Source organism: Ranitomeya variabilis, chromosome 6 (assembly GCF_051348905.1).
Source record: "Ranitomeya variabilis isolate aRanVar5 chromosome 6, aRanVar5.hap1, whole genome shotgun sequence".
Classification (NCBI taxonomy): domain Eukaryota; kingdom Metazoa; phylum Chordata; class Amphibia; order Anura; family Dendrobatidae; genus Ranitomeya; species Ranitomeya variabilis.
The window spans coordinates 100408180-100552358 of NC_135237.1; the positions used below are offsets into that span (position 1 = coordinate 100408180).

The following is a 144179-nucleotide window of genomic DNA, read 5'->3' on the forward strand; positions in this document are numbered from 1 at the left end:
GGTTTGCGCTCCCGCAGACGCCTATCGATCTGAATAGCCATCGTCATGGACTCATTCAGACTCGCAGGCACAGGGAACCCCACCATAACATCCTTAATGGCATCAGAGAGACCTTCTCTGAAATTCGCCGCCAGGGCGCACTCATTCCACTGAGTAAGCACAGACCATTTGCGGAATTTTTGGCAGTATATTTCAGCTTCATCTTGCCCCTGAGACAAGGACATCAAGGCCTTTTCCGCCTGAAGCTCTAAATGAGGTTCCTCATAAAGCAACCCCAAGGCCAGAAAAAACGCATCCACATTGAGCAACGCAGGATCCCCTGGTGCCAATGCAAAAGCCCAGTCTTGAGGGTCGCCCCGGAGCAAGGAAATTACAATCCTGACCTGCTGTGCAGGGTCTCCGGCAGAGCGAGACTTCAGGGACAAAAACAATTTGCAATTATTTTTAAAATTTTGAAAGTGAGATCTATTCCCCGAGAAGAATTCAGGCAAAGGAATTCTAGGCTCAGACATAGGTGCATGAACAACAAAATCTTGCAAATTTTGTACCTTTGTGGCGAGATTATTCAAACCTGTAGCTACACTCTGAAGATCCATTTGAAACAGGTGAACACAGAGCCATTCAAGGATTAGAAGGAGAGAAAGAGAGGAAGGCTGCAGTATAGGCAGACTAGCAAGTGATTCAATTAAGAGCACACTCAGAACTAGAGGAAAAAAAAAAAAAAAAAATATTGTAGCAGACTTCTTTTTTCTCTCCTTTCTCAGCCAGTAATTTAACCCTTTTTTGGGCCGGTCAAACTGTCATGATTCTCAATGGCGAGAGAACATAGCCCAGCATATATGAGAACTAGCTCTTGGAAGATGGAAACTATACTGACCATGAACTAAACCTGCCGCACAACTAGAAGTGGCCGGGTAGCATGCCTACGTTTTTTAACCCTAGATGCCCAGCGCCAGCCGGAGAACTACCTAATCCTAGCAGAGGAAAAGACAGTCCTGGCTCACCTCTAGAGAAATTTTCCCAAAAGGCAGACAGAGGCCCCCACATATATTGGCGGTGATTTTAGATGAAATGACAAATGTAGTATGAAAATAGGTTTAGCAAAATCGAGGTCCGCTTTCTAGATAGCAGGAAGACAGAAAGGACACTTTCATGGTCAGCAGAAAACCCTAACAAAACACCATCCAGAAATTCCTTTAAGACTCTAGCATTAACTCATAACACCAGAGTGGCAATTTCCGATCACAAGAGCTTTCCAGACACAGTAACGAAACAGCAGCTGTGAACAGGAACAAAATGCAAAAACACACAAGGACAAAAGTCCAACTTAGCTGGGAGTTGTCTAGTAGCAGGAACAAGCACAGAAGGCTTCTGATTACATTGTTGACCGGCAAGAAACTGACAGAGGAGCAAGGTTATATAGCGACTCCCACATCCTGATAGGAGCAGGTGAACAGAGGGGATGATGCACACAAGTTCAATTCCACAAGTGGCCACCGGGGGAGCCCAGAATCCAATTTCACAACATTAGGGCTAAGGTTAGGGTTAGGGCTAGGGTTAGGGCTAGGGTTAGGGCTACGGTTGGGGTTGGGGCTAGGGTTGGAGCTAAAGTTAGGGTTAGGGTTGGGGCTAAAGTTAGGGTTAGGGTTGGGGCTAAAGTTAGGGTTAGGGTTTGGATTACATTTACGGTTGGGATTAGGGTTGGGATTAGAATTAGGGGTGTGTCAGGGTTAGGGGTGTGGTTAGGGTTACAGTTGGGATTAGGGTTAGGGGTGTGTTTGGATTAGGGTTTCAGGTAGAATTGGGGAGTTTCCACTGTTCAGGCACATCAGGGACTCTCCAAACGCGACATGGCGTCCGATCTCAATTCCAGCCAATTCTGCATTGAAAAAGTAAAACAGTGCTCCTTCACTTCCGAGCTCTCCCGTGCGCCCCAACAGGGGTTTACCCCAACATATGGGGTATCAGCGTACTCGGGACAAATTGGACAACAACTTTTGGGGTCCAAGTTCTCATGTTATCCTTGGGAAAATAAAAATTTGGGGGGCTAAATATCATTTTTGTGGGAGAAAAAATGATTTTTTATTTTCACGGCACTGCGTTGTAAACTGCAGTGAAACACTTGGGGGTTCAAAGTTCTCACAACACATCTACGTAAGTTCCTTGGGAGGTCTAGTTTCCAATATGGGGTCACTTGTGGGGGGGTTGTACTGTTTGGGTACATCAGGGGCTCTGCAAATGCAACGTGACACCTGCAGACCAATCCATCTAAGTCTGCATTCCAAATGGCACTCCTTCCTTTCCGAGCTCTGCCATGCGCCCAAACAGTGGTTCCCCCCCACATATGGTGTATCGGCGTACTCAGGACAAATTGGACAACAATTTTTGATGTCCAATTTCTTCTCTTACCCTTGGGAAAATAAAAAATTGGGGCGAAAAGATCATTTTTGTGAAAAAATATGATTTTTTATTTTTACGGCTCTGCATTATAAACTTCTGTGAAGCACTTGGTGGGTCAAAGTGCTCACCACACATCTAGATAAGTTCCTTAAGGGGTCTACTTTCCAAAATGGTGTCACTTGTGTGGGGTTTCAATGTTTAGGCACATCAGGGGCTCTCCAAACGCAACATGGCGTCCCATCTCAATTCCAGTCAATTTTGCATTGAAAAGTCAAATGGCGCTCCTTCCCTTCCGAGCTCTGCCATGCGCTTAAACAGTCGTTTACCCCCACATATGGGGTATCAGCGTACTCAGGACAAATTGTACAACAACTTTTGGGGTCCATTTTCTCCTGTTACCCTTGGTAAAATAAAACAAATTGGAGCTGAAATAAATTTTGTGTGAAAAAAAGTTAAATGTTCATTTTTATTTAAACATTCCAAAAATTCCTGTGAAACACCTGAAGGGTTAATAAACTTCTTGTATGTGGTTTTGAGCACCTTGAGGAGTGCAGTTTTTAGAATGGTGTCACACTTGGGTATTTTCTATCATATAGACCCCTCAAAATGACTTCAAATGAGATGTGGTCCCTTAAAAAAAATGGTGTTGTAAAAATGAGAAATTTCTGGTCAACTTTTAACCCTTATAACTCCCTAACAGAAAAAAATTTTGGTTCCAAAATTGTGCTGATGTAAAGTAGACATGTGGAAAATGTTACTTATTAAGTATTTTGAGTGACATATCTCTGTGATTTAAGGGCATAAAAATTCAAAGTTGGAAAATTGCGAAATTTTCACAATTTTCGCCAAATTTCCGTTTTTTACACAAATAAACGCAAGTTATATCAAATAAATTTTACCACTGACATGAAGTACAATATCTCGCGAGAAAACTAAGTCAGAATCGCCAAGATCCGTTAAAGCGTTCCAGAGTTATAACCTCATAAAGGGACAGTGGCCAGAATTGTAAAAATTGGCCCGGTCATTAACGTGCAAACCACCCTCGGGGCTTAAGGGGTTAAAGCAATGTGGAAGGAAAAAAATGAAAATTTTACGTTTTCCAACTAAAATGTTGCTTTAGCCCCAAAGACAGAGTATGGCCAGATTTTATAGGAAGAGCTAATGACCAGATCAGAAGCAGCTGAAATAGAATAGGGTCATTAACCTCTTCAGCATCAAAGGAAACCAAATTAATTTAATATGGGATCCAAATATACAGGCTAAATGTAAGACCTGTGATTCACAATACGCCGTTATCTACTCCAGATTTCCCAGGTTGGCACAACACACTTGGGACACTTAGCAACAAATTTTTCATTTTCTTTAGGGTAACAGAAAAAAATGGACCATACAATTTGTTGTGCAATTTCTCATGCAATTTCTCATGAGTACACATATACCCCATATGTGGGGAGAAACTACTGTTTGGGTGCACAGCAGGGCTCATAAGGAAAGGAGAACCATTTGACTTTTGGAGCGCAGTGCAAAACGTGCTGGAATAAATAGCAGACACCATGTCATGTTTGCAGAGCTCCTTATGTACCTAAACAGTGGAAACCACCACATCTGAACCCATTTTAGAAAATACTCCCCTCAAGGAACTTATATACAGTAGAGGTGTGGTGAGCACCTTCAACCTACAGGCGCTTCACAAAATTTTATAACATTGAGCCTTGAAAATGAAAAAATATATTTTTCCTGCAAAAATGTTGCTTTAACCTCAAATTTTCCATTTTCACAAGGTTAGCAAGAGAAAATGGATTGTACAATTTTTCCTGAGGACACTGATATCCCATATATGGTGGAAAACTATTAATTGGGCACTCGGCCGGGCTCAGAAGAGAAGGAGCGCCAAATGAATTCTGGAGCGCAGTTTTGGCTGAAATAGGAATTCAACTAGGAGTGCAGTGAGCATTCAGGCAATTCACAGTAGTATAGCATTGTGCTGAGTTAATGGAAAATTACCATTATACAAATTTTTAATTTTCAAAAGGGATAATAGGAGAAAATGAATGGTGCAATTTGTTACGCAGTTTCTCCTAAGAACGCCAATACCTATAATGTGGTCAAAAACTACTTTTGAGGCACAGTGACTACACGACCATATTCTTTATACACCAAATTCATAGGGATCGGTGCAAAAGAAAAATGTAGAAGTGACAACAAATTAATTTTAAAACGATATTAGTTTTTATACAATTAAACACAAAACCCATAAAAAGTAGTGTTGAGCATTCCGATACCGCAAGTATCGGGTATCGGACGATACTTGCGGTATCGGAATTCCGATACCGAGATCCGATACTTTTGTGGTATCGGGAATTGGTATCGGCACCATATTAATGTGTAAAATAAAGAATTAAAATAAAAAATATTGATATACTCACCTCTCCGACGCAGCCTGGACCTTACCGCTGTGAACCGGCAGCCTTCTTTGCTTAAAATGAGCGCGTTTAGGGCCTTCCATGACGTCACGGCTTCTGATTGGTCGCGTGCCGCTCATGTGACCGCCACGCGACCAATCACAAGCCGCGACGTCATCCCTCAGGTCCTAAATTCCCTTCTAGGAATTTAGGACCTGAGGGATGACGTCACGGCTTCTGATTGGTCGCGTGGCGGTCACATGAGCGGCACGCGACCAATCAGAAGCCGTGACGTCATGGAAGGTACTGACCGCGCTCATTTTAAGCAAAGAAGGCTGCCGGTTCACAGCGGTAAGGTCCAGGCTGCGTCGGAGAGGTGAGTATATCAATATTTTTTATTTTAATTCTTTATTTTACACATTCATATAGATCCCAGGGCCTGAAGGAGAGTTTCCTCTCCTTCAGACCCTGGGAACCATCAGGGATACCTTCCAATACTTGAGTCCCATTGACTTGTATTGGTATCGGGTATCGGTATCGGCGAGATCCGATACTTTGCCGGTATCGGCCGATACTTTCCGATACCGATACTTTCAAGTATCGGACGGTATCGCTCAACACTAATAAAAAGATATTCAGGAACACAAGATAACTGTAAGAAATGGAGATTACGAAGAGGAAATTACAGCAGACATAAAATTGGCAGTTTTCCTAAATATGGCAATGTTACACAGCAAAAAAACTGGAAACAATATTTATATATGATAAAGTGCATTGTGCAAGAAAAATCATAGTTGTAAAATACATATATTACATATATGTACGTATAATACATACTACCTCAACAATGTCTTGAAAGATGGCAGTCATCCAAGAGAAGATTACAAAGAGCTATTAGAACTATCATTTCTATATCTTGGAGGCTGGGATGAAAACGATTTCGAATTTAGGGTTCCAAGGGCTCTGACTGAAGCAAGGTGGATGGCAAAGGCCATATATGTACTCAAAATTGTGCTATTCACTAAACAATTGCATATTTGTAATACCGCATTGAAAGGAATAAGAAAAGTAGCACGTTTTGTCTGTCTAATATATGTCCGCTTTTGGCACTAGGCAGTTATAAGTCGATGGGCTCCAAAGAATGATTTGGAGATACTACAGCTTTTGCAATATTATCCAGATAAAGATGTCAGAGAAAGTGCCCTCACAGTGGCTAAGAGTCACATTTGGTATCTGTCAGAAACTAACATAGGATTGGCATTTTTGAATGAACGTATCAGTCAGGCTGAGAAGGATAAGATGTTTGAAAATTTAAGAATGAAACCTGCAAAGAAAAAGGAGCTGAAACAGTTGGAAGGCGAAAACCTAGTTTTTGAAGGAAAAGACCTCAGCGATTTTGTTACAAGTAAAACAAAGACATTCTTTGAATTGTTTGGGATCCACGACGTAGAAGAATATGGCAGTGATACACTAAGAAGCTCCATCAATGCTCTTAAGGTGGTGAATGACACCACAGAAAGGGGCATTGCTCTGATAAAGAAGTTTAATAATTCAATCAGAGATGAACAACCAAAACAGTTCTTGTTAAGAGTCGTCGAGTATCATAGAAAAGCCGTCACCAAGCGAACAAGAGTTGCATCTTTCACAGCACATTAGTGTAAATCATTTAATATGTATGATACTGCCTATCAATGTTACTGTTTATTGTCACTATTATTCTAAGTTTTTAATTGTTTGAATTTCTAATAAAAAATACTTAACATTGAAAATCTGTTTTTGGCGTACTTTTATTAAACTGATAAAAGTGTGCAACCTCTAAATATTGTTCGATCGTCTTGAAATTTAGCATATATACTTTTTGCATTAGTGAGACTCGGGGCGTAAGCAAAGTCTGCAAAAATTTGACATTTTAATTTTTACCATACAAAATGAAACACCCTATTGTACATATGATATGATAAAGTGCTTTCACTAGTTAACCGAATCAATATCTAAGATTGCCACTAGAGGGTAGTGTTGCTCACTAGGAGTCAAGCATCGCTATATTTATATATAATTAATAAATTGTATTCTCTGCCATTAAAGCCAGTTAGAATGGTGTAAATTCCTATCTTTATTCATGTGACAAAAAATAATCCAGCTAGATATACTAAAAAAGGGGATCGATCACCCGAAGGTATATATATTCCAGTATTCAGTAGCCAAGTAATATTATAATGGCTGATACAAATGAAATAATATTAGGGAAACATCACATGAAAGTAAGAACACTACAGTACATTGTTACCTAGATGTCACAATGCTCGCTAGCTCAGCCGCTGTAAAAGCCTTAACCTCCCGCCCCGACGCACGCGTTTCGGCGCCCTGCTTCTTCGAAGATGTAGGCTTAAAAAGACAGACACAGCCTGATTGTAGGCCAGACGGAGTCCGGATAAACGGACTTTCTATTTATTGGCAGAGGAAGATGCAGAATTTCAAGTCCTATATCATCTTAATGAACTTTACCCACGGTTATTTTTGTGTCCGGACATTTATATAGTACTAGATGGTGGCCCGATGCTGACGCATCGGGTATTCTAGAATATGTATGTATGCATGTAGTTTATTTATGAAGATTTAAGAATAATGCAATGAATACACAGGATTTTCCGGGTAAAATATATACATTATCAGTGAAGCGTTGTTTAAATCCCGCGCCAATATCGCTGATTGGTCTCGGCCGGCCGGACCAATCATGGGCCAATTCGCTGCCGGACTGCACCTGTCGCTGATTGGTCGCGCCCGGCTGGCCGCGACCAATCAGCGAAACGTGGTTCAAATCCCGTGCCAATTCGCAGCTGGACTGCGTCTGTCTCTGATTGGTCGCGGGCAGCTGGGGAAACCAATCAACTACGCGGGATTTCTGTTACAGACAAACAGAGAGAATTAGACAATTATATAGTAGATACCCGATGCGTTAGAATTGGGCCCCCATCTAGTATTCATATAAACATTGGTGCTTACATTTATGTTTTAACCCATTGGACACACTGCCATTGTTTTTCTCCTGTCTTTATTTTAAGAGTCAAAACTTTATTAGTCATCTATCGCTGTATGACAGCTTGTTTTCTACAGGATGACTTATAGTTTTCAAAGACACCATTTATTTTACCATATGATAAACTTAAAAAGGGGGAAAATTTTAATTCTCTCCCTTACACACTGTCTTCCATGTTGTTCTCTCCCTCACAGACTGTCCTCCATGTTATTCTCTCCCTCACAGACTGTCATCCATGTTATTCTCTCCCTCACAGACTGTCCTCCATGCTATTCTCTCCCTCACACACTGTCCTCCATGTTATTCTCTCCCTCACAGACTGTCCTCCATGTTATTCTCTCCCTCACAGACTGTCCTCCATGTTATTCTCTCCCTCACAGACTGTCCTCCACGTTATTTTTTCCCTCACACACTGTCCTCCATGTTATTCTCTCCCTCACAGACTGTCCTCATGTTATTCTCGCCCTCACAGACTGTCCTCCATGCTATTTTCTCCCTCACAGACTGTCCTTCACGTTATTCTCGCCCTCACAGACTGTCCTCCATACTATTATCTCCCTCAGACTGTCCTCCATGTTATTCTTGCCCTCACAGACTGTCCTCCATGTTATTCTCTTCCTCACAGACTGTCCTCCATGTTATTCTCTCCCTCACAGACTGTCCTCCATGTTATTCTCTCCCTCACACACTGTCCTCCATGTTATTCTCTCCCTCACAGACTGTCGTTCCATGTTATTCTCTCCCTCAGACTGTCCTCCATGTTATTCTCGCCCTCACAGACTGTCCTCCATGTTATTCTCTCCCTCACAGACTGACCTCCATGTCATTCTCGCCCTCACAGACTGACCTCCATGTTATTCTCTCCCTCACAGACTGTCCTCCATGTTATTCTCTCCCTCACAGACTGTTCTCTGTTATTCTCTCACTCACAGACTGTCCTCCATGTTATTCTCTCCCTCAGACTGTCCTCCATATTATTCTCTCCCTCACAGACTGTCCTCCATGTTATTCTCTCCCTCAGACTGTCCTCCATGTTATTCTCTCCCTCACAGACTGTCCTCCATGTTATTCTATCCCTCACACACTGTCCTCCATGTTATTCTCTCCCTCACAGACTGATCTCCATGTTATTCTCGCCCTCACAGACTGTCCTCCATGTTATTCTCTCCCTCAGACTGTCCTCCATGTTATTCTCTCCCTCACAGACTGTCCTCCATGTTATTCTATCCCTCACACACTGTCCTCCATGGTATTCTCTCCCTCACAGACTGATCTCCATGTTATTCTCTCCCTCACAGACTGACCTCCATGTCATTCTCGCCCTCACAGACTGACTTCCATGTTATTCTCTCCCTCACAGACTGTCCTCCATGTTATTCTCTCCCTCACAGACTGTTCTCTGTTATTCTCTCACTCACAGACTGTCCTCCATGTTATTCTCTCCCTCACAGACTGTCCTCCATGTTATTCTCTCCCTCACAGACTGTCCTCCATGTTATTCTCTCCTTCAGACTGTCCTCCATGTTATTCTCTCCCTCACAGACTGTCCTCCATGTTATTCTATCCCTCACACACTGTCCTCCATGTTATTCTCTCCCTCAGACTGTCCTCCATGTTATTCTCTCCCTCACAGACTGTCCTCCATGTTATTCTCTCCCTCAGACTGTCCTCCATGTTATTCTCTCCCTCACAGACTGTCCTCCATGTTATTCTATCCCTCACACACTGTCCTCCATGTTATTCTCTCCCTCACAGACTGATCTCCATGTTATTCTCGCCCTCACAGACTGTCCTCCATGTTATTCTCTCCCTCAGACTGTCCTCCATGTTATTCTCTCCCTCACAGACTGTCCTCCATGTTATTCTATCCCTCACACACTGTCCTCCATGTTATTCTCTCCCTCACAGACTGATCTCCATGTTATTCTCTCCCTCACAGACTGACCTCCATGTCATTCTCGCCCTCACAGACTGACTTCCATGTTATTCTCTCCCTCACAGACTGTCCTCCATGTTATTCTCTCCCTCACAGACTGTTCTCTGTTATTCTCTCACTCACAGACTGTCCTCCATGTTATTCTCTCCCTCACAGACTGTCCTCCATGTTATTCTCTCCCTCACAGACTGTCCTCCATGTTATTCTCTCCCTCAGACTGTCCTCCATGTTATTCTATCCCTCACACACTGTCCTCCATGTTATTCTCTCCCTCACAGACTGATCTCCATGTTATTCTCGCCCTCACAGACTGTCCTCCATGTTATTCTCTCCCTCAGACTGTCCTCCATGTTATTCTCTCCCTCACAGACTGTCCTCCATGTTATTCTATCCCTCACACACTGTCCTCCATGTTATTCTCTCCCTCACAGACTGATCTCCATGTTATTCTCTCCCTCACAGACTGACCTCCATGTCATTCTCGCCCTCACAGACTGACTTCCATGTTATTCTCTCCCTCACAGACTGTCCTCCATGTTATTCTCTCCCTCACAGACTGTTCTCTGTTATTCTCTCACTCACAGACTGTCCTCCATGTTATTCTCTCCCTCACAGACTGTCCTCCATGTTATTCTCTCCCTCACAGACTGTCCTCCATGTTATTCTCTCCTTCAGACTGTCCTCCATGTTATTCTCTCCCTCACAGACTGTCCTCCATGTTATTCTATCCCTCACACACTGTCCTCCATGTTATTCTCTCCCTCAGACTGTCCTCCATGTTATTCTCTCCCTCACAGACTGTCCTCCATGTTATTCTCTCCCTCAGACTGTCCTCCATGTTATTCTCTCCCTCACAGACTGTCCTCCATGTTATTCTATCCCTCACACACTGTCCTCCATGTTATTCTCTCCCTCACAGACTGATCTCCATGTTATTCTCGCCCTCACAGACTGCCCTCCATGTTATTCTCTCCCTCAGACTGTCCTCCATGTTATTCTCTCCCTCACAGACTGTCCTCCATGTTATTCTATCCCTCACACACTGTCCTCCATGTTATTCTCTCCCTCACAGACTGATCTCCATGTTATTCTCTCCCTCACAGACTGACCTCCATGTCATTCTCGCCCTCACAGACTGACTTCCATGTTATTCTCTCCCTCACAGACTGTCCTCCATGTTATTCTCTCCCTCACAGACTGTTCTCTGTTATTCTCTCACTCACAGACTGTCCTCCATGTTATTCTCTCCCTCACAGACTGTCCTCCATGTTATTCTCTCCCTCACAGACTGTCCTCCATGTTATTCTCTCCCTCAGACTGTCCTCCATGTTATTCTATCCCTCACACACTGTCCTCCATGTTATTCTCTCCCTCACAGACTGATCTCCATGTTATTCTCGCCCTCACAGACTGTCCTCCATGTTATTCTCTCCCTCACAGACTGGCCTTCACGTTATTCTCGCCCTCACAGACTGACCTCCATGTTATTCTCTCCCTCACAGACTGTCTTTCCATGTTATTCTCTCCCTCAGACTGTCATCCATGTTATTCTCACCCTCACAGACTATCCTCCATGTTATTTTCTACCTCACACACAGTCCTCCATGTTATTCTCTCCCTCACACACTGTCCTCCATGTTCTCTCCCTCACACACCGCCCTTCATATTATTCTCGCCCTCACAGACTGACCTCCATGTTATTATCTCCCTCACAGACTGTCCTCCATGTTATTCTCTCCCTCACAGACTGTCCTCCATGTTATTCTCGCCCTCACAGACTGACCTCCATGTTATTATCTCCCTCACAGACTGTCCTCCATGTTATTCTCTCCCTCACAGGCTGTCCTCCATGTTATTCTCTCCCTCACAGACTGTCCTCCATGTTATTCTCTCCCTCACAGACTGTCCTTCATGTTATTCTCTCCCTCACACACTGTCCTCCATGTTCTCTCCCTCACACACTGTCCTTCGTGTTATTCTCTCCCTCACAGACTGTCCTCCATGTTATTCTCTCCCTCACAGACTGTCCTTCATGTTATTCTCTCCCTCACAGACTGTCATTCATGTTATTCTCTCCCTCTCACACTGTCCTCCATGTTCTCTCCCTCACACACTGTACTTCATGTTATTCTCTCCCTCACAGACTGTCCTCCATGTTATTCTCTCCCTCACAGACTGTCCTCCATGTTATTCTCTCCCTCACAGACTGTCCTCCATGTTATTCTCTCCCTCACAGACTGTCCTCCATGTTATTCTCTCCCTCACACAGTCCTCCATGTTATTCTCTCCCTCACAGACTGACCTCCATGTTATTCTCTCCCTCACAGACTGTTCTCTATGTTATTCTCTCAGTCACAGTGTTACACCACGCGATACTTACCTGTCCGGCTGGCGCGCTCCCGACGCTCCTCCTCGCTCCTCTCCGTCTGGATTCCCTGGCGTTCGTCCCTTCGACGGTCCGCGCATGCGCAGACGTGCACCTCTCACCGCCGGGACTTCTGGGAGGTCGTGACCCGCTGGCTCCGCCCCCAATATGGCGGCGCCCATCGGGTATTTCTCCCCTGCATCGCACCGGGTAAGACGCCTTTGCGTCTATTGCGTTTGCTGGTTTCCGCCAGCATTCCCTTAGGTTCCCTGGCTCTGATCCCTGTTATTGTCGCTGTGTCTCTCTCCTTCTCTGTTCCTGCCATGTCCTGCCAGTCTAGTGTTCCTGCAGTGTCCTGCCAGTCCAGTGTTCCTGCCGTGTCCTGCCAGTCCTGTGTTCCTGCCGTGTCCTGCCAGTCCTGTGTTCCTGCCGTGTCCTGCCAGTCCTGTGTTCCTGCCGTGTCCTGCCAGTCCTGTGTTCCTGCCGTGTCCTGCCAGTCCAGTGTTCTTGCCGTGTCCTGCCAGTCCAGTGTTCCTGCCGTGTCCTGCCAGTCCTGTGTTCCTGCCGTGTCCTGCCAGTCCTGTGTTCCTGACGTGTCCTGCCAGTCCTGTGTTCCAGCCGTGTCCTGTCAGTCCTGCGTTCCTGCCTCCACCGTTCCTGCCGTATCCAGTCGGCTCTGCGTTCCTGCCATACCTAGTCGGCCCTGTGGTCCTGCCGTATCCAGCCAGTCCTGAGTCTCCGTTGTCGCCTTCTGTCAAGTGCAAGCATCCTACCGGTTAGTGCTCAGTCCTTGCTTCCTCCATCTGTCCGGTACCTCCGCCATTCCAGCTTCTTCTGTTCCCTCTCTGCGCTATTCTCAGTCGTCCCTTTGGCTCCGGCTGTCGCGGCTTCATCCTCCTTGGGCCTGTCCCTAACACTCCCTGTACAGGGGGTGGTACCATCTGGTTCACTCGTCCTCGGGGGCTCTGAAGTCGTGACCCAGAGGGTCCACTTCCTAGTCCTAATACACAGACTGTCCTCCATGTTATTCTCTCCCTCACAGACTGTCCTCCATATTATTCTCTCTCACAGACTGTCCTCCATGTTATTCTCTCCCTCTCAGACTGGACTTCATGTTATTCTCACCCTCACAGACTGACCTCCATGTTATTCTCTCCCTCACAGACTGTCTTTCCATGTTATTCTCTCCCTCAGACTGTCCTCCATGTTATTCTCACCCTCACAGACTATCCTCCATGTTATTTTCTACCTCACACACTGTCCTCCATGTTATTCTCTCCCTCACACTGTCCTCCATGTTCTCTCCCTCACACACCGTCCTTCATGTTATTCTCGCTCTCACAGACTGACCTCCATGTTATTCTCTCCCTCACAGACTGTCCTCCATGTTATTCTCTCCCTCACAGACTGTCCTCCATGTTATTCTCTCCCTCACAGACTGTCCTCCATGTTATTCTCTCCCTCACAGACTGTCCTCCATGTTATTCTCTCCCTCACACACTGTCCTTCATGTTATTATCTCCCTCACAGACTGACCTCCATGTTATTCTCTCCCTCACACGCTGTCCTCCATGTTATTCTCTCCCTCACACGCTGTCCTTCATGTTTTTCTCTCCCTCACAGACTGTCCTCCATGTTATTCTCTCCCTCACAGACTGTCCTCCATGTTATTCTCTCCCTCACAGACTGACCTCCATGTTATTCTCGCCCTCACAGACGGACCTCCATGTTATTCTCGCCCTCACAGACGGACCTCCATGTTATTCTCTCCCTCACAGACTGTCCTCCATGTTATTCTCTCCCTCACAGACTGTTCTCTATGTTATTCTCTCCCTCACAGACTGTCCTCCATGTTATTCTCTCCCTCACAGACTGTCCTCCATGTTATTCTCTCCCTCACAGACTGTCCTTCATGTTATTCTCTCCCTCACAGACTGTCCTTCATGTTATTCTCTCCCTCACACACTGTCCTCCATGTTCTCTCCCTCACACACTGTCCTTCATGTTATTCTCTCCCTCACAGACTGACCTCCATGTTATTCTCTCCCTCACAGACTGTCCTCCATGTTATTCTCTCCCTCACAGACTGTCCTCCATGTCATTCTCTCCCTCACAGACTGTCCTTCATGTTATTCTCGTTCTAGTATATGTATGTAGTTTATTTATGAACGCTGATTGGTCGAGGCCGGTCGGGCGCGACCAATCAGCGACGCGGGATTTCGGTTACAGACAAACAGACCCTTAGACAATTATATATATAGATGATATAATTGATATATCTGAGTGATCTATCTTATTGATATGGGATATACATAGTCTGTTATACTTGTAGATATTATAGATTTTTTGTGATATTATCTATAAGAGTATAGCATGTATATTTTACATTGGGTTCTCTTTTACATATGAATGTTTTTTCCTGGACAATCCGTGGGTACCATTTATAAGTATAGTTATCTTTCATCTCTCCTTCCCTTCAATAATACGTGCCTCTTCCTTTAGTTTTGTATTCTTTCTACCTCTCCGGCGGTAATATCGACATTTCCTATGATGCAACTCGCTTTGTTGATATATCTAGTATCATTCCAGTTTTATTAAGGGTTGCAGCTGCAATCTCTCTTATAATTATGACCACTTTGGTGGTATCTAAATCATCTTTTGCGTAATATCGCTTTGATAAGTTTTGCCCATAGTTATTATGCCGTCCATAGTCATTGTTTGGATCTGCGCATGTACCTTGCCCTTGCTTGGATCTGCGCACGCGCCATGCCTCCATTCTCCATTGGCGTTGAGGATCAGTGGGCGGAGAGTGTCGGATCACGTGGGGTCCCACGTGGTTCCGTCCTTGAAGCCCGGATCCCGCCGCCTGCACTGGAGTGTTAGTGAGTTACCTTGGCAGCGCGCGATCATTTCCTGAGCAATCGCAAGATTTTCTTCCGGTCCCTGGCCTTTTTAAACTTGTGCTGTCTGTTATTCCTCGCGTCCCCTGATGAAGGAGTTCCGAAACGCTCGTTGGAGCTGACACACTGACCCCTGGTATGCCTGCACTTGCCTTAACTTAGGTGATGTATTTAAGCTATTTACTTTCTATGTTTTAGCATATTTATTCTTGGTACCTGGTATCAGCTATAGCATTGTCTACTATGTAATTTTACTTTACTTCTGTACTTACATTCTTTGATACATCTATTTGAATGCATCCATCTTTTCTAGAACTGGAGATTAGTATTTTAAGCACAATATATTGATTTTGGCACCCGGGGTTCACTGTGTCTCTTTTTACTTTTTTTGATGACTTGTTTGCAGTTGTTATTGCCTTTTGCCTTCCACAATAAAGCATTTTTATTCATTATAGACCTCAGATTGTTGTGTTGGATCTTTCCTTCCCCCCGTCTACCAATATTGTGGAAGCCCCCTATATTTCCATTGACATATGACGGACCAGAGTGGGGACTGTACATAAAATTTTAGATCACGTTTTACCTGCGCTCTACACTGAGCACTAACAAGAGTTAATATCTAAATCTCTGAGTGATGTGATTCAGATAAAACCCCCGAGGGATCCATTCACTATAATGGGGCAGCAAAGTTACTCTGGACTCCATCTGGCCTCTGTTCAGCGGTGTCTTTCTTTTCAGATGTGCACAAAACTGTGGCTTTTATGTACGCTTAAAAAGACAGACACAGCCGGATTGTAGGCCACACCAAGTCCACAGTGGCTCCATCTGCCTCATTATAGGGAATCTTCCATCAGAGGTTCTGTCTGAATCACGTATTTCAGAGATTTATACAGAAACCCCGATGTAAGTGCTCAATGCAGCGCACAGGATAAATGTGAGCCGAGCCTTACTTCGATCTTTGTAAGGTAGAATGAACAAATCAATAGCAGGTTAAGAATTGTTTTTATTTACTTTTTGTGCCATTCACAGTGCAGTTTAAGTGATTAGGCGACTTTATTCTTCCGATCGGTGCGATTGCATCAATACCAAATTCACAGGTTTTTTTTTATGTTTGGCTGCTATTACACACTAAAATGATTTTTTTTTTTCAAAACAAAGTTTTTGCATCGGCATATTTTCAGAGCTATAACTAGTGTGACAGTTTTATAGGAGAGATTGTTCAGTGCGCAGTGATACCAAATATGTGTACTTTTTTTGTTTATTTTTATATAAATATACATATTTATTGGTATAATATTTGTTTGGTTCTTTATTTTACGATTTTTAACAAATATTTTTAGAATTTTTTTTTCACTTTTCTACTTAGTCCTTCTATGGGATTTTAAGTTTGTTTTACTCTGATAGCTGGTATAACACATTGTGAGCCGTGACTACATCTACTTACAGAGCCCACGGGAGTGTTGGGTAGACTCAGACACACCTCCTGCCTCATCATTGGTTCCGGCTACTGTTTTATCTCTCCCCCTACAGCTCTGTCTTATAGAACTGTCAACTGTGTATAAACCCTAGTGTATAACAGGCTGATTGAGACATCTGTGCAATAAGGAGAATCTGTAAACAGTTTTTTGCTACCTAATCTGAGAGCAACATGATGTAGGGGCAGAGACCCTGATTCCAGCGATGTGACCCTTACTGGGCTGCTTGCTGCAGTTTTGAGAAAATCACTAATTTATCAACATGATATTATCAGTACTGGACTAGTAAACCAGCTGCCATGTAGTATTCATGTGCTCTATACAACCCCACTCCACCACTGATTAGCAGCGTTCTGCCAAGAACAGTGCGCACAGAAAGCTTCCAATCAGTGGTGGGGGCGGGGTTATAGAGAGCTCAGCATTGCGAGAACTGCCAGATCTGCAGCAGCCTATTTAATGACATATTGCTGGAATCAGGGTATCTGCCCCTACATCATGCTGCTTTCAGTTGAAGTAACAAAAACCTGGTTCCAGATTCACTTTAAGAGCGCTATCAAATAATGGTTATATAGTTCATATTACTAAACCAATAAGAAATAATCATCTAATCTGTCGAATGGAAAAAAATCTTTAAAAAATCCTGGCCTCACAGTGAAAATACATTGGTTTTGGTTGTGAATCCTTTAGATCCCATTTTTCCATATTTCTGCATAAAATTGACATAAAACTACGTAAGAAGTCCTAAAAGTAGATAAACAAAACTAAACTTAAAAAATGAGTTAACATATTCCGCTTTCTAATTTTTTTCTCAAGGAAAATTATTAAATATCACATATGTGAGTGGCAAAAGTATGTGAACCTTTACTTTCTGCTTTGTACACCTTGTGCAGTAATAACTGCATCGAAATGATTCTCGACAGTTGATTAGTCCTGCACATCGGCTTGGAGGAATTTCAGCCCATTCCTCCCTACAAAACAGTGTCAAATGTGATATTGGCAGGGGTGAACCTAGCCTCTCTGCTGCCTGAGGCGAAAGGAAAAATGGCGCCCCCCCACACACAGTCCCTGCCTCACTGCCTGTGCACACACATCCCTCCACCGAACCCGGTAATCGCCGCTCACAGTAGCATACCAGCAGAGGTGTATCTAGGGTTTCTGGCACCAGGGGCAAGAATTCAGTTTGGCGCCCCCCCAGGACATATGCGATTTGCACACACAGTCATGTACCCACGAGCTCCTCTCCCTAATGCTCTCAATGTTCAGTGAAAAACTGAGAGAAGCAGAAGAGAAGCTCATTGTCACAGGACCATTAGTATGAAAATCGCATATGAGTGACGTGTCCATGTGACGACTGGAACCTGCAGAGCTGAATCCTGACATCGCAGCTTCTGAATTCTCACAACTAATGCACTGCACACATTTAGGATTCTCCCTGGCCGGTGGACGGTCATGTCAGCACAAGCATGTGATTTGTATACTTCTGACCACATTCCGACTAGACGTGCCCGGCCTCACTCAGTTCATTTTCATAGAGTGGGGCCATGCATGTCTAGTCAGCATGTGACTGCATGTATTTAAATCGCCAGCACGAGAGAATCCTGACAGCGTGCAGTGCGCACTGTGGGAATTCAGAAGTCTGCAGTCACAAAGAATGACTGCAGACTCATTACAAACCTGGACATCCCCTTTAATGCTCCTAACATAAATAAAAACATGAGAGTTAGTCAGTATCACAAATAACATTTACATCCAGGTACCTTATAGATGACGTCGTCTCTGGAGTCGTTCTCCTTTTCTTCATCTTATCCAGACCCCATGATGAGTTTTCTCATCCACAGCCGTCTCTGCAGACTTCCATCTTCTCCGCTCTTTTGCAGAAAGTCTCCACATGATGCCCTTGAAGATATAAGTGTCATTATAATGCTCCTGTATAATAAATTGCCCCTCACTATATTGTCTGCACAAAATATGACCCCCACACTGTCCCTCTTATGGTACATACTCTTCACACTGACCTCTCCTTTCTATACACACTGTGTCCCCCCCTATAGGGCCTAGTATTTATACTCCATATTTATACTCCATCCTCCCACCCTGTGTGCGTGGCTCCCCCATCCTCCTCCCCTGCGTGCGTGGCTCCCCCATCCTCCTCCCCTGCGTGCGTGGCTCCCCCATCCTTCTCCCCTGCGTGCGTGGCTCCCCCATCCTTCTCCCCTGCGTGTGTGGCTCCCCCATCCTTCTCCCCTGCGTGCGTGGCTCCCCCATCCTTCTCCCCTGCGTGCGTGGCTCCCCCATCCTCCTCCCCTGCGTGCGTGGCTCCCCCATCCTTCTCCCCTGCGTGCGTGGCTCCCCCATCCTTCTCCCCTGCGTGCGTGGCTCCCCCATCCTTCTCCCCTGCGTGCGTGGCTCCCCCATCCTTCTCCCCTGCGTGCGTGGCTCCCCCATCCTCCTCCCCTGCGTGCGTGGCTCCCCCATCCTTCTCCCTTGCGTGCGTGGCTCCCCCATCCTTCTCCCCTGCGTGCATGGCTCCCCCATCCTTCTCCCCTGCGTGCGTGGCTCCCCCATCCTTCTCCCCTGCGTGCGTGGCTCCCCCATACTTTTTCCGTCATACTCACCTCTCACAGGGCGGCGCAGAACTTCCCGGCATCTCTGCAGCGTCTTCCTTCCTGTCTTCAGCAGTCACATGGTAGCGCTCATTAAGGTGATGAATATGCGCATATTTATGACCTTAATGACGGTACCATGTGACCGCTGAAGACAGGACGCACTGCCGGCGCTGAGACACAGTTGCAGCCACCGCTGGAGGAAGGTGAGTATTTCGTCTTCAGGGAGGGGGGCAGGAGGGAGGGGGCAGGGCGGGCACTTGACCCCGGAGTTTAAAAAAAAACAAAAAATCCTAGCAGCGCAAATCCAGTTACAGAATCTGCCGCCCCCTCTCTTCTGCCGCCTGAGCCAAAGAGCTCAAGTCGCCTCATGGTAGCGGCGTCAGTGCACGCAATTTATAAAAGAGAATATTTCAGCGTTACTAGGGATCAAAAACATAAGAGCCACCTTCACAGAATGCAGCCTTAGTGCTGCTGAGGGTGGCTCTATTACCTTAATAGGCCCTGGGAGGGGGGGGGTGACAGGTTCCCTTCAATAATTTAATTATAAGCAATGTATTCTTCTAACATAGAATGCAGCCCGTGGTTACTGTATTGTTATACTTGTTAGGGGGCAGACGGACTGACGTATTTCTCATGTGAGGATCGCATCGCAATCCTCGGACTGACCGTCGGCTCTCCTGACCTGAGGCTGACAGTTGCATAGTAATCTATCACGCTGTCAAGCTTATGTCAGGAGAGTTGTCAGGGCCAGTCCGAGGATTGTAATGCGATCCTCGCATGAGTTATACAGTGTCTGTCTGCGCCCTTATGCTAATACTTATCCTTGTTATAGTAATATTAACCTTCTTTGCTATGCTTGTTTAACTAATACTTATAAAAGACCCAGCTCGCAATAATAAAAAGCCCCCGACCTCCCCATCTCCAGCCCCCAAGACAGCAACTATTAGGGTATGTTTCCAAGTGGCGTATTGCTTGGGGTTTTGCTGCGGATTGGACGCTGTGTACTTCTGCAGCATCGAAACCGCAGCGTCCAGATGTTACAGCATAGTGGAGGGGATTTTATGAAATCCCATCTCCACTATGTGTACATAGACGCAGGTGGAAGACCTGCGTAACCGGACATGTGGCGCGTCTTTCTAGACAGCAGCGTGTCTATTTATCTTGTGGAGATGCTCCGTCTCCACAAGATAAATAAAACAGTCTATGAATAGGATGCGGTGATTCCACCTGTGTTCAATGAATATATGCGGAATCACCGCGCGTACAACAGGGGGCAGTGCTTTGGGCGGAGCGGGGTATCTGCTGCATCCAAAGCGCTGCCAATACACCTCGAGGACACATACCCTCACATATGATGGAGTGAATATCTCATAACATTAAACAGTATAACAATAATCAGCCCCCCAGTGTCCCCTCACCCACGTCAGCCCTCACAATACCCTCAAACTCTCCCATTCACCCCCAGTACCCTGTCCTCTTCCCACAATACCACCATCCTCTCATTCACCCCCAGTGCCCTGTCCCCCTGCACACCCACAACAACCCCCATCGTTTCACATTTACCCCACAGTGCCCTGTCCTCCTCTCCACTTCAGCCCCCACAATCCTCTCACATTCACTCCCACAGTGACCATGATATGCCTAAATCGAATTACTCTTAGGCTACGTTCACACTTTGCGGGTTTTGCCGCGAATCCGCAGCGGATTTGACACTGCGGATCCGCAGCAGTTTTCCATGCAGGGTACAGTACAATGTTACCCTATGGAAAACAAAACCCGCTGTGCCCACGCTGCGGATTTCCGCGGAAAAAGCCGCGCGGCTTTTCTGCGGAAAAAAAGGAGCATGTCACTTCTTGGTGCAGAATCGCAGCGATTCTGCACCCATAGAAATGCATTGATCCGCTCACTTTCCGCATGGGGCTGTGCCCACGTTGCGGGAAGTTAAGCGGATAATGTGCAGATGGTACCCGGGGTGGAGGAGAGGAGACTCTCCTCCAGGCCCTGGGAACCATATTTTGGTGTAAAAAAAAGAATTGAAATAAAAAATGATGCTATACTCACCTCTCAGCGCGGCCCGCGGCGTCCGGTCTCAGTTGCTGTGCGAGCAGGACCTGCGGTGACGTCGCGGTCACATGACAGTGATGACGCCGCGGTCACATGACCGTGACGTCACGAAGGTCCTTGTCGGCACAGCTGCCTGCAGCACCGAGGAGATCCGGACATCGGAGGGTGAGTATAACCAATTTTTATTATTTTTTACATTACTATTGATGCTGCATATTGCTGCATATGCAGCATCAATAGTATAGGCGGAAACCCGCAGCGGAAACCGCGGAACAAACCGCGATAAATCTGCAGGGATAACCACAGCGGTTTTTCCCTGCAGATTTATCAATTCCGCTGCGGGATTAACCCGCAGAGCAGGCCGCAAAGTGTGAACGTGGCCTAATAAATTCCATCCCCACTTACTGATGACGTTTTCAGGCAGACAGTGAGATGAACCAGGAAGTGTCCAGATAGATGAAGGGAGGACGGCACTAGGACCCAGCGTGCCTCAGCCAAACCAAGCGTGCACACACTGCACAGCCAGAAAGGAATTGCAGCTGCTGCTGCCAGCCAGGAAGAGAGTGACTCCTCGGGTGAGACCACATTGCACTCTGTATGGAGGGAGGCTCTGCAGCCGGAATTGTGCTGCTCTCTCCCTGACACCTCAGACTCGGCAGTGGATCTCCCGGAGGGCCCCTTCAGGTGACTGGGCCCGAGGAAATGGCCCCCTCTGCCCCCCCAGTAGCTACGCTACTGGTCTGCAGGGATTACAGGGAGAGTCGGCAACAGCACCACGTGTTCTGACCACCGCTCTGCCGCCCCCTGGCTTAAGGAATGAGCTGCCGCCTGAAGCAAAGTCCTCAACTTGCTTCATGATAGCAGCGCCCCTGGATATTGGTGGGAGGATCCCATGAACTGTTCGCATCAGCTCCTTCCACTACATGTTTGTAGGATTAATGTCAGGACTTTTGGCTTTGGCCTTTCCAAAATAGAAGCTCTTCCAAGCCTTGTCCATGTACAAAGTGCACTACTAACAATTCTCAGCTCTCCTAGGTTATGTACACTGCTCAAAAAATAAAGGGAACACTAAAATCCCACATCCTAGATATCATTGAATGAAATATTACAGTTGTAAATCTTTATTCATTACATAGTGGAATGTGTTGAGAACAATAAAACCTAAAAATGATCAGCGTAAATCACAACTAATATCCCACGGAGGTCTGGATTTGGAATGATGCTCAAATTCGAAGTGGAAAATCAAATTACAGGCTGATCCAACTTCAGTGGAAATGCCACAAGACAAGGAAATGATGCTCAGTAGTGTGTGTGGCCTCCATGTGCCTGTATGACCTCCCTACAATGCCGGGGCATGCTCCTGATGAGACGGCGGATGGTCTCCTAAGGGATCTCCTCTTAGACCTGGACTAAAGCATCCGACATCTTCTGGACAGTCTGTGGTGCAGCGTGACGTTGGTGAATGGTGCGAGACATGATGTCCCAAATGTGTTCAACCGGATTCAGGTCTGGGGAACGGGCGGCCAGTCCACATAGCTTCAATGCCTTCATCTTGCAGGAGCTGCTGACACACTCCAGCCACATGAGCTCTGGCATTGTCCTGCATTAGGAGGAACCCAGGGCCAACCGCACCAGCATATGGTCTCACAAGGGGTCTGAGGATCTCATGTAGGTACCTAAAGACAGTCAGGCTACCTCTGGCGAGCACATGGAGGGCAGTGCTGCCCTCCAAAGAAATGCGACCCCACACCATTACTGACCCACTGCCAAACCGGTCATGCTGAAGGATGTTGCAGGCAGCAGATGACTGTCCACGGCATCTCCCGACTGTCACGTCTGTCATATGTGCTCAGTGTGAACCTGCTTTCATCTGTGACGAGCACAGGGCGCCAGTGGCAAATTTGCCAATCCTGGTGTTTTGTGGCAAATGCAAGCGTCCTGCACGGTCTTGGGCTGTGAACACAACCCCCATCTGTGGACGTGGGGCACTCAGACCATCCTCATGGAGTCAGTTTCTAACCGTTTATGCAGACACATGCACATTTGTGGCCTGCTGGAGATCATTTTGCAGGGCTCTGGCAGTGCTCCTCCTGTTCCTCTTTGCACAAAGGCTGAGGTAGTGGTCCTGCTGCTGGGTTGTTGCCCTCCTATGGCCCCCTCCACATCTCCTGGTGTACTGGCCTGCCTCCTGGTAGCGCCTCCAGCCTCTGTACACTACGCTGACAGACACATCAAACCTTCTTGCCACAGCTTGCATTGATGTGCATCCTGGATGAGCTGCACTACCTGAGCCACTTGTGTGGGTTGTAGAGTCCGTCTCATGCTACCACGAGTGTGAAAGCACAACCAACATTCAAAAGTGACCAAAACATCAGCCAGAAAGCATTGGTACTGAGATGTGGTCTGTGGTCCCTACCTGCAGAACCACTCCTTTTTTGAGCGTGTCTTGATAATTGCCAATAATTTCCATCTGTTGTCTATTCCATTTGCACAACAGTATGTGAAATTGATTGTCAAACAGTGTTGCTTCCTAAGTGGTCAGTTTGATTTCACAGAAGTTTGCTTTACTTGGAGTTACATTCTGTTGTTTAAGTGTTCCCTTTATTTTTTTGAGCAGTGTATAAAATATGTTAGGCCTCTTTCACACATTCTGATATTTCCGGTAAGGGAAAAACCAGTACCGGAGATATCCGTGTCTGTGTGTGTAATACTTGCGGCAAGTGTGCCGCATCAGTACCACACAGACGGCTGCTGGGGAAGAAGCGCTACAGAAAGCGCTGTTCCACCGGCGGCTGGTGCTGAAGACGGCTCTCATCATTCTCCCCGCTCTGTCGGCGATCGGCGCAAGCAGAAGAGAATGATGAGAGTTATAGTAAAGTCAGAACGATGACAAGAGGTGAGGGCTTTAGGAACTCTTACTCCCATCATCCAATACTTGTTGCCGCTAATAACAGTGACAGTAGGAGCGGATGATTGGGGTATTCCTCACCCGCCGCCTGCAATATAACTAAATAAATGAATGAAAAACCCAGCGTGGGTTGCCCCCTATTTTCTTGAATCAACCAGGCAAAACTCACAGCTGGGGGCTGCAACCCTCAGCTTCAGCAAGGCTGGTTATCAAGAATAGAGGGGTCCCCACGTTGCTTTTTTAATTCTTTAAATAATTAAAAAAACGGCGTGGGGTCCCCCCATTTTTGACAATCAGACTTGCTAAAGCTCATAGCCAGTGGTATTCTCAGGCTGGTAAGCGGCCATTGATATAGCTCCCCCCAGCCTAAAAATAGCAGCCCACAGCTGTCCAGAAAAGGCACGTCTACTAGATGCATCAATTCTGGCGATTTGCCCGGCTCTTCCCACTTGCTCTGTAGCGGTGGAAAGTGGGGTAATATTTGTGGGGTTGATGTCACCTTTGTATTGTCAGGTGACATCAAGCCCACGGCTTAGTAATGGAGAAGCGTCTATAAGACACCTAACCATTAGTAACCCCATAGTTACATGGTAAATAAACACACAGCCAGAATAAAGTCCTTTAATTGAAAAAATGACAGATTCCTTTAAAGGGAACCTGTCACCCCCAAAATCGATGGTGATGTAAGCCCACGTCATCAGGGGCTTATCTACAGCATTCTGTAATGCTGTAGATAAGCCCCCGATGTTACCTATAAGAGAAAAAGAGGTTAGATTATACTCACCCAGGGGCGGTCCCGCTGCGGTCCGGGTCCGATGGGTGTCTCAGGTCTGGTCCGGCGCCTCCCATCTTCATTCCATGAAGTTGTCTTCTGGTCTTCATGCTGCGGCTGCGGCGTACTTTGTCTGCCCTGTTGAGTGCAGAGCAAAGTACTGCAGTGCGCAGGCGCCGGGAAAGGTCAGAGAGGCCCGGCACCTGCGCACTGCAGTACTTTACTCTGCCCTCAACAGGGCAGACAAAGTACGCATGCGCCGCAGCGTGAATACAAGAAGACAGCATGGAATGAAGATAGGAGGCGCCGGAGCGGACCTGAGACACCCATCGGACCCGGACCGCAGCGGGACCGCCCCTGGGTGAGTATAATCTAACCTCTTTTTCTCATCTTTCAGGTAACATCGGGGGCTTATCTACAGATTTACAGAATGCTGTAGATAATATATAAATAAGTAGTAAGGGGGGAATGCTGTAGATAAGCCCCTGATGCTGGTGAGCTTACCTCACCATCGATTTTGGGGGTGACAGGTTCCCTTTAATAATCTCTATTAAACCATACTTACAACCTTGTCTAATTCCCCGAAGCCCTCAATCTCCTGTAATAAAAAAATATATATACCATACCTGTCCGTCATTCTGTCCCACGCCATAATCCATGTCTAATTAGTTTCCAACGTGGAATGTGCCAAGATGCGACTGTCCACGCTGAGAACCACTGGTGAATGAGATGCTGCAAGCACAGCCTGACTGGAGGGGACGTCACCGAGGCCGCGCTCCCAGCCGGCCTGAACTGCGGCGACCTCAGGACCTTGGGAAAATGCCAGTGATGAGGTCACCACAGTTCTAGGTCAGTGTCTTCATAGCAGATCACCGAGAAAAATTCTCCCTCTGTCACACTGATGAATTGGGGCCAATGATTGTACAGTATTATCTGAGCTTCACATAGTCCTTTGCGCTGCAGTCCTATGTAAAATAACAGTGCGCAGATGTAGCAGAGGAGTTTTTGCTCCAGTCCAAATTGAGACCAGAAATAGCGTACAATCAGAGTATACCCACATGCAGTGTGACTGCAGCACACCCGCTCTGCTACATCAGTGTGCAGTGACTTTACATTATTAGTGATGTTGCATTACTGTGTAGCGCAGCTCAGATGGCAGCAGCAGGCAGGGCAGTTTCTAGCCCAAAAATGACACAGGGCGAGAGTAGGAAATTTCTCCCCCCCCCCCCCCCCCCCCCCGGCACCGAAAATAATAAACATTATTTTTGTGGGCTTGAGTAATAAATAGAGAGCAGGCTTGTATCTTCCCTTTTTTTAATAAATTATAATTTGCCTTTAACTTATATAGAACTTGGGGAAAAGGGACAAGTATGCTAATTATTAACGGTGAGAACAAAGTTGTAGGTAAATAATATCTATTAATTATTTTGGAAACAGATCCTAAAAATTGTAGGTTGCAGATTTATGAGAAACTGACTCTTCTAGATTTAGCCGCTGCAAAAGCATTAATAGCTTCCGAATAATTCAGCTTTTCTGCCAGTTCATTTTCTAATTCCAGGTCACATTTACTAATCTCTTCTAAAAGGAGATTGGCGAGACTTTCCCCAGATGTATCAGTAGCAGGACGATAGCCAATAAAATGTTCCTTTATTGCTACGTGATCATCATCTATATCAACAAATCTTAAGGTGTATGACAACTGTTCAGTGTGACCTGCATCTTGTGTGCAGTCCAACATTATTGAAAAATACTTAGATCTTTTGGCTTTTTCTAGAATACATTTCTTCACCTGAGAGGCCATCAAGCAGATAATTTCATTTTGAATTAAATTTCCACAGTAATGTGTATGGATTTCCTGGGAAGTAATTCGTTTTAAATGATCTCTCATTACTGGTTCAAATTTTCCAAGAAGCTCTATAAGCCCAAGGAAATGTCCATTATTTGGTGTAAACAATGTATTTGACGATCCTCGAAAAGCTAAATTATTGGTTGCCAGGTATACAGTTACTGCCATAACTCTTTCCAACACTTCTCGCCTGGGTGAGGATGCCACCAGACTGCCAAAGATGAGGTAAGTCAGCTGGGCCCCCTCCCGGGTTTCATGCTGTGGGGCATGCCAAATCAGCATGCCCCAAGGGTGGTTGGGGGGGGGGCAGGTGTGGGGGTCCCCATCCAAAAAAAAAGGCTAGCCCAACCCAACCCATCCCATCCCTCAGACCCCCTCACCTGTTCAGTGTGTCAGTGCCCTCTGCCCTCTGAGTCTGAGCGCGCTCAGACTGCTAAATGGGGCTGCTGGGAAGGGAAGGACTAATCCATAGGCAGGGGGTGGGCATTTTTGCTATACTGCTACCACTGTCAGACTAGACTGCAGCCTGTCCTGTCCAGCATTGAAATTGGCAACAGCCAGGCAGCCTAGTCTGACAGTGATAGTGTGTGTGCTTAGCTCTTTGATCACTGTCTCAGGGAGCGCCCGTGCTCAGCCGAGAGCGCGGCGCCCCTGCTATCAGTGTGGGAGTGGCCGAGCTGCCTCATCCTGGCTGTTCATTCTCGCTGTTCATCCAGCGCGGAGCGGAGGTGAGTCATACCTCCCAACTTTTGAAGATGGGAAAGAGGGACAAAGTTTGCGGCGCGCTTTGCGCGCCGCGGCAAATTTTAGGCCACGCCTCTGACCACACCCATTCATAATTAGTCACACCCATATCCACATCCCAACCACACCCATTTAGCACTGCCGATCACACTGTTTCATATACAATAATTATAAACAAAAAAATATGGCCACACAGTGCCCCATACTGTATAATGGCCACACATGATGCTCCATACTGTATAATGAACACACATGACGCTCCATACTGTATAATGGCCACACATGATGCTCCATACTGTATAATGAACACACATGATGCTCCATACTGTATGACCGCACATGATGCTCCATACTGTATAATGACCGCACATGATGCTCCATACTGTATAATGACCCCACATGATGCTCCATACTGTATAATGGCCGCACATGATGCTCCATACTGTATAATGAACACACATGATGCTCCATACTGTATGACCGCAAATGATGCTCCATACTGTATAATGACCGCACATGATGCTCCAGACTGTATAATGACCGCACATGATGCTCCATACTGTATAATGACCCCACATGATGCTCCATACTGTATAATGACCGCACATGATGCTCCATACTGTATAATGGCCGCACATGATGCTCCATACTGTATAATGGCCACACATGATGCTCCATACTGTATAATGGCCGCACATGATGCTCCATACTGTATAATGGCCACACATGATGCTCCATACTGTATAATGACCGCACATGATGCTCCATACTGTATAATGACCGCACATGATGCTCCATACTGTACAATGACCGCACATGATGCTCCATATTGTATAATGACCGCACATGATGCTCCATACTGTATAATGACCGCACATGATGCTCCATACTGTATAATGGCCACACATAATGCTCCATACTGTATAATGACCGCACATGATGCTCCATACTGTATAATGACCGCACATGATGCTCCATATTGTATAATGACCACACATGATGCTCCATACTGTATAATGACATACAGGCACGCAGCTCACACACAGGCACGCAGCTCACACGCACGCAGCTCACAAACACATGCAGCTTTGACACAAATGCATCACACACGCAGCCATCACACACACACGCAGCCATCACACACACACACACGCAGCCATCACACACACACACACGCAGCCATCACACACACACACGCAGCCATCACACACACACACACACGCAGCCATCACACACACATGCAGCCATCACACACACACGCAGACATCACACACGCAGCCATCACACACACACACACACGCAGCCATCACACACACACGCAGCCATCACACACACGCAGCCATCACACACACACAGCCATCACACACACACAGCCATCACACACACACAGCCATCACACACACACAGCCATCACACACACACAGCCATCACACACACGCAGCCATCACACACACACAGCCATCACACACACACGCAGCCATCACACACACGCAGCCATCACACACACGCAGCCATCACACACACGCAGCCATCACACACACGCAGCCATCACACACACACACGCAGCCATCACACACACACGCAGCCATCACACACACAGCCATCACACACACACACGCAGCCATCACACACACACACACACGCGCAGCCATCACACATGCAGCCATCACACACACACGCAGCCATCACACACACACACGCAGCCATCACACACACACACGCAGCCATCACACACACACGCAGCCATCACACACACACACGCAGCCATCACACACACACACACGCAGCCATCACACACACACACACGCAGCCATCACACACACACAGCCATCACACACACACACGCAGCCATCACACACACACACACACGCAGCCATCACACACACATGCAGCCATCACACACACACGCAGACATCACACACGCAGCCATCACACACACACACACACGCAGCCATCACACACACACGCAGCCATCACACACACGCAGCCATCACACACACACAGCCATCACACACACACAGCCATCACACACACACAGCCATCACACACACACAGCCATCACACACACACAGCCATCACACACACACAGCCATCACACACACGCAGCCATCACACACACACAGCCATCACACACACACGCAGCCATCACACACACGCAGCCATCACACACACGCAGCCATCACACACACGCAGCCATCACACACACGCAGCCATCACACACACACACGCAGCCATCACACACACACGCAGCCATCACACACACACGCAGCCATCACACACACACACGCAGCCATCACACACACACACACACGCGCAGCCATCACACATGCAGCCATCACACACACACGCAGCCATCACACACACACACGCAGCCATCACACACACACACGCAGCCATCACACACACACGCAGCCATCACACACACACACGCAGCCATCACACACACACACACGCAGCCATCACACACACACACACGCAGCCATCACACACACACAGCCATCACACACACACACGCAGCCATCACACACACGCAGCCATCACACACACACACACGCAGCCATCACACACACACAGCCATCACACACACACACCCAGCCATCACACACACACACACGCAGCCATCACACACATCACACACACACAATCTCCTCTGTGATGCAGGGGCGGCTGATGTCCATGTGCAGCTCTCTGCTGAAGTCTTCAGTCTCCTGCTCACAGCTCTGCACTATCCCGGCACCTCCCCCGTCTCTCCTTCTCTGCCGGGATAGCAGCTAAGAGCAGAAGCCGGAGCTCCGTGCACACACAGCCAGAGGTAGTGAATCGCTGACCTTTCTTCTTGATTGCTGCAGGCTCTCTCCTTCAGCGTGGCAGCGCCGCACAGGGGGCGGGAGGGGGGGGGGGTGTTGCGCGGGCGGTCAGGAGGCAGCTTTTATATAAAAAAAAAAAAAAACAGGCTCTCTCTACGTCCCGGAAGTGGGCGGGGCTTCACCGGCGGCCGCAAATTCGGGATTTTAAATGCCCGAAGCGGGACAGCGGGACCCCGGTGCCAAAGCGGGACTGTCCCGCTGAAATCGGGACGGTTGGGAGGTATGGGTGAGTGGCGGCGCCGAGGTGGCCGCAACCATTATGTGCGGTGCGGGGGGGGGGGCGCGGCGACGCGAGGCGATGATCTGACCGCTCAGCTGTCAGATTTGCAGCTGAGTTCGGGCAGGGCGCGCCCGCGCTCAGCACTGAGCGCGGCATCCGCGCCCCTGACAGCCCTTAAACAGCAGCAGCAGCGGGCAGGGGACCACCGGGGCCCGAGGCCTCTCCTGCGCCCCCCGGCCCCACGGCGCCCCGTGTGGCCGCCCTGCCCGCCCTGTTGAAGAAACGGCCCTGGCAGCAGGTTTACCTGCAGTCCTATGTAAAGCTACAGATGAGGCTATCTCGTGGTGTCCTGGAGTTTTCCCATCTGTGCTTTTACATAGGACTGCAGGACACCAGACTCCGGCCGCCGCACACAGCGCTCAGGTGACGGCTCCTCCGCCTGCTGCCTTTTTTCTCCTTTCTCATAACGTCTCGGTGAGATCGGAGCAGGGGCCGGGGCTAGTGACGCGCACACTGGGGTAGCGCCTGCTGCACAGCAGTGAGAAGCGTCTCCATTGTCCTCTCTACAGCCGGCCTGGATTACATTCCCGGGAGGGAGGCGCTGCGGCCGCACAGACAGTGAGCATTACTACCGGCGGCCGCACAGACAGTGAGCATTACTACCGGCGGCCGCACAGACAGTGAGCATTACTACCGGCGGCCGGCACTCCGCCCACACATGTGACCGAGCACGTGGTCAGGGCATCAGCGCAGCTCCTTTCTCTGTACACGCCGGTAATGAACCCGGAAGTCACCAATGTCACCCTCCATCCTGTGCTCGGGAGCCGGCAAGTTGTAAGTGCGCTTCCTGCAGGTGAGGGCTCCTCACACAGGTCTGTGTGCACTGATGTGCCCGATTGCGGCCATGATGCCACGTCCTCTTGCTGCATCTCTTCTGTATGACTGGCACTATGAGCCCCATTATCGGGAGAGAGTGCGTCCCAGCACCGGGGAAAGAGGGCGCCCCAGCATCGGGGAGAGAGCGCGCCCCAGTACCGGGGAGAGAGCGCGCCCCAGTACCGGGGAGAGAGCGCGCCCCAGTACCGGGGAGAGAGCGCGCCCCAGTACCGGGGAGAGAGGGCGTCCCAGTACCGGGGAGAGAGTGCGTCCCAGCACCGTGGAAAGAGGGCGCCCCAGTAGCGGGGAGAGAGGGCGTCCCAGTACCGGGGAGAGAGCGTGCCCCAGTACCGGGGAGAGAGGGCGCCCCAGCTCCGGGGAAAGAGGGCGCCCCAGCATCGGGGAGAGAGTGCGTCCCAGCTCCGGGGAAAGAGGGCGCCCCAGCATCGGGGAGAGAGCGCGCCCCAGTACCGGGGAGAGAGCGCGCCCCAGTACCGGGGAGAGAGCGCGCCCCAGTACCGGGGAGAGAGTGCGTCCCAGCTCCGGGGAAAGAGGGCGCCCCAGCATCGGGGAGAGAGCGCGCCCCAGTACCGGGGAGAGAGCGTGCCCCAGTACCGGGGAGAGAGCGCGCCCCAGTACCGGGGAGAGAGGGCGTCCCAGTACCGGGGAGAGAGCGTGCCCCAGTACCGGGGAGAGAGTGCGTCCCAGCACCGTGGAAAGAGGGCGCCCCAGCAGCGGGGAGAGAGCGCGCCCCAGTATCGGGGAGAGAGGGCGCCCCAGTACCGGGGAGAGAGGGCGTCCCAGTACCGGGGAGAGAGGGCGTCCCAGCACCGGGGAGAGGGCGCCCCAGTACTGGGGAGAGAGGGCGTCCCAGCACCGGGGAGAGAGGGCGTCCCAGCACCGGGGAGAGAGGGCGCCCCAGCACCGGAGAGAGGGCGCCCCAGTACCGGGGAGAGAGGGCGCCACAGCACCGGGGAGAGAGGGCGTCCCAGCACCGGGGAGAGAGCGCGCCCCAGCATCGGGGAAAGAGCGCGCCCCAGAACCCGGGAGAGAGCGCGCCCCAGAACCGGGGAGAGAGCGCGCCCCAGCATCGGGGAGAGAGTGCGCCCCAGTACCGGGGAGAGAGTGCGCCCCAGTACCGGGGAGAGAGGGCGCCCCAGTACCGGAGAGAGAGGGCGCCCCAGTACCGGGGAGAGAGTGCGCCCCAGTACCGGGGAGAGAGTGCGCCCCAGTACCGGGGAGAGAGTGCGCCCCAGTACCGGGGAGAGAGTGCGCCCCAGTACCGGGGAGAGAGTGCGCCCCAGTACCGGGGAGAGAGTGCGCCCCAGCACCGGGGAGAGAGTGCGCCCCAGCACCGGGGAGAGAGGGCGCCCCAGCACCGTGGAGAGAGTGCGCTCCAGTACCGGGGAGAGAGTGCGCCCCAGCACCAGGGAGAGAGTGCGCCCCAGTACCGGGAAGAGAAGGCGCCCCAGCACCGTGGAGAGAGTGCGCCCCAGTACCGGGAAGAGAGTGCGCCCCAGTACCGGGGAGAGAGTGCGCCCCAGTACCGGGGAGAGAGTGCGCCCCAGTACCGGGGAGAGAGTGCGCCCCAGCATCGGGGAGAGAGGGCGCCCCAGTACCGGGGAGAGAGACATAGAACCACATGTCTCCTGTCAGCCCTAAGGCTTCTTTCACACGTATGTGTCTCCGGTACGTGTGGTGACAGTTTTCACACGCAGACATGTCCGTTTTTTACCGGTATCGGAAATATCAGGACATGTGAAACCAGTCTAACAGTGATGTGGTCTTATACGGCCCTGCCCTGTTCACACTGAAGTTACAGTGTGTGTCTCATGTAGGCACCAGAAGACTCCGGGCACATACCTCCATACCCAGACACCTCTATGGCCCCGTCAGCTCAGATCCATGTCCGTCCGCCGTTATTTTCTTCAGACGGATGCCACTAAACATGTATACTGTTATACACAGCACTGGCAATAATTAGTGTAATTGTCAGTGATGAGGCCACGATGTAATGGATGCGCCCTGCCATATTGTCTGCGCTGTATGACCCCCACAATCCCTGCCTGACAGCTGGTCCAATCACCTCAACTAACAAAATCATATGTGTGTGCATCTGTAGTCAAGTCCGAAAGTGTTGGCACCCTTAAATTTGTTACAGAAAATGAAGTTTTTCTCCCAGAAAATTATTTGCAATTACCCTTTGTGTGAATTGGAACAACAACAAAAAAACAAGAAAGAAGGTCAAATTGGACACAGTTTCACAGAAAACTCCAAAATTGTTGACACCCTTTGGAATATATAACTTCAATCAATCACTTCTTACAACCATCAACAAGCTTCTTACACCTCTCAACTGGAATTTTGGACCTCTCTTCTTTTGCAAACTGCTCCAGGTCTCTCGTATTTGCAGGGTGCCTTCTCCCAAAAGTAGTTATAAGATCTCTCTACGGGTGTTCAATGGGCTTTAGATCCGGACTCATTGCTGACCACATCAGAACTCTCCATCACTTTGTTTCCATCCATTCCTAGGTGCTTCTTGAAGTATGTTTGGGGTCATTGTCCTGCTGGACGCAAATCCAGCTTTCTGATACTGGGCACTACATTGCAAACCAAAATCTGTTAGTAATCTTCAAATTTCATGTTGCCTTGCACACGCAGTCAACACACCCAGTGCCAGAAGCAGCAAAACAACCCCAAAACATCTGTGAACCTCCACCATATTTGACTGTAGGTACTGTGTTCTTTTCTTTGTAGGCCTCATTCTGTTTTTGGTAAACAGAATGATGTGCTTTACCAAAAAGCTTTGTCATGGTCTCATCTGTCCTGAAGGCGCTTTCCCAGAAGGATGATGTTTTACGTACAATTTAGCAAACTGCAGTCTAGCTTTTTATGTGCCAGCAGAGGGGTCCTCCTGGGTCTTCTGCCTTAGCATTTCATTTTATTCAAATGTCAAGGAATAGTTCAGACTGACATTGATGAACCCTGAGCCTGCAGGACAGCTTGAATTTCTTTGGAACTTGATTGGGGCTGCTTATCCACCATCCGGACTATCCTGTGTTACAACTTTTCATTAATTTTTCTCTGCTGTCCAGGGAGATTAGCTTCAGAGCCTTTGTTTCTAAAATTCTGGGTTATATTGCACACCGTGGATAAAGGAACATAAAGATCTCTGGAGATGAACTTGTAACCTTGAGATTGTTGCTATTCAGCAATTTTGGTTCTCAAATCCTCAGACAGTTCTCTTCTCTTTCTGTTCTCCATGCTTAGTGGCACAAATTGCACAAATGTAGTCAACTTCTCCCCTTATTATCTGGTTTCAGGTGTGATTTTCATATTACCCACACCTCTTACTTGCCACAGGTGAGTTTGAACGAGCATCACATGATGGAAGGAAAGTTATTTACCCACAATTTTGGAATTGTGTCAACAAGTTTGTCCAGCCTATTTTGTTTGGGTTTTTTTATGTGAGATGATGTCCAATTTAACTTTTTGTCTGTTTTTGTCTTATTCCAAGACACAAAGGAAATAAATGTGCAATAATTTGCTGGAACAATTTCAATGGTGCAAACACTTTCGGCCATGACTGTATACCGTGTTTGTATATATAACCCACATGCACCGTATATACACTCCTCAACATTGAAAGTGCCCTACAAAGAATAATAAGTTATAAATTATAAAGTTATGGAAATCATAGAATCTATAGATATGTTAATGATAAATCATTTTTGTAATATTTTGACTAATTCATTATCGAGTATGAGCGCCATGCACAGAAATCCTCACACTTACACGCATTGACTGCCATCAATGAGGTTCTTAATGGTTGTCTGAGGGATATTTATCCACACTGAATGCACTTGGTCAAATCATCAAGATCTGCTGCTGGCTGCTCCCTTTGCAGTTGATGACCAATGATGTCCCTAATGTGCCCAACTGGAGATTAATTCAGAAACGCTGCAGGCCATGATAGCACGTTTATGCACGCAGGCTGCTGACAGCATAAGCAACATGCGGCCTGGTCTGTGGAAAAACGTCTCCTGGGACACTTTGGAGAAATGTTTGTAGCACTGGTTCTACAACCAAATGTGTGTGATCCCAAGCTGCTAGTGTACCTAGAATGATGACCATATGAATCGGGCCACCTTACATTATACCACCCCACAGCCAGGAGTAAGATTAGGGTGATGTTCCCTAGTGAAGGCCTCTTCATTCACCTTACCTAAGTACCGCTCTTAAAGACTATCATGGTGCAGAGCAAGACCGTATTAGAGGCTGGAATGGAGGTCTCTCCTCTTCAGTGATGAGTCCCATTTTTATTCTGGATGCAATGATAACTGGAGATTGATCTAGTAGTCATGTTGGCAATTCCATGAAGAGCCTGGTCATTGCACCAAAGTAACAGTGAAGAGGTTACAAGTATGTCAATTAATTTTAAAGGTGTTTTCCAAAAAGTGCAAGGTATTCGCTATCTATAGTATAGGAGATAATTTGCTGATCACTAATGTCCACTTATACTATGGCATTTCATCTAATGCAATATATAGGGTGACATCTGCTGCAGACCTGCAGGTAAGACATGGAGATTTGTTTAGCTTTTTGATGCGTATTTGCCACTAATTTCACCAGTGTAGACCTAGACCATGTGAATACAGCCTTACAGTTCATGTACATGGCACTGCAATCTCTCTCCTCTCAAAAATAAGGCAAGAAAATACTTTGCAGTGTATGGCATGCTAACAATGGAATTGGTCTACCCAAAACTGCAAGTTTTCAGCCATAGAATGGAGGAGAGCTTGCTGATCGCTAGGGCTCCTAGGGATGAAAGAACTAGACGCAATGTAAATGGCACAGCATTGTACTCTGCTTTCTCTGGCAGTCCCATGGAAATTGTAGGGAGCAGAGTTCGATCATGTGCACCTCCTGGGCACTGAAGCTTTGTTTCTGCACAGCCCCACACCCATAGTTTCAGGCCGTTGTTCTGTGGATTGCTGATTCCCCCACGTGAATGTGCCTACTGCTCTGTTACATATGTGCAATATAGGGACTAATTATTATAATTTTTTGCTTTTTCCAAATAACTCAATTTCTTGAATTCTAAATCCTCTTCTAATTTCAATTTCAGGTATCATAAAGTGAGTGAAACCCTGAACCGTTTGGTGAACATGATTAATCTGTGATCCCTCATCCTGGAGTAAAGGTTGGTTTTGTAGTTATGCTTGGATGGGACATGCTGGATCAGTAACACTGCCATTATTTGGTTACTCAGCATTCACTTCTGTTTATTGCTTACTTTGCACTGTACCGTATAATTATTATATATGAGTAGTGAACATTTCTACACCAGTATAGTCATCTATACTTTTAGTATCAGTTCCCCATGTTTTTTTTTTTAAGATCTTTGCTTGCTGTCCTTTGATAGGAATTTTTTTTTTAAGCTTCCAGGGGATTAACTGTGTCTTGGTCATGTGATCTACACAGCCGCATTGCCTAGTACAAGGCTTATTGCAGAATACTGTATTGTAACTGTACTTGGTTCTGCACTTGTGTGTCCATCATGTAGCCTGCAAGTAAACAATCTTGTTTCCTATTGATTATTCACAAGTAGAATTATTGTAAGTTTTTTTGGATACTTAGCCTTGACACGAAATATCCGACAGGCATGAATTTCAGAAATTACCTTATATACTCGAGTATAAGCCGACCCTAGTATAAGCCGACCCCCCCTAATTTTGCCACAAAAAACTGGGAAAACTTAATGACTCGAGTATAAGCCTTGGGTGGAAAATGCAGCAGCTACCGGTAAATTTCAAAAATAAAAATAGATACCAATAAAAGTAAAATTAATTGAGACATCAGTAGGTTAAGTGTTTTTGAATATCCATATTGAAAATCAGGAGCCCCATATAATGCTCCATACAGTTTATGATGGCCCCATAAGATGCTCCATATTAAAATATGCCACATATAATGCTGCACAAATGTTGATTATGACCCCATAAGATGATCCATACAGACATTTGCCCAGTATAATGCTCCACAAATGTGGATTATGGCCCCATAAGATGCTCCATACAGATATTTGCCCCCATATCATGCTGCACATGGCCCCATATAATGCTGCACATGGCCCCATACAGATGCCCCATACAGATATTTGCCCCTATATCATGCTGCACATGGCCACATAAGATGCTCCATACAGATATTTTCCCCATATGCTGTTGCTGCGATTAAAAAAAATAAAAAAAATTACATACTCACCTCTCCGGCCCCCAGCACTCGCTATAGTCACCTGCTCCCCATTCCACTGCTGACTGCCGCTGTGTCTTCCATCCTCTGCACCGACGTTCAGGAAGAGGGCGGCGTGCACTAATCGCGTCACTGCGCCCTCTGTCCTGAGCGTCAGTGTGGAAGACACAGCGGCGCCGACGGTGGAACGAGGAGCAGGCGACTATAGCGCACTGCCCCCCGTCATACTCACCTGCTCCTGGCATGGTCCCTGCTTCCTGGCGCTGCATTTTCTTGCTGTAGTGAGCGGTCACCGTTACCGCTCATTACAGTAATGAATATGCGGCACCACCCCTATGGGAGGTGGAGCCGCATATTCATTACTGTAATGAGCGGTACCGTGTGACCGCTCACTACAGGAAGAAACTGCAGCGCCGGGAAGCAGGGACGTGCATGGACCGCACCAGGAGCAGGTGAGTATTATTAGACAGCCCCCACTCCCCCTCCCCTGCCGACCCCTGGGTATGACTCGAGTATAAGCCGAGACTTTCAGCCCAAAAAAGTGGGCTGAAAATCTCGGCTTATACTCGAGTATATACGGTAATTGTTCTTTAATTTTTAGATTTTTTTTTTTCTTTTTTTAGTATCATCTAAATATTTGACACACATTTATTAACTTTTTTTTCTTGTATTATATTTTTATGGTTTAGGGTTTTTGTTTTTTTTTCATATTATGCTTGATTGTCCGTTAATTTTTCCTGTTTTTTTTTATTTTTTAGTGTATTCCAGGATATAACGTTTCGCTTGTTTATTATATGCACACATAACGTGATGCTTTTATTATGGGCCAAGTGTATTCACAGTCAACACGTGTTTCTTCGCTATGATTGTGTTTTAGATGAGATCATTGTAATGCATTTGTTATACCATGATTAAGGGCGAGGGACTCGCCAGAAACGCATCGGTTTTAACATCCCTTTTTGTCATTTTATGGATACAGCATTAAAAAATTATTGAACTTTATTCACCTTTGGATGTGCTGTCTCTTCCGTCTTGCCCTTGTCTAGATAGCATATAACTGAGTACAAAAATGTATATAGTTCTATTACAGTAAATGAATATTATATGCCTGCCAACAAATTCATGTGACCACTCGGAAAACCATGAAAGCAATAGAGAGGAAAACCCCCCAAAAGCTCAAAGTAGGCGGTATAGTTGAGCCTGAATAGAACCACTTTATTAACAATTCCAGTGGCTACGTGGTGGCAGAAAAGGCGCTCACGTAAAATGAATTAAAATATATTTTTGGCATAGCATATTGAATAAAATCGAAATACGAGAAGGCAGCATACATGTAAAGATAGAACCAGCAAAGTGTGGAAATATGTAGCACAATCCCAGATGAAGTGCTGAGGTGCAGCCTAGTATTAGTGCATTATCAGTACATCTATGGGTGTAATGAGGAGTATAACGCACATAGCCATTGTGTATTGCCATACTTTGCTTGTTCCATCTTTACATGTATGAAGCCTTTTTATATTTCAATGTTATTGTATATGTTATGCCAAAAATATATTTTTGGCACTCTATATATCCACTGGAGCTGTTAATAAGGGGGTTTTATTCAGTCACAAATATACTGTCTGCTTTGACCTTTGCTCAGGTTTTCTCTATTGGGGCTGCTCACTTTCCCCAGTCCCACACGCCCGGTGCCTCGGGGTGATCCTCGACTCTGCCCTCTCTTTCAAGCCACATATCCAAGCCTTTGCCTCCTCCTGCCGCCTCAAACTCAAAAACATTTCCCGGATCCGCGCATTCCTTGACCGTGACACCACAAAAACACTAGTGCATGCCCTTATCATCTCCCGCCTCGACTACTGCAACCTCCTACTCTCTGGACTCCCCTCTAGCACTCTGGCACCACTCCAATCCATCCTACACTCTGCTGCTCGACTAATCTACCTGTCTCCCCGCTATTCCCCAGCCTCTCCCCTATGCCAAGCCCTTCACTGGCTTCCTATCGCCCAGAGACTCCAGTTCAAAACCCTCACAATGACCTACAAAGCCATCCACAACCTATCTCCTCCATACATCTGTGACATGATCTCCCGGTACCTACCAACACGCAACCTCCGATCCTCTCAAGACCTCCTTCTCTACTCCCCTCTCATCTCTTCTTCTCACAACCGCATCCAAGACTTCTCCCGTGCTTCCCCCCTACTCTGGAACTCTCTACCCCAGCACATCAGACTCTTGCCTACCATAGAAACTTTCAAAAAGAACCTGAAGACTCACCTCTTCCGACAAGCCTACAGCCTGCAGTGATCCTGAACCTACTGAACCGCTGCACAACCTGCCCTACCCTCTCCTAGTGTATCATCAGCCATCCCCTGCAGACTGTGAGCCCTCGTGGGCAGGGTCCTCCCTCCTTATGTACCCGTGTGCCTTGTTTGTGCTCATGTTTAATGTATTTGTCTGACGTGTATTTGTCTATATTTGCCCCGTATTTCACATGTAAAGCGCCATGGAATAAATGGCGTTATAAAAATGAATAATAATAATAATAAATAATAATATTGGTTTCATCTTTGTGCAGTACGTTTGCAATCAGTTTTTTACAGCAGCTAATAAACATTTACAGTTTCCTATGTTACAGAACTGCAATATATTTGTAAACTGATGCTATACTGTGGCTCCGCATGGCATCCAATTTTTTTGGGCACAGTCATAGACCCGAATGGGCAAGCCACATCTGATTTACGAAGGAAACTAGTGCATACTGATTTTTTTTTCTCACATGCGGATTCGATCAGTGACAAAATTGGTCATCTGCACTGCCCCATTGAATAACTTTGGTCCGAGTGTGATCCATTGAACAGCACTTGGAACGAAAATATAGTTGTGCAAACGAGCCCTAACAGGGGTTTTGTGTTTGTGGAAGAAAGAGCCAGGAATTGATAAGGAGGAGCCATCCATCCTACGCGACCCTCGGCATCAGCAGCAGTAGGAAGTTCACCCGGGAGATTTTCTGTCTGATTTAAAGCCTACTTACAATATTGTAAATTGGTCCGCGTGGCTTCTAAAGACCATGTTACACTGAATGATGCAAACTGTATGGGAATGAATGATCATTATTAGTCTGACGGTTCGGTCCCCATACGGTTGGAATATCTTCATGTTAGCAGGATGTGCTGCTTGTTCACTGGATCCAAGAAAGATGCAGTCAGTGGACAGACAAGCCTTTGCTAATTTGTGCCTTCTGGACGTGCCATTTATTTGGTTTATATTATTTAGCAGACATTATTATTTTGCCCTGGCCAAAAGACAGTTTTGGCTAATACGCTTTATACTTAGATTTTTTGAAGTTGAAAATGGCTGTGGGTAAGGGAAGTCTGAGGCTCGTTACACCCCTCTGTGTTTCATGGTCCCAGTATGGACCACAATGCACAGACTGGATGCAGGTCCCATATTTACCTATGAAGGTGTCAACTTTGGAACCTGCGGCCGGTCTCTGCATCGCATCCCAGACTCTGACTGTGAAACACGGATGTGTGAATCTGCCTTAAACAAAGATAGGTACATGATATTAGTAACTTTGATTCTGGGGCCAAAAAATAATGCAAAGTCATTTCCGATCTAAGCGGAGACCATCCTAGTTGATGGCCATATAGCACCAAGTAGCCCATGGCCAAATTACCAGGCGTCTGTGTGCCACGTGAATAAATCACTGTATTGGAAACCAGATCAGCAGATAATTGGAAAGTGCAAGAAACAACACGTCAACCCCCGATTCATCAAGACTGGCGTTTTGCACACCAGTATTAATGAACAGTGCGCTGGTGTAACAGGCCTACTGATAATGAATATGGTACATCTTTTAGCTGCTACCCGATACCACAAGAAATTTCTCAAAAAGAGGCTTGTCCTAGATCTGTCAAAAAATGAAGTGTGCCCATGGTTTTTGATTCAGTTGTCCAGATAAAATTGGGGAAGAGGTTGTCAACCCTGATGGAAATGATACCTGCCCATACATTACTCCCGACCATAATATGGCTGCTAATGGAGGAGCTTGTGACTGTACACATCATGCAGCCTATTCCAGCCAAGCACATGCGCCTGCGCTATGTGGGTTTAAATGGAGGAGACAATGTGTTGTGTTTAGTCATATGATCCTCCATCATCGGCCATCTAAAGAGTCATGTATTCATTGTAAACAGACTATGGCTGACAATATCAGTAAAGCGATGGACCTCTTTAAAGGATTGTTCTAATCTTCTTTCTTCAGGAGTACACCCTCTCCCCTGCCTCATCGCTGGCTGGGGGGCGCTGCACTCCTGATGGTTGACAGTACAGACCAGTCACATGGTTGTGCCACTGGTCCGAACTGTGCGCTCTCTCCTGCTGCTAGTAGAGGTAGTTTTACCTCTGCAGCACAAGATAAGCTCAGATTGAGGGAAGCTGGCCAGATCCAGTGGTATGGCAGCTTCAGAGCAGCGCAAGCAGTTTCTTGTTTTTACAATCATTTTGCAATTCTAACTACTAAAGGGAATCTGTCAGCAGGATTTCATCCCCACATAACTATATGTGCATGTACCGCTTTCAAACACAAGTCCAGCAATACCTTTACATGAACCTCCATTACTGAGGAATCTATGCAAATGAGGCAGAGTAATTGTAGATCTGAATCCTCTGTCACTCCAGCTCTACTCCCCACACAGTGCCACCTCCTCGTGCTTTACTGACAGCCTCTATGCTGCGTGACGTCAGGAAAAAGAGCTGTCAGGAGGCAGTGACGGGCATGGCTTCAGATCTACCATAGCTCATCAGCTTTATTTCCATATCATTTAAAAAGCTGACTACTCAGGAACGGACTGGCCATGTAATTGTATTCCTGGACTTCTCTTTGAAAGAGCTACATGAACATAAAAATACGGTAGTTTGGGGGGAGTAAAATTCTTCCGACAGATTCCCTTTAAGAACTTGTGTCCAATCCCTTTAAATAAACCCCCTAATGTGAATGAGGTAAATCTCCCCATCCTGTGTCTCAAAAAGGAGATACATAGAACAAGGCACATTCGCATATTGGGGTAAATTTCTGACACTATTCGCATATTGGGGTAAATTTCTGACACTATTCGCATATTGGGGTAAATTTCGGAAGCTGTCTAAAAGGAAAAACTGACCTTTAATGCGTTTAGCAATCAATCAGGACAAAACATTTTTTTTTATTTTTTTTGCTTTCGAAATAGCAAAGCTTTGCCGTGATTGGTTGCTACGAGCAGCGGACACTTTTGTTATGAATGTACCTTTTGTCTCATATAGTAGCCAATATTTGAATCATTTATTTTTTTGTAGATAATTGTATATTTATTTAATCAGCTGACTCAAATACCATGCCCCTTTCTCTTTAGGAAAGTAGAGGAGTCCTCCTGTATCTGCATGGTGTTCTTGTGCAGAATAGAGCAGCTTTGTGTATGGGTTCTATGTTGATGGGATTTCTGATGACTGAGTGTAACTCTGTTGTCCGGCAGGTAGAAGTGTCCGAGCGTTTGACCTCCGCCATGGCTCTTGCTGCTGTTTCTGCTTCCCGTCAAGTGCTCAGAGGGACGACTGGAATTTTCAGCAGTCATTCAGCCTCATTACTGTGGAGGGCCCCAGCTTTGTGCGCTCGTCCCCTGAATAGGTGGGTGATGTGTCTGCAGGCACTATTAAATATTGTTTAAAAAGTGATGTGAGGGCAGTTCTGTTGTTTTCGGAAATAGTTGCTCATCAAACCCTCCAACACTGGATCTTTATTGTTGTAGAGCAGGGGGCGGCTGTAAGTAGCTTTCCCTCGGGTTATTCAGCAGTCGATCCTGACGCTCATGTGTCAGATGCACTGATTGGAAACTCAATAGTGAAAATAGTTCTTTTATTGAGACTGTCGACCATGCCAATAGCATCCATTAGTGGTCTAAGCACCACCATGAATATTCTAACCCGAGATTTTGGATTTATTTGACATAGAAGGAGAATGACGTCACAAAGAAAAACGGATCATTTAGAGAGAACGGCGAACACCTTCAGACAGGAGGTAAGTCGGTGTGTGAAAGGCACGGTGTCTGATCGCTCCCTACCGGCCATGCCGTGTATTACGTAACGACTAGGGGCTGTTCACATCATGTGTGTAGTCTCCATCTGAACATTACACACTGGGAAACGCTTCCAGTGGAAAAATCTGTGTGGCACCCCCTTTTTTTTCTTTTTTTTTTTATTGTGTAGCTTATATAAATTGGCACAGTTTACCACACTTTTCTATACCGCAAGAAAAAAATGTAAAATGACCAGAAGCAAACTCTTCAGGATAATTATTCCTTTTTGCACATATTCCATGAGCTTTTTCCAGCATGCTCCCAAGGTATGGCCATAACATGACGTTGACCTTTCCTCGAATAAGCGTTATGCTGATCATGGTAAATAAATAAATAATGTATATTCACCTCACACTCACCATGTGTAGTGGCATACTGTCTGTTATAATAATGTAATTTTTGACCAAGAAAAATAATATGGCTCTTAAAGGGTTTGGTCATTTTTTCTTTTTGATGGCCTATCCTGAGGCCAGCAATATCTGATCAGTGGGGGCACTACACCCAGCACTTGCACTGATCGGTTGTTACTAGCACTAGACAGACGTTCTCGGATGCTGCCAGAACATTACAGCTCCCTCATTTTTGTAGTGGCCATGATCGTGTGCTGCAGTTCAACTCCTTATGCAACAGAATAGGGGTAGTTATGCAGTACCCGGCCGCAGCCGCTATAGTTTTGACAAAGATACTGTGTTCCAGCCGGCGCTAGTAACAGCTGATCAGCGCGAGTGCTAGGTGTAGCACCCCCACCGATCAGATATTGATGGCTTTTTCCAAGAAAGTAGCAGCCAGATCCTTTACATTTTTTTTTGTTAAGTTGTGTTTATTATTAAACTTATGAAAAAAAATAAAAATAAAACCAGTAAAAAAAGGGCACGGCTACAACATCTAGCAGGTAACAATGGCCTTTACCTTTTAATCCTGAAACTGATCTGTACTTACATCAGGCCTCCTTGGTTGCTTTTACGGATTAGCTACTGGCTGGAGGAGCGAGCCTGAGGCAATGCTAGTCAAACAAAACTGGGTCATTACCAGGATTGATGAGAACAGGAATAAAATCAGGAGGCTTTTTAGTAAAGTCAAGGGAATGACCAGAATCAGCTATTGCTAAACCTAAATAATGCAATTACTGCCCAGTCCTAACTGAAGTAATCCCTAACCACCTCTGCTTCTAATTGTAAAGCAGCGCCCGACCCCTAACCCTAATTACCTAAGTGAAATAAACCCTAACTAAGCTATTCCTAACTGTAAGGGTACCGTCACACAGTGCAATTTTGATCGCTACAACGGCACGATTCGTGACGTTCCAGCGATGCATTTACGATATCGTTGTGTCTGACACGCTGCTGCGATCCGGATCCCCGCTGAGAATCGTACGTCGTAGCAGATCGTTTGAAACTTTCTTTCGTCATCTAGTGTCCCGCTGTGGCGGCATGATTGCATTGTGTGACACAGGTTGTATACGATGTGCGCACAGTAACCAACGGCTTCTACATCGCAAATATGTCATGAAATTATCGCTCCAGCGCCGTGTATTGCAACGTGTGACCGCAGTATACGACGCTGGAGCGATACTTATACGACGCTGCAACGTCACGAATCGTGCCGTCGTAGCGATGAAAATGGCACTGTGTGACGGTACCCTAAGGCCTCATGCACACATTGAGTATTTGGTGAGTTTTTACCTCCAGTATTTGTAAGCCAAAACCAGAAGGGGAGCAATCAGATAAAAAGTATAACAGGAACACGTCACCACTTCTGGTTTTAGCTTATGGAAATTCCCAACATTGTGCCTGTGGCCTAAAAGCTCTTTCACACGTCTGTGTTTCCGATATCATACCAGCTAGTCATTTTATTCTATTTGTATTAAACCCTTTTTGGACATGTGCACCCCTATTCCCATCAGCCACATATGATTTTAAGTACGGTAGTTATCTGGTCCATTCCGGCCTCATAAATTGTAGGCTTTTCCCCAGGAGAGATGACCTATCCGGACACGGACCCAACAATGAAGGATGCCTTGACATAGGCCAATATAGGTGAGCCCAACAGCCAATCTATGCCCTAAGTACTTTCTTTTTTACTGTAATTTTTCACAGCAATTTTGCAGATTAATATTTCATATATATTATATAGCGTTTTCCCATTTTCTATGGCAGTAATGCAGTCTCAATGTTCTAGAGTAATTCTAGTGACGTGGTGGTTGAGTGGGTATGGCCGACAAGAGGTCGTGGCCTCGCTCTGTACAAGTGTATGGAAGCGAGGTTCGCCCCCTGGCCAGGCAGAAGTATGTAAACCTCACATAGTGCTCTGAAGCCGGCGAATCCCCACAACGCACAATGCATGCGCTGGGGGGATTCATAAGTCTGCAGTCACATGATGTGGACCGGACAACCCCTTTAAAAAGCACATCTGTTTGATGTCCAATCACCTCACCTCACTAATATAACTGTTCCCTGTTGTCCCTTCCTAACTGTTCCTCAGAATCTGTCCCTTCTATCTATCCTCACCCCCCGCGTGCACCAACCTGACAATGCCTGCAGCTTACTTCGCAAACTCCTGCTGACCTGTTCCCTTTAAGAACACTGTCCTGAATCAAGAATGGTGTCTACACATCCTTCAATGGCACCTGTTTCCAACCATCCAGGAGCAATTTTGTGATAAGCTATGCTTTTTCCAGCATGAGTGAGCACCACGTCACAAGGCACATGCGATAACTAAGTGTCGCCGTCAACAAAACATTAAAATTGTGGGTTCATGGCTAGGAAACTCTCCGGCTATTATTTCCATAGATAATCTCTGGTCGATTCTCAAAAAAAAATAAAATAAAAACACAGAAATGTAACCCCTTAGTGACCACCAATATGTCTTTTTACTGACCTGCTTTGTTAGAGACTAGCCTCCCTCCATGGCTGACAATCCTGTAGCTGTCGGCTCTACACGATAGCTGACAACTTGCTGCATCAGCCTCGAATTGTGTTGGAACCAACTATAGTTGTTTAACCCTTTGAATGCTGCTGTCAATAATGACTACATCTTCTGAATGGTTAACAGAGTCTGGCGGCTTCCTCTTCAACCCCATCGGCACCCTGAGATCTTGATCGTGTGATCCTGATGTTTGCCATGGCAATTCACGGCCAAATAATGGCATTAACTTCAGAACAGGCCTTTATAGCCAGCAGACTTTATCAACATTTTGATGTTCTTCATTCCTGTAACGCCACGTTGCATTAATTCCTGAAAAATACTTGAAGGGTTAATAATCTATCTGACAGCAGTTTTGAATACAGTATTTTTTTGAATGGTATCACTTTTGGGGTATTCCAATATATAGGGCCCCGAAAGTCACTTCAAAACTTAGTAGGTCCGTAAAAAAAAATAAGTGTTGTAAATTTCCTTGAAAAATGAAAAATTTCTGCTACATTTTTAAGCCTCCTAAAATGCAAACAAAATAAAGTAACATTTTACTAACGGCGCTGATGTAAAGCAGAGATTAGGGAAATGTTCTTTATTAATGTTTTTGTGTGTTATGACTATCTGGATTAAAGGGATAATCATTAAAAGTTTGAAAATTGCGAATTTTTTGACATTTTTTTTGTAAAATTTCTGATATTTTTTATAAATGTGCTCAGCAGGGTTTGGCCCAGATATCCAGCATGTCAGGGCGCATTGCAGAAGTCTTGAAAAAATAAGGGTATGTGCACACGATGCAGATTTAGTGCAGAATTGGTGCAGAACTGCACTGTGATTTACAGTACAATATAAATCAATGTGAAATAAAAAGCTGTGCACATGGTGCAGAAACACTGCAGATTTCAAAGAAGTGCATGTCGCTTCTTTTGTGCAGTTCTGCAGCGTTTCTGCACCCCTCCATGATAAAAATCTGCACTGGTAAAATCTGCACAAAAACTGCATAGAAACTGCACAGAAACTGCATCAAATCTGCACCTGCGTTTTCTGCCAGGAGATGCAGATTTAGTGCAGAAAATTCTGCACCACATTTCCTACGTGTGCACATAGCCTAAGGATTAGCACTGTAAATATTGAGTGTTTGCATTAACTTAATTTATTTTTCAATAAACATTGAAAAACGTATGAAACGCTCATAATTGTGCTTCAGTAACCAGACAAATATCAGACTAAGAGATGGATAAAAAAAAACACTGGAGGAGCAAACGTAGTGAAAACACAAATTTGTGTCCATCTCAAAACTTATGACCGCCACTGTAGAGTTGATCTGGGTCGTTCTTGATATTCATGAGCTTAGTATAACCTGCCCTCAGCACTGATCGGCACCTTTCTGCCTATGCACAGCGTACACCGAAAGATGTTCATTGATGTTGTGAACGGGGGTATACAGAGCTTATTATTACGTCATCATTTGAGAGGACTAGAAGAGTTGCAGTAAATAGTGGTTTTATCAAAACTGCAAAAATAACCTTAGTAGCAATATGAAGTGTAATTAACGTGTCTTGTATTTCAATCGGAGTGACAATTATATGACAGATCCTCAGGAGAATTCATCAAATTCCTATTTATGCTAGAGGTGCATCTCTTGTATGAAATCTTCTATTAATAAGAACTAGTTAAGTGGTTTTCACAGCGAAGTAATTTTTTTTATTTTTTTTGACAGATTATTTCTCCTGCGAAAATTTGTGGGATAACGAATGAATCTTCCGCTGTGAAGAGAGTGCGGCTTGCTGTGGAAAATAGTGAATTTACTTTTAAAGCGGGACAGTGGTAAGTGCCTACACTTGGTAATTGTGTCATCTGCGATACGCCATTATATTCAGTGCTTGTCACTATCCACAGCCAGGTGTATAAGGAGTGTGATCCCTTATCGGGATACTGGGGGTGTTGAGGTTTTTTTTTGATTGTTTTCTCTTAAGCTTTTTTTAATTCATATATCAATTTGTGTTTTTCTTAATTCCATTATATGTGTTTGTCGTTTTCAGTTTTTTTTTTCTTTTTTTTTGTTTGGTACTGTGGATCAGGTTTGGGGCTTTGAGATATTTTTGCCTAATTTATCATTTTTGACTTTTAAAAGAGGTGCACACCTTGCCACACATGTGCCCTTCCTCCCCCGGAGTGTTTCTATATACACCAGAAAACTATTAAAGGGAACCTATCACCTCGGTTTGCCGCTACAAGATGCAGCCATTGCCTTCCGGGGCTTATCTACATCATTCTGTAATGCTGCAGATAAGCCCCGGATCCGACCTGAAAGAGAAGAAAAACAAGTTAGATCATACTGACCCGGGGGCGGTCCGGTCCGATGGATGTCGCAGGTTTGGATCCGGCGCCTCCCATCTTCATACAATGTCCGCCTCTTCCTTGCTTTGTGCCGCGCTCCGGCGCAGGCGTACAGATTTGCACTGTTAAGGGCAGACAAAGTACTGCAGTGCGCAGGCAGCACTAGCTTTTCAGAGGTTTCTAGCCTCCTAATTATTTTTTCTATTTTCTGGCTGACAGAAATGTGTGGTGCCAGGCAGGCCCTTTACTACGATGGCGTCCATTGGGATTCTGTCATGCTGCGCTGTAAAAATGATGGACTCGGTGCAACAGAGGCTCCAAGTCCGATATAAAGAAGGCCTTTCCTATGACTTATGATCCGCTGAAAAGTGCTGTGGCATCGTCCAGAAGTAAGCAATATATGCCAAGGAACACAGCGGCCCCCCGCATGTTGCTTTATCTCACTTGAATGGCAGATAAATTATTACTATTATTATTTATTTATATAGCACCATTAATTCCATGGTGCTATACATGAGAAAGGGGTTACATACAGGGTTATAGATATAATTTACAGTACACAAATTTACAGTGACAGACTGGTACAGAGGGGCTAGTACCCTGTCCTTGTGGACTTACATTCCACGGGATTGCATTGTATTGCATCCTCAGCAATGGCCACCAAGCAGTGTACAGGGCTACTGTGTTCTTCCCCATACATTGCTTACTTCTGGAGTGTATTTCAGCTGATCATGGGGGTGTTGGATGTCAAACCCCCTTTGATGTCATATTTATGTCCTTAAAGTCACAGCAATCTAATAAACTTTAGCGTTATAAATATCATCTAAATCTAGGAGGCTGCATACAATTTAATCAGAATCGTTGTGTGAATTATAATCTGCCAACATGGTGTACTATTCCAAATTTTCCATGATTTGTCATTGGATAATCCTAATTTTGCAATTTAGGGGACTCTGTATTTCATGCTGGACTGTTCATTTGTGATATACAAAGTAACTAGTAGATGGCATATTTCTATTTAATAATCAGACCGGAAAATATAAGGTCTTCATAATATTAGAGCGTAGTTTGTGCTAAAGAGAATCTGAATCTGTCAGTAGGATCAACCCTCCTAATATATATATATATATATGTAGGACATAGGAAGCTGAATAAGAGGATACCTTGAGATCTGTGATCCAATGTCTTATTCCAGAGATAGACATATTTTCTTGTGCATCAGATCACAGATACCACGGCATCATTGTATTCAGCCTCCTATAACCTGCATACCCATATAGACGGCTTAGGAGGGTTCATCCTACCAAGAGATTCCCTGTAGAAACTTTGGTATGGAGAATATCTGCACACCATCAACCTTTGGCAGGATTTACCCATCTCTTGTATACGTCTGTGTATGGTTTTTTAACAGACCGCATGCTGTCCTATAAGTTTCACTGATCTGTACACACCTTAAACACAAAGAATGACTCCGAGCGTGACCTATTCTACTTATACTCCCTCATTAAAGACAATGGCGATCTGTTAAACACGAATGAAAAATCGAAGATATATTTTGTATGTCATGGTCTCTGATTTATCCACTGACTCTTAGCAATGTATACCTGCTTCAGTCTAAAAAATGGATGAGCAAAAACTGATACAACACAGAGGCAAAACGGATAACCATTCTGAGAAAAACGGGGTGTTTTACACAGGTGTAAAAATGTGTGAATGTATCCTTACACTTTATAAAAGGCTTCCATGAAAATAAATCACACTAGCTATTACTGCAGTGGTTTTCAGTATGCAGAAGGATCCAGCTTCTCGGAATCAAACCTTCTTTATTGGTGGGATTACAACATGTCATAACCAAGTTATAAGTCATGCATAGTCCATGACTGGGTGGTCAGAGACCAACCTGGCTCCCAACGCGTGTCTGCTGCTTCCACCCTTAACCATGAGGACTTCATTACACCATTCCGGTGTGCACAGCGGAGCAGAGTGGTGCTCATGTGCTGGCGCTCTTTTGCCTTTCCCCGCGCATGTGAATGAATTATAGTACTTTGCCCTGTCCTCGGTAGGGCAGAGAAGTGCGGCTGTGCAAGAGCGCGATGCAGAGGAACCTGTGTAGATGATGTAAAATGTGTCATCCTCACTAAGCAAGAATAGAAGAGGCGCTGGATTAAGAACAGTGGCAGCCATTGGACTGGCCCACCCTGTAGGGGAGTATAATAAAAATTATTTTTGGGGGGGCGCATTGGGGACATTTATACAGTATTCTAGAATGCTGTCGCATATGGCTTACAGGTGCTAGACCTAGTTTATATGGGAAAAACCTGGTGACACGTTTCCTCTAATGATATTCTAGCATGTGCTTCTCTCTGTGGGAATCTCATGGTGGCTATTTAGGATGTTTTGTTTTTTTTTCCTTTTGTTTTTTAGTTTGGGGTTTGTAAAGTTTTGCTTCATAATTACAAAAGAGGAAGTGTGTGTGTTCGTTGTCTTACTGCTTATCTCCATGTGAAATAACAATGTACCAAATATAGAAGCACAGCCTGAAAATACCGCGTCACACACAGGCCGCTAAGGCGCTTCTTATAGCACCTTTGGGTTAAAGAGAGCATAGACTTAGATTTTTATATTAGTATTTCAGTATATATTCAATTTGCATATATATTTTATTTTCCTTTTGTATTGAATTTATTTATTTTTTATTTCAATTTCAATTTATATTTTTACAGATAAATCTAACTATGCAAATGTATTAGATATGTATGGATACACCAACCTTTAGATAACAAGCGTGTACATGGCCTAGCGTATGCCATTCTTAGGGCATGTTTGGAAGTGCGCTAATAATGCATGTAGTCTGCACATGACTCTATCAATAAAGTGTTGGCTAAGCTGCAAGAATGAAAGCCAAAGCATCGTTATATAACATCGGTTATGATTATAACATCCAAAAAAAGAGATAAAAGCCACAGAATCAAGAAAGAGATAAAAATGTAAAAAATGCCTCTCAAATGCAATGAAAAATGCAAGTGACTTGTATTACGTATAGGTGCAGAAATGCTGTGGGAAACATGGGAACATGGTAGGGTCATATGACTTTTCTCTCTGAGAAAATAAGGCCGATTATGTTAATCACAGTTTGGCCAGAGAGTTTGGCCAGAAGGCGCTCCTCCTTCTGCACGAGCCCTTAGGGCTCATACTCATTTGTGCGAGAAATGGACGAGTGCAATCCGATAAAAAAAAAAAAAAAAATCGGATTGCACTCGGACCAATGTTATTCAATGGGTGACATCTCATCTGCGATTTTTTTTTTTTCTCAGCTGAAATCAGACTGAGAAAAAAATCGCAGTATGTTGCCATTTGCTGCGTATCTCGGATGAGACTCGCCAATGCAAGTCAATGGGTGCGAGAAAAAAAATCGCACGGCATACGGACCATCCATATGCCGTCCGTTTTTTACAGATACTTTACCATTCTGTGGCATAGAACACTGTAAATGGTAATGTATATGATTGTATAAAAATAGATGCAGAGAAAAAAAAAACGCATTGCATACGCATGTCATACAGATGCTATATGAGAAAAATCGCATTGTACTCGCATGGCACTTGTCCGTTTTTTTTTTCTTTGTCCAGATTACGGACTGTTTGTTTTCTCGCAAATGAGTATGAGCCCCTTAGACTTAAAAATGTATTGCTTGTCATTTATCACAATAGTATGAAAACTGAGCGAAATGTTAAAGAGTAACTTAACTTTTTTTTTCTTGTACTTGAAAATAATGGATCAGATTTTCATCAGTGTTTGGTTAATATGTGTATATTCTAACAGCAGTAATTTTCTCATATGCCCCCCCAAAATACAAAATTTGCAAAGCTTTTCCAATCCATTCTAGTGCTAAAAATGGACAGCATATAGACGGCATCCATGTGCTGTTTGGGACTTTTAGGGGTGATTTTGGTCTGTGACATGGTGCAAAAATGAGCATGCCTCCATGATTCCTTTTTTCGGACAAGTGGTTCTCCCCCAAAAATTGGACATATATACACCTTCAGAAACTATAAAGTGGGTATGCTGACTTTTACATGCAGGTTTTTCCCATAGACTTGCCTTAGATGCGGAAACACCGCAGTAAAAAACACACGTGTTTCCATATCGGAAACTGATCAAAAACACTTATAATCCACACAACTGTATCAATAAAGTTTTGTTAAAGCCAAATACCAGGAGGTGTCAGAACCAATCTGGTGATTGACATGGCCATTGCAAATTATTCCACTTTGTCTTAAAGGGAACCTGTCACCCCGTTTTTTCAGTATGAGATAAAAATACCGTTAAATAGGGCCTGAGCTGTGCTTTACAATAGTGTATTTTTTGTCCCCTGATTCCCCACCTATGCTGCCGAAATACCTTACAAAAGTTGCCGTTTTCGCCTGTCAATCACGCTGGTCTGGTCAAAAGGGCGTGGTGAAATGGCTGTTTCTCCCCCACCTCTTGCTTATCTTCCCGGCGTTGGCGTAGTGTTTTGCGCCTGCGCAACAGCCGAATGCACTGCGCAACAGCAAAAAAAGTGTGCGATCTGTGTTATTCAGAGGTTTATCGGTGGGGGCGGCCATCTTCCTGAGGCCGCGCGTGCGCAGATGGAGTGCTCTGCTTCCCGGGGCTTCAGGAAAATGGCTGCGGGATCCCGCGTGTGCGCAGATGGAGATCGCGGCGGCTATTTTCCTGAAGCCGAGTTTGCATTTAACGGTATTTTTATCTCATACTGAAAAAACGGGGTGACAGGTTCCCTTTAAACTCCCAATTTCTTTTTGCAGTATGTTTTGGGTCATTGTCTCTCTGCATTGTGAAGCGCTGTCCTTTCAGCCTTGCTGCATTTGGTTGAATCTGAGCGGAAAGTCTCGCCCTGTACACTTCAACATTCATCCGGCTGCTTGTGTTTTCAGTCACATCATCAGTAAACACTAGTGACCCAGTGCCATTGGAAGCCATGCATGCCCATACCATCACACTGCCTCCACCATGTTTTTCAAAGGATGTGCTGGGCTTTGGATCACGAGCCCTTCCAAGCCTTTTCCATACTTTCTTCTTCCCTTCATTCTGGAACAGGTTGATCTTTAGATACATTGGGTACGGAAAGTATTCAGACCCCTTTAAAATTTTCACTCTTTGTTTCATTGCTGCTATTTGGTAAATTCAAAAAATTTCATTTTTTTCTCATTAATGTACACTCTGCACCCCATCTGGACTGGAAAAAACATAAATGTAGTAATTTTTGCAATTGTATTAAAAAAGAAAAACTGAAATATCACAGTCATAGGTATTCAGACCCTTTGCTCAGTATTGCGTAGAAGCACCCTTTGGAGCTATACAGCCATTAGTCTTCTTGGGAATGATGTAACAAGTATTTTACACCTGGATTTGGGGATCCTCTGCCATTCCTCCTTGCAGATCCTCTCCAGTTTCCTCAGATTGGATGGTGAACGTTGGTGGACAGCCATTTTCAGGTCTCTCCAGAGATGCTCAATTGGGTTTAGTTCAGGGCTCTGTCTGGGCCAGTCAGGAATGATCACAGAGTTGTACTGAAGCCACTCGTTTGTTATTTTAGCTGTGTGCTTAGGGTCATTGTCTTGTTGGAAGGTGAATCTTCCAACAAGGTCCAGAGCACTCTGGAAGAGATTTTCATCCAGGATATCTCTGTTCTTGGCCGCATTCATGTTTCCTTCAGTGACCACCAGTCATCCTGTCCCTGCAGCTGAAAATATCCCCATAGCATGATGCTGCCACCACCATGTTTCCCTGTCGGGACTGTATTGGGCAGGTGATGAGCAGTGCCTGGTTTTCTCCACACGTACTGCTTAGAATTATCACCAAAAAGGTCTGTCTTCGTCTCATCAGACCACAGACCAGAGGTTCCTATTTCTCATAGTCTGGGAGTCCTTCATGTGTTTATTAGCAAACTCTATGCGGGCTTTCATATGTCTTGCACTTAGGGGAGGCTTCCGTCGGGCCACTCTGCCATAAAGGCCTTACTGGTGGAGGGCTGCAGTGATAGTTGACTTTGTGTAACTTTCTCCCATCTCCCTACTGCATCTCTGGAACTCAGCCACAGTGATCTTGGGATTCTTCTTTACCTCTCTCACCAAGGCTCTTCTTCCACGATTGCTCAGTTTGGCTGGATGGCCAGGTCTAGGAAGACTTCTGGTGGTCCCAAACTTCTTCCATTTAAGGTTTTTGGAGGCCACTGTTCTCTTAGGAACCTTGAGTACTGCAGAAATTCTTTTGTAACCTTGGCCAGATCTGTGCCTTGCCACAATTCTGTCTCTGAGCTCCTTGGCCATTTCCTTTGACCTCATGATTCTCATTTGGTCTGACATGCACTGTGAGCTGTGAGGTCTTATATAGACAGGTGTGTGCCTATCCAAATCAAGTCCTATCAGTTTAATTAAACACAGCTGGACTCCAATAAAGGAGTAGAACCATCTGAAGGAGGATCACAAGGAAATGGACAGCATGTGACTTAATTAGGAGTGTCTGAGCAAAGGGTCTGAATACTTATGACCATGTGATATTTCTGTTTTTCTTTTTTATTAAATTTGCAAAAATTTCTACATTTGTTTTTTTTTCAGTCAAGATGGGGTGCAGAGTGTACATTTATGTGAAAAAACTGAACGTTTTTGAACTTGCCAAATGGCTGCAATGAAACAAAGAGTGAAAAATTTAAAGTGGTCTGAATATTTTCCATACCCACTGTAAATCTCTCCAACGAATGCTTTTCCAGCATTGAGCTGGATTCTTTAGATGTTTTTGGCAAAGTCTAATCTGGCCCTTCTATTTTTAAGGTTGATTAATAGTTTGCACCTTGAGGTGAACCAAACCTCTGTATTTCCTCTCATGAAGCCTTCTCTTTGTTAGGCTTAGATACTGAAATACCTACTTCCTGCATAATGTTCTTCACTTGGGTGGAAGTTGTGAAGGGATCCATGGCGAGGGTTATGCGATTATCCTCCACTGTTGAATGAATGAATGAATGAACCCAAGTGTTGATTTTGCAATTCCTGCTATCTTTCTGATGGATTTTTCAGGTTTTTTTTTTCAGCCTAATGATGGTCTGTTTGTCTTCCATTGAGAGCTCCTTTGTCCACATGTTGTGGGTTCACAGCAACAGCTTCCAAATGCAAATGCCACACCTGGAATAAGTGCCAGATCTTTTACCTGCTTAACTGATGGTTTGATGAGTAGTCTTTGCAGCACATTAAAGCACTTTTGCGATAACTGTCTAATTACTTTTGGTTTGCCTTAAAAAGAGGGAGCTACATATTGAAGAGCTTTCATTCCTAAACACTTACTCCAATTAGAATGTGGATACCGTAAAATGAAAGCTAAGAGACTGCAATTTAATGCAAAAAGAAAAAAAAGAGCATGAACCGCACATCCCAAAATCATACGTTGATCTAAAGCCGCTAGGCAAAATTTTTTATACTGAACATGAGGTTTTCAGTTTAACATTCTGATCAGACTGTATGAAGCCCACTGCCCCTTCACGGCAAACCTCGTAGTGGGTCCTAACGCCCTAACGGAGCGGAGCCGTGCGGCGACCACCGCCGCAGCGGCCATGCACCAGCAGGGCGGACGGCCTGTTGCCCCACAGCACCCATGCTGCGAGACTGAGCCCCCATGACTCCAGACCGCGCTGCCCCACCAGCACAAAGCCACAGCAACAATGGCCGCCACACAGCACCAGCACCAAAATAAAAGGAGCATTTAAACTCACCTTCCTCCAGCTTTTCAGTGAGCGCCAAAATGGACTAGACCCCTTACTTTGCAGTCTCCTGCTAATTAAAATCACCTGTGCCAAATGGGAGGAGTGCTGGTCCAAGAAAGAGACAAGAACATGCTTTGTGCAAAAAGAAAAAAAAAAGCATGAACCGCACATCCCAAAATCATACGTTGATCTAAAGCCGCTAGGCAAAAAATTTTTTAACAGTCTGATCAGAATGTTAAACTGAAAACCTCATGTTCAGTATATAAATTTTTGCCTAGCGGCTTTAGATCAACGCATGATATTGGGATGTGCGGTTCATGCTCTCTTTTTTTTTTTTTTTTCTTTTTACACAAAGACTGCAATTTAAGCCCATATTGATTGTATAACTGTGTCTTCAATATGTTTTTGTAAACGGCTAAAATTCCACAACTTATGTCACTGTCAAAATGTGCATGGACCTAACTGTATATATCAGACGTGGGCAAATGGCGGCCTGCAGGCCACATCCGGACCTTTGGTTGTTTCTATCCGGCCCTCAGACAGAAACATCGAAAGGGCAGGAACTCAAATGTGAGCTCACAGCTTGGTGTTAGCGCCGCTGTCTTACTATTGGTGAAGCGACTTCTGCCGGAGGAAGCAAGGAGCTGATGAGATCACTTTCAGCAGAGCAGCTCTGGCTTCAGTTGTAGTGTCACTGAGAATTAAGTACTGCCTTGTCCAGCAGCTTCTGCTCATACCTGCTGCTTAGTCACCTCCTGGAGATGTTTGAGATTAGAACTAGGAGACATTGTGCCTGGTGTGTGCTTTGTAAATGAAGAACACAGAGCTGGGTCCTGTTTACTAGTGATGAATGACTATACTCGTTGCTGGGATTTTCCTGAGCATGTTCAGGTGATCTCCAAGTATTTTTTAGTGCCCGGAGATTTAGTTTTCGTTACCTGAGCTGCATGATTTGCGACTGCTAGACAGACTGAATACATGTGGGGGTTGCCTGTTTGTTAGGGAATCCCCACATGTATTCAGGCTGTCTCCAAGTCGCAAATCATGCAGCTGAGACGATGAAAACGAAATCTCCCAGCATGCCAAAGTACTCGGAGATCACCCGAACGTGCTCGGGGAGACCCAGCAACAATGCTACTCGCTCATCACTACTTTTAACCCTTCAACTGCTGGATCACAGCTTGAAATGAAACTGGAGGGAGAGCAGCTAATTATTAGCTGCTGCTTCCATCCCTCCCTCCCCGGCAACTTCTGGCAGCTCAGGGATCAGGCTGATGGGAGATAAAACACTTGGGCCAAATATACAGTGTCCAATAGTGAATTGCACCCTCAGCCTCACATTCTGTGTGCACCCCCCTCCCCACTATCCTCCAGTAGGGAAATATGCTTCCCAAATTTCTCTTCTACTCTTTGTAGGACTCATGTACTATGGTGGCTGGTCTGTGAGTGAGCGTGTGTGTGTGTGTGTGTGTGTGTGTGTGTGTGACCCATGTATCCTAGTGGCTGGTGTGTGTGAGTGTGTGACCCATGTACTCTGGTGGCTGGTGTGTGTGTGTGAGACACCCATGTATTCTGGTGGTTGTGTGTATGTGTGTGTGTGAGAGACCCATGTATTCTGGTGGTTGTGTGTGTGTGTGTGACCCATGTACTCTGGTGGCTGGTGTGTGTGTGTGAGACCCATGTATTCTGGTTTGTGTACTCTGGTGGCTGGTCTGTGTGTGTGTGTGTGTCTGTGAGTGAGCGCGTGTGTGTGTGTGTGTGTGAGACCCATGTACTCTTGTGGCTGGTCTGTGTGTGTGTGTGTGTGTGTGTGTGTGTGTGTGAGGCTGCCGTCACACTAGCAGTATTTGGTCAGTATTTTACATCAGTATTTGTAAGCCAAAACCAGGAGTGGAACAATTAGAGGAAAAGTATAATAGAAACATTTGCACCACTTCTGCATTTATCACCCACTCCTGGTTTTGGCTTACAAATACTGATGTAAAACACTGACCAAATACGGCTAGTGTGACGGCAGCCTGAGACCCATGTACTCTTGTGGCTGGTCTGTGTGTGTGTGTGTGTGTGTCAGTGAGTGAGTGAGTGAGTGAGTGTGTGTTTGTGTGTGTGTGTGTGTGTGTGTGTGTGTGTGTGAGACCCATGTACTCTAGTGGCGGCTCTGTGTGTATGAGACCCATGTACTCTTGTGTTTGTGTGTGTGAGAGAGAGACCCATGTACTCTAGTGGCTGGTCTGTGTGTGTGTGTGTGTGTGTGTGTGTGTGTGTGTGTGTGTGTGTGTGTGAGACCCATGTACTCTTGTGTGTGTGTGTGTGTGTGTGTGAGACCCATGTACTCTTGTGTGTGTGTGTGTGTGTGTGTGTGTGTGTGTGTGTGTGTGTGTGTGTGTGTGTGAGAGACCCATGTACTCTGGTGGCTTCGTCTGTGTGTGTCTGTCTGGGTCGTCTCCATTCCATGGACTGAAAAGAAGACTTCTAACCGCTTGTCTGTCACCTCCTCCCCACATATGGAATTGTGGTGAGCAGTTTTTCTGATACCCTCAATTTTTTTTTCTTAAAGGGGTTTTCCATATTCAGAAAACTCACTGTTCCCTGAATGTAATAAAAAAAAAAATAATTACTGAACAGAATCACTAATGAATCAAGGACTGATCTACTCATACATGGAAAACCGTCCGTCTGAATGAGCTCTTCCTCGCCCTTCCCAGGTTCAGCCGCTGATTCCGGTGCCTGTTATTGTCTGCACAACTGACGCCATGTCTACTGGATCCAATAGCTGAGCTCAGCGGCTTCACGTGGACTGACGCCATGAGTCGCCCATAGCCAAAGAGCTGACTGGCTGCAGCGCTGTAGATGTGACGTGACCACTGCAGACAATAGCAGGCACCAGGAACTGTCACGGAGACTCAGCGCTGGTCCCGGGAGGGGGAGGAAAAAAATATTTTTTTTTTATAATTGCAGGTAATGAGAAGTGTTTTCTGAAATTGGAGAGCCCCTTAAATTAACTGCTAATACATGTTACTATGGGTCTTAGCAGCAAAATAAAAACCTATAACTTCCTGCTATTTATAAACTGATAACATCCGTGTTGAGCTATGTTCCTATGCATACGTGGGATTTTTTAATACAAATTAAAAGCTGCGTTTTCCGGTACGAGCCAAAGCTGCGAGGGTTCAGAAATCTCATGCACACCCTTGGGGTTTCATTTCCTGGCTGAATTAGAGAACGGCAGCAGTTTTTTTTGTCTGCAGCGTGTCAGTTCTTATTTTTTCAGTGTTTTTTCCCCCCTAGAAAGTTATGAGAAAGTGCAAAAATGCTGTAAAATACGCAATAACTGTTTTTGCAGTATTTTTTGGAAATTAAAACCAACTTTGATGAATAGACAAAGCACATGTGTAATCCACACCCAATAAAATGCTGGAAACCTGGTGTTTTGAACTGTCGTTTTACTGCCAAGAGAGCAGGTTTTGGCTTCAGAAACAAAACGCAGCAAAAAATGCTGCATGTGAACATAGCCTTAAGGAGAATTATGATTAGCCAGTTAGTTCGGCCCTCAACAACAGTCCCAGTTTCTTATGTGGCCCCTTTGAAAAATTAATTGCCCACCCCTGGTATATATTGTTCTTTACTAGGGCTTTCTGTTGTCTCCATCCCAATTGGGTACCTTTTGTAACCTGGACAGCTTGTATATGTTATTTAATGAGTAACTATATATTTCCTCCACCCAAAGAAAATAAGTATCTTTGTACAATGTTATCCAGTAGATAAATAATGAATAGATTGAGTTCTAAAAGAAATCAACCACTAAGGACTTTGGATGGTAAACTGTCGTCTTTCCACAAGGGGGAGCTCTTGACTAACTGTTTGCTATAATCTAGTTCTTGGTGACTCATGGGCAGTGAGTGGAGTCTGCTGCACTCTCTGTATGAGCGGTCATTGTTATTATGGGGTATCCTTTACAATTATCCTAAAAAAATGAGAATATATCTTTCTAAATGTGTATTTATGCACTTCTGGAAAGAGAGACTCTATGCTTTGTGGGGTTGTTTCTAGGTCATTTCAGGAACAATTGAATCCCAGAGTCGACCAGAGTATGCAATAATATAATAAGCGTCTGTAGATTTAATTAAGAAAAACAATGACTTCATGTAGAAGTATTTATAGAGCTTTACTTGCCATGTATTGTATGGTTACCTTCTGTTCCTGGCTAAAAGAAAAAAAAATCATTTGTTCTTGTTAAAAAAACAAGTTTGGGAATTTTTTATATTTTTGTCAAGTATAAATATCTAGGAGTCATGCTGTATGAGAAAGCTTTAACTTTTTTACATCAGCGAATTTAACTTGTTAATCCATGTACGAGCCATATGGTTTTCATTTCTAAAATAAAAAGAACACAAAAAATCCTGCGTAATTTTAGTGAAATGAAATTAAAGGGAATCTGTCACCTTTCAGGGCTGATATAGAGCATTCTATAATGCTGTATATCGGCCCCCAACCCGACCTGCAAGAGAAGAAAAATAACTTTTATTATACTCACCTGTGGTCCGGTCCGGTCCGATGGGCGCCGCTGGTCTTAGTCCAATATATACAAAAAACAGCTGCACTCAAGTCTTGATTTCAAATGTAGAGCGTTTTTTTGTTTTTATTCAAGTGCACAGGCACCACCAAATAATGTTAAAGAAAAAGCAAGTGATTGCGGACAACAAGGTAACGTTTCGACCTGGCACGGTCTTTATCAAAACCTCACTGCTACCATTTGCCTGCACTCCGCCTGCACAAGCGCTGCTTGGTCCGATCGCCTTAAGCATATTGCGCAAGCTCCGGCCCCCTTACACTAAACGCGCAGCTCCAATACCAATCCCCAAACCTGGCATCTACTGCACAGGCGCTGACGTGCACGCCGCTCTGCGGGGCAGACCTCGCTCTCATTACACAGGGGTGCACGCCAACAGGCACCGGATATGACCGCGTCTGCGGTGTATTTAAAGCGCCAACAGCGTCCACACTAGCTACTGCACCACCAATGAGACGGACATCTTACTCCTCAATTCTACCTTGAGCTGGTAAAAACTGCGCTTTCATGGTGTTTCAATACCCTTTGCCCCTCTTTGTTTTCAGTTTACCATATACTTAACCATGTCCTCTCTGCTTTTCTCTAGTCCTTGGGGACTCTCTTCCTATTTCCTTTCTCCCTAAACCACTCCTCTTACTTAAGGTCAGTATACTGTCTAGAACAGTGTTATCTGCATTTATGTGTCTACTTCTAGCCCAGAATTATGTCCCGGTACAGCAACGTTCTTTTTAGTAGTCCTCACACGAAACCTGGTCTCAGGGGACTTCCACTTGGTTCTCTATATGCCACAATTCATTGCCCTGGGACATAGATGGGTCCGTATTCAATATATTGCAAGCTGTGTATATGTATGCATATATATATATATATATATATATATATATATATAATATGTGTGTGTGTGTATATATATAATTTTTTTTTTTTTTGTAGTTCTATATATGTCTTGTAGTTTTATTTAGGAAGTTTGTTTTTTATTTCTATGAATTGCATGTTTTTTCTTTTACGCATGCATATTTGTACAGCACACTTATATGTTGTATTTATTCTTGCAGTGAGGTTTTGAGAAAGACCGTGCCAGGCCGAAACGTTACCTTGTTGTCCGCAATCACTTGCTTTTTCTTCAAAATTATTTGGGGGTGCCTGTGCACTTGAATAAAAACAAAAAAACTCTCTACATTTGAAATCAAGACTTGAGTGCGGCTGCTTTTTGTATATTTGACGTTGAATGTCCAGCCAGCACCTTCCTCATTGAACTCTGCAGTGTGCCCATTATATTTTCTTCTGCTGGTCTTAGTCCGGCGCCTCCCTTCTTGCGATGCCGCCCTCCTTCCTGCTTCGTGTGGATGACGAGTCTCTTCGGCACAGCGTTCCTGCGCAGGCGTACATCTCTGTCCTGTGGAGGGCAGAGTAAAGTACTGCAGTGCGCAGGTACCGGGAAAGGTCAGAGAGGCCCGGCGCATGCGCACTGCAGTACTTTGCTCTGCTCCCGACATGGCAGAGATGTACGCCTGCGCAGGAACACTGTGCCGAAGTAACTGTGTGGATGGATCCACATGAAGCAAGCAGGAGGACGGGGATCGTAAGAAGATGGGAGGGGCCGGACCAAGACCAGCGACACCCATCGGACCGGACCGCCCCCAGGTGAGTGTAATAAAACTTATTTTTCTTCTCTTGCAGGTCTGGTTGGGGGCAGATATACAGCATTATAGAATGCTCTATATCAGCCCTGAAAGGTGATGGCCGTATCTCTTATAGGCCAAATCTGGTGACAGTTTCCCTTTAATGTCTCTTGTAAATGTAACATCTCTGGACTCGTTGGATGAATCTTTACGATAAGGGTTAGATGGGGCGGCTGGTCACGTGGCCGAGACACCCCCCGCATACCGTGGCCACTGGGCCTATGATTTTGTTTCAAAATTGCACAACTGTCGTGGGTGAAATTTCAGTCACATGTCTGACCGCACCCTATAGTCTTCTGGGAGTCCTGAGCTCACAGAGTACATGACTGTATTCATTACATGGTTTGATTACAGGGTCTGTGCAAGTGAAAGGCCTAATTATCTGCATGTAGATTTGATAGCAGTGATGTGCACCCTGGGGCTCTGAAGCTGGGAGTTGTGGTTCTACAACAGTTGGAGCTATACGGAGCAAAGGCATCTGCTAAAGAATAAGAAAATTACTGTAGATTTCCAGTAACTTCCCTATAGGAATTGGGCACAAAATACACAGTTGAGGCTGGCAGGGCATCCTGAGAGAAGTGGTCCTAGATATAGTGGCCAAAGACAGGTAAACAATGGAGAATTCTTTGCGACTGCCCTAGGATAAGTATTGTTGCTGTTATATGTTGAACATGGGTATAAAATACCTCTTTACTGCACATACAATCTTTTAGGCAGATAATAATAATAATAATAATCTTTATTTTTATATAGCGCTAACATATTCCGTAGCGCTTTACAGTTTGCACACATTATCATCACTGTCCCCAATGGGGCTCACAATCTAAATTCCCTATTTTGGAATGTGGGAGGAAACCGGAGTACCCGAAGGAAACCCATGCAAACACGGAGAGAACATACAAACTCTTTGCAGATGTTGTCCAGGGTGGGATTTGAACCCAGGACTCCAGCGCTGCAAGGCTGCAGTGCTAACCACTGCGCCACCATGCCGCCCCAGATAGACACCCTTCTGAATCCTCCTCCTACAGCACCCTTTCAGTATCGGTCTAATTTATGTCCAATATCCTCCTGTGTTGCTATGTCCAGTAATTCCTCAGCGATCCTTCCCTATCGGACAGTCATTGCAGGACATAGCGCAGCACAGCTTTACAGGATTCAAGGATTAAAGTTATTCATTTTCTAAGTGTTTTAAAAATCTATAAACATTTGGCATGGTACGTAAGTGTCTAACCAACTTTGGGTTTCGCCTGACCCTAAATTTAGTGTAAGCATTCATTTACAATCAGTATATACAAGATCTCCTATAATACAATTTTTTTTTCTAAACACCCATCATACCCAAATCTAAAAATAAGGCAATTCATGTACTGCGTGTCTAATCCATACCTCCATTACAAATTACTCCTTGTGCTCCATCTGTGCCTCAAGACATGAAGCTGCAGAAACTCGAACATAGTATTCGAGCATGCTTAAGATGCTTGGTTAGCACCTGAGCATGCTCTGACGACACGTTATCCGAGGACGTTCGCTCATCACTACTAGTTGTTCCTTGTTAGGCCATAAATGGCATGATCCTATGTGTGTCAGGAATGAGACACTTTTTAGCCCTGTTTTCATGAATGATGGTGTCAAACCGGGACCCAGCCTTTTTCTGCTATGTTTCGGATATACAGTATGATATACTTGTGTCTTCATCTGGAATGTTTGGAATTTCAGGGAGTTCTTTTTTCCTGCTATTCCGTTTAACACTGAGTAAAACAGTGTAAATCATACTTGAAGGATCAGGTTTCCTTGAGATCGGCCTACAATGTTGGTTGCTCCACACTCCTGCCCGGTTTCTGAATATATGTAAATGCTGACTAAATGGCCATTTGTAGTTGGGTTTATTTGTGGGTTTGCAGCGGTTGTTCACACAAAATCATTTTGTATAGGGGAATCAATAAGCAAATTTGCAGTACATACGATGACCAGAACATGACAGGTCCCCAAAAGCAAATGATGCTGCCACTGTCCTTTACTGTGGAGAGTGAGTGAAGGTTCACAATGAGACCCTTATTTTTAGGTGACCATTTACTGATTATTGGGATCCGACTGCAGGGATCCGCACTAATTGTCAGAATGGGGAATTTTTATCCTCAACTCGACACCTTTATTATCCCCTTTGGGCAATGTTCACACCTGGTAATTTTGCTGCTTTTTTCTCTGACGCCCATGACGGCACCACGGAGAGAAAGGATCTGCCCACCAAGGACAGGAAACCTACAGATAAAAAGGCGGTACCTCTCTCCTGCATCAGAATAAGACTCGTCGTGGGAATTCCGGGGCCAATCAGCTCGATTCAGGCAGCGGGGGCCCCCCTGCCTCGGCTGGTGTGGTGACCCGAAGCGCCACAGCTGGGGCTAGTGGGCCTCTAGGGTGCGCGGAGAGAGGTGGCTGAATCACGGCCACCTCTCTAGGTAAGACTCACCAGCAGCAGCGGTATCCAAGGGGGGGTCCATCTGTGGATAGGAGCTAACATCTTGCTCCTCCTGCGTAAGTCTGCGGGCTGTAGTTCCCGGGGGTTCCGGGAATCCAGCAAAAACATGCGGTGATGCGCGGCACCATCTTGATCCCGTCTGCGCACGCACGAGATTCCTCGAGATTTAAGCAGCGTGGGGACTCTGCGCACGCGCGGCTGGCTGCGGTACCGCGCACGCGCGCCGGGGTTCTTGCTTCAGCGCACGCGTGGGCTATAGGAGACTGCGCAGGTGCGAGATTTCTGTTGCGCCGCAGCTGCGCATGCGCGGGAAGAAGAAGAGAAAAAAAAATGGCGCCATCCACCGCTATTTAATGAAGGCACACCTGGGGGGCAGAGGCTTCCAATGGAGACCGGCCAGCGCTCACCAGCCATGAGCGACGCAGGACAGGCTTCTCCCCTGTCCAGGGCATCTCCACCGCCGCCGCCACAGCAGCAGAAGCGACGACCCCAGAAGGGACACCAGGACAATACCGGCAAAGGGCGTTCTGGATCGCTGCACAGCAAGGAGTCCAGTATAATGTCCGGCTCTAGGGAAAACCGATAACAGACATGGATCTTCCCCAACCGGTATTTATGGGTCCATAAGGTGGTAAGTGATCTACGTGAAAGTTAGTGATAGTGAGGGCCTATCTTTGTGTTTCCTTACTATAGGGGAAGAAAAGCACAGGCAAATCTAAACATAGGATATGTGCCCTGTGTAGAGAGGATCTTCCATCTTCGTGGGAAAAGAGACTTTGCAGTGTTTGTATCCAACAGACAGTGTCAGAGGGCCTCCCCGGGTACGCAGCGGACCTTAAAAACCTGATCAAAGTCCAGGTAGAAGAGACCTTTAAATCTCTTAAAGGGGGGGAAAAGCGGAGGAAGACCAAGCACAGATCTCCGTCTCCTGAATCGGGTGATTCAGGGGAAGATATGGATTCAGACACCTCTACTTCTTCCTCCTCCTCGTCTTCATCATCATCCTCGTCTTCCTCGGGAGGTCGTAGTTGCTTTCCTTTAGAAGAAACGGACAGTCTGGTTAAGGCTGTCAGGAGCACTATGGGGTTGACAGACCGTCACCCCAAAAGATCAGTTCAGGACATAATGTTCGGGGGGCTCGACCAAAAAAAGAGAAGGGCCTTTCCCCTTAATGAAAAAATCCAGGCTTTAATTAAGAAAGAGTGGAAAAAACCTATAAGAAAGACACTACTTACGCCAAAAAGGAAATATCCATTCGATGACCAATCTTGCTCCTTCTGGGATAAGGCGCCTAAGTTAGATGTTGCCATCGCTAAGGCATCCAAAAAATATGCCCTTCCATTTGAGGACATGGGGGTCTTAAAAGACCCAATGGACAAGAAGGCAGATGCCTTCCTCAAAGGGTCATGGGAGGCAGCTGGTGGAGGCCTTAAACCAGCAGTCGCGGCCGCATGTACATCCCGCTCCCTAATGATATGGTTAGACCAATTAGAAAGCCAGCTCAAAAATAAATCATCTCGCGACTCAATCTTAAATACTTTACCAGTTATGCGTGGAGCTGCTGCCTTCTTAGCAGGTGCTTCAGCCGATTCAATCAAATTATCCGCTAGGGCGGCGTTTTTTTCCAATGCCGCTAGACGAGCCCTTTGGCTTAAATGTTGGCCGGGAGATCTCCAGACTAAGTCTAAATTGTGTACCATCCCCTGTGAAGGAGAATTCCTATTCGGGCCCACTCTAGATAATATCTTAGAGAAAGCGGGTGATAAAAAGAAATCATTTCCCTCCCTTGGTTTCCCTTCGTACAGGAGGCCCTTTCGGAGCAAGAGGTTCATTCGAAGGAAACCGGGGAAAAATCAAGATAAGTGGGAAGACAAGCGAAACAAAAGCAAGGGTTTCATATTCAATAGAAACCCTAACGACAACAAAAAACCTGCCCAATGAATGCGTGCCCCAGGTGGGGGGAAGGTTGTCACTCTTCCTCTCAGCCTGGGAGAAAATTACCAGCAGTCCTTGGGTGTTGAATATAATAAAATCAGGACTGAAGCTGAAATTCCAAAAAACCCCCTCGCCCCTTCCTTATGACGACATCGCTGTCTTCGGAGGAAGAACAGCTAGCATTGGAAAAAGAAGTCATGGGACTAGTAAGCAAAGGGGTTCTCGTGGAAGTTCCCCTACAAGAAAAAGGGCAAGGATATTACTCTCCTCTGTTCCTGAGGAAGAAACCGGACGGTTCTTTCAGGACGATTATAAATCTGAGGAGTCTAAACACATTCCTGGAAATTCAGTAATTCAAAATGGAAACAATAAAAACCTCGATAAAAATGTTGTTTCCACTGTGTTTCATGGTAGTCCTGGATCTGAAGGACGCCTACTATCACATCCCTATCCACAAAGATCACCAAAAATTCCTCAGAATAGCAGTCTACATCAGGGGGGTGATATACCATTTTCAATTCTTAGCCCTCCCCTTCGGGCTGGCTATAGCCCCACGGGTCTTCACAAAATTAGTTGCAGAGGTAATGGCTCACCTGAGGGAGCAAGATACCCTGATAGTGCCATACCTTGACGACTTTTTGATAATCGGTTCCTCTCCACAACACTGCGAGGAACAGCTGAAGACAATCAGACATTCACTGGAAAAACTGGGCTGGTTAGTGAACTTAAAAAAAATCCAGGTTGTTACTGTGCCAAATCCAGGAGTACCTGGGCCTTACTCTGGACTCTATAAAACAAGAATGCCATCTTCCAGAGGAAAAAATTCAAAACATCATAAGACTAGTATCCAGAAGGCGAGACACCCCCTCCATAACCTTCCGCCAAGCAATGTCCCTCTTGGGATCCATGACGGCCTGCATCCCTGCAGTCCAATGGGCTCAGTTACACTCAAGAGAGCTTCAATGGCAAATCTTGTCAGAAGAAGTCTCTCTAAAAGGGAATTTAGAAAGTCGGCTCAATTTATCTCCAAACACAATTCAGTCACTAAGTTGGTGGACATCGCAAGACAATCTTTATCAAGGAATCCCGTGGGTAACTCCAGTCTCACAGATAGTAACAACAGATGCGAGTCCCAGCAGGTGGGGGGCACACCTGAACGACCTGTTAGCTCAGGGGGCTTGGCCACCATATCTGAAAAAAGTGTCCTCCAATATGAAGGAACTACTGGCAGTCAAGTTTGCACTATTAGAGTTCCTGGGTCCCCTTCGGTCTCACCATGTCAGAATTATGTCGGACAACAAAGTGGTGATAGCGTATCTAAATCACCAGGGGGGTACCCGTTCTCGGAGTCTGATGGAGATAACCAAATCAATCTTCCACATAGCCGAAACCAACCTTCAATCCCTATCGGGCCTTCATATAAAGGGGGTGGACAACTACAGGGTAGATCACCTAAGTCGTTCTCGCTTGAAACAGGGGGAATGGGAGCTAAATCAATCAGTGTTCACTCAGATCTCAGTAAAATGGGGCACACCAAACATAGACCTTTTCGCAAATCATTTAAACAAAAAAGTGGACACCTTTTGCTCAATAACGCCGTTGGGGAGCCCTGTTTCTCTCGATGCGTTCCTGATTTCCTGGAACCATCATCTAGCATATGCCTTTCCCCCTATTGCTCTGATTCCGGCAGTGCTGAGGAAGATTCGGGAGGACGGGGCTCACATAATCTTAATAGCCCCGTTCTGGCCGAAGAGGCCTTGGTTTTCCTGGATGATGAGGATGTCCATCTCCGATCCATGGGTACTACCGGATCTCCCAGACCTCCTCTCCCAGGGCCCAGTTCATCATCCACAGGTGGCAAGTTTGCACTTGACAGCCTGGCATTTGAAAGGGAGTTACTAGAAAACAGGGGGTTTTCTCCGGGGTTGGTATCTACACTGCTACAAAGTAGAAAACCCATTACAACCAAACAATATGGGAAAGTTTGGAAAAAATTCCTTTCATCTTCAGGTGCCAAAATAGGGGAGGGCGTCCCTCTTAAAGCCATACTTGAGTTTCTGCAGAATGGGTTAGAGATGGGTCTGGCCACAAGCACCTTGAAAGTCCATGTAGCGGCTTTAGGAGCTTTATTCAACTATGATTTGGCAGGGAATCGATGGATTTCTAGATTCATCAAAGCAGCCGGTAGATCACTCTACCTGTGAAAATTACCCCTCAGTGGGATTTAAATTTAGTCCTTAGAGCATTATCTAAACCTCACTTTGAACCCTTAGCGGATGCTCCAATTAAAATTTTATCCCTTAAAACTTCCTTGCTCGTTGCTCTCACTTCTGCACGTAGGGTCAGTGACATCCAGGCCCTATCCGCTAACCCCCCTTTCACGCAATTCCTCGATGATAGGGTCTTCCTAAAAACTGACCCGGCATATCTCCCAAAAGTGGCATCCCGTTTCCATAGGACGCAAGAAATATCTCTTCCCTCCTTCTGTCCTAATCCCAAAAACAAAGAGGAAGAGTCATTACATACATTGGATGTGAGGATATGCCTGATGCATTACATAGAAGCCACTAGGGAGAGTAGGGAGGATGCCTCTCTCTTTGTATGTTTTCAGGGTCCCCGGAAGGGGAAGAAAGCATCTAAGGGCACCCTGGCAAGATGGATCACAGAGGCCATTAGCCTGTCATACTCATCGAGTGGCGTACCCGTCCCGGGAAATATCAAGGCGCACTCAACGAGAGCAGTAGCAACCTCTTGGGCGGAGAAGGCCGGAGCTTCGATTGAGCAGATATGTAAAGCTGCTACCTGGTCTTCACCGTCCACTTTCTATAGGCACTATAGATTGGACCTTATCTCCTCTTCGGACCTTACCTTTGGAAAAAGGGTTCTGGAAGCAGTGGTCCCTCCCTAATGTACAAATCTCTGCAATTCTCTCCGTGGTGCCGTCATGGGCGTCAGAAGAAAATATAGTTCTTACCGATAACGGTATTTCTCTGAGCCCATGACGGCACCCGTACATTCCCTCCCTTCACTTTTTGGTGTGCACAGTAATATAGTGCCTTATGCTAATAGTATAAATAGTCACGCGGTATCTCAATTAAGTAATGTTAAAAATAAGTCTCTATTCATAGTCTCCCATCGTTCTCTAGTAAACAACTGATGCAGGAGAGTGGTACCGCCTTTTTATCTGTAGGTTTCCTGTCCTTGGTGGGCGGATCCCCTCTCTCCGTGGTGCCGTCATGGGCTCAGAGAAATACCGTTATCGGTAAGAACTATATTTTTCTGCAGAAAATATTTGTTTTGTACAATACAAGCAAAAGCTAGGAGATTCCAGAAATCTCATACACAAGCTTGTTTTTTTTAGCTTGACACTGCAGCATTTTTTAAATCTGTAGCATGTCAATTGTTTCAGCCGTTTTGCTGTGTTTTATCACCCACAGAAAGCAATGACAAAGTTCAAAAACGCTAAATAAAAACCCCAGCAGTAAACAGGTTTTGCAGCATGTTCTGCTTCGATTTTTGCTGCATTTTTTTGTGAATAAAACGAACTTTAATAAACCTGTACTGTGGACACATATAATCCATACCAAAAAAACAGTGAAAAAAGTGGCAAAAAACTCAGCAAATAGCTGCATTTTATACACAGCTTTTTTACTGCTAAGACGTAAAGTTTTTGCTCCAGATGTTTACATAGCCTTAGAAATTGGGTTAGCAGGTCAGATGCCCGACTGCCAATCTATTCTCTATGGGGCTATCGGAAAAAGTTGAGTGCAGAGCTCGGCAGCCCCATAGGTAATGAGTGGAGCCGCATTCGGGCACATACTCATCCACTCCATTTTAATGGGGATAAAAGTTTCCTGTTTTTTCCACTCTGTACAGGTCCCAAAGGTCAGACCCCCTACCAATCAAGAAGTTATCACTAGAGTTGAGCAAATTTGTTTGGGTTCCCTCTTATTTGGCAAGTTATAGCGCTTACTGAATAAATTGCAGAGGGAACCCGGCTTCCTGGAACATGCCGGCTGATCAGCTGTTCGGCTCCGCAGCTGCATGTGTCGTGGCTGTGTCATAGTCACAGCACATGCATGGAGAACCCAACACACAGGCTCTCCATGCATGTGCTGTGACTATGACACAGCCCCGACACCTGAAGCTGCAGCACCGATCAGCCGGCATGTTCCAGGAAGCCGGGTTTCCTCTGCAGCTTATTCGGTAAGCGCTATAACTTGTCAAATAAGAGGGAGCCCGAACAAATTCGCTCAACTTTAGTTATCACCTCTGGATAGATGATAGAACTTGTTTTCACTGGACCACCCCTTTGATTTAGCATCTCTAGACATTCTGTGTTGTAAAACCCTGTTTAATTAAAACCAGGTAACCCCCATGAGAGTTACGAGTATTATTATCTATGGGAACACAATTGGATAACATTAAAATTTTACCTTAAATATGTCACTGCTCATCACTGCAGCCGCTTTCTCACGCTACTGTCAGTGTGTTCCATCCGCCGTGCTGAGCGGTCACATTACCAATGTCACTGCTCAGCACAGCATCCCGATATAGCAGAGTTGGGGATCATTGTGGGATGGCAGACTTTTTAATTATGTTTTATTTTCAATAGCTTTATCAACTTTTTATCATTGTCTTTAACATAAACATAAATGAAAGTCAAAATGTTAACCGCCATCATGGGAACCTCATAATGAATGAGAGGGGAGGGAGAGACCGAAGAGAAAAGGAAAATAAAGGGGGAGTGGTATAAAATATATTGGTGAATATCATTGGCCTACATCCAGTACATCTTATTTTAGAAATGGAAATGAAAAAGTAGAATCATACACTAGATATACATTCAGTAGCGACTAGTGATGAGCGAGTATACTCGTTGCTCGGGTTTTCCTGAGCACGCTCGGGTGGTCTCCGAGTATTTGTTAGTGCTCGGAGATTTAGTTTTTTTTGCCTCAGCTGCATGATTTACAGCTGATAGACAGGCTGAATACATGTGGGGATTCTCTAGCAACCAGGCAACCCCGACATGTACTCAGGCTGGCTAGCAGCCGTAAATCATGCAACTGCTTCAGCAAAAACTAAATTTCTGAGCAGTTACAAATACTCGGAGACCACCTGAGCGTGCTTGGGAAAACCCGAGCAACGAGTACACTCGCTCATCACTAGTATTGACCAAAAGTTTAGCTGCTTTTTTTTTTTTTCCCAAAAGTGTGATTACTTCTGTCTGGTTGTTGTGATGCCATTTTCCTGGTGATGTTAGTAAACCGGACGCAAATGGTTGTCAGCTATAAGACTGAAAATTGTGTTTAATATTGTTTTTTTCCCTTTATATGTTAGTTTTCAACATTTACTGGGCCAAGTGTTTTGCAAATTTTGGCATGGGTAGTCAAATTTTGCCTAAAATTAGTTTTGTGTGTTTATTTTGTGTGTGTTTTTTGGTTAAAATATGGCAAAGCCAAAGCCAAATGTATCACCAGATATCAGGAAGCTTATTATTCTGAGAATGAAGTCAGGAAAAAGCCAAAAAGAGGTAGATATGGAATTCAACTGCTCTGAGTCAAGTGTCACATATAATAAAGCAAGAAAAAGGTTTCGGAACAGCTGACAAACCTAGAAGTGGATGACCATGAAAAACGTCCTCCAAAGTTGATCACATTATTAAGAAAAAGTCTATATCTGATGTCCATAAAAGTGCTGTACAGATTTCTCACGAAATGAAAGAATACGGTGAAAGTGAGTCAAAGTGAGTCACCAAACAGTGGTGCGACAGCTAAGAGCAGTAGGGTTGAACGTACAAGTTCCAGTCAAGAAGCTTTCATCTCTGCAAAGAACCGTAAGGTCCGACTTGAGTTTGCCAAAGAACACGGCCAATGGAAAAAGACAGATAGGTCTAAGGTGTTGTGGTCATATGAATCCAAGTTCAATCTGTTTGCGAGCACTATATATACCGCCCAGTTGGAAAACATAATGTAGGGTACTAAACACCTGCACTGGTGGTGGCAATGCCATGGTTTGGGGCTGCTTTTCTGCAGCCGCCATTGGCCTTATACATAGAATTGATGGAAATATAAATGCTACCATGTACAAGGATATACTGGAGAATATAATGCTGCCACATGGTAAAACCAATCACACATCCCCCGAAGAAGCAGGGCAGCGAAACACGCGCGTCGGGGCGGGAGATTCAAGGCTTTGACAGCGGTTTACACAGCGAGCACTGTGAAATCCAGGTAATGATTGACTTTCCCCTAATGTTCTACCTATTTGTGTTCTTTCATGCTATCATGGAATTGGGCTGCTGAATACATAGGCATTCATATACCCTGTGGGTGACTACATGTCCGTAGATATATTTAGCCAGATTATTTGCTATTGAGAGGATTTGAACCATGGATTATTATTAATTATGTGGTGTTGACACAGTCAGTGGTCGCCTATTTACGGCAGTAATTAGATATTAAATTTGATTGTTTTTTTTCTCTCTGTGAGAAACTACCACCTAGTGGCAAGTTTTAGTATATATCTCTTGAATTGGTAACTGCACCTTATAATATATACCATTAAATGACTTTATTGCACTAAGCACTTTATTTTTAAAAATATTGTTTCTATCTTGCTGCTAATTTGAAACACTATGTCTAAACTAATCTGCCATTTACATGTGTGCTGTGAACCCTTTTGCAACCTCCATCTTTCCAATTATCTCTTGTACATTTTAATTGTGTTTTGTATAATTTAATAAAAACCAATATAGTTTTAATATAAATTTTGCTGTCACTAATGCAGTTTAGTTACTAAGAAGTGTTGCCCCTCTTTATGGGTGTTATGATTATTTTAGGACTTTTTTTTTGTCTTGATGGTAAAACCAATGTAGGCAGGAGCTGGAAATTCCAGCATGACAATGATCTTAAGCACACATCCAATTTAGTAAAAAATTGGTTGGCAAAGAAAAAATGTTCGTCTGTTGCAATGGTCAAGCCAATCACCTGATTTAAACCTTATAGAGCACCTTTGGGATGAGGTTGGGTGACAATTGGGGCCCGTACCCATAGCAATAAAGATGAATTGTTTGCAGATTTGCAACTAGAATAGAGCAAGATGTCTTGAATACCCGAGTGGCTTCAATGCCTCGTTGGTGGTGTGCAGTAATTAAAGCAAGTAATTATGGTAAAAAATATTAACTTATGGCATTGTAAGCAATGAACTACTCTCTATGTTGTGATGAGCACGTATACTCGTTGCTCGGTTGGTCTCTGAGTATTTCGGCATGCTTGGAGATTTAGTTTATGATGATGCAGCTGCATGAGTTGCGGCTGCTAGACAGCCTGAATACATGCGGGGATTGCCTAATAGAATCCCCACATGTATTCAAGCTGTCTAGCAGCTGTAAATCACGCAGCTGCGTCGACATAAACTAAATCTCTGAGCATGCCAAAATATACATCCTAGCCAAGATAGGTGTGGAGTAGACCAGTTAGTGAGATCGTTCTTAAGATTTTGAATTAATGGGGTATAATTCCATTTAAAGTGTTGATTTATTGGTGATAAGATTTATACCTAGTCAGGCATAAAAGAGAGAGTGGCACTCACCGATCCATTATAAAATGTACACTCCCTGACAGAAGTTATGTCGCTTATCCATGTTATGTGAATAAAAGCTTATAACCTGACGTTAAATTCATCCATTGGTTGTATAAATGATTCTTTTGAAAGCTGAAACCCTCCGAAATGATCAATATTTCTGCATTGATGCCAGTTTATTTTCTTAACCTAAACCACATTTCGGAGGGTTTCAGCTTTCAAAAAGGTCAGTTCTAAGGACATGTGTCATTACTAGTGATGAGCGAGTGTACTCGTTGCTTGGGTTTTCCCAAGCATGCTCGGGTTGTCTCCGAGTATTTATGACTGCTCGGAGATTTAGTTTTTGTCGACGCAGCTGAATAATTTATGGCTGCTAGCCAGCCTGAGTACATGTGAGGGTTGCCTGGTTGCTAGGGAATCCCCACATGTAATCAGGCTGGCTATTAGCTGTAAATCATGCAGCTTTGTCAACAAAAACTAAATCTCTGAGCAGTCAAAAATACTCGAAGACCACCTAAGCGTGCTCTGGAAAACCCGAGCAACGAGTATACTTTCTCATCACTAGTCATTACATATCATACAAACACAATACTTAAAACAATAGCAAACATAATTATTCATAAAAACATGGATAAATCAATTGTTATTTATGCCTAGGGTCCCGGAATATTAGCATTCATGATCCATTTAGCGTCATGTCTTAATAATAATTTATTATGGTCCCCATACGACATACAACATATTTTGTCTTACAAGTGAAAATTATTTACTCTATGCATGAAGACGAAATATGTAATTTGTTTTGTTCAATTGCAAAAGACACGCCGCTACGACTTTGAAACGTATTTTGAATAGAAAGCCTTTTCCTCCTAATTTCTGAAGAATTGATTTACTCCAGCAGCGCAGCCCACCTATGTGTTCATCCAACTGGATCCAGTACCTTGTAATATTAACTTACAGCATGTTTTAATATGGGGGATGAGAACTTCAATATACTTTTTATAATATATGCCTGCAAGACCACCTGGTCCTGGGGCTGTCCCTCTCCTAATGAACTTTATTACTGAGGTTATTTCTTCATCAGTTATATCCGACATGAGTTGTTAGGTTTTTGTATCATTAAGTTTATGTTGACTCAAGTGCTGGAAAAATTAGATTATTTTATTTTTTAAAGGTAATAAAAGAGTAAAAGAGGGTCAAATGGATGCGCTGTTTCTGGGGCTGCTGAGGGCTAGTGTTATTAGTCTCGGAAGGGGCCAATATCCAAGGCCCCTTCCCATCCTATTGATAACATCCTGCAGCTGATTGTTTAGCCTTTGCTGGTTCAGAAAAATAGGGGGGACCCCGCATCTCTTAATTTATTTAATTATTAGATAAATATAAGTACAGAAAAGTACACATGCAAAGCACAGATTATACATATCTCACTGACCTATTTCTATCTAACTTTGTACATCTACGACCTAAACATCTGTCATTTGTAGTCTTCATTCTCTTCCAGTACTTGTCACACAGATGGTACACTTGGACATGGACATATGTATGCCAAGGATGGTCAAGGACCTCACCAGTACTGGTTTTTCTAGTACCGGAAATATCCTGACACATGTAGGGGGCCTAAGGGACTAAAAAACTATAAAAAAAAACTAAAAGAAAAGTTAATTATAGTGCTTCTTCAAATACATCACTGAGTGAGATTGTAGTGAAGATTAATGTTTTAAGTCCTTTTTTTCTTTATACAGTGCCTTGCGAAAGTTTTCGGCTCCCTGGAACTTTTCAACCTTTTCCCACATGTCATGCTTCAAACATAAAGATACCAAATGTAAATTTTTGGTGAAGAATCAACAACAAGTGGAACACAATTGTGAAGTTGAACGAAATTTATTGGCTATTTTAAATTTTTGTGTAAATTCAAAAACTGAAAAGTGGGCCGTGCAATATTATTGGGCCCCTTTACTTTCAGTGCAGCAAACTCACTCCAGCAGTTCATTGTGGATCTCTGAATGATCCAATGTTTTCCTAAATGCCTAATGATGATAAATATAATCCACCCGTGTGTAATCAAGTCTCTGTATAAATGCACCTGCTCTGTGACAGTCTCAGGGTTCTGTTTGAAGCAGAGAGAGCATCATGAAGACCAAGGAACACAACAGGCAGGTCTGTGATACTGTTCTGGAGAAGTTTAATGCCGGATTTGGATACAAAATGATTTCTAAAACTATAAACATCCCAAGGAGCACTGTGCAAGCGATCATATTGAAATTGAAGGAGTATCATACCACTGCAAATCTACCAAGACCCAGCCGTCCCTCTAAACGTTCATCTCAAACAAGTGGAAGACTGATCAGAGATGCAGCCAAGAGGTCCATGATCACTCTGGATGAATTGCAGAGATCTACAGCTGAGGTGGGACAGTCTGTCCATAGGACAACAATCAGTCGTACACTGCACAAATCTGGCCTTTATGGAAGAGTGGCAAGAAGAAAGCCATTTCTCAAAGACATCATAAAAAGTGTTGTTTAAAGTTTGCAACAAGCCACCTGGGAGACACACCAAACATGTGGAAGAAGGTGCTCTGGTCAGATGAAAACAAAATCGAACTTTTTGGCAACAATGCCAAACGATATGTTTGGCGTAAAGGCAACACAGCTCATCACCCTGAACACACCATCCCCACTGTCAAACATGGTGGGGGCAGCATCATGGTTGGGGCCTGCTTTTCTTCAGCAGGGACAGGGAAGATGGTTAAAATTGATGGGAAGAAGATGGATGGAGCCAAATACAGGACCATTCTTGAAGAAAACCTGTTGGAGTCTGCAAAAGACCTGAGACTGGGACGGAGATTGTCTTCCAGCAAGACAATGATCCCAAACATAAAGCAAAATCTACAATGGAATGGTTCGCAAATAAATATATCCAGGTGTTAGAATGGCCAAGTCAAAGTCCAGACCACAATCCAATCGAGAATCTGTGGAAAGAGCTGAAAACTGCTGTTCACAAACGATCTCCATCAAACCTCACTGAGCTCGAGCTGTTTGCCAAGGAAGAATGGGCAAGAATTTCAGTCTCTCGATGTACAAAACTGATAGAGACATACCCCAAGCGACTTGCAGCTGTAATCGCAGCAAAAGTTGGCGCAACAAAGTATTAAGTTAAAGGGACCAAATAATATTGCACGCCCCACTTTTCAGTTTTTTATTTTCCACAAAAATTTAAAATAACCAATAAATTTCGTTCAACTTCACAATTGTGTTCCACTTGTTGTTGATTCTTCACCAAAAATTTACATTTGGTATCTTTATGTTTGAAGCATGATATGTGGGGAAAAGGTTGAAAAGTTCCAGGGAGCCGAAAACTTTTGCAAGGCACTGTACCTTAGTCTTTAAAGATTTATTTTTTTAGTTGAACCATTGCAACAGTAGGTTGACTTGGTGGCCTCTACCTGTGCAATAATTAAAGGATTCTCCTTGTTTGGGCTGCCTTGTCTGCTACATTAACAGAATCTGTGTTCTCAAGATACCCATACTGTTAAGAGCTGTGACGGAGCACAAAATCGCTGACTCCGTCACTTACCCCACCAGGCCACGGGTGTCATTAGAAATATTGGTTTTGTAGTAAATCTTCCTTTCCTCCATCCAGGGTAATATTAGTAATATATTCCCTTCTGGTTCATGGGGACGGGGACAGCATGGGCCTGTGTGATTTCAAATGCCACGGCTGAATTTCAGCCCCAGTCTGTACCTGATTATAGCTATTATATTACTGTTTAACCGCTGTGCTGCCTATTGTGCATATCCATGGTGCTTTCTCTGGGATATATTTGCATATATTGTATCCTGTTTTAGGGTTCTATTCATACACATTATAAGCACACTATATATCCTTGGCTATCATGGTTATTGCCGCAAATGCTAACGGTCATTGGGTGTATTTTGTTTCATTTTTTTTTTCTTGTCATGATTTTTTATCCTAAATAAAATGATTAGATTTTTTTTTATCACAGGTGTGCTTCTTGTTGTGTAATGCTTCTTTTCTTGATATGTGTCAGTTTGCTTACAGATTTAGCACGTGTTCCCAAATTAGCTGTGCATTTCCCTTTTTGTTTAAGTTTTTGTCTCACAGGTCTGGTGACATGACAGAAACACTCGCTCCTCTGATAAAACAAACAGGCAGAGAAATGTGTTTCCTCACAAAAACGATCAGCTGAGAGACTCCGCCATGTCATCATTATATTCAGTTATGCTTCCTTCCCTGGCCGGGAGATGTGTAAGCGTAGCTATGAACTGAAGCAGATCTACATAGTCTGACATGGTAAATAACACATGTACACAGCAGGGGCACATTTATAAGATTAGCTCAGCACGGGAACATTTTTATCAAACACAACCAATTGTGGAACTTATTCATATTTCAGGATCTATTAATTAAAATGTACTTTGTGGGACAACACATTTCAGTTAAAAGAATAATATATGTCAAGTGAACTTTCATTATAAGCCATTGTGCATTCTCAGTATATGGAAAAAAAAATAAACTTTTGCACTATTTTCTATATTAGTTTATAATGTATGTTATTTATCTGTTTTATTATTATTTTTAGGGTTGATTTCTTTATTCCTGGGGTTCCTAAAGTTGGAGGCTTTTCCATTTGTTCAAGTCCTGGGCTTCTGGAAAGAGAAGGGGTTCTGGAGCTTGCTGTGAAATACAACCTACATCCCCCTGCTCACTGGATTCATACACAGGTAAAGTGTAGCACAGTATACACGCAGCCTAATATAAGTATACCAGTAAATCATATGCAGAAAACGACTGTTCACTTCCTTCTCAATCCAGATGGGCTTGTAACCTCTGCCATTCTACCATTATAACCAGCACAAAAACTTTTGTGGCCCAAGAGTCCACTCTTCTCAAGAGAAAACAACTAATTGTGAGCGAACGTGCTTGGATAAGGTGTTATCGGAGCATGCTTAGGTGCTAACCAAGAGTTTTCGGCGTGCTTGAAAAATATGAGTCCCCTGTGTCTGCATGTTTCGCTGCTATTTGACAGCCGCAACACATGCAGGGATTGTGGTTGTTAGGCAATCCCTGCCTGTGTTGCGGCTATCTAACAGCCGCGAGACATGCAGGCACGTGGACTCGAACTTACAGGTGCTTCTCGCAAAATTAGAATATCATCAAAAAGGTAATTTATTTAAGTTCTTCAATGCAAAAAGTGAAACTCATAGAGTGTTTATTTCTGTTAATGTTGATGATTATGGCTTACAGCCAATGAAAACCCAAAAGTCATTATCTCAGTAAATTAGAGTTATTAACAAAAAACACCTGCAAAGGCTTCATAAGTGTGTAAAAAGGTCCCTTAGTCTGTTTCAGTAGGCTCCATAATCATGGGGAAGACTGCTGACTTGACAGATGTCCAGAAGGCAGTCATTGACACACTCCACAAGGAGGGTAAGCCACAAAAGGTCATTGCTAAAGAATCTGGCTGTTCACAGAGTGCTGTATCCAAGCATATTAATGGAGAGTTGAGTGGAAGGAAAAGTGTGGTAGAAAAAGGAGCACAAGCAACCAGGATAACTGAAGCCTTGAAAGAATTATTAAGGAAAGGCCATTCAAAAATTGGGGGGGGGAGATTCACAAGGAGTGGACTGCTGCTGGAGTCATTGCTTCAAGAGCCACCACACACAGTCGTATCCAGTACATGGGCTACAAGTGTCACATTCCTTATGTGACGCCACTCATGACCAATAGACAACGCCAGAAGCGTCTTACCTGGGCCAAGGAGAAAAAGAACGGGACTGTTGCTCACTGGTCCAAGGTGGTGTTTTCAGATGAGAGTACATTTTGAATTTCATTTGGAAATCATGGTCCCAGAGTATGGAGGAAGAGTGGAGAGGCTCACAATCCAAGCTGTCTGAGGTCTATCTATTCCACAATCAGTGATGGTTTGGGGAGCCATGTCATCTGCTGGTGTAGGTCCACTGTGTCTTATCAAGACCAAAGTCAGCGCAGCCATCTTCCAGGAAATTTTAGAGCACTTCATGCTTCCCTCTGCCAATGAGCTTTTTGGAGATGGAAATTTAATTCTTCAGCAGGTCTTGGCACCTGTCCACACTGCCAAAAGTACCAATACCTGGTTTAAAAACAACAGTATCACTGTGCTTGATTGGCCAGCAAACTCGCCTGACCTTAACCCCTTAGAGAATCTATGGGGTATTGTCGAGAGCAAGATGAGATGCCAGACCCAACAATGCAGACGAGCTGAAGGCTGCTATCAAAGCAACCTGGGCTTCCATAACACCTCAGCAGTGCCACAGGCTGATCGCCTCCATGCCACGCCGCATTGATGCATTAATTGATGCAAAAGGAGCCACAACCAAGTATTGCGTGCATTTACTGAATATGCATTTCAGTAGGCCAACTTTTCGGATTTTAACCCCTTAGAGACCCTGCCTTTTTCTCTTTTGCGTTTTCGTTTTTCGCTCCCCTCCTTCCCAGAGCCATAACTTTTTTACTTTTCTGTCAATATGGTAAAGTGAGGGCTTGTTTTTTGTGTGGCGAGTTGTACTTTTGAACGACATCATTCGTTTTACCATGTCGTGTACAAGAAAGTGAGAAAAATTCCAAGTGCGATCAAATTGCAAAAGAAAGTACAATCCCACGACTGTTTTTTGTTTGGCTTTTTTGCTACTTGAAACAGATCACTCTGTAATGACTCTATATAATATATGATTTTTGCTTTTTGTATTGAAGAACTGAAATAAAATAACTTTTATATAATCTATTTTGTGAGAAGCACAGGAAGCATTTTTTGTACCTGAGAGGCCTCTACATTATTTTGTACTGTCCTCTCCTTACACGTGATCGTGTCACTAGGGTTCAGCTATAAGCACAAGATCTGATTGCCTGCAAAAAAGAAAGGAAAAACAACATAGTCATGTTCTACTTCGATATATTTTGTGGATCAAAAAGTCAAAGGCCCCGTGAAGTAAAAAAGCAGACGAATGTCATCCATGTACTGTTCATATTTTACTCAGGAATGGTAAGGAGGTGTTTGGTTTTTTTTTCCTTTTTTTTTCATACATGAGAATACGGATGCAACAAGGATTGTAAATACTTGCACACAGACCAAAAATGAATGCGGCACATTGAAAAAGAAAAACCATGGACCGTTCATCATGTATGAGAAGAAAAAGGATGCGTGAAACCCTTTTTTGGTCTCATCCATCATACGTTTTCTAGACAACTTCAGTTGCTCATGTGTGGGAGCTTTCTGTCTGGTCTAGCAACTTTTTTTGGATTGGAAAATGCGAATAGTGAATTCAGTATATCTAGTTTCACCGCTGTTCAAGTCTTTCTTTAGACCTGCTAACTGTGTATGTAATATAAACCTAGAAAATCAAAATGTATACTGCCACTCCTGGCTTGCAGTTAGTTGTTGCTGCCAATGAGTCATTTGTACCTCAAGGCAGTTTCAGGCCAGATTGGCTGTTGCAATTTGGATATTCATTAGAGCCGATCTTTTACCAGATCTGACCTGATGAGGCTGGGATACTTACCTCTAAAATCCATGTCCGAATGGAAAGAATGTGAGAGCTCATGAGTCTAAATATATTCACCCACCGATCCTGTGTGACAGCTGCAGCTTGCACTGAACAGTTTGAGCACTGATGAACTGTCAGGCTAGGTGGGCAGAGATTCCGCATCGGCAGGGAGGAAGGACATTGAGGAGCTTGTCAGTCCTGCTAGGTGGGTAGAAATGGATTTTAAACTTCTAATGGGTAGAAATTATAGAAAGCACATAATTTATCACAGACAAAGGGCTGCGATGTGGCTTTGAATCTCTTAGAATTCTCCTGGTTTGGCCTAAAGTAGTCTCTTTCCAGCATCTAGGCCCTTGTTATTAATTTATGGAACCACAATAGCTTCATGAGTAGGGTTTACTTTCGGATGAAAACGTAGTTTTGTAAATTACAGTTGCTTTAACGTTTATTTATTTCTGCATTGTGTGTTGAATAACTGCATAAAATATCTCTTGTCAATTTTTTGAATATTTTTCTTTACAAGTGACCAAATAATAGTATTTCTGGATGGCATTATATTCAAATGACCTGTAGTAACGCTGTGAATCTATCAGTAAAATAAGTGCAGCAGCCTGTATTCTGTGACCTAGCAGACAGAAATGCCCTGTGTTTCCTGACAGGAGAGCTGCAGGGGGTTCACGCAGGTATTGGAACACTTCTTTTCTCTAGTCACCTTCCACGAAAAGCCACTTTGGAATTAGTGCTGTCATGGAAGGTTCCTAGAAACCGAATTACCGGTAAGCCTAATTCCATGTTTGTGGCTAGAGTAATTCAGATTATATGTGTTTTCTAGGAAACCTTACTTATTAGTGTAGAGTAGCAGTAGTGAACCATTTTCCGGACTAATAAAGCGTATGGATACGGTTTGGTCATGAAACCACCCCTTAAATGATGTTGCGCTTACTCCACAGACATGACTCCTCCATGATATTTGTCCTGTTGCTCCGCTCTGTGCTATAGTGTATATTCGCTGTCAGGGTGTGTATAAGACCTACACCAGCTGATTGCACAGGCTGAGGTTCTCAAATCTCTGTATTAGGAGGACCCTCTTGTAACCTATGCACTTTTCCCCCAGTATGACTTATTCGGGTTGTTCACTGTACTTTTCACAATTCATTTTTGCTGGTAAGTTTCCCCTGAGCTAAGGTGATGACAGCTTGCCCTAGTAATAAACTGAAATTGTGGTAAGAGTCAAGCAGCAAGTGTTCAATTCCACTGCAGCCCAACCTTAGGCAAAACGAGGAGTTGCACAGTTCTCATTAAAATCAGTTAGGCTGTCCCTGTAATGCATGCAGGAAAGATATATATCTTGGTACCGTGTTAGCCAGTAGATAAAAAAATATTTAGAATTGAGAGTCCTCAGTGGTTGATACCTTTTAATGGCTAACTGAAAAGATGGTAACAAATTGCAAGCTTTCGAGACTACTCAGTTCTACTATGCCTGATGAAGAGACCTGCATAGTCTCGAAAGCTTGCAGTTTGTTACCATCTTTTCAGTTAGCCATTAAAAGGTATCAACCACTCAATTCTCAATTCCAAATATTTTCCTGTAATGTATAGACCTTCTCGGCCCTACAGAGAGGGGAATTCTTTGTAGGCATTCACAGCTTTGGATTTCTCAAACAAAGGACTCTAGAGGAATTTATTAAAACAGTATATTATGCACATTTGTATTTTCCAGCATTACTAAGAGGGATTGTCCACTTTATCTTAATTTTAATGGATGTGTTGGGGACCTGATTTTGCAGCACTTACTAATATAGAAGTATAATGAGTTCTTTACAGTCTGATGATGGACAAGCATGTGATCAGTCCTGTCCATTCGTTTCCTTCAATTAAATAACATTGCGCATGGACAGCTGCTCTCAAGTGGAGGAGGCTGATGGACAGGTCTGGTCACATGCGTTGCCACCATTTTATGGACGTTAGTTCTGTACAGGCTATGAAGAAGACTGTACAACAAGCGCTGGAGGAGAACCTATAATACTTATATAGTAGTAAGTGCCACAAAATAATTTCACTAATACATGTATTGAAATTAAAAGGTGATTCTCAACATGTGTTTTCAGCAACACACAGTTCTCCAGTCTCTTCACTACCTTGTTGCTGGGGAGAGGTCATCCCTCCTTGAGTGACAGGTCTGGTTAGTATCCTTCTGCTACTCTGAGGCACTCGGGTCTCTCGGTGCATTTTCTGAAGTCTACACTGTAATCACTATATTTGCAAGTAGAGAGAACAGTGACTTAGAACAAGCACATAGCTTAGGAAAGTGAGAGCAGTGATTAGGTGTACTGCTTTGAAAGCAGCTTGAGTGGGTTCCATAACTGATAACATCAGCTCCAGCTCAAAGGCTGCCAGGGAGAGTGGGAAGTAAGCAACTGGAAAGACTTAACTTGGATTTCCGGAGTTGACTGGAATGTAGCTACCGGGCATACTCGGCCAGACTTTGCTGGTTAGTCTTTTTGGCAATGAAGTGTTTTCTATGTAAGACAAAAGCTCTTATGACAGGAGAATGGCAGCAGATAGAAAAAGCAAGTCCACTGAAAACTTGCTGCTTTTCATGCTGTGTGACTAACTAAAGCATTTAATAACAGGAGACTATCCCTTTAAGATATAGTGGTTAACACCAATAAACAAAAGGTATTTTATTGCACTGTATATAATCTATATGATAGTAATACTGTATGTATTCAGTGAATCCTAAAATTCTAACCATGGTGCCATGTGCAAAGATTTCATTTATTTTCATTATTTTTCTTTATATCAAAGTCTTTCTTTTTTGTGTGATACTTGGCTCCTTCCACAAGATATTCAGTAATGCATATTAATAAACAGCCTTGTTTTGTGTGGTGGAGCAGGCGAACCGCACAGTAGCAAAACTCAGAATAGCATGGAACCAGCATGGCCATGCCAACGAACTGCTTTGCCAAGTGTTTACTGCCGCCATGCCAATTCTTCTTATTACAGGGTACAGATTGTGTATCCCTGCAATTTATTTTGCATTTAATATCTGAAGCACTGATCAGTGGGGGGAAAGAAAACAAGAAATTTGTATAAAATGAATTCTGTCAACTGCATATGGCACATTTATTTCTCAGTGCCTGTGTAAGTGTTTATTCTGTGTGCGTTCATCTAATACACAACTGGGGATTTCTTTAATCCTGATGGTTTTTATTGATTACTAATCAGATGAGTGCACACATTACGCACACCACCCACTTTACCGATCTGTGTATCCACAAATTGCATAATCTAACTTTATATCGGTATTCTGTGCATTTAGTTTGTGGTTTTTTTTTTGCTTTGCTTAATTTGTATTCATAATTATGGCTTTTCTTCTGTATCACAGTGTTCTCTCGGCTCAGAAGTGGCTCTACGAGTGGGGGGAGAGTTTTTCTTTGATCCTCAAGCATCCGACTCTCCTGTGGATCTGGTCTTAATAGCTGGTGGCGTAGGAATCAATCCCTTGTTTTCAATACTCTTACATGTTGCTGACCTTCACAAGACCCTAGAGGCAACGGGTAAAGGCTTCCAAATGGGGAGTGTAAGACTCTATTATTGTGCCAAGAACACCAGTGAGTTACTATTCAAGGTAATTTCTATTGATAAACTTCTTAGCTCATTTTGTGGTCGATGAATGAAAAAAATATGTAAAAACATCATTTGCAGTCATGACTAAGTATTCTGGATGACTTTCTGACTTGGTAAAACAAGCTTTTAGGTCGCTTATACAAGAGTAATATTTAATCTGTCTCCATTTTGTTCTTTTGAAATAATAATCTGTTGAGAAAAAAAAAGAATTGCCTTAATACTCAAGATATTCCTTTTATTTTTGTAATCAAAACCTATGAACAATGAGACCTAAGGAGACGTTTCTGCCCTTAAAAGCTTTCAATCTAAACAAGATTGTGGAAGTGACATAGGTGAAACATGGTGCTAAGTTCGAGCCAAGGACTTTTCTTGGTATTTCTATTATAAAGAAAACTGCACAAAATCTTCACCAGGAAGTGATTAACACCTATCACAAAGCTATAAAGTGCAATGACTAAAGTGGGTCACTGAAGAAAGGATGTAGTGTATGTATGTATGACTAAATCGGACTGTGTACACAGAGTCCCCATCTTACAGACATCAGACTTAAGAACAACCCCTGGTTACAAATGTTGGATGTTAAAAACTCGGCTCTGACCGTTCTCGCCATGTGGTCCTCCCGCTGTTGCTGTGTCCAGGCCGGAGCTCACTGAACACCAAAGGTCGCTTCATCACCACAACCTTATGATGCACAGTAAGCTCCGGGATGGACTTGGCTATAAGTCTTAGCCTATAGTGAAGAGGTCAGACATGCAGCACACCACAGAAAAAATGAAAAACAGGATAGGACAGTGAGGTGAGTTTTAGTTTAAAAAAGCAAACTAAATAGTCTCCAGCAACCATTCCGATAGCCATCTGGCTCTCTACTTTGTTGCACGCTGAATTTCTAAGACTTTTGCTGGGTCTGACACCCAAAGGTCACTGCTCATAAGGTTGTGACGTTATGACTTGCCTATATTGAAAAGGCTGGAGATGTGGTGCACCCGACAATGGAAAGAAGAGCAGTGGGGTGGCTGGAGAGGAGTGTATTGCTTACAAAAATACAAAACTAAAGACTCGCCTCTCCATCAGCCTGCTGCTTGTTGTCTGGTCCTATTCTTTTTGCCATCATGCACCACTTCTCCAAGACTTCTGACCACGACTGTTGTGAATTCTGCTCTTGGGCTCCCTCCGGTGGTTGTTAGTGGTAGTGCTGTGGTCTCTGGATTATAGGCCGGGCAGGTGTTTCTGCTTATTGCAGCTCTATTAGGTATTTAGGTTTGTAGGATCCATCAATCCCTGCCAGTTGTCCATTGTATCTTGGAGGGATCGCATCTCTGTCTGGCTCCACTTGCCCTGCAGTCATTTCGGCTAAGATAAGTGTCCTGTTTTTGTTCTCTGTGGCACGCATGCAGTGTGCTTTTATGTGCAGTGCAATCTATTGTGTTGTTGTCCAGCTTTGACTTGTTTGGATTTTTCAGTCATGCTGGTTTCTCTGGAGATGCAGATATACATCCTATGTCTTTAGTTAGATGTAGCATATTGTATCTTCTGCTGTGGATTTTTCTAGTGTTTTGATACTGACCTCTTAGAACTCTGTCCTATCCTTCCTATCTAGCTAGAAGGGCCTCTTTTGCTAAACTCTGTCTTTTCTGCCTGTGTACGCATTTCCTCTTAAACTCACAGTCAATATTTGTGGGGGGCTGCCTATCCTTTGGGGCTCTGCTCTGAGGCGAGATAGGATTTCCCATTTCCATCTTTAGGGGTATTTAGTTCTCCGGCTGTGTCGAGGTGTCTAGGCCTGGCTAGGTACATCCCACGGCTACTTCTAGTTGCGGTGTCAGTATTAGGATTGTGGTCAGTACAGGTACCACCTACTCCAGAGATAGTCTCATGCGGCTCCAGGGTCACCGGATCATAACACACGACCACCTGATGACGTGTACAGTAGCCTCTGAGGCCTGTACGCCGCTATAAGCCCTTACCTTTAGGAAGGGATCAGGACGTGCGGTGCACCTAATGACAGAAGAGGACCATAGGGCAGACGGCAAGCAGTGGGATGGCTGGAGCAGTCATCGGTGAGGTAAGGTGTTTTTTTTTAAATTTTTCCCCAGCCCTGATCCAACTTACGGCAAATACTTACAGAACATATCTAGTTTATAACCCGGGGACTGTTTGTATGTGGTTATGTCACATGGACTCTCCTGGAGAAAGTGAGTTTTAAAGGAGCTCTGTAGTTTGGTTCTGCAAGAGACCACCACACCCCAGAATCCTGGCTTCCTGCTTCCGAGGGCTTGTGCGCTTATGATTGACAGTTCAAGCTGGTGGCTTATCACTTCTGGTCCAAGCGGTGTGCTCTCCGATGCTGCCAGCACAGGCATTTTTTGATGCGCATGGGGTTCGAAGCTTGCTGCATCCAGCAATCTGGCTATTCTCAAAACAGCTCTTATAATCTCTATAGAAAAGATTTTTGTAGCATCCCTTGCCAAGGAGACCGGCCACCATTGATGGCCTGCAGAGGTGGCTGATAACTTAGGCTATGAGCAGTAACTCAAATAAAAATCCCTTAATTTTTGAGAATGTTGAAGATTTTTTAACAACAAATACATTTCAAAGTTGCTTGTTTTTCTAAGCACTTTGCAGTTTTAACCGTTTCATGATAATGAGAATAGCTATTTAATGACAACTGCTCAAAACTGGAAAGGAAGCACGTCTGATCGTCCAGGGCAGTGAGTTCCAGAGAGTGGCTGCAGCTCAGTGCAAGTCCTGTAGACGGGAGGGAAAGGATATCGTAAGAGAGGGTGGAAGTTCTAGGTCATTTGCTGAATGAAGAGTAAAAATGTGAGTAAAGATAGAGATCGGCAGAGATGATTGATAGTGCCGTGTTGTGGAGTCTTGTAGCCTAGTCTAATCATTTTTAATATAATTCTGGAATGCCAGATAGTATTAGAAAGAAAATTCTATGGGCCTGTTTAGGTTTTGGCAGTGTCATTGTTAAGGTAAGAACAGGCATGAGGGGTAAAAATGGTTTGAAGAATTCAAGATTTAGTAATGGCTCAAATGAAAGAAAGGATAGATTTGTGTTTGGTTTCATGTCTTGGATTGATACCTATCAAATTTCTCTTCAAGATGGTTGTGTTACAGAAATGGTTGAATGGAGAGCGAGTAATAGATGAAACAGGAGCTCACTTCTAGAAAGGTTTAGTTTGAGACAGTGACAGTCGACATACACTCCCTAGTGTTGTAGGAAAGCAGAAATATCCCTAGTGGCTGGTTTTATTTTATTTTTTTTGTATACTGAACAATGATAAGTAATGGGTACATTAATTTTCATTGAGATCACGTATTAAAAAGTGCAACTGCTACAGTATATGCGCCCAGTAGCAGGGTAGAGGAATAGCAGAGCATGTCTGACGCCTTCCTCTGAGAGTCGTCTTCTCTAAAGCAGATGCAGAAGCACTTACCAGAGCAGTGATGTGTATCTGTGCCTATCCCATCTCTGCCCGAGAGATAAAACAGAATTACACTACTATCCTTTTAGATAGTAAATTAATTGAACAACAGCTTTTGAGCTAATAAAAAGTGAAATTAACGACGCTTGTTAGCGCATAATCTAGCAACTATTCTTCCTATTAAAAAATTATGAAAATCCTGAATGTGGCTCTGAGAGTAAATGTTAAGAGTTTCCTTCGCTCTTACCAGGAAGAAAAAGTCAATATGCTGCACTATTCATGCCATCAAAATTAAGGAACCCTCAGCAGGACCCCAACTGGGTCACTTTTTGCATCTGTAATATTATAAATATTATAGATAGCTTAATACATTAACCCCTTTCAGACATCGGGCAAGCTCTTGACAGCGGCATTTAACACATGCTTCCGGGAAGCGCATTGGAAATCCTGCCCATCGGCGCCTCTGTCGCATGACCGTGCGTCGCCGATGGGTTGGCATGACAACCAGAGGTCTTCAGCAGACCTCTATGATTGTCACTGCCGGATTGCTATGAGCGCCGCCTGGTGGTCTGCACGTATAGCAAGTGAGGAATTCTGCTACATACAGGTGACCTGATCATCGGCTGTATGTAGCACAGCCTATCGGGTTATGGCAGCTTCTAGTCTCGCATGGATCAAAAAACAAAGAATTGCTGCCTAGATCAGTGGCAAAGCTTCAAAACCGTAAATGCATCAAAAAAAGAACGTGGAAGCAGATAGCCATAAAATTACAAGACTTTATTAGAACATTTATAAAAAAAAAAAAGGACAGTAGTATCATAAGAAATGTAAAAAAGTGGGGATAGAATTTATGCAAAAGGAAAAGACCACCACAGAGGCAAAAAAAATAAAAAATATACATTGCTATCAAATATGCAAAAACAATAAATACCTATAATACGTATATGTCATGCGCTGAACTTTTTATACTATGAATGAAATGCAGGTGAAAGAGCCCAAAAAGGGCTTCTTACCATATAATTAGTGCCAAAAGTGACAAAAAAACAAAACAAAAAAGTGATATGCGCATGAAAAAGTATCTCAGATGTTTACCAAAAAATGCGTATGTCCTTGAGTAGGTGATTCCCATAAAGTGTGGAAAGATTACATAAAAGAGGCTATTCAAAAAATAAGTAGGGAAGAAAGAGTGTAACCCTTTTTTATACTAAATAAACAAGACCCAGTGGTTCAAATAAATGCATAAGCCCTAAATAATTGGCAGCCTAAATATGGAATACTTCACACATAGGCGGTATTTTGAACAACATTAAGAGGAAAACATACTGTGTTATTACCTGTGGATGGTAGCGGCAACCCGACACGCGTTTCGCGTGTAGCTTCGTTTAAGGGGGAGTGCTGTGGGGGTCCCCCTTATTTTTAATAACCAGCTGAGGGAAAGCAGACAGCTGAGGGCTGGTTGTATTATTCTGGAAAGGGGCCAACATCCATTGATCTTCCTAGCCTAATAATATCAGCTCACAGCTGTCTGCGTAGCCTTTACTGCTTCTTAAAGGGAACCTGTCACCACGTTTTTGGAAGATGGGATAAAAATAGCGTTAAATAGGGGCAGAGGTGGGCGTTACATTAGTGTGTTTGTTATGCGTTTATTACCCACCTAAGTTGCCGAAATACCTTTGCAAAGTCTCCGTTTTCGCCTGTCAATCAGGCTAGTCTGGTCAGATGGGCGTTGTCTTCCCCCAGATTTTGCGTAGTTTTCCGTTGGTGGCGTAGTGGTGTGCGCATGCCCAAGGTCCCGAATCCTCTGCCAGGGGATTTCAAAGAGCGCGGTGTCCGTTATTGCATTGGTGATCGGTGGGCGCGGCCATCTTCCTTTGGCCGCGCGTGCGCAGAAGCGGCGCTCTGCTGGCCGCGGCATCAGGAAAATGGCCGCGGGATGCCGCGCGTGCGCAGATGGATATCGCGGCGGCCATTTTCCTGAAGCCGCGGCCAGCAGAGCGCCGCGGAAAGCAGAGCGCCGCTTCTGCGCACGCGCGGCCAAAGGAAGATGGCCGCGCCCACCGATCACCAATGCAATAACGGACACCGCGCTCTTTGAAATCCCCTGGCAGAGGATTCGGGACCTTGGGCATGCGCACACCACTACGCCACCAACGGAAAACTAAACAAGATCTGGGGGAAGACAACGCCCATCTGACCAGACTAGCCTGATTGACAGGCGAAAACGGAGACTTTGCAAAGGTATTTCGGCAACTTAGGTGGGTAATAAACGCATAACAAACACTCTAATGTAACGCCCACCTCTGCCCCTATTTAACGCTATTTTTATCCCATCTTCCAAAAACGTGGTGACAGGTTCCCTTTAAAAAGTGGGGCCCCCCAAAAATGACGTGGGGTCCCCCCTATTTTTAGTAACCAGCAAAGGCTAAGCAGACCACTGCGGACTGATATTACCAAGCTGGTAAGGGGCCATGGGATTTTGGCCCCTTCCCAGACTAATAACACCAGCTCACCCCATAAGATGGGATTTATTTCGGCTGTGTAATGTCTGCTGACCTCTAGCCTAGCCAAGAAGCATCTGTCAGACACCCACATTACTAACCCTGTGTATTGAAAAGAAATAAACACACAGAAGTTCTTTAATTGTAACAATCGCTCCCCAACAATTGCCCTCTTTTCCCCATTTAATACCATTAAAAAAAAAAAATAATAATTCAAAGGATCTGCCATAATCCATAATATGGACGTCTCATGACAATCCCCGACTCTGCTACATCTGGAGGCTGTGATGAGCTGTGAAATCTGTAACGTTACCTCTCACCACGGCCGACCGGAAGACACTGAGTAACTTGTGAATCTGGATGCTGTGACGAGTGATGACATCAGTAAGGTTATCGCAGTTCACAGCCAATGAACTGCAGTAACCTTACTGATGTTACCACTCGCAGCATGTGAGCTTACTGCCAGGGCAATCTGGTAGAGCTGGGGACCAAGCGCCAGAATTGGTGCATCTTATGGATGCAGCATTTCTGGGGTGGCTGAGGGCTGGTGTTTTTAGTATGGGAAGGCACTAATATCCTTCCTTGTTGTGTCCCTTTGGATATTTATCTTTATTATCTATGAAACCTATGTTTCACATGTCTACCATGTCAATTTGTTTCTGCTGACCATTGAGCCTCATATACTTGGTGTGTGTGTTTGTGCCCTATAAGACCTCTTATAGTCACTTTATTTATATGTTTTAGGAGGGATCTCCTCCTCAGTTAATTTAACTTACCCCAAGAGAGGACTCTGTTAGTACATACAAATCCCAGATACCTTGACACGTGACACCCGTCTCCAGTTTTCCAGACAGATCCTAGGGGTTTCATTCATTTACTCCTTTAGGAGTGTTTTCTCCTTGTATAGATAAGTGCCATCATCAATTTAAGGTCAAACATATGCAGCTAGACTATTGATATACGCAGGTACCATACTTTCGTAATGACTGTGCATAGATTTGGAGTAGACTATCACTATGTTATTATTACATCCAACATGGGAATATAACTACTCTTTAGTTTGTAAAAATATTGCGCCTGCTATCTCCTACCAAACTGTTCATTGTAATCTTTTGTGTATACATTTATTATCAGTCTCTCTGCTGACCAGGTTGTGTGGGGTCTCTTTGTCACCTCCCCTCTATATATTAGGAGTTTTAACATTGTATGTATTTAATAAAGGTATATGTTTTCTATCTATAGCTGCTTTTGCTTCCATTTTTTTCTTGGATTTTCTGATTGTTGGAAGTGCTGCCTAGTAGGCTGGTGAGTATAATACTAGGGCCAGGGAACTTAGATTAATGGCACCAGCACTGAAATAAAAAATATAAACACTGGAGTGGTGCTTTAATTCTACTCCACCCTCCTAAGAAGTGCAAAAGAATTAAAATTACTCACAATTACACCAAAAATTATGCAGCTGGATACCAGACCTGATGGCAAGTCAGGGGGCGTCCGAGACAGTGTGTAAGCCAGCCCAGTGACAGGTGATCCATTAGGAATGCGTGTAGCTGTTTCCATAAATTATCCATGTTTCCTAGTTCTGTCCAAGAATGACAAGTTGATGTTGTGAGTTTGGCCGGGGGTCCGTTTGTAAAGTTCACTGTCCTGCAGACTTGTCAGGCAGATGGTTGCCCGTCCCATCCTCGTATCTTATCCTTTTGTAATTGCTCCCACATGTGACTGCTCGGACCATATCGATCTCAGTCTCAGCTGCCCACTTTCTAGCCCACTTTCTAGCCCACTTTCTTAAGGGGCTTCTGCTGTTAGTCTGCAAATTGTATTACAGATGCAGGTCATCATTTCTAATAACTTCTGTTCTGTCAATGGAAGAGCAGATGCAGGCAGTTGTAAAATGGTAATGCAAGTTCCCCATCACTTCTGTACTTATTGAAACTCTGCCACTTGTAAGCATTTCTTAAGAAGATGTGGTTTGCTTATTTTTTGTTTGTTTTTTGTAGTTTCCAATTTGTTTGAATATAATTTTAATAATCTACAATATACTTTACTGCTGCCTTTTACATATGGTTATATAGTCCCCTACATGTGACTTCTGCATTTGCATAGAATATTTATATAGCTTTTTCACGAAATAGCTAAATTCCCCAAAATTAGAATTGCCGCTGATAAGGCAACATTTGAGAAATGCAGGAGGAAGCATCCCTTGTGAAGTTGCCTAACAGTTACAGTGCACAGAATTTCTGACATACCGTATTTTGCGGTTTCTAAGATGCATCGTATTTTATGACGCACCCCAAATTTTTAGGAGAAAAATAGGAAGAAACCCTTTTTTTAAAAAAAATAAAATGGTGGCGCTTCTTACAATCCATACGTCTTCTTGCGTCTTCTTGCTTACTGGTGTTGGCTGTGGTGAAGCGGGGTCCCAGGGTCACTGCTGGCAGAAGCAGGAGTGGGGTGATGCTGCCGATCCTAGACTGGCATGAGGGGGTGTTCGGATGTGCGACACTGCGGGTGCTCGGTGGTGCGGGGGTCTCTGCCGACATTTTGTGAAAGCCCGGAGCCCCCGTACTTCCATAGTTTGCTTTGCAGTGGAATCCGAGAAAATGGCTGCTGGGGGCGGCGCATGCACAGATGGAGATCTTGGCGCTGAGATCTCCTCTCCCCAGTGTCACACCTCCAAACACCCCCTAATCCCAGCCTGTGGCCTGCAGCAATGCGCCACTCTTGCCTCCTCCAGTAGCAACCATGGGACCCTCATCTACCGTGACCAGTAAGGTATATTCGAATTACAAGATGCACTCCCCCGTCTTATAATCCAGAAATTATGGTATCTGTGATAGTGCAGAAAGCCTAAGCTTCCTTGTTCTTTCAGCACATTCTGGAGATTTGAGGTAACGTTTCTCCTTGTAGAAGGAGCCAAGTTGGCATAAGGAAACCTATAGGCCATGCAATGCACCTGTGGTCATGTGGCAAGGCTCTTTTAAAGGAGTCACTATAGACTTTTTATATTTGCTCTAAGTCTTTCTTTGTGAAATATCGGCATGCTAGTCTATGGCATGCCTCTTTAACCCCTTTCTGACATGTAATGTACATGTATGACACATGTCTGATGCTTAAGCTGACTACTACTGTTAACCCCTTTAAATGGCACTTTCAATCTCTGACAATGGTGTGTGAGGCGTTCCGTTCTGTGGACATGCCGGACTGTGCCAGTGGGTCCCCATTACAGCAGGGAACCTGTTGAGGACTACCATGGCTACCATGTCTCTGGTTCTTGAAGCCCAGCCTCAGGATGGGCTTCATAGCAGAACATGATTTTATCATTTTACAGTTGTATTGTAGTATTTGGAACAAGAGAACAAGTGATCAGATGACGATAGGTTCAAATGCCCTATATGGAGAGTAGTGATGAGCGAATAGCATTGTTGCTCGGGTCTCCCCAAGCACGCTCGGGTGATCTCCGAGTATTTTGTAGGGCTCGGACATTTAGTTTTCGTCTCCTCAGCTGCATGATTTACGGCTGCTGGACAGCCTGAATACATGTGGAGATTCCTTAACAAATAGGTATTCCTCACACGTATTCAGCCTGTCTAGTAGCCGCAAATCATTCAACTGCAGCGACGAAAACTAAATCTCCGAGCACTAACAAATACTCGGAGACCACCCGAGCGTGCTCTGGAAAACCCGAGCAATAATGCTATTCACTCATCACTAATGGAGAGTAATGAAGAAAAATAATATAGAAAGCCTAAGAAATGATTATCTGACAATGGCAGCACAAGCCAAATGGATTTATTGTTAGTTTTTTTTAGAAATTAGTGACTTTTTTCATTACTAAAATAAATAAAATGCAAGATTTGTATTTCTGTAACTGTACTTAAATGAAGAATCACGATTACTGGTACGTTTTATCACACAATGCATATCCTAAAAGCAAAGCCCCAAAAATAAAGACTGAATTGCTTTTTTGCCATCTTACCACACTTGGATTTTTTTTAGTAATTTTCCAGTATATTTTATGGTAAAATGACTGGTCTCATATAGAACTACCAAAATTAAACAAGTCCTCATATGTCTTTGTTGACAGAAAGTTAAAAACAATATGGGCCTTGGAAAAAGAGGAGGAAAAAAACAGAAGTGAAGAAACAAAATTTGCTGTTGTGGGAAAGGTTTAAAGAAGCTGTTGTCACAATTTTTGTTCCCCCCAATGAGAACTTTCCTTCATAATTGGATAGTTTGTTAACACATGTCGATCTACTCAGAGAATACATTAATTAGAGGGGTCCCATGTTCAGATACTCACCTTGTCTGGAGTGCAGAGTGGTCATATAAAGCATCTGTCATTTTGAAGAACCTGCCCCATCTTGTCCTTCATTGTACAATGACATCCACCCTGTGTAATGCCGTATTTACCCTGTGGTGGCGCTGCAGGGACTTAGATTTTTCCATAGATTGCATTATAGAGGGATACTTTATGATCAGCTCATTGTTAAGGCATTCTTCTAAAAAGGAGGTGTCTAAAGCAGACAATGTCTTGAAGGCGCTTTTAGTACATATTCTAATGATATTCTCATATGACAAAGTTCAAATTTATTGCAAAAAAACCCCTTTTAGAATATTTCAACTTGAAACCTCCTCCCTGAGTGGACAAACCACATTTGTACCCAACGCATCAGTGAGGCCAATCACCGACTTAAAGGGGTTGTCTGGTCCTAACCTACAAGTCTGCAGTCACTGTGAGTGACTACAGACTTCTGAATCCTTACAACGCACAGTGTGAGATTTCTCCGGTGCTGCCGCCGGGGGTGGAGGTCTTGTGATATTCCTGCTCTCGGCCACATGGTCTTGCTCAATGCAAGTGTATGGAGTGAGGCAGTGGGCATGTGGCCGGGAGTATGAATATCGCATATTTGTGGTTACAGGCCCGCCGCCACCGGAGAATCATCTCAGTGTGCAGCGTGCTTGATGTGAGGACTCACAAGTGTGCAGTCACGTAGATTGACTGCAGACTTGTTGTTTAGGACCAAACAACCCTTTTAAAATAGATGTTACATGATTATCCACTTTATATGAATCATTTCGACATTTTCATATGCCGTATTCACATATTCGTGTTTCGGGATCTAAGTACCATCCGCAGTGCAAAGACCGGCTTGTGTGTATTTTATCTGAATTCGAAAGCCTAACGTATGCCTATGAGGCGGTCTAGTTCACATACTCAAAGACTGTGAAAAGCGGATGTGGGAATCGCACCAAAATCTCTAAATTTCTGAAGGATTGCTATCTGCCACCTCTGGAGGGAATAACTACAAAACAAAGATGCATTTGTTTTTTCTGTTTTGCTCCTTATATCCACTCCTGGAGTTATCCCTTTACAGAACTACAATTTTTCTGGGAACTACCAGACTATTAGTCAGGTCATCCAGAGAGTAAGAAAAAGACGACTGCTTAAACAAGTCTGAGGTGCAATTCAAGACCCAGCCAGTGGTCAAGGGTGGCGCAACCGAGCAAACCATGGATTCCCAGTACTACTTCTGAGTCTGCTGCATGCCTACATACTAAATCCTGCATTAAATCTGGTTTCCTCCACTTCAAAATGAAAAATAATTACCGTAGGTCCCTTTTGTTTATTTGTCGTACAAATTGGCAAACTACAATATGCAACCTTACAGATCAGAGAATAATTCTGAATGTTTCTCTGTTTCTTGTTTTTTTTTATTTTCTTCAAAGAAATGAACTTTTGCCAATGCAAAGCAACAGAAAACCAACATAGACAGCAGTTATTTAGATCTGTGCACAATGCATGAATAAATATACCTCTATGAAGAACAGTACAAAGCACCAGAAAGACAAAAATATTCTTAGTGCTTTGTATCTGGGGCGTCCATCTGTCAGCATGTCAGACTTATGAGGAATATGAGTTTTAGATTTCAGTTTAACTTTTTAATAAAATATAGGTTCTGATATCATCTGATTATTATTTTTTGTGTTTTTTTTTCTTCTGTTTAAAAAAAAAAATAAACAAGCACTTTGCCCGAAACAATCCCTAATAGTCATTTGTAATACTGACATTTTGCCTTGTTTGGCAACGGAATACTTTTGCACAGTATTTTTATTGTAAGGTTTGTGCGCATAGGACCATTTAGATGCTGGCAAGTTTTTCCAAGTGAAGCCACTTCAGGAAAGCACCGGCGGTCATTTACTTGAGGCAGCTTCCCCTTCGTTCTTGCCGCGGCTTTCGCTTAGTACTGTGACGTATGGAGAGCTAGCGGTTTCCTAGCTGAAGGTGCCCGATGAATGAGAATGTCTCTGTCAACTATTTCGGGGACCTGAACCCGGAAGTAGGTAAAAAGGTGACATACGGTAAATCTGAACATGTGCACAGCAATGTCGTTTTGACACTATGCACTTTAATGTTATTGGTTGTTTTTTGGATATAGAGATAGCAAGCAATCTTATAATTCTATATGTAGACAATTTGGCTGTGAGGAGCCACAAAGGTTTTTACATAGAGCCATAAGCTATATGGGCATTTAAATAGAGCTGTATGGAAAACTCTTTTCCTTATTTATGTGTCTATGCTTTATGAATGTTATATTGAATACCAAATTTGACTGACATGAGTCCAAAAGCACTATTTGCAAAGAGAAATACGTTGAATTATATAACATTTATTAACATTCAAGAAAGCTTTGCTCCACATATAAGGTAGCCCCTTTTTGAGGAACCTTAGAGAGAAAAAATTCTTCATATGCTCTGGATATTTATCCATTTTTTGAATATGCTTATGGCATGGGTATAGTAATTCCTGTGGTCCCAGGTCCATATGTGAGTATTTATCCACTGAATCTTTTTAAATAGTTGTGTGTTAATATTTGTACATTTTTTTTTTAATTTTTTACTTGGTATGTGCTTCAGTTATTTGTAGGTATTATCACATTTATTATAGTACGGAAAAATCCAAAGGGGGGATTAAAAATACACACAAAAGATGACACCAGGTCTACGCGTTTCGAGATGAATATCTTGGTCATCTTGAAACGCGTAGACCCGGTGTCTCATCTTTTGCATGTATTTTTAATCCCCCCTTTTGGATAGATTAGTCAAATAGACAGCTGGTAGAATGTATGAATAGAAAGAGGAAAAAAATGGTAATCGGCTGACCTTCCAGAGAGCACAAATGTGAAAAGCACTTGAATTTGCATTTGAAACTTGAAAGACATTGTTTGGTCAGGGCGTGGTGTAGGAAAACACCAGACTGGTTTCTAGGGCAGAAATGGAAGAGAAGGTCCATGAGGACTGGGCTCCAGCACAATGATAAAACATAACTTTTACTGTGCAATTAAAGGGAATCTGTCAGTAGGATCAACTCTCCTAAGCCGTCCTTACGGGCATGTAGGTCATAGGAAGCTGAATAAAATGATACTTTAATATCTGTGATCTGATGTCTTTTTTCAGAGAAATCCATGTTTTTTATATCTGTAAATGACCTCTTCCAGGCTATAGGGAGGACATTGCCTGGAAGATAACTCTGCCTCCAGAGATTATTTTAAATAAAAGGTGCAGTTACCAGTGAGACAAATGCCTAACACAGAACAGGAGAAATTACATTTTGGTTCTTGCAAACACATTTTTGCAGATCTCTGAGCTCTGTTATATTGCAACAATATTGCACCCTGTCTGCCTGTGAGCTGAAGCTGAGAAGAACCTGCAGATGTGTCAGGTATAATCACACACAGCTCTGCAGTGAGATCCGGAGGGCAGAGAGCGGCTATTGCACATCACACTGGTAACCATCATGCAGCACACTGGTAACCATGTAAAATAAGCTCTGGAGGCAGAGTTATCTTCCAGGCAGCATCCTCCCCAGACCCCGGAAGACGTCATTTATATAAAGATGATTTCTCAGCAACAACACATCTGACACACAGGTAGGACTGTTTTCAGCAGTCTATAACCTGTATGCCCATATTAATAAATTAGATACGGTAGGTGAAATGTAGTAACAGATTCCCTTTAAATATATGGTGAGAAAAAAACAAAAAGATAGTAAAGATTAAGGATCCATAAGCTTACGCCTTTCGGGTTAGCAACAGCTATGATTAAGGGTTGCTGACCCGAAACACTTATGGATCCTTAATCCTTTTTAGCTTTTAGTTTTTTCTCGGCATGTTTTTAACTGCATAGTAACAATTATGTTTTGACATTTATCCTTAGTCCTGGAGCCCAGTCCTCATGGACCTTCTCTCCCAGTATGTATGAATACCTTTTGCTTTTTCACCTAATACTAATAGAGGGAATCCATATTTATTATACACTGTGAATTCCCACCAAATTGTTCCCCGCAGTTTTTACAACCTTTTGTTACTGAACGCTCGTCAAGTAAGGATAACCATTTTGCCCCATACCGTAGTTCTGTGTTTGTGATTCTTGTGATGTTGAGGATTTGAACAAATAACGCCGTGTCTGAAATAAAATTCAAAATCACATAAAGCAGCATTTCCAAGTCAGCCATTTATTTCCCATATTTAGAACAGTGCATTTAAGTCAGTAAACAATGGCCTGCCGGTGTCTATTATCGACTAAAGCTCAGCCTGGCTGCTGGCTTCATTGTGAGTGTAAGTACTGCCCAGTGGGATAGGGAGAGGCAATGCCTGGAATAAATGGTGTGAACAAAAGCCTACAAACTGTTTTCTGCAGCTCATTTGTTGCCTACATTCAATTTGAGTGGAAATGGTTTCACCTCTGCCACCTTCACAGCTGCACACGAGAGGAAATCAACAGCCGTAATGCTTTCAAAATGCAAATGTTCTCTTTACGAATAGTACTCGGAAAGGTAAATTAAGTGCGGCGTGCTCAAATTTAGCCCTTTTTTTTTTTCCAGACCACATTACATTTGACACAACTAGTCTGTAGTAAAACCAACACGTACCTATGTGTGCGTACTGTACAACAAATGGGGACTAATTCCATTTTTTCTATGTAAACACTTTGCCCACATTCCAGCTGTGCTCTTATGTTCTGGAGCTTTTGTTTGTTTCCTTTTTTTCTTCTCTTGGCTTCATGTTTGTATACGTTCTTAAAGGGACGATCCGTTTCAATGCTTATGTAATTTTAATTTAATATTATGGAGTAGTAACTTTAGACAAAAAAAACCGAAGGGTCTTTCCTCCTATGTCTGTTTTCACAAATACTTGAATTACTTGTGAAATAAAAAAAAAATCTAGGGCATCTTTTCTTAAACCTCTGCATTGTTCTCCTCTTCTGTTTTTCCTCCTAGAAATATATGAATAAATTGGCAAATAGGGGGTTATTATTCCCTTTATCAAAATGGGTCATTCGCTAAAGAGTTCCGTATTACTTACCGGCACATGCAAACTTCCCGTCAATGGTGTTATTACTAAATTCACTTTTATTAAGGCTTATTCACACGTTGCGTTTCTGCCAAGAAAAACACAGCTTTTTACTGTACCAGCAAAAGTCAATGAGATTTCTGAAATCTTTCACACGCCGCAGTTACAAACCTGCAGGATGTCAGTTCTTTCCGGGTTTTTTTCCCCCCATTCAAATGAATGGCGAAAAAACTCAAGCATTTTACTGCCAAGAGACATGTTTTTGGAGCAAAAATATCTGCTGCAAATGCTTAACATGTGCATAATACCCCTGGTGTTGATACCCCTGGTGTTGATACATGCCAGTAATAGGATGCGAGGCCGCAGGTAATCCCTACCGCATGCAGAAAGCTTTATAATATATTCTCTGAGGCTCATGAACCATCAGTTCTCTGTATGTGTGTAATTCTTCAAATATAAGATCTATGCAGCGTTTTTGGATGAATAGTATACTTAAAGATGGAATTAAAATGGCACTGATTTGTCCTCTAGGAGCCTCCATGTTTTTCTCCTTGGTCTGATTGCCTCCTTAATTAGTTTCTTTGTTTATGATTTGCTTTTCTTCTTTTTTTTTTTTTTCTTTTTTTTTCTTGCAGAAAAACATTCTTAATTTGATGCACAGTTTTCCGGGAAAAATAACATGCAGCTTTCATGTCACGCAGCAGAGTTCAGAAGTGTGTACAGAACTTCAGCCGTTCATCACTGGTGAGCAAGTCCTTATGGCTGGACATGGTTCAAGTATCCGTCATGAATTGCTGGAACACAATATTCAGGAATGCAGGGGCCACTTAAAGTTATGAAATGTTGAGAAACTGTGATTAGTTTAGTTTGTGTTTGACTAATTCTGATTATTTTTAGCTTCAAGTGCAGTGAAAGTATTTCTTTTAACCCCGACAAGACATGCATTTTTAGAAAGTCCATGTATAATCCATTTAACAAGATGCTAAAGTTTAGAGCTTTTCAGAAACTATATAGATCCTATTCATTTAGGTATTTGTCATAGCAAAAGTTGGAAGTAAATGTATATATTTTCAATCTAACCAGAACTATGTATCGGATTATGAGAAAATAACCTTTATAGTAGTCAGAGAGTTATATCACACAAAATAGTTAATAAATAACTTTTCCCACATGTCTACTTTACATCAGCACAACTTTTGAAACATTTTTTTTTTCGTTAGGAAGTTATAATGGTTAAAAGTTGATAACCAATTTGACAATTTTCAAGCAAAATTTACAAAGCCATTTTTTTTAAGGACCATATCACATTTGAAGTGACTTGAGGGGTCTGTACAACAGAAAATACCCAAAAATTACACTATTCTAAAAACTGCACCACTCAAAGTGCTCAAAACCATATTCAACAAGTTTATTAACCCTTCAGGTGCTTCACAGAAATTAATGGAATGAGGAAGGAAACAATTAATTTTACTTTTCACAAAAATTTTGCTTTACCACAAAATATTTTTACTTTTACAAGGATACCAGGAGAAAACTTGTTGTGCAATTTCTTCTGAGTACACTGATATATGTGGGGGAAAACTACTATTTGGGCACACGGCAGGAAGTGAAGCTGCACTGTTTGAGTTTTTGAACGCAAAAATGTCTGGAATCGATAGCAGACATCATGTCTCGTTTGGAGAGCCCCTGATGTGCCTACACAGTGGAAACCCCCCATAAGTGACCCCATTTTGGAGACTACAACACTCAACAATTTTATTCAGGGGTATAGTGAGGATTTTTAACCCAAAAGTACTACACAGAATTTGATAACATTAGGTCGTCATATTGAATATGTCGTCGTTAGTGTTGAGCGCAAATCCTCGCTATTCGAGATTGCATCGGGTGCTCCAGTATGTACCAAGTATCGCGGGTGCCCTAGCGACCCCTGATGCAAATTTGAGTACCAAACACTCGCTCTCAACATTAATCATTATATTGTCGTCTTTTTTTTTTTAAAACTTTTGAAAAAACCTAACGTCAACCCTAACCCTAATAGCAAAGTATGAAAGAAAAATTATAAAATGAGAAAAGTGTAACCTGACTAAGGGGATGACACAAGGGGAAGTGACTTACTAATTATTGGCTTTTGATTACTGTGATAGGGTCTATCACATTGATCAAAATGAACATATAGGAAAAATCCCTGCTGGTGCTGAGTGCCAGATCTCGGCGGACGCACTACACATGTGCACGCCATTTTTTTTTTTTTCAGGAATATAAGATGGAGCTAGAGGGACCGGGGGATGGTGGAGGTAGCAGGGTAGAAGGGCTTGGGGACATATATATCATGTCAGAAGAAAGAGAAATGTTTTAATAGCTGGCACATTTTTTTTCATTTTTTTTTTAAATCATTGAATGACGATGATCACGTGATCGGGAACTGGAAAAACTGGCCCTGAGCGTGTTCTCCAGGGTCTCAGCCACCCCTCTTAGCTGAAACCCTGGAAATTTTCTGACCTTGGGTGGTGCAATAACCTTATTCCCGTTAGCTGTTTTAAAACTGAAACGAAGGAATATGGCCCCTTAGCGGCTGCCGTTTTAATGCGCATTGGTGGTCATTAAGGGGTTAAAGCACCACTCCAGCATTTTTGTTTTTCAGCGTTGGGGTGGCGCTTTTAATCTAAGCCCCTGGTCATATACTCTCACCCTCCAGCGTCTTGACAGTTTTTTTTTCAGTGCCGCCCCATTCCTCCAGCGCATCTTGTGACTGGCTGGAAGTCAGAGGCTATGTCACAAGAGCACAATGCAGATCTGTGAGAGCCAGAACAAGTCTTTTATAGCAATCAAAAAGAAGAACGCCAAAGCACTCACCGGTCTTGCAGTTCAACAAGTCTTTATTATCTCATGTGCAAAAAATGGAGATTCTTCACGGCACACGGGAGGACAAAGTGCAGGGTGCGGCGGACGAGACAACGGCCGTTTCGCGCTTAGGACAGCGCTTCAACGGGTCCCGTTGTGACCCGTTGAAGCGCTGTCCTAAGCGCGAAACGGCCGTTGTCTCGTCCGCCGCACCCTGCACTTTGTCCTCCCGTGTGCCGTGAAGAATCTCCATTTTTTGCACATGAGATAATAAAGACTTGTTGAACTGCAAGACCGGTGAGTGCTTTGGCGTTCTTCTTTTTGATTGCTATTATCATGGACTTTTATGCCTCACGCTAGCACCTCCGCTCTTTGCTGTATGATCTGGTATAGCTTCACAGACTCCACGTGATATTGTCTTCACGCCAGGGGGGCTGTGCTGCATTGATTCTTTTGATTTTTTCAAGTCTTTTATAGACTTGTATTATAAAGTGACCTCAGTACAGCTCCATTAAACAACTTTTCGGGAGTGGCAGCAAAAATGGATGAAAATGCCAGGAGGTGAATATCACACAAGGGGCATAGGACTTAAATTTAAAGCAGCACTCCAGCGGATCAATACAAAAAGCACTGGTGTGATGCTTTAAAGGAGTTAATTTTAATCAGTAGATCTTGGAACAATAATCGTTTCCACAATTGGATGTGTTTAAAAAAATGTTCCTGTGCTGAAATAATCTTATAAATGTGCCCCTGCTTTGTACTGTTCTCTCCTGCCCAGGAGCTGTGGTATGATCAGACCATGTTCCTGCCTGGTAAGACACAGCCACAGTACACAGCAGGGGCACATTTATATCATTATTTCAGCACAGGGACATTTTTTTAACACATCCAATTGTGGAACTTATTTATTTTCCAAGATCTATTACTTAAAATGTGCTTTGCTTGTGGGAAAACCACTTTACCACCATGCACCTCTATACACGTTCACTGCATGAGGTCTAAGTGTACCTTACCACTTGGTTTATGTATTGGTCATTAAAGAGTTTTTTTCCAAAATTTCATGTTTAGCCTCTATCCTGAGGATAACCTATTGATCTCTGGAGTCCATTCTGCTGGGATCACTATCGATAAAGAGAACGGATCTCCTGAGCCACAACTTCAATGAAGCAAAAGTGCACATGCTGGAACTCCGCTCCATTCATTGTCATTGTGACTAGCGTAAATAGCTCAGCAGTGTACTCTTCTTTCTCCAGCAGTCGTATAGAGCACATGCACCTGCACTCCGTTCTAGACAGGGCTGTGTCCTGTTCTCGGCATCACTGGTCAGACCTGCAGTAATCAATTTATTTGCTACTAGTGATGAGCAAGAGTGCTTGTTACTCGAGATTTCCGTGGACTCCGAGTGTTTCGGCATGCTCAGATGTGGGGATACATGTGGGGATTCCCTAACAAACAGGCAACCCCCACATGTATTCAGGTTGTCTAGCAGTCGCAAATCATGCAGCTGCAGCGACGAAAACTTAATCTCTGAGCACATCCAAGTACTCGGAGACCACCCTAGCATGCTCGGAGAAACCCGAGTAACGAGTACACTCGCTCATCACTATTCCCTACTTGGTAGATGCAGGATTACTTGAGCTTTTGGGTAAACCCATTTAGAGGGAATCTTATCACCAAGTTCTTGCTAGCCCAATCTGACCACATCATGATGTAGGAGCCGAGACCCCGATTCCAGCGATGTATTTCTTACTTTACTTGTCTCTGTATTTTTAATTAAAAACTCTTTTCAGCTGCAGATCTTGCAGTTCTCTAAATGCTGAGCTCTGTATAACCCCGTCCACATCACTGATTGGCTGCTTTCTGTGTTCACTGTGCTTAGGCAGAAAGCTGCTAATCATTGAGGGTGGGCGGGTTGTACTACCTGGCAGCAGGCCAAATAATAATCTGCTGATAAAACACTGATACACTGATTTTATATAAGGTACAGCAAGCAGCCCAGTAAGTGATACATCGCTCGAGTCAGGTTCTCTGCCCCTACATCATGCTGCTCCCAAATTAGATAGCAAAATCCTAGCGATAAATTCCCTCAAAAGCCTCTTCAATCTCATGAAGACTCTGTTTCTTAGTTATTTAATTAAGTTATATGTGTGTATATGTGTGTGTGTGTATATGTATATATATATATATATATATATATATATATATATATATATATATATATATATATATAATATTGTATTTATTACATTCAAAAGCAAGGATAGGTGTCAAAAATGAAATGGGCAGCTGATCTCCAGCAGGACAGGAAGTGGTGATGACTCATTCTTCAGTTCTCCAGCTGTCAGTTGAATGATGAGTCCTCAGATATTCCTCTGATTTGCCAGCCATCCCGATAGTCCTTGCATCTGTCTTTTTTTCTTCATATTTTTATTCTGACAACCCCTTTAAATCCAAAAGCATCTTCAAGGTGTTCTTGGCAGAACATTGTTTGATGACTGTCAGAGAGACAAAAGGTGAAACCTCTTCACCCTGACCGTGCTAGAGCAGAAACTTGAGCTGTAAGAAAACATCTGCCTGGGCTCTTACTGGCAGTATTTTGTGTTGTGTACACATATAACTTATACTTAAGGTTAATAGACTAGGCAGGAGAAGCTTTTCACTTAGATTTATAGGGTGCGCATGCATTAATTTGCTGCCTCTCTTCCTGTAATTAGGTTACATTTGTTGTTTGTAGCATTTTATAAAGAAAATGGTACTGCAGTTCTACAAGTGAAAAATTTCACTAACCACTAAGTGCTGGCATTTAGGCTCAACAGACTTTAAAGAATAGCAGTAGAAGTGTTTTAGTGATGGCAAGCGGAGAGCTCCAGCAGGGATGTGGAAATGTTAATGCTTTCTGGGCTTTAGAACAGAACATGAAGTATTTGGTCTTATTAACATGGTAGTAGTAACCACAATGTGTACTTTCGCTTCTTCTGATAATTAAAAATTTGTTGTGATTTTTTTCAATTAGTTTGAGACTATTTCTATTAATATTTACTGTGTCTACTGCGGTGGTGTCAAACCAGTGGTCCCTGCAATACCATGGGAGCTTACAGCTAATTTTGCAGCGGTGGATGGGCTGTTCTGGTGTGATGTAGCAGCTGTGCTTGGTCAGTTATCTGCCTGTCCACTGCTCCTTCTTCCCTCTTAGGCAGTGTTCTCATCACGTTTTAGTATATGTTCAGTGGCTCAGCCGGTACTTAAATCTGAACCCCCTACAAAGCGGAATTCAGGAGTATGAGCTAACCGGGCCATTGATTATAATGATAGAGACAGAGTCATAGTGTGCTCTGTCGTGTAGCCGTATATGCATAGTTGAGTCCGGCAGCAAGATGCAGTCAGCTACATCTTGCTGTCTGACTCCAACAGTCTTCTAAGGATGAATATCCCTCTGTAACGCCATCTGCATCATTATAGTCAATGGCCCTATCAGCGCATAGTCCCCAATCCCATTTTGCAGAGGTTCGGACTATTCCCATCTACAAGATCCTATCCCAATATGTAGTAGGTGTAATAATAAAATTGCTGAATGTCTGTAGTTGGGCCTTAGGCCTTCTCGACCCATTTTCACATTGAGGTCATTTTTTACACTTGGTAAGGTTTTAACCTATTTACCCCCCATGGCTGTTGGCACGCAAACAACCAGGCCAATTTTTACAATTCTGACCACTGTCACTTTATGAGATAATAACTCTCTAACACTTTAACAGATCCCAGTGATTCTGAGATTGTTTTTTTCGTGACATATTATACTTCATGATAGTGGTAAAATTTCTTCGATATGACTTGCGTTTATTTGTGGGGAAATAATGGCAATTTTGCTAAAATGTTTATGCCCTTAAATCAGTCATGTCACACAAAATAGTTAATATTTCCCAAATGTCGACTTTACATCAGCACAACTTTTGAAACATATTTTTTTTTTATGTTAGGAAGTTATACGGGTTAAAAGTTGACCAGCGATTTCTCATTTTTCCAACAAAATTTACAAAACCATTTTTTTTTAGGGACCACATCACATTTGAAGTGAATTTGAGGGGTCTATATGGCTGAAAATACCCAAACTTTACACCATTCTAAAAACTACACCCCTTAAGTTGCTCAAAACCACATTCAAGAAGTTTATTAACCCTTCAGGTGCTTCACAAATTTTTGGAATGTGGAAGGAAAACATGAACATTTAACTTTGTCACAAAATTTAAATCTTCATTTTTGCATGGGTAACAGTAAAAAATGGACCACAAAATTTGTTGTGCAATTTTTTCTGAGCATGCTAATACCCCATATATGGGGGAAAACAACTGTTTGGGCATACGGCAGGACTTGGAAGGGAAGGAGCGCCATGTGACTTTTTGAATGCAGAATTTGCTGGAATAATTAGTAGACGCCATATTGCATTTGGGGAGCCCCTGATGTGCCTAAACAGTGGAAACCCCCCCCCCCACAAGTGACACCATTTTGGAAACCAGACCCCCTCAAGGAACTTGTCTAGGTGTGTGAACCCCCAGGTGCTTCACAGAAATTTATAATGTAAAACCGTGAAAATAAAAAAAATAAAAAATTTCCCCACAAAAATGTTTAGTCCCAAATTTTCCATTTTTACAAGGGTAACAGGAGAAATTGCACCATATAATTTGTTTTGCAAGTTCTCCTGAGTATGCCGATACCCCATATGTGGGAGTAATCTACTGTCTGGGCTCATGGCGGGGCACAGAAAAGGAGTGACGTTTTGGAACGCAGACTTTGATGGAATGGTCTGTCTCGTTTGGTGATCCTTTGATGTGCCTAAACAATGAAACAACCCCATAAGTCACACCATTTTGGAAGCTAGACCCCTCAAGGAATGTATCTAGGTGTGTGGTGAGCATCTTGAACCTCTAACTGCTTCACGGAAGTTTATAACGTAAAGCCGTGAAAATAAAAAACACAAAAATGTTTTTTACACCAAATTTTTTATTTTCACAATAATAGCAGGAGAAAATGACCCCAAAATTTGTTGTGCAATTTCTACTTTTGAGGGACAGTGCAAAGCTCAGAAGGGAAGAAGCGCCATATTGGAGTTGACATTGTGCTGGACTGATTTGAGCATGCCATGTCACATTGGCAGAGCCCCTGAGGTACCAGAACAGCAGAGCCCCCCATAAGAGACTCCATTTCACAATCTATATCTGTTAATGAATTCACCTAGGGATTCAGTGATCATATTGACACCACAAGTGGGTCACAGAATTTTTTTACTAGGTGCTGCAGATAAACATTTGCCTACTCGTTTCCCCTGAGACAATAGGTTATCATTGGCCTCGGCAGCAGGATAACCTGCCATTAGTTTAATATCAAGACTTCTAACAAAAAGGGATAGTCCAAAGCAAAGAAATTCTTTTTGGAAAAACACTCCATTTTCCTTCTCAATGTTTTTACCATGGTCGAGCAACTCTTTAGTTTTTTTTTTTTAATTCACAATGGCAATAATAAGAAGCTTTCTGCTGTGAGACTTGACATGCTGTTGAACAGTAAATGGTGCCAAATTTTTGTGAAGGAACACCATGTGCATTGCTCAAATCAAAGCAATATTTGAATCATGTAACGTAGAACCTACATAACTTTAGAATACATGGCCATAGATGTCACTTTTCTTGCCCTGAGCATTCTCGACCTAATTATCAAGAATTACTCGAGGACGTCTCCAGCAAAGATGAGATATAGACCCGACTAGAATGGGGTATTTTGAGGGGTCTTTGTTGGTAAGTGGTCTACTTTTTCTACTTTTGAAAAATGTATATATTTGATAACACACCTTTATTGCAAACAGGATAGGATGGGGGATACATTTTTAATTGTGGGAAGAAGGCTAATATATTATGTGATTTGTTTGTTTGATTACAGAGGGAAGAATTTCTGAAAGTCATCTAGCAAATTATGTTTCTAGGGATCATCTGTGTTACATATGTGGACCACCTCCTATGATCGAGTCCATGTGCAAACAACTTGAAGACCTCCATGTGCCTAGAGAACAAATTTACTTTGAAAAGTGGTGGTAGAGGAGCAGTGTAATGATGCTCTCCTGTAAGCCGCCTCTTCTCAGGGAGGATGCGGGGAAATTATTTTAAAATAATAAATTATTGACTTGTCTGCCGCTCGTACATTTTAACAGCTTACTTACACTGATGGGGGGGAAAAATGGATGATATTTTATGTTCATTTCACTTAATATTTTTTTAATTTAAATTGTACATTTGTGAACTGAAATTTGCGTGCTGCACCCTTATTTACAACGCATCAATCCTTTCATACACCTACATGGTTAACGAGACATATAGATGCTTCACTTTCTGTTCACACTGCATTTAGTCATTTTCTCTCCGGTTTACATCACATTTTTGCTGTCAATCTAGTGGAGGATGATGTGGTACGCATTAGAAGTAAAGAAAAAAAAAACCTGAGCGAATGTAAGAAAAATCCATTGTAATTGGTCTGTTAAAAGGGTCACCATTCATAGCTCCGGTAACTGAAGCCATGACTCCAGTATGAACAGCGTGCTCTGAATCCCCTCGCCAGTTGCTATAACGGTGGACTTGTTCGCTCTGTTTATGCAGGACGGCAGCCATGTATGACCGCTGCCACTCTGTTCAGTTTCTGTGGGTCAGTGTCCGTGTTTGACCTCCAGTGATCTATTTTTCACCTAACATTTGGATGACTGATAATTTGTAGCCCCTGGACCACCCCTCAAAAAACCTTTTTTCCCCATTTGTGGGTTCCTTATTTTGTCTTGTCACTCATTCACCAATTACTGTATTTTTCGCACCTCGGTTTTAGAGGAGGAAAATAGGAGAATGTGAACCAAAATATGTGGTAAAATATGTAATTATATGTTGACGTTGTTGGGGTGGTCTGCTGACAGTATTATGGGTGAGATCTGCTGCTGGAGGGCCACAGGTTGTGCAACACTCTTAGGCCGGCATCACACTCGGCGTAAGACAATACGGTCCGTATTTTACGGCCGTAATACGGAGAAATGTTCCCAAAATAGTGATCCGTAGTCAGGGTGTGTCAGCGTATTTTGCGCATGGCATCCTCCGTATGTAATCCGTATGGCATCCGTACTGCGAGATTTTCGCGCAGGCTTGCAAAACCGACATCTAATGGATTTATGTGCTCAAATGTTCGGGAAAACATATATACAGTATATATATATATATATATATATATATATATATATATATATATATATATATATATATGTCATTGAGACACATATATATATATATTCTGTATTTAGATTTCATTCAGCGCGATATCTGTGAATAGCCGGTAATTCAATTGCCGGGTTTTAATTTCTCCTTCCCAAACCCGACAGGATATGAGACATGGTTTACTACATATAGTAAACCATCTCATATCCCCTTTTTTTTTGCATATTCCACACTACTAATGTTAGTAGTGTGTATGTGCAAAATTTCAGCGCTGTAGCTGCTAAAATAAAGGGTTAAATGGCGGAAAAAATTGGCGTGGGCTCCCGCGCAATTTTCTCCGCCAGAGTGGTAAAGCCAGTGACTGAGGGCAGATATTAATAGCCTAGAGAGGGTCCATGGTTATTGGCCCCCCCCACCCCCCCCCCCCCCCCCCCCCCCGTGGCTACAAACATCTGTCCCCAGCCACCCCAGAAAAGGCACATCTGGAAGATGCGCCTATTCTGGCACTTGGCCACTCTCTTCCCACTCCCTGTAGCAGTGGGATATGGGGTAATGAAGGGTTAATGCCACCTTGCTATTGTAAGGTGACATTAAGCCAGATTAATAATGGAGAGGCGTCAATTATGAAAACCTATCCATTATTAATCCAATTGTCTGAAAGGGTTAAAAAACACACACACACATGATTTAAAAGTATTTTAATGAAATAAACACACCGGTTGTTTTAATAATTTATTGCTCTCTCAATCCATTTCCAGGCCCTCGCTTGGCAAAATAATAAACGCACAAGATACATACCTTCTGATGTCCTATCACGTCCAACGAGGTAATCCATCTGAAGGGGTTAACTAATATTACAGGCACGAGCTGCGATAAACCACTCGCTCGTGCCTGTAATCCCCGGGTGCTGAAAGGAAAGCTGGATCTGTACTTACATTGAGTCGCGGTGATGCGCCCCTGCTGGATGTTCTCATGAACTGCAGCCTGGGAACTTTTTCCCACGCTCCAGGTCATATGAGGACATCCACCAGGGGGCGCATCACCGCGACTGAAGGAAATGTAGGTCAATGACCTACATTTCATTCATTCGCCGGGGAATTACAAGCACGAGCACACCGCTGCATTAGCAGGGCTCCTGCCTGTAAAATATTTTAACCCCTTCAGATGGATTACTTCGTGGGACGTCACGGTTCAGCTGAGGGTATGTATCTTTATTTTGCCAAGCGAGGGCCTGGAAATGGATTGAGAGAGCAATAAATTATTAAAACAACCGGTGTGTTTATTTCATTAAAATACTTTTAAATCATGTGTGTGTGTGTTTTTTAACCCTTTCAGACAATTGGATTAATAATGGATAGGTGTCATAATTGACGCCTCTCCATTATTAATCTGGCTTAATGTCACCTTACAATAGAAAGGTGGCATTAACCCTTCATTACCCCATATCCCACCGTTACAGGGAGTGGGAAGAGAATGGCCAAATGCCAGAATTGGCGCATCTTCCAGATGTGCCTTTTCTGGGGTGGCTGGGGGCAGATGTTTTTAGCCACCGGGGGCCAATAACCATGGACCCTCTCCTGGCTATTAATATCTGCCCTCAGTCACTGGCTTTACCATTCTGGCGGAGATAATTGCGCGGGAGCCCACGCCAAATTTTTTCCGCCATTTAACCCTTTATTTTAGCAGCTACAGCGCTGAAATTTTGCACATACACACTACTAACATTAGTACTGTGGAATATGCAAAAAAAAAAGGGGGATATAAGATGGTTTACTGAATGTAAACCATGTCTCATATCCTGTCGGGTTTGTGAAGGAGAAATGAAAAGCCGGCAATTGAATTACCGACTTTTCACTAACACCGCTGCGTATTTCTCGCAAGTCACACTGCTGGTCCATGTGGAATCCGTATTTTTCTCGCCCCCATAGACTTTCATTGGCGATTTTTTTTTGCGCAATACGCTGACAAACGCAGCATGCTGCGATTTTGTACGGCCGTAGAAAGCCGTATAATACTGAACCGTAATATACGGCTGATAGGAGCAGCCCCATTGAGAATAATTGTGCCGTATGTTATGCGAGTTTTACGGACGTAGTTTCTGCGCTCTTACGTCCGTAAAACTCGCCAGTGTGACGCCGGCCTTACAGTGGGGAAAAAAAGTATTTAGTCAGCCACCAATTGAACAAGTTCTCCCACTTAAATAGATGAGAGAGGCCTGTAATTGACATCATAAGTAGACCACAACTATGAGAGTCAAAATGATAAATCAAATCCAGAAAATCACCTTGTCTGATTTGGCAAGATTTGACCCTGATCCACTGCCGCCACCATCCTCCACAGCAAGCCAAGTAAGCTACATTTAGACCATAAGGCTATGTGCACACGTGGTGGATTTGCCTCTGGAATTTTTTGTGTGGATTCTGCATCTCTTGGCAGAAAACGCAGGTGCAGATTTGATGCGTTTTTTTAATGCGGATTTTGTGAGGATTTCATGCGTTTTTACCCCTGCTGATTTCTATAATGGAATGGGTACAAAAACGCTGCAGATCCCCACAAATAAATTACATGCTCCTTCTTTTAATCCGCGTTTTCCGTGCGGAATTTTCTGCACCATTAGCACAGCATTTTTTTTTCCATTGATTTACATTGTACTGTAAATCACTTGCGGATCTGCAGCGTTTCTGCCCAGAAAAAAACGCTGCAAATCCGCAACGTGTGCACATAGCCTAAGACACACATGACATTTTTCTCCCAAATTTGGGTGGAAAGGAGGGAAAGTGCGTCTTTTGTAGTCTGGAAAATACGATATCAAGAATAATCAGATTAAATAAACCTAAGACGCAAAACAACCATGACTTGATATACAATGACTGTTAAAAGTACTGTCCTTTGGTTTTACAGGGACAAATTATTCAGTTGACCCTCTATTGCAACTTCCTGGCCTAAACTGTCATGGTAGTGTGTAGGGGAGCAAGGGAATATTTGTTATTCATGGTTTGATTTCACGTTCTTGAGTCTTGTATGAATTGGCAAAATGTTATTTGCATTGAACATTTAGCGCAGAACACATAAGTACAGAAAATAAATTGACTGGGTGGTAAGAGCATGAAGATAAATTAAGTGATTGCATTTTGCTCTGAATTGTAAAAAAAAACAATTTGGGGATGTAAAACTGGCCCAAATAGTTCAAAGGTAACCTGTTTAAAAACTCCTTGACAACTGTACAAACACATCCATTCATCATGAGAATTAGCTAAAACAGCAATAACAAATTGGAAAAATATTACAGTAAAGTTTAACCGAGAAAAACGCCATATTCTAAGAACAGATATTAGAATGTTAGACAGCATCTTGCGTGGGGACAATTTAGAATCGCTGTTTTAAGAATAGAAGTGCCCTGTAGTTTCTCCAGTGGTCATATACTCCAAAGAGGCATCAATCATTGAAAAAGCTTTTAATCAAGATATGGCTTTTGTTAAAAGAACAGGAAGATGGAGGGGAAAGAAGATGGTTATGAATACTAAACAATGCAAGAAACCAATCAATCTACTGTGATCTCTGACTGATCTTCTTGGACTTTATCCAAAACAGAAAAAAAATTATTGTGAAGCAACTTGGAAGGTTAACAATGTACAGAATAGTGTTTATATATTATGGTTGAAATCTAGAACAAATGTAAGTTACTGCTTTTTTTAGTGGCAGTTTTTCTTTTAACATCTGTACAACTTCTCTAGTGCACTCTCGGTAATTACATGGAATAATACAAGCCAAACTCAACCTTAAACTCTTCTAGGAATGTTTAGGCACAAACCAAAGTCACAAAATTTGGCACAGCTCGTATATCTACAAAAAGTGCAAAGCCACCCCTCCCCACTTTTTTTTTTTTTTTTTTTTAAAGAAAAGTAGGTGGGATTTGGCAAAGGAGGCTGCTCAACAGTCCCACAATAAATTTACTATGATGTATGCCAGAAAGCTAGTGTAAATTATAGCCTAGATTTAAATTTATATCAGCTATCTCATGATTAGTCCAAGAATGTGCTAAATTTATTAAGAAACGTATTAGGGGCCTCGTCAAACAGACTTCGAAATTCCTGTTTTCAGGCATTATCACTAATAGAAGATTTCTTTTCTTGCATTTATCAAAATTTTTGTGCATGTGTCTATTGTAAAGCAGTGAAAAAGATGAAAAAAATATGGTAATGCTTATTCACAAGGGAACACTGAAATGAATTTTAAAACTCATGTAGGGATCCATAAAGAATTGTTTCTCCTTGCGGAGAGTGACGTGATAAGCATGCTGAGATTAGGAGACGTAAAGCCGCAATGCTCCTCTGGGAAAAATGCAAATTGTCTCTTCAGAGAGGAATAGGACTAGAACACTAGTGCCACCTATTGGAAGTAGCAATCCTAGGAGTCAATGTTGACCCTTTAATGAGCCTTGTCACATTACTTAAGATAAAAGCCAAACCATATTCTCAATTTGCAGACACTGTATTTCGGGGTACTGCCCCTTGTCAGTGCAAAGTGTGAGATCTGATTTGGCTGTATGAGAGGCGTCTGACCAGGTTCCAAGAAGTATCCTTTCTCCTTGCGGAGAGTCATGTGACATGGCTCGTTAAAGGGTCAACATTGATTTTTAGGATTGCTACTTCCAATAGGTGGCACTAGAGTTCTAGTCCTCTTCCTCTCTGAAGAGACAATTTGCATATTTCCCAGAGGAGCATTGCAGCTTTAAGTCTCCTCATCTCGGCATGCTTAACATGTCACTCTCCGCAACTCTAGTGCATCCTATTGGAAGTAGCAATCCCAAAATTCAATGTTGACCCTTTAACGAGCCTTGTCACATGACTCTCCGCAAGGAGAAATGATACTTCTTGGATCCCGGTCAGACGCCTCTCATACAGCCACACCAGATCTCACACTTTGCACTGACAAGGGGCAGTACCCCGAAACAGAGTCTGCAAATTGAGAATCCGGTTTGGCTTTCATCCTGAGTCATGTGAAAAGGGTCGACATTGACTTTTAGGATTGCTACTTCCAATAGGTGGCGCTAGACTTTTAGTCCTGTTCCTCTCTGAAGAAACAATTTGCAAAACTCATGTACTAATTAGTCACCAAGGGCTGTGCTTTCATTAGATGAGTTGTTGTGAACTCTGTGTTCAGGCTCCCTCTTGTGGTCACTGGTGGTATGGTGTGACTTTTGCTTTGGGCTCCCCCTGGTGGCTTTGCCTGTTATCCTGCTGGTCTCTGGCTATCAGCTGGTTCGTTATCCTCTGGGAGGTTCCTATATAGCTCTGTTTTACTTCCTCTTGTTGCCGGCTGTCGATGTAATCAGTGCTACTCAGATTCCTTCTGACTACCTTGCTCCCAGTCCATCCAGGATAAGCTAAGTTTTGTTTGCTCATTTTTTGATCAGCAGTGTTTATCATGTTTTCTGTTCCAGCTTGCTAAAATGTATTTCCCTTGCTTGCTGGTTGCTCTAGTGGGCTGAGTTTCTCCCCACACACCGTTAGTTGGTGTGTGGGTTCTTGAAATCTCAGGATGGATATTTTGTAAGGGTTTTTTATTGATCGCATAGACCCCTGCTCTATTTTCTGCTTTCTAGTACTAGTGGGCCTCTTTTGCTGAATCTGATTTCATCCCTATGTATGTGCCTTCTTCTTACTTCACCGTTAATATTTGTTGGGGGCTTCTGTATCTTTGGGGATTATTTCTCTGGAGGCAAGCGAGGTCTTTCTTTCTCTTTAGGGGTAGCTAGTTCCTCAAGCTGGCTCGAGACGTCTGAGAATTTTTTAGGCACGTTCACCGGCTACCTCTAGTTGTTTTGGATAGGTTCAGATTTGCGATCAGTCCAGTTACCATCTCCCTAGAGCTCGTCCTTAGTTTATCACTTGCTGATCTATTTGATCCTCAGCCACTCGGGATCATAACAATGAGTACAGCAAGGAGTCCAAATGTTCATCCTTTTGAACTGTTTTCCATGTTCCAGTGAATGGACACATTAAGGGGCATGTCAAAATATTTTTAGGAAGGGTAAAAATACATAACTTCCCAACAGAGTGATTAATCACAATGAGAAAAAGAAAGAAAAAGCCAGCTCACAAATCTTCAGAAGGTGCACGGAACCCCCATCCTGATGAGACGTACCATATAGAAAATTGAAGAAAGTTTGTTCCAGCTCTTCTTGATAAAAAAAATATTCTTGACTTTATTTCATAAGATTAAAATACAAACAGCCCCTCGGACATCACTACAACGCACAGGAGGACATGAGCTACGTGTTTCAATTGCTGCCGCGATCTTTATCAAAGCTACACACAACTGAGTGAAAAAACATTAAATGGGACCTGACACCAATCAAATATCAGATTTCCATCACATGATCAAAGGTCCTTGTACTAAAAAGTGCATAAATTAGACTTAAATAATTTGTAGCGGTATACATATGTGGTTTCATATATATCAAATTTATGCACTTTTTTTGTGCGTTGTAGTGATGTCCGAGCGGCTGTTTATATTTTAATCTTCTGAAATATAGTCAAGAATTTTTATCAAGAAGAGCAGGAATGAACTTTCCTCAATTTCCCAACAGAGTGCTTGACAAGAAGCACATCTCTAATGTGAACATAGCCTTAGCCATATTTCACATCTCTGACTCACTGTGGACACTACAGCACCCTGCTCAGTACTATAATCCTGAATGTAAATCGAGTAAGCTGTTATTTACAGCAGGTTAAATAGAAAGTTGATCACATGTTCAATACTTAAGTTTATCTATTTCTAAAGTTGCTATTGACATGAAATTCTCCCCAGATGTCAACCCATCCAATCCACACAGGCGAAGAAATCAAACCATAGATGTCCTTAAATTAAGTTGTGTAATAATGTGAAAGGTCACAGAAAAAGTATTGAACACATGAAGAAAGAGCTGCAAAAAGCAGTGGAAAGTCATGACACCAGCTGAAATCTATAACTAGAAAGCAATCCTGCACGTATCAGCTGGGTCAACTGATGGCCTATGAAAATGTGTCTCATTACCAAGGTGCCACAAAAGAAACCAGTGAGCTGTCTCAAGAACTTCACAACTTTATTGTTCCATAACCAGATTCTCCCTGCAAGATAACAGAAAGATTTCACAAAGACCTGGAATCAGTAGGTACAACTGTTTCAAAGACTATAAGACTATAAGTAATGTACTCCACCTCCATAGCCCGTTTGCATGCTCACCACAAGACTATTGCTGAAAAGCATATTCACGTGCATTTACAGTTTGCTTAAGATTTAGACAAGCCTGTGAAATACTGGGAGAATATAGTCTGTTCAGATGAGACCAAACTTGAACTCTGGATGCCATAATGTACCCATGTTTGGAGGCCAAAAGGCACTGCATGTCACTCCAAAAACACCATACCAACAATGAAGTTTGGAGGTGGGAACATGGTTGTGTAGGGCTGTTTTTCAACATACGGCACTGCCAAACTTCATGTGATGGAAGGAAGGATGAATGGACAGATGTACTGAGACATTCTTGATTAACATCTGTAGCCATTTACGAGGATGATGACGATGAAACGAGGGTGAACATTTCATCAAGATAATGATCTCACACACAGCCAAGGAAACTCGATTGGTTTCAGATAAAGAAAATCTGCTAGAATTGCCCAGCCAATCACCTGACCTGAATCCAATAGAAAATGTATGGAAGGAACTAAAGCTCATAGAATGAGCCCACAGGACCTTCAGGATTTGAAGAGTGTTTGTGTGAAAGAACGGGGCAAAATCTCATCTGAGCAATGCTTGTAACTAGTTTCTCCATACAAGAGGCATCTTGAAGCTGTCATCACCAACAAAGGCTTTTGTATGAAGTATTAAATTTCAGTAAGCTTGTTCAATAATTTTTCTGTGTAATTTCTCATTATTACACACAACTTAATTTATGGACATCTATGGTTTAATTTCGTTGCCTGTGTGTTTTGGATGGGTTGTTACCAATATCTGGTGAGAATTTCATGACAATAGCACCTTTAGAAATAGATTTACTTAGGAAATTGGTGACGTGTTCAATAATTATTTCACCCACTGTACGTACTCCTTGTCTGTTGTAGTGTGAGATGTTTGTATTTAATTACTTTCTACTATTGAATTATTTCTATAAAGTAATTCTGTTACCTGCACCTGGCTTCCTCTTATGGCCATCTTCTTGTGCAGTAGTCCATTATGAGATTTTCATATAGCTTGGCAAACACCTCTGATATCATCACCCTGAGCCTTTAGGCCTGCTTTAGCAGACACCAGGTGCTTGGGTATTAAGTAGCATTGTCCATAGTTTTAAGTTTGTCAGGAGTTACTTATTCGCTTAGCTTAGGTCCAGTGTCAGCTTTCCCCGAGTTCCATTCTACAACCTGTTATTTCCAAGCTCCATCCAGTTTTCTTGATGTTGTCCTCACTAAGATCTCAGCTTCTCCCAACTGTTCTCGATCCTCTTCACACATTGTCTTTGTAATTTAGGTAATGCTTCTCTTCAAGTGAATCTCCATTCCCCTTTATGTCATGACTTTCCTGTGGTTAAACCATTTTCTTGCTACAAGTCCCAGTTTGCATGCGTTGCTTCTTTTAACCATCATCCTGTTGGAATGTGTCAGACTATCTAATTCCCTATTATACCTTGTGATTTACCATTGCCCTGCTGGAGGATACGAAACTGTATTCCTGTGATTAGCTGCTTCCCTGACAGAAGATATGAGTTTCCTATAAAGTTACAGTTCCCGTGTGTATTTGCACACCTGCTTGCTTCTTCAGTGCTACTTACTCCACTTGTTTGGTGTCCTGCTTACCATGGAACACCACACAGTGGCTAATTAAATGCTTGTCGATGTATATTTTCTATGTTGGGTTGCAGAATGGCAATTTACATGTTAACAATATGCTTCATATCAGTATTCAGAAAGCCAAAGTCTCTGTGTAGACCCCGCTTAAATTTAACATTGTGGCCCCAGACCACATTTTAGTTGGAAACCCTTGGTTTAGAGAATGCACCTCAACCCTTAACATTACTTTGTTTCAGTTTGGCTCAACATAGTGCTGTGTATAAAATCTCATGATTGTTCTTGGAGAGCTTTTTTTCTCATAGTAATGATTTTTCTATTCCTTCTTCATTGGGAACCCATGATCTTTCTCTGGTTGAGAAATTGTTTATTTCTCAATTATCATGTGATCTGTCAAGCTCTTGATACTGTTTCAAGTGAGCAATACTCCTCTTCCATTTTCTTTGTCACACTGCATTCAAGAGGATTGTTTGTATCGCACCATCTTTGATGTTATGTTCTAATGACAGCAGCCCACTTCACAGGAAGGAATGGAGAAGTTGTAAACATTCTCTCGCCCAACTGAAGAGAAAGGTCATCCTCTGCCTTAAATTGGCAATCTGAAAACAGCATGTTCTGCCTCAATGCAATAACAAAACTGTATATGTGCCCATGATAATATTAACAAATAATGATTCCTTTCCCCAATTCTTAGGGTATGTGCACACGTCCGGATTTCTTGCAGAAATTTCCTGAAGAAAACTGGAAATTTTCTGCAAGAAATCCGCATTTTTTTTTTGCGTTTTTTTTGCGTTTTTTTTAGCATTCTGCAAGCGTAATTAGCTTGCAGAATGCTGAAGTTTTCCAAGCGATCTGTAGCATCGCTTGGAAAACTGACTGACAGGTTGGTCACACTTGTCAAACATACTGTTTGACAAGTGTGACCAACTTTTTACTATAGATGCTGCTTATGCAGCATCTATAGTAAAAGATAGAATGTTTAAAAATAATAAAAAAAATAAAAAAATGCTTATACTCACCCAGACATCTCCTCAGCGGCGTCCGTTCCTCTTCCTATAGCTGGTGTGTGCGCGCAGGACCTTCCATGACGTCGCGGTCATGTGAGCGGTCACATGACCGCTCACGACCAATCACAAGACAGTGACGTCATCACAGGTCCTTCACCGCACAGCAGCTATAGGAACCGAAGCGGCAGCATGCAGCGGTGAGGTGGGAACACTCCGGGGACATCGAAGGTGAGTATAGGACTATTTTTTATTTTAATTCTTTTATTTTTGACCAATTATATGGTGCCCAGTCCGTGGAGGAGAGTCTCCTCTCCTCCACCCTGGGTACCAACCGCACATAATCTGCTTACTTCCCGCATGGTGTGCAGAGCCCCGTGCGGGAAGTAAGCAGATCAATGGACTCCTAGGTCTGCGGAATCCCTGCAATTCCGCATTTTTAATGAACATGTTGCTTTTTTTTTCGCGGAAAAAATCGCAACATTTGCACAAAAAATGCGGAATACACTGTAAATAATAGGAGGCATATGTTAGCGGTTTTTTTTATCGCGGTTTTATAGCGAAAAAACGCAAAAAATCCTGACGTGTGCACATACCCTTAGGCTGTGTGCACACGTAGCAGATTTTTTGCGTTTTTTTCGCGGTTTTGTGCTATAAAAATGCTATAAAACCGCGAAAAAAACGCTAACATTAAGCATCCTATGTAACAGAATGCATTCCGCATTTTTTGTGCACATGCTGCATTTTTTTCCTGAGCGGAATCGCAATCCAGAAAAAAACGCAGCATGTTCATTAAAATTGCGGAATCGCGGTGATTCTGCACCCATAGGAGTGCATTGATCTGCTTACTTCCCGCACGGGGCTGTGCACACCATGCGGGAAGTAAGCAGATCAAGTGCGGTTGGTACCCAGGGTGGAGGAGAGGAGACTCTCCTCCACGGACTGGGCACCATATAAGTGGTAAAAAAAAAAGAATTAAAATAAAAAATAGCGATATACTCACCCTCTGGCGGCCCGACCTGTTCTCAGCGGCTTCCGAGGTGTGTGTGAAGGACCTGCGATGACGTCGCGGTCACATGACCCGCGGTCACGTGACCGCTACGTCAATGGAAGGTCCTGAACACACAGCATTAGGAATGGACGCCGCTGAGGTGAGTATAACCTTTTTTTTTTTTTTTATTATTATTTTTAGCATTCTATCTTTTACTATTGATGAGGTATAGGCTGCATCTATAGTAAAAAGTTGGTCACACTTGTCAAACACTATGTTTGACAAGTGTGACCAACCTGTCAAACAGTTTTCCAAGCGATGCTACAGATCGCTTGGAAAACGCTAGCATTCTGCAAGCTAATTATGCTTGCAAAACGCTAGTTTTCTGCGGGTATATGCATGCAAATTCTGCATGCGATATACCCGCGGCAGGAGGCGCAGAATTGCCGCGGAAATTCTGCTACGTGTGAACTCAGCCTTACTGTATATTATTTGTAAGAAGTCAAAGGGTTTTTTTTAATTGAAAATCAAAAATATTATGAGTTGACCCAAAGGTCGCCCACAATGGGATATGGTGCTTGAGTTAAGGTAGATTTAGACATTGTTCTCTTGTCTCTATGAGGACTTAGAAAAATGTCATTATCTCTCACAATCTTAAGGTTTGCTACTCCTAAATTGAGCAGCTGCCTCTGATCCATAATACCTGTCCAGAAGTGATCCTTGGCCCTCCACGTTTAATTTGATTATGTTATTATTGAGAAATTTCCAGTTTAACCAGATTCAATCATGGTGTTTTGGTCTATTGCTCTGAACTCTGAGCTTGTGCAATGGACCAAAACATCTTATACACTTCAAAATTTGCAATAAAAGTTAAAATGAATAAAAAAGGCAGGAATGTAAAAATGCATAAAGCATGAAATACATACCTGCCTACACTCACCCCCTCTCCATTTCTTCATCTAATTTGTCATTGTAATCCACAAAGGGAAAAGAAAATAATATATGACCCAGAAGGCATCCATTTGTCTTCTCTCCTTCCCTGAAAGGGTATCTGCACATGTTTAGGATTTGTCACAGAGAGTTCTGCTGCAAATCTTGATGGGTTGGCAGGAGAAAAGCTTCCTAAAATGTCCTTGTTTTTGTCTCTTTTTTTTTACATACAATTTTGATGTGAATTATTCCCACTCATTAGTATGCAAATCTACAAGGACAAAATCAGCAACATGTGCCTGAGACTTCAGATATCTCATTCATTTTGCTGGTACCAGGTGTTCCTTCACTTTTTGTGACAAAACTGCAAGGAATGCAATATGTGCACATGTCCTTAGGATACATTTAGACAAAAGTTGACCACCTCCCTCCGGGATGTCTTACACACCTGGATCTATGTGCAGCTCTCTGCACTCTTCCACATCTCTGACATCTTGGATAGGCCTAGGTCAAGAGCACTTTTATGTTTTAGAAGCTTTTTTGTTTACATTTCTAAATTTATTTTTAGGAAAATCAGACACTCTATGACCTAACATAACATTTATTTGAAGCTCTTAAGAGTTCCAGCTACAAAATCTGAAAGTAAAATCCAGACCAATCAAACCACATTTATGATGTAATTTAAGGGTTATTATATTATTTTCCCAAAACACATCTGTTGGAATTGTGTTCCCTGTATCCATTACTCTTTCAGTAAAATATTACTTTCTGACATTGCTCCTAATCTCTAGGTCGTCAGTATTAGATTGGTGGGGGTCCATCTTACAGCACACCCATCGTTCAGGCGTAATTAGCAATGCTGGTTGTAAACAGTGCATGGAGCCAGATCAGAACAGATCCATACACTGTGTAGAGGTCATTGAGAAGAACTGCAAATCAGCTCCCATTGAATTAAATATTGCTGAGCTGAAGTTCTTGGGAGTTGGTTGTGATAATTGATATTAGGCTTGTGGCTGAAAATAAATAATGTCTAGTGAGTTAATTTCACAAAAGCTTTGTGCTGTTATAACAATGTAGATTCTCAAAATTGTCCTCATCCCAACGTGCATGACCTCTCTTGCCTACCCGTCATCAATAAGACGGTAGCTAGGCTTTAACCCCTTCACGACATATATACATCATAGGTCATAACCTGACATTTGATGCAGGCTCCGGCGCTGAGCCCACATCTTTACCAACACATGACAGCTGATTTGAACAGCTGACATGTGCCCCTAACAGCTGTAGGTGGAATCGCGATCCACCTGCGGCTGTTAACATGTTAAATGCCGCTGTCAATCTCTGAAATCGTCCAGAAGAAACCCGGCCCATTGGCTCCTCTGTCAAATGATCATGGGATGCCAATGGATTGGCATGTCAACGGGGGGTCTGCAGAAGACCTCCCATGCTTGTCATTGCAGATCTGCTATGAGCTCCGTTCTGTGGCCAGCGTTCATAGCAGATGATCAGTTCTGCTACACATAGCAGGTCTGAAGCCTTGCTATGTGTAGCACAAGTGATCAGAAGATTGCAGCATCAAATATTGAAGCAAGTTAAAAAAAAAAATGTGGTAGGTTGACTCACTTGGCTTCTTAAAGAGGTAGACACAGGAACCGTTTCTATTTAAAGTCCACCAGGTTTATTGTAATCCTCATAAACCACGTCACCAGAAAACATAAAAACAGCCTTTGTCCGGCACACGATAATACAAAAAGTAACAAGTCCGTACAATAGTGCTAGTTATCCAACCTGGCTTAGAGTCCAGCTTCTTAGTCCTTTTCGCAAGGGTATTCGATTCAGGAGCTCTGCAACCTCTGCACACACAAGCCCCTTAGGAGACAAAACCTCTTTCAATTTTACCAAGTGAACTACACCCAGGGTTGGACATTTGGTGAGTAGCAGTCTCTCCCAACTCATCAGCTGCTCACTATCAATCTGTCATGGCCGATTAACCCCTCTCAGCACTTAGAGTTCTGGAGCATTTTCCTGTATGTACTAAAGCATTACTTCAACTTTATCTCCCAACCTCTAGGTGTCCGACAGCCACCTAACACCCCATTCAAATTATAACAAAAAAAATACACGTTTGGTATCGCTGCATTCAGAAACGCCCAATCTATCAAAATATAAACTAAATCCAATCAGTAACGAGAAAAAAAATCAAAATGCCAGAATGGCGGGGTTTTTTTGGTCACTGCAATATTGCAATAAAATGCAATAACAGGAGACCAAAACATCGTATCTACCCCAAAATGGTACTAGTAAAAACATCAGCTTGACGCCCAAAAAAAAAGCCATCACCCTACCCCAGATCCCCAAAAATGGAGATGCTACGGGACTCCGAAAATGGCATTTTTTTTTCCATCACTTAAAAGCAAACCTATATATGTTTGGTAAATGTGTGACAGTCACAACACATGTATGGAGAGCCGGTGTGTTGGCCTCTCCATGCATATGTTTTCACTGTCACCGCTACACATGCAGCTGTGGAGCTGATCAGCCGGCGCTCTACATGTATCTGGGTTCTTGCTGTAGCTTATTCGGTAAGCGCTATAGCTTGCCAAATAAGAAGGGACCCAAACATATTCGCTCATCTCTAGTAATGACCCAAGCTCTGGCGCTGGCACTCCAGAGCGGAGCGTGCGGCCGCACAGCAATACATGGAGCTGCACGCTCCGCTCCGGAGTGCCGGTGCCAGAGCTTGTTTTTAACCTGCGAGTCTCGGCCGTATCTCGCTGTATTCTGACTCCGGCCTTATGCAAAAAAACGAGAAGGGAGCGCATATGAGCAGGACCAGTGAGACTATGGACAGTATAATGGCTGTGACAGACGAGAGGCCACTAACCTTCTAGGGTTATGCACCCCTGCATAACCCCGGTATAGAGTGAGGAGGAAGGACTAACACCTTAGAAATTGTGGTTCAGCCTGCTGTGAGCACGGTGGTGTGGAATGCTGCCAGCGTCGGGGTATTACCAAGGTGCACACTGGGAGTCACGTGATCGCAGGTCCTTTAGCTGTGATCGCAGGTCCTTTAGCTGTGATCGGAGGTGTGTACTTCTGAATGTCTCGCCTGGAGCTGCTTCTGCCGCGCACCCATATAGAGGGATGTGTGAAGGAGAAAGGGAGACAGCACTGTCTGAACGGAGCGCTAAGGCAGAGATGATGCAAGGAAATATGATTAAAAAAGGCACAAACCTATATTATCCACAATACGTTTCAACAGCACTACGCTGTCTTCATCAGGTGGTATAAAAAAATGAAGGAATGGTAACACATTTAAAGAAAAAAGCACCAATAGATGAAGGCGATCAATTAAACCAAAGGACACCCTTGAGGCTCCAGAGAGAACATATAAAAACAATTGATGCAACAATACAGAAATAAATGTAAAAACGCATAATATGAGACAGTTTCAAAATTACATATGTAAAAAAATACATATATATTAAAATAGTTTAATGACTAACAGTATTATCTATGGTGAGATTCAAGCCCTCTGGGGCCAGGGTACCTAGTTTAAAAATCCAGTAGCTTTCCCTGTTGATAAGGCTACCCAATCGGTCTGGAATGTTATCAGCAATTTGATCAATAATAATGAGACTCAGGAATTTGGGGTCTTTTTGGTGTGTCAAGCAAAAATGTTTAGATAACCACTACGGATGTTATGACGATGCTTATTAAGTCGAGCATGCATTGTTTGAATAGTGCGGCCTACATACTGGAGGCCACATGTGCATTGTAACAAATAAATGACAAAAATTGACAGGCAGTCCTCATGACAATGCTATGATTGGTGCCTGTTTTGTTCGATGTAAATGTTTTTACACCATTCTGAATGGAGGAGCAACATAAACATTTAGGAGTTTTACAAGCAAAACATCCTGGATTTAAAGTGACCCTACTGGTCCCTAGAGGTTTCAATGTGGTTATACTAGGAACAACTAAATTACGTAGGTTACAATTCTTTCTGAAAATAATTTTTGGTTTGTCAGGAAGGCTTTTATAATGAACAGGGTCTCCTTTTAAAATAAACCAATATTTTTAAATTTTAGCATTTAGAGAACATTGTAAAAAAAAAACAATTGTGGAATTGCTCTTTTTTTTTAAATTTCACTACACTTGGATTTTTTTTTACCCTTTTTCCAGTACATTATATGGGTAAAATAACTGATGTCATTCATAATCACAACTGGTCACGCAAAAAGCAAGCCCTCATACAGCCACATTGACAGAAAAAAAAGTTATGGCTCTGGGAAGAAGGGGAGCAAAAAATTGAAACGGAAAACCCCGAGATTGTGAAGGGGTTAAAAATATAGGTGTACAAAATCAGTCATTACATTAAACCATAATCTTTTGATCTCGTGAAAGACAAATTTGGTGTAAAATAAAATATAATAAATAGAGGAATTTGGTTTAATCCCATCACCCCAAGCTGTTCTCACCTTCCTGACCAGGCCAAATTTTACAATTCTGATCAGTGTCACCTTATGAGGTGGAAAATTTCAACAAATTCCACTGATTCTGAGATTGTTTTCATGACACATTGTACTTCATGATAGTGGTAAATTTTGGTCGATATTATTTGCATTTATTTATGAAAATATCGAACATTTGACAAAAATGTGAAAATGTTGCTTTTTTTTTTCATTTTAATTCCCTCAAACCAGTTATACCACATAAAATAGAAAATAAATATAATTTACCACATGGCTACTTTACATCAGCATTATTTTTGAAACATCATTTTTTTATGACACTAGAAGGGTTAAAAGTTTATCAGCAATTTTTACAACAGAATTTATAAAACCAGTTTTTTAGGGACCACATCACATTTAGGGCGGTTTCACACGTCCAGATAATTCCGGTACCGGAGTTATCCGTGTCTGTGCTCATGTGGCACATCCGTGTGGCACACATGCGGCAGCCGTGTGCCACATCAGGACCACACGGACGGCCGCCGAGAAGCAGCTCTACAATAAGCGCTGTCCCCTGCTTGTGGTGCTGAAGCCAGCTGTCATCCGTTCTCCCCTGCGCGGCCGGCGATCAGCGCAAGACTGGGAGAATGAATGAAAGAAAACCTGACGTGGGGTCCCCCCTATATTTTACAACCAAAACTCACAGGTGAGGGCTGCTATCCTCAGGCTGGTAAGGGGCCATGGATATAGGCCCCCACAGCCTAAAAGCAGCAGCCCGCAGCTTTTCCATCTTTATTCTTCTGCCATTACAAGCGAAGCCCTCGATCTCCTAGAAAAAAGTTAAAATAAAAGACCAACAATATACCCATACCTGTCCGCCGTACAGTCAAGTTCCATGCAGTAATCCATATCTGGGGACATTTACATTTTACAACCGGAAGCGCTGCTAATGCTGCCGCTCCCAGCTGTAAACGACTGGCGAATGAAACACAGAGCGGAGCTCTGGTGACTAGCGGTGACGTTACTAAAGCTGCACCCCTGGCGGCATGAACTCAAATGAACTCTTCAGCGTGGGAAAATCAGCTGCCATTTTCCCACTTTTTTGGGTGGTATGATGAAAACCATAGTTTTTTGCCATGTTCATTATTTATTTTTTACAGTGTTCATTGAAGCGGTTAAATAGATCGGAGTGTTTTAGACATGATACAAAATGTGTATTTTCTCTAGTCACCTTCCACGACGGCATATGGAGGTTGTCTCTTTGCCCTAATGGGGAACAGGAAACACAGAGGTTAAAAGGACCTCCCACTTGCCAGTGTCTTTCCTGTTCCCCATGGGACAGGGAGAGGTTTCCTCATGTGCTGTAGTGGCCGGTGGCTACGGTACCTTGCAGGCGCTGCCTGTTTAGCCGGGCAGCAGATGGTCGCCTCTGGCCTCCTCCTCATGCTGCTCCCGTCGTCCTGCTTGCAGGTCCTCGGGACCCCCTCCCGGCCTTCCCGCGCCCCCACGAGGGCAAAGCAGGCCGGGGTTCCCTGACCGGGCTCCTCCTGGAGCTGCCCGGCGTCCTCCTCCTCCATGGTCGGCTCGGCGTTCCGGAAGTGACGTCAGCGGCTCTCGCGCGTCACTTCTGGTTTCTTCATGCATTCAGAAGCCGGTACTTCCGGGTTTCGCCGGCCGGCGTGTCGGACCGCACAGCTCCCTCACCTGGATTCCGGAGGGGGAGGGGGATTAATCGCTGGAGCAGGTGCTTGGACGGCGTCCATAAAAGCCTGCTGAACCACCACTGAGGTAAGGCTATCTCCTTCAGTATGGAAGGTTCTTCATGCCCCGTATCTGCGGAGCCCAGCGCCACCCCTGCCTCTGTAAGTGTTCGCAGGGATGGGATCCGGGAGGAGTGTAGCAGGGGTTAGAAGTCCTCACCCCTCTCTCCCTTTATATATTTCAGGGAGAAAAACCTGCCCCTAAAGGTGCCTATAGAAAGAAGTGCCCTATCTGTTCCTCTAAATGTCCTCCTAACTGGGACAAGAAACTCTGTCAGTCATGTACAGACAAGATAATAAGAGCTGAGCAGCCATCACTATTGGATGAGATTCGCTCATTAGTAAAACAGGAGGTACAATCTTCTCTGGCAGCCTTTACACCTCCACCCCCACCTCCATCTCCGCAGCCACAACCTCATTCCCCGGCTAAAAAGAGGAAAATTCAGGTTGTGGAATCTGACTCTGATTCGGACCTCTCTCATGCCTCATCTGTTGGCTGGGAGGATCCAGTATCTCCTAAAGCTGAGGTCAGGAAATACCTCTTTTCCTCAGACTATATTGAGGATCTAGTCTCTGCTGTCCGTAATACCATGGGACTAGAAGAGGAACCTGTACCGCAGTCCATTCAGGATCAGATGTTCGGTGGTCTTTCATCGGAGAAGAGAGTGGGCTTCCCAGTTCATGCCAATATCATCAGTATGATTAATCAGGAATGGGAACTACCTGAGAAGCGTCTCAGTACCCCTTCAGAAATGAAGCACAGATTTCTGCTTGAGGATGACCTGAAATTAGATATTCCCAAGGTCGATGTGCAAGTGGCTAGAGTCGCCAAGAGAACTGCACTCCCCTTTGAGGATTCTTCTCAATTGAAGGATCCCATGGATAGGAAGATCGAAAGTCTCCTCAGAAAATCATGGGAAAAATCATGGGAAATCATGGCTTGAAAAATTAGAGAATCACATATCTCAAGGTACCTCAAGAGGCGAGATATTGGATTCCCTACCCATTTTGCATAAAGCTACAGGGTATTTGGCGGACGCTTCTCTGGAATCTGTAAGAGTCGCCGCCAGATCCCTCGTACTTTCCAACTCTGCCAGAAGAGCCCTCTGGCTTAAGCTCTGGAGTGGGGATATCACCTCTAAGTCTAAGCTCTGCACCATACCCTTCAAAGGAGACTACGTCTTTGGTCCTGCCCTAGACGATATTCTCGATAAAGCCACCGACAAAAAGAAGGCGCTCCCTGAGCAAAAACAGCCTAGGAAACGTTTTTTTCGTGGCCCACAACCTCAGTCCTCTCAAGCAAGAGGCAAAGGAAAAACTGGCAGGTGGAGCTACGCAAAGGGTAGGGGAAAGAATATCTTTGTCCCGCAACAGCAGCAGCAGCAACAATCCCAGCAGGACAAACAATGACTCTGACCCGGTGGGGGGAAGACTCTCGAAATATGTGGTTCAGTGGGAGGATATTACCAGCTCCCACTGGGTTCTCAATGTCATCAGAGACGGCCTGTTAATAGAGTTAATTTCTCCCCCACCTCAGGGTCTAAAAGTCACTTCCCTTCCATCATCAAGGGATCGCAGTCTATTGTCCTTAGGTCTCAAAGACCTTATCAGATCAAATGTAATTTCCCCAGTCCCACAATCAGAGTGGGGAAAGGGACACTACTCCCGACTCTTCCTGGTTCCCAAACCTTCAGGAGACGTCCGGATTATTATAAACTTAAAGGGTCTGAACCAGCACGTGAAATATCGCAAGTTCAAGATGGTCCGTAAGATCTGCGATTCCTCTGATAGAACATCACTCTTTTATGGCTACCATCGATCTCAAGGATGCGTATTTCCACATCCCTATTCACCCGAGACACAGAAAATATCTCAGGTTTGCGATACAGGGGAATCATCGGGTGGAGCACTATCAGTTTGGAGTCCTTCCCTTCGGCATTTCATCAGCACCGAGGGTGTTCTCCAAGGTGATGGCCGAAGTAGTGTCATTTATCCGAAAGCAAGGTGTCTGTATAGTGCCCTATCTGGACGATCTTCTGATAGTTGCTTCCACCGAGATAACCCTGATAGCACATGTCTCTACCACCCTAGACATTCTGAGATCCCTAGGTTGGATTCCGAACCTACAAAAATCTCAGCTTCAACCCGCAAAAACCAGGAGATTTCTGGGAGTAATGCTGGACTCAGCAAGACAAATGTCCTTCCTCCCGGACGATCACAGGCTTCCCCTACTAACAAAAATCAGGAAGTTCAAAGAAATGAGATCCCCTACTCTGCGAGAGGGAATGTCGCTGTTGGGTTCCATGACAGCCTGCATACAGTCGGTGGCTTGGGCTCAAGCTCACTCAAGGACTCTGCAAGCCCACATTCTACACAATTGGGATGGTCGACCTGGCACTCTTGCCAAGAGGATCCACACTCCGGGCAGAGTGAAAGCCTCTTTAACATGGTGGATGAAGCCCAGGAACCTTCTGAAAGGAGTATGCTGGATTCAGTCTCCTCTAACCACCATCAAAACAGATGCCAGCAAGAGAGGCTGGGGAGCCATAGTGAACCATGTCCCCTATCAGGGCCAGTGGAGCCAATCGATTTCCGAGAAATCATCAAATTTCAGGGAGCTCAAGGCTGTGGAAGAGACTCTACTAGCGGCAAGGCATCAGATTTCGGGTCATCATGTACAGATATACTCGGACAACATGACCACGGTGGCCCATATCAGGCACCAGGGCAGTACAAGAACCCTCAGTCTAATAAAAATCTCCGCTCGAATCTTTTCTTGGGCCGAAAAGCACTTACTATCCCTGACGGCAATCCACCTCAAGGGAACTACAAATATTCAGGCAGACTACCTAAGCCGCCAGGAAATCCATCCTGGCGAATGGAGCCTTGATCCTCAAACATTCAGCATGCTAGTTCACAGATGGGGTCATCCAGACATCGACCTCTTTGCCTCTCACCAGAACGCAAAGGTCGAAACCTTTTTTTCCCTGAACCCGAGAGGCAATCCCAGGGGGTTGGATGCCTTAACCCAAGATTGGCCGTTTCATCTAGCTTATGCTTTTCCGCCAATCCCCATCCTTGCCAAGGTTCTACGGAAGATACGCCTAGAAAGGACTCCAACTATCCTGATAGCTCCATTGTGGCCCAAAAGGAGTTGGTTCAACCTAATTACCCAACTACAAGTGGATGGACCAGTAATGTTGCCGATAAAACACGATCTTCTTTCTCAGGGTCCCATTCTCCACCCAGACCCTCAGAAGTGGAGCTTGGCGGCGTGGTTGCTGAAACCCAGGTTTTAAGAGCTAAAGGGCTATCAATTCCTGTTATAGCTACCCTACAAAAATCGAGAAAACCGGTGACCAACGCCATCTACAACAAGATCTGGAAAAAGTTTTCTTCATTCTGTCTGCCTAACCTTCCAGACCCCCTCAAGCCTAATATACCCATCATATTGGACTTTTTGCAAAAAGGCTTGGAAATAGGTCTCAGGCCCAGTACCCTCAAGGTCCAGGTCTCTGCACTTAGCTCGGTCTTTGATCAAGATTTAGCGAGTCATCGCTGGATTAAAAGGTTCATGACATCGGCTACTAGAATGAATCCTAGAAAACAGGTCATAGTTCCCCCATGGGATCTCAATATAGTTCTGCAGGGTCTGACAGGTCCACCCTTTGAACCACTATCATCTTGTTCTCCACAAAACCTAGCCTATAAAGCCGTGTTCTTGGTTGCCATTACTTCAGCCAGAAGGATTGGTGAATTACAGGCCTTGTCTACACGAGAACCTTATCTCCTGGTAAGAGATGATTCAATTGTGCTTAGTCTTGATCCGTCCTTTCTTCCGAAGGTTATCTCTGACTTCCACCGTTCTCAAGAGATTTTTCTACCAACCTTTTGCCACAATCCAACAAACTCGGAAGAAAGAAGATTCAACACCTTGGATGTTCGACGTATTCTTTTACAATACTTGGACCACACCAGTACATTCCGAATTGATCATAACCTGTTTGTCCATCTCTCAGGACAAAACAAAGGGAAAAAAGTAGCCAAAAGTACCATCGCTACATGGATCAAGAAGGCTATTACGGAAGCCTATCTCGCTCAAAACAAGTTACCTCCAGTAGGTATCAAAGCCCATTCAACAAGATCCACTTCGGTTTCCTGGGCAGAAAGAGCAGGCGCATCTCCGGAGCAGATTTGCAGGGCAGCAACGTGGTCTTCACTCCATACCTTCTCTAAACATTACAGACTAGATGTATTGTCCAACAAGGACTTAGCCTTCGGCCGCAAAGTACTCCAGGCCGTTGTCCCTCCCTAGTGCCAAAATTAGTTGGTATTCCTCCATATGCCATCGTGGAAGGTGACTAGAGAAAATAGAATTATTCTTACCGTTAATTCGGTTTCTAGGAACCTTCCACGACGGCACTAATTTCCCACCCGATATATATTCCTGGATTAGTTCTGGGATTTTAAAGGTAAACCAGTGCAATGGTCTCAGTTGTAAGTCACTGGCAAGTGGGAGGTGGGAGGTCCTTTTAACCTCTGTGTTTCCTGTTCCCCATTAGGGCAAAGAGACAACCTCCATATGCCGTCGTGGAAGGTTCCTAGAAACCGAATTAACGGTAAGAATAATTCTATTTTTTTTTTTACATAAACATGTTTATTGATTAATTTTTTCATCTTTTTGTTCTTTATTTTGTGATTTTTTTTTTAAATACTTTTTAAAAAATGTTTTACATTTTCTTAAAATTGGACTTTAACCTCTTAACCCCTGGAGGTATTTTCTGTTTTGCGTTTTAGTTTTTACCTCCCCTTCTTCCCAGAGCCATAACGTTTTTTATCTTTCTGTCAATATGGCCGTGTGAGGGCTTGTTTTTTGCGGGAATAGTTGTTCTTTTGAATGACACCATTTGTTTTACCATGTCGTGTAATAGAAAACGGGAAAAAAATTCCAAGTGCGGTGAAATTGCAAAAAAAAAGTGCAATCCCACACTTGTTTTTTGGTTTGCTTTTATACTAGGTTCACTAAATGATAAAACTGACCTGCCATTATGATTCTCCAGGTCATTACAAGTGCATAGACACCAAACATGTCTAGGTTCTTTTTTTATCTTAAGTGGTAAAAAAAATTCCAAACTTCGCAAAAAAAACGCCATTTTCCAATACCCGTAACGTCTCCATTTTTAGTGACCTTGGTTTGGGTGAGGGATTATTTTTTGCGTGCCGAGCTGACGTTTTTATTGATACCATTTTGCTGCAGATACGATTTTTTGATCGCCCGTTATTGCATTTTAATGCAATGTCACAGCGACAAAAAAAAGTAATTCTGTCGTTTTGACTTTTTTATCGCTACGCCGTTTAGCGATCAGGTTAATCCTTTTGCAACATAATAAATAAAGATATGCATAACCAGGAAGATGCCGCGTCAGTTCTCATCATGACTTGTGTTATGTACTAAAAATATCAGAAATGGTAACCCAAACCGTCCATAGGCAGCTGGCTCTATGTTATGGGTGACCAGCATTGTAATCAGACAAGAGAGCAATATAGTAATAACGATTTCTAGATGGCATGGGTTTTATAATTGTGTCATGAGAAGCCATAATGACCACATGGCAAATACATCATACAGGTTGTCGGAGATCATAGCCAGGAGGCTCCTATGGCGCGGCGTTCTCTATCTTGCTGGCATTATGAAGGTAAAATCTATCTTGCACATAGCATGCAGCAAGCAGACGTCATCTGACAGTTGTTCTTTGATCGGTTGCCTGTATCAATTTGCACAGTAAATGAACCTGAGTGACTTCTCACCGGACACCTCTAACATATAACTGATAAAAGGAGTAAATCTCTGAAGGTCAGCACCAGAGCGCCAGATACCATTCAGCATACTAAATAACTTAAATGTCAGAAATACAAGAAAAAATATCTATCGTTCTGAGACAGAATGTTAGATGCTGAATGTATAAACTTACGAATGATCAGCCCTATGATGCACATTGTGCATGTGACTTTTATGAATATTTACTCACAAGCGTACCTGTCATTTAATACAAAACCTGTAGAGACACATGGTCCTGCCGGCTGTGCCTTTTTTAATGCTGTCTGCCCACGACATGGACTTGTGCATATTGAGTGACACTGTGCATCTATGGACTTTTCTGTACAACTCGGAAAGTGAAATGATCCAAAAATAAACATACTCGAGTCCTACAAGGATAATTTTATGCACAAATAATTGAAAACAGAGAAACACCGTTTTGATTTTACCCTGTAAATATGGAAAATTTCAAGCCAACATCTCTGGAAAAATAATTATGGCTTCAAACAATCGGAGACAATCCTTATAGACTGAATGAGAGACTATTGATGACATTCTAGCACGTGTAATCATGAACATACAATTGATTTCTGTACATTTGTAGTAAAGTTTCATGCTGCATTGTTAATACAATCATTTCAAAATAAGCATTAGTATTGAATCCCTTAAAGGGAATCTGTCAGCAGGTTTTTGCTACCTCATCTCAGAATAAGAACCACAAAATTCCACCAATTATTCTACCATAATTCTACCACTCCAATCATATATATAACACAAAAGGGTTATACTCATCTCAGAATAGCATAATGTAGGAAAAGAGACCCTGAATCCAAAGATGTATCACTTAGTTTATTGGGTGCAGCAGTTGTGACACAATTGGAGTTCTTGGATATGGCATGAAGCAGAGCTGCCCCCGCCCACACCAGACTCACCATGTACATAGTCTATAGACAGTGAGCTGCTTCTCACAGGAGGGGGTGTGGTTGGACTAGCAAGTAGTCTGGACAATAATAATCACAAGGTGATAAAACCTTCATTGTAAGTAAATAAAAGCAAACAGCTTAATAAGTGACACATTCTTGAAATCTGTGTTTTAACCACTACCTCATGCAGATTACATAGCAATACCCTGAGAGATTCCCTTTAATCCCTTTCTATCATCTAACATAATAATCTGCTCATGCCCTGGGCCTATTGACCATGGACTGATTATTACGTCATCGCGATCACCCGCACACACGGGTGGTGCACGGACGATCGCCTCCGGGTGGCAGCTGATTCTGACAACTGACAGCACTAAGTGCCAGGAGCGGTCATACACCACACCCGGCACTTTAACCCCGTGAATGCTGCAATCAAACGTGAGCCAGGAGCCAGCAGAAGGATGACAGCCCCACTGCCTTAGGATCGGAGACTACGTGGTGTGACGCGGGGTCCTGATCGTTGCCATGGTGACCCGATGTCATCATGATATTTTTTTTTTCGTTTTAAGTTTGCCAAAAACGTATTAATTTCAATTAGAACTGAGTTACTGTTCCTGACAATGGCCACTACACAGTGAATAGTGCTTTGTTGTTCAAAGTGCTTTCATTGTTTTATATTAAGTTTCTGCCAAAGCTGATCGGTGGGGATGATTGGATGTTCAACCCCTACATAGATCTATTATTGATGATATTTCCTATAGATGCAATGCAGTGGCTTGCGAAAGTATTCACCCTCTTTGGCATTTTTCTTGTTTTGCTACCTCACAAACTGGAATTTCGCTGTTTTTTTTAAGCTGACTGTAAGTTCGTGTAAAGAACATCTAACAGGAAAATGACCCAAGGCATACTGCTAAAGCAACACTCAAGTGGTTTAACCCCTTAACAACCACTGATACGCAAAGGGTTCTTATTCTCTCATTGCCATTTTAAAATGGCGATCAGGAATAAGGCTTTAGTGCCCCACAGAGTTGGAAAATCTCCAGGGTCTTGGCTACCGTGGGAAGGGGGGTAGCTGAGACCTCAGAGAACATGATCAGGGACGGATTTTCTGGTCCCCAATCACATGATCGTCGTTATTCAGCAGAGAGAGAAATTATGTCCCCCCGATACCGAAGCCGTCCATTGTCCCTCCTGCTCTGTCCCCCGGCCCTCCGTGTCATCTTTCTGCCGAGATCTGCCAGCCAGTACCTGGCGACAATAGGGAATTTTTCTTATTGGTTCCTTTTGATCACTCTGAAAGACCCTATCACAGTGATCAAAAGTAAAAAAAAATGTAAATCAAATCCCTATTGTAATGTTTTTTTAAATTTTAGAATTGTTATAAATTGTTTCCATTCTTTGCAGTTGGAGTTAGGGTTAGGGTTGGAGTTAGAATTGGATTTTTTTCAAAAGGTAAAAAATTTGATAACATTAGGTCATCATATTAAGTACGCTGTCATTAGTGTTGAGCGTAAGTGCTCGCTACTCAACTTTGCATTGGGTGCTTGGGTATGCACCGAGTATCATGGATCCCCTTTTTTTTCTTTCGTAGTGTCTAACAGCCGCAAAACATGCGGAGTGAGGTCTTGAGCATGTCACTCGAGCACCTGGGATATTTGGTGCATACTCGAGCACCCAATGAAAACTGGAGTAGCGAGCACTTGTGCTCAACACTAATGAAGACATATTCAATAAGACAATCTAATGTTATCAAATTTAGTGTCGCACCTGTGGGTTCAAAATGCTCACTATACCCCTGGATAAAATCCTTGAGAAGTATGGTTTCCAAACTGGCGTCACTTGTGGGGGGTTTACACTGTTTAGGCACAGCAGGGGCTCTCCAAATGTAACATGACGTCTACTCTCGATTTTTAGTTTCCAGCCAATGTTAATTTTTTCCTCCTACATTCCTTTGATTCCTGTGAATCACCTGAAGTGTTAATAAACTTCTTGAATGTGGTTTTGAGCACCTTGAGGGGTGCAGTTTTTAGAATGGTGTCACGTTTGGATTTGTTCTGTCATGGGGCCCCTCAAGTCACTTCAAATGTGATGCCCATAAAAAAATGGTTTTGTAAATTGTGTTGGGAAAATTAGAAATTGCTGGTAAACTTTTAACCCTTCTAACTTCCTATAAAAAAAAAGTTATGTTTCAAAAATTATGTTGATGTAAAGTAGACATGAGAAATGTTATTTATTAACTGTTTTGCGTGACATAACTCTGGTTTAAGGGCATAAAAATTACAATTTGCTAAATTTGCTAAATTTTTGCCAAATTTCCTTCCTTTTTTACAAATTAACACAAGTCATATAGAAGAAATGTTACCACTATCACGAAGTACAATATGTCACGAAGAAACAATCTCCGAATCAGTGGGATCCGTTGAAGCGTTCCAGAGTTATTATCTCATAAAGTAACACTGGTCAGAATTATAAAATTTGGCCTGGTTATTAAGGTCAAAATTTGCTCGGTCACTAAGGGGTCATTTGTAAATGTTTTGGAGTGGCCTAGTCAAAGCCCAGACCTTAATCCAATTAAGAATCTGTGGTCCGACATGAAGATTGCTCTTTACCAGAGGTAACCATCTAACTTGGAAGGGGCAGTTTTGCCGTGAGGAATGGCCAAAAATCCCAGTGGGAAGATGAGGAAAGCTCATAGAGTCTTATTTAAAGCGACTTGCAGATGTAATTGGCACGAAAGGAGACTCTACAAAGACTTTAGGGAGGTGGATAGTTATGCACATTGAAGTTTTCAGTCTATTTGTTGTTTGCTTCACAATACCAAGAAAACCAAATGTTGTAGGAATGTCCTTGACATGAATTGATGCAAACCCTAAAAAAACCCTGTGAAATTCCAGTTTATGAGGTAGCAAAACATGAATAAAGCCATGTGTGTGTGTGTGTGGGGGGGGGGGAATACTTTTGCAAGCCACTACAGGTAAAAAAGTTAAGGGGGAGACAACTTTCACGATGCACTTTAGGTCTTCAATACCATTAGTCCAGACAACCCTTCTAGGTTAAATCAGGACACGGTTTTCTATTTTTTGATAATGAATAGCGGAATGAAACATTGATGTCATTTTTTTTCTAGGATATTACAGGAAAGTGTCTGGAGCTAAAATTTGGAATACAATATTTGAATTAGATTAATGTCTTGATGCTGATAAATCATGTGCAGTGGGGTACTGCCACTAATATTCTTTTTTGCACAGCAGGAAAGGGAGAGATAACAAGTACCATGTGTTCTTTTTAAACTTCTATAATCACAATGACCTTTTGAAGATAACTAGAGAAAATTTCAGGTGGTATTTTGCTGGCGCACACAGGAGATCGTTTTTGTTCTTCCAAAGAGTTTTCTGAATTCAATAGGCTTGCTATCCTAGAGTGCAGCAAAGAATGGAAAATGGACCTGGAAATATCCGAGGCTTGCTCTGTATTTTGTAGGTAATCGTCATCAGAAATAGTAGATAAACTCTGGCTCAATATGGTACCATGGTAACTATGAATGTGCTTCAGACTTTCAACAACCCACAGAGTCTCAGCCCACCTTGGAAAAAAACAGTTTTCTGGTTAGCTAAGGTAGTCCATGTATTTCAACCTATTATCCTATTGTGTTAGTCCAGAAGAAAACAATCGCTGTTGTGGGTACTAGCTGCCAAAATGATTCTGCTCCAAGAAGTGTGGGCACCAGCTGCCAAAATGATTCTGCAACAAGAAATGTGGGCACCAGCTGCCAAAATGATTCTGCAACAAGAAGTGTGGGCACTAGCTGCCGAAATAATTCTGCTCCAATAAATGTGGGCACCAGCTGCCAAAATGATTCTGCTCTAAGAAGTGTGGGCACTAGCTGCCGAAATTATTCAGCTCCAAGAAGTGTGGGTACTAGCTTCCAAAATGATTCTTCGCCAAGAAATGTGGGCACCAGCTGCCAAAATGATTCTGCTCCATGACGTGTGGGCACTAGCTGCCGAAATTATTCTGCTCCAATAAATGTGGGCACCAGCTGCCAAAATTATTCTGCTCCAAGACGTGTGACCACTAGACTAGCTGCCGAAATGATTCTTCGCCAAGAAATGTGGGCACTAGCACCCGAAAATTATTCTGCTCCAAGAAGTGTGGGCACTAGCTGCCGAAATTATTCTGCTCCAATAAATGTGGGCACCAGCTGCCAAAATTATTCTGCTCCAAGACGTGTGACCACTAGACTAGCTGCCGAAATTATTCTTCGCCAAGAAATGTGGGCACTAGCCGCCAAAATGAGTCTGCTCCGAGAAATGTGGGAACTAGCTGCTGAAATTATTCTGCTCCGAGACGTGTGGCCACTAGACTAGCTGCCAAAATGATTCTGCTCCAAGAAGTGTGGGCACTAGCTGCTGAAATGATTATGCTCCGAGAAGTGTGGGCACTAGCTGCCAAAATGTTCTCCCGCACTTAGAAGTGCAGTGATAACTTTTCACAAACCAGCAGATAATTCTGATTAGTCTCCTGGGGAACTTCCTTTTGTTCTCCAAACCTTAAAATTGGAATCAATCACCTACTATGAGCCACCTGTCTACAAATCCCAACTAGCATATTACACTAAAAAAAATGGTGTTTTAACTTTCTTGTTGGGCAGAACTAAGATCCTAATTAGGTATCCTTAGGATAGGACAGCGATATCCAATCAATTTTGTACACAGTGTACAGAGATGGAAAACCAAATCCTGTATACTGTGCGCATACCGTTATTGGGTCCTGCAGCTCAACTCTAATTCACTTCAATAGGAGCTGAGCTGCACTGCCCCCAAAACTGACCCTACACAGTATACGTAGAGGAGGCATTGCGGCTTTATACACTGTATTTCCAGGAGCTGTTGAAACTGGTAATAGCTGTCCAATAGAGACCCCCATCAATCTGATATTGATGACCTATCCTAAATCTCTAATAACCCCTTTTTATTTGATGATTTGTTCAATAGGAAAGTAGTGTCCTTCAAGTGAATCTGTCTGCAGGTTTTTGCTGTGTAATCTGACAGCAGAATGAGGTAGGGATAGAGACCCTGATTCCAGCAATGTAGCACTTTGTATGCAGGGTGCAACAGTTAAGATTGAATCACAGTTTTCTCTGTTGCAGATCTAGTAGGGCTCAGTTGTTGATCTGCGTAAAACCACATCCCCACCGCAGCTTTCTATGTACATTGTATAGTAACAGAAAGCTGCTAATCGTTGCTGGGGGCATGGTTGGACTAGGATGTGCGAGGCCAGTTGTCCTGTAGTAATAATCTCCTCATGATAAAACACTGACTGTATTGAAACAGCAAAGCAGAGAGTAGTAAATTACACATCAAAGTAATCACGGTCTCTGCTTCTGCATTATGTTGCTCTCAGATTTCATAGCAAAAACCTGCTGACATATTCCTTTTCAGTGTTTGTGTGCAGGTAGGATTCCTTGCTCCTTCTCTAAAAAGATCTATACAATTCTGCTCTATTTAATATAAGCTAAAAGTGGTTGTCTGGTTTTATACTACAAGTCTGAAGTCACTCTATGTGACTGCAGACTTGTGAACCCTCAGATCACGCACACATGCATATTCCTGGCCACATTCCGACTAGATGAACCCGGCATCACTCAATGCAAGTGTGTTAAAGGGACTCTTTCACCTGAATTTGGAGGGAACAATTTTCAGCCATAGAGGTGGGGTTTTCGGGTGTTTGATTCACCCTTTCCTTACCCGCTGGCTGCATGCTGGCTGCAATATTCGATTGAAGTTCATTCTCTGTCCTCCGTAGTACATGCCTGCACAAGGCAATATTGCCTTGCGCAGGCGTGTACTATGGAGGACAGACAAGTGTAGTCGGATTCTGGCCGGGAGTATGCGTATCACATACTTGTGGTCACATGACCACGGGGCCGGCCCACTAGAAAGCTCACAGTGGACAGTGCACGCAATGTGAGGTTTCACAAGTCTGCAGTCACATAGAGTGACCACAGTCTTGCAGTATGAGACTGGACAACCCCTTTAAATGAGAAACTTTCATAACTTTCATGACTCTTAACTGTGATAGTTTTCAGCTAGTGAAGAATTTCTGAGCAGTTACAAACAGCTTAATAGCCAGGTATAGGAAAAAAGTCTCAAATAAGTGTAGAAAGATTGATTGGGCACCATGTGTCATACAGCCACATGATAACCCGGGAGGTGAGAATAGGCTTTTTTATTTTATCAGGGCCAAGCATGGGGAATGAGAAGGGGTTGTCCTAGTAATGGACAACCCCTTTAAGTTTGATTGCAGCATGTGCTCACATTTTTTATCCTGAATTGCTGTTCTCTCCTTGTAGTCTGTGTGAGCACCAAAGTGTAACTGATCAAGTACTGTATATTACATGTGCTCTCTCTGCATAACTTCAGATTTACACAAAGCAAATCTTACTACAATTTAACAAAGCTACCATTAGAATGGCCTGGGTTTAGAAACCTCCCAGTTCAAAATAATTCCTATAAAGAGGCAGTGTTAACTATGCAAATTACTTGCTTTTTCTATCTACGGTCATTCTCCTGCAATAAGATCTTTTATAGTGTACAGCTCGTGTCCATGGAGCTTGACCTCCAGACTTAGGCAGAGAGTGAGCAGTAGTTAATTTTCAAGGGAGGAGTTAACTCTTAACATCCTAATCGGCTCTCCCCAGCCCATTGATATCTATACATCAGTTATTTACACACCTCTCTCTCACTCTCATCTTCTGAAGAGGGATGATGTTACGTGTCTTGGGGCAAATATAGCTTGTGACAAAGTTTCCTTACTATAACTTATTCGCACAATTGAATGTTGCCTAAGCTTATCATGTGTGATACCATCTGCTGAAACACTATATCTAAGTCTATATCTGCTCTCTGATATAGAGAGCTAATAACAATATCATTATAATGCTCAAAGCAATAAATACCCAGCTTTCCATGAACTCTGACTTTACTTCAATTGCTAGAAACACAATCAGTACATGAGTAAATCACCACAACCACCATCAGCACACGGATACATTACCAAAACCACCATCAGTAATAATAATAATAATAATAATAATAATAATAATTTTATTTATATAGCGCCAACATATTCCGCAGCGCTTTACAACTTATAGAGGGGACTTATACAGACAACAGACATTACAGCATAACAGAAATCACAGTTCAAAACAGATACCAGGAGGAATGAGGGCCCTGCTCGCAAGCTTACAATCTATGAGGAAAAGGGGAGACACAAGAGGTGGATGGTAACAATTGCTTTAGTTATTTGGACCAGCCATAGTGTAAGGCTCGGGTGTTCATGTAAAGCTGCATGAACCAGTTAACTGCCTAAGTATGTAACAGTACAGACACAGAGGCTATTAACTGCATAAAGTGTATGAGAACATGATGGAGGAACCTGATTATGTGTTTTGTTTTTTATTAATAGGCCACACAGGGATAATTAGGTTAATGCGTTGAGGCGGTAGGCCAATCTGAACAAATGCGTTTTTAGGGCACGCTTAAAACTGTGGGGATTGGGGATTAATCGTATTAACCTAGGTAGTGCATTCCAAAGAATCGGCGCCGCACGTGTAAAGTCTTGGAGACGGGAGTGGGAGGTTCTGATTATTGAGGATGCTAACCTGAGGTCATTAGCAGAGCGGAGGGCACGGGTAGGTTGGTAGACTGAGACCAGAGAGGAGATGTAGGGTGGTGCTGAGCCATGGAGTGCTTTGTGGATGAGGGTAGTAGTTTTGTACTGGATTCTGGATTGGATGGGTAGCCAGTGTAATGACTGGCACAAGGTAGAGGCATCGGTGTAACGGTTGGCGAGGAATATGATCCTGGCAGCAGCATTCAGGACAGATTGGAGCGGGGAGAGTCTGGTAAAA

The 144179-nt window shown here is 43.5% G+C and overlaps 1 protein-coding gene across 4 annotated transcripts; it reads left to right on the plus strand.

Annotated features, from left to right (window-relative positions):
• Positions 1–30947: 30947 nt before the first annotated feature.
• OXNAD1 (oxidoreductase NAD binding domain containing 1) lies at positions 30948–110618 on the plus strand. 4 transcript variants are annotated; one of them, XM_077268862.1, is made up of 9 exons: positions 30948–31191; positions 36547–36621; positions 43184–43335; positions 43659–43725; positions 48414–48520; positions 79637–79778; positions 85966–86208; positions 102125–102233; positions 110256–110618. In XM_077268862.1, exons 3-9 carry the CDS (start codon positions 43214–43216, stop codon positions 110408–110410), a joined length of 945 nt encoding a protein of 314 aa, XP_077124977.1. In that variant the 5' UTR covers positions 30948–31191; positions 36547–36621; positions 43184–43213; the 3' UTR covers positions 110411–110618. The 4 variants fall into 4 exon arrangements, with proteins under 4 accessions (XP_077124977.1, XP_077124976.1, XP_077124974.1 ...); XM_077268861.1 differs by having other exon boundaries at positions 30948–31160; XM_077268859.1 differs by lacking the exon at positions 30948–31191 and adding an exon at positions 31248–31395.
• Positions 110619–144179: the final 33561 nt, after the last annotated feature.

What these genes read in the sequence shown, in the direction of transcription:
- OXNAD1 (XM_077268862.1), top strand. Translation starts at nt 43,214, where the DNA reads ATGGCTCTTGCTGCTGTTTCTGCTTCCCGTCAAGTGCTCAGAGGGACG. An exon ending in CTCACTGGATTCATACACAG is followed by an intron (nt 79,779 to 85,965) that starts GTAAAGTGTAGC and finishes TCTGTATCACAG; the next exon opens with TGTTCTCTCGGCTCAGAAGT. An exon ending in CCAGTGAGTTACTATTCAAG is followed by an intron (nt 86,209 to 102,124) that starts GTAATTTCTATT and finishes TTTTTCTTGCAG; the next exon opens with AAAAACATTCTTAATTTGAT.